At 41.9% G+C, this 139,451-nt stretch overlaps 14 protein-coding genes and 1 long non-coding RNA gene across 19 annotated transcripts in view; 3 read left to right on the top strand and 12 right to left on the bottom strand.

The window, feature by feature from the left end:
- The window catches only part of eefsec (eukaryotic elongation factor, selenocysteine-tRNA-specific), a 10,552-nt gene extending 4,097 nt beyond the window's left edge, over positions 1-6,455 (bottom strand). For both annotated transcript variants that reach the window (XM_076757205.1, XM_076757206.1), the window contains exons 1-5: positions 5,643-6,455; positions 3,681-3,888; positions 3,309-3,405; positions 2,310-2,474; positions 510-1,145 (exon numbers count right to left, since the gene is read on the bottom strand). In XM_076757205.1, coding sequence (XP_076613320.1) covers positions 510-1,145; positions 2,310-2,474; positions 3,309-3,405; positions 3,681-3,888; positions 5,643-5,946 — 1,410 coding nt within the window. In that variant the 5' untranslated portion in view covers positions 5,947-6,455. The remainder of the gene's footprint in view (positions 1-509; positions 1,146-2,309; positions 2,475-3,308; positions 3,406-3,680; positions 3,889-5,642) is intronic.
- Positions 6,456-6,589: 134 nt separating this feature from the next.
- On the top strand, positions 6,590-11,438 carry ruvbl1 (RuvB-like AAA ATPase 1). The gene is made up of 11 exons (XM_076757203.1): positions 6,590-6,902; positions 7,316-7,402; positions 7,494-7,626; positions 8,620-8,771; positions 8,931-9,020; positions 9,728-9,877; positions 9,986-10,049; positions 10,142-10,340; positions 10,453-10,555; positions 10,637-10,728; positions 11,040-11,438. The coding sequence occupies exons 1-11, from the start codon at positions 6,762-6,764 to the stop codon at positions 11,197-11,199; spliced, it is 1,371 nt and encodes a 456-aa protein (XP_076613318.1). The 5' UTR covers positions 6,590-6,761; the 3' UTR covers positions 11,200-11,438.
- A 2,319-nt stretch (positions 11,439-13,757) lies between these two features.
- rft1 (RFT1 homolog) lies at positions 13,758-16,973 on the bottom strand. The gene is made up of 10 exons (XM_076757202.1): positions 16,672-16,973; positions 16,491-16,576; positions 16,257-16,379; positions 15,880-16,171; positions 15,660-15,794; positions 15,277-15,537; positions 15,037-15,181; positions 14,841-14,946; positions 14,498-14,747; positions 13,758-14,371 (listed from the first exon to the last, which is right to left on the bottom strand). The coding sequence occupies exons 1-10, from the start codon at positions 16,732-16,734 to the stop codon at positions 14,207-14,209; spliced, it is 1,626 nt and encodes a 541-aa protein (XP_076613317.1). The 5' UTR covers positions 16,735-16,973; the 3' UTR covers positions 13,758-14,206.
- A 436-nt stretch (positions 16,974-17,409) lies between these two features.
- prkcda (protein kinase C, delta a) lies at positions 17,410-31,288 on the bottom strand. The gene is made up of 18 exons (XM_076757201.1): positions 30,793-31,288; positions 27,633-27,762; positions 27,340-27,539; positions 27,183-27,249; positions 25,987-26,143; positions 25,476-25,507; positions 25,214-25,299; positions 24,530-24,659; positions 24,344-24,444; positions 23,218-23,314; positions 22,912-23,042; positions 22,529-22,702; positions 22,337-22,428; positions 20,358-20,420; positions 19,237-19,375; positions 18,927-19,115; positions 18,709-18,837; positions 17,410-18,602 (listed from the first exon to the last, which is right to left on the bottom strand). The coding sequence occupies exons 2-18, from the start codon at positions 27,739-27,741 to the stop codon at positions 18,444-18,446; spliced, it is 2,055 nt and encodes a 684-aa protein (XP_076613316.1). The 5' UTR covers positions 27,742-27,762; positions 30,793-31,288; the 3' UTR covers positions 17,410-18,443.
- A 4,002-nt stretch (positions 31,289-35,290) lies between these two features.
- fgd5b (FYVE, RhoGEF and PH domain containing 5b) lies at positions 35,291-54,398 on the bottom strand. Of its 2 annotated transcripts, none has more exons than XM_076759635.1 (21): positions 54,215-54,398; positions 50,695-53,272; positions 46,648-46,801; positions 46,047-46,105; positions 45,903-45,933; positions 45,088-45,239; positions 44,734-44,890; positions 43,305-43,392; positions 43,153-43,203; positions 42,622-42,680; positions 41,649-41,720; positions 41,381-41,449; positions 39,503-39,586; positions 39,123-39,202; positions 38,837-38,933; positions 38,572-38,709; positions 38,315-38,417; positions 37,456-37,592; positions 37,211-37,336; positions 36,882-37,039; positions 35,291-36,352 (listed from the first exon to the last, which is right to left on the bottom strand). In XM_076759635.1, exons 1-21 carry the CDS (start codon positions 54,222-54,224, stop codon positions 36,316-36,318), a joined length of 4,440 nt encoding a protein of 1,479 aa, XP_076615750.1. In that variant the 5' UTR covers positions 54,225-54,398; the 3' UTR covers positions 35,291-36,315. The 2 variants fall into 2 exon arrangements, with proteins under 2 accessions (XP_076615750.1, XP_076615759.1); XM_076759644.1 differs by having other exon boundaries at positions 37,238-37,336.
- Positions 54,399-69,283: 14,885 nt separating this feature from the next.
- Positions 69,284-73,222, bottom strand: ccdc174 (coiled-coil domain containing 174). The gene is made up of 11 exons (XM_076760637.1): positions 73,070-73,222; positions 72,752-72,859; positions 72,552-72,652; positions 72,398-72,456; positions 72,160-72,307; positions 71,819-71,914; positions 71,568-71,704; positions 71,379-71,473; positions 70,952-71,099; positions 70,635-70,787; positions 69,284-70,261 (listed from the first exon to the last, which is right to left on the bottom strand). The coding sequence occupies exons 1-11, from the start codon at positions 73,109-73,111 to the stop codon at positions 69,717-69,719; spliced, it is 1,632 nt and encodes a 543-aa protein (XP_076616752.1). The 5' UTR covers positions 73,112-73,222; the 3' UTR covers positions 69,284-69,716.
- Positions 73,223-74,638: 1,416 nt separating this feature from the next.
- ghrl (ghrelin/obestatin prepropeptide) lies at positions 74,639-75,727 on the top strand. Its single transcript, XM_076741973.1, has 4 exons — positions 74,639-74,752; positions 75,322-75,399; positions 75,482-75,587; positions 75,708-75,727. The coding sequence occupies exons 1-4, from the start codon at positions 74,639-74,641 to the stop codon at positions 75,725-75,727; spliced, it is 318 nt and encodes a 105-aa protein (XP_076598088.1).
- Positions 75,728-77,730: 2,003 nt separating this feature from the next.
- tatdn2 (TatD DNase domain containing 2) lies at positions 77,731-81,469 on the bottom strand. Its single transcript, XM_076739682.1, has 6 exons — positions 81,170-81,469; positions 80,614-81,039; positions 79,360-80,334; positions 79,046-79,173; positions 78,465-78,648; positions 77,731-77,871 (listed from the first exon to the last, which is right to left on the bottom strand). The coding sequence occupies exons 1-6, from the start codon at positions 81,467-81,469 to the stop codon at positions 77,731-77,733; spliced, it is 2,154 nt and encodes a 717-aa protein (XP_076595797.1).
- A 1,641-nt stretch (positions 81,470-83,110) lies between these two features.
- Positions 83,111-84,800, bottom strand: LOC143328095 (uncharacterized). Its single transcript, XM_076743029.1, has 5 exons — positions 84,519-84,800; positions 84,340-84,388; positions 84,079-84,195; positions 83,875-83,994; positions 83,111-83,353 (listed from the first exon to the last, which is right to left on the bottom strand). Exons 1-5 carry the CDS (start codon positions 84,612-84,614, stop codon positions 83,298-83,300), a joined length of 438 nt encoding a protein of 145 aa, XP_076599144.1. The 5' UTR covers positions 84,615-84,800; the 3' UTR covers positions 83,111-83,297.
- Positions 84,801-85,194: 394 nt separating this feature from the next.
- vhl (von Hippel-Lindau tumor suppressor) lies at positions 85,195-88,357 on the bottom strand. The gene is made up of 3 exons (XM_076757200.1): positions 87,899-88,357; positions 87,204-87,326; positions 85,195-86,293 (listed from the first exon to the last, which is right to left on the bottom strand). The coding sequence occupies exons 1-3, from the start codon at positions 88,083-88,085 to the stop codon at positions 86,100-86,102; spliced, it is 504 nt and encodes a 167-aa protein (XP_076613315.1). The 5' UTR covers positions 88,086-88,357; the 3' UTR covers positions 85,195-86,099.
- A 209-nt stretch (positions 88,358-88,566) lies between these two features.
- On the top strand, positions 88,567-91,748 carry LOC143337295 (vasopressin V2 receptor-like). Its single transcript, XM_076757199.1, has 3 exons — positions 88,567-89,416; positions 89,633-90,509; positions 90,686-91,748. The coding sequence occupies exons 2-3, from the start codon at positions 89,666-89,668 to the stop codon at positions 90,892-90,894; spliced, it is 1,053 nt and encodes a 350-aa protein (XP_076613314.1). The 5' UTR covers positions 88,567-89,416; positions 89,633-89,665; the 3' UTR covers positions 90,895-91,748.
- Positions 91,749-95,052: 3,304 nt separating this feature from the next.
- On the bottom strand, positions 95,053-107,587 carry crbn (cereblon). Its single transcript, XM_076757198.1, has 11 exons — positions 107,471-107,587; positions 107,073-107,185; positions 106,696-106,898; positions 105,998-106,147; positions 104,264-104,426; positions 103,318-103,380; positions 103,126-103,210; positions 102,872-102,987; positions 100,683-100,747; positions 98,476-98,607; positions 95,053-97,729 (listed from the first exon to the last, which is right to left on the bottom strand). The coding sequence occupies exons 1-11, from the start codon at positions 107,541-107,543 to the stop codon at positions 97,546-97,548; spliced, it is 1,347 nt and encodes a 448-aa protein (XP_076613313.1). The 5' UTR covers positions 107,544-107,587; the 3' UTR covers positions 95,053-97,545.
- A 2,040-nt stretch (positions 107,588-109,627) lies between these two features.
- On the bottom strand, positions 109,628-111,439 carry LOC143337268 (uncharacterized). Its single transcript, XR_013078917.1, has 3 exons — positions 111,410-111,439; positions 110,873-110,895; positions 109,628-109,969 (listed from the first exon to the last, which is right to left on the bottom strand). It is a non-coding gene; the product is annotated as an uncharacterized LOC143337268 (long non-coding RNA).
- Positions 111,440-112,679: 1,240 nt separating this feature from the next.
- pa2g4a (proliferation-associated 2G4, a) lies at positions 112,680-119,655 on the bottom strand. The gene is made up of 13 exons (XM_076757195.1): positions 119,446-119,655; positions 118,072-118,200; positions 117,686-117,791; positions 116,730-116,799; positions 116,536-116,628; positions 116,202-116,265; positions 115,901-115,979; positions 115,058-115,136; positions 114,817-114,950; positions 114,574-114,668; positions 114,351-114,478; positions 114,183-114,236; positions 112,680-114,082 (listed from the first exon to the last, which is right to left on the bottom strand). Exons 1-13 carry the CDS (start codon positions 119,525-119,527, stop codon positions 114,020-114,022), a joined length of 1,176 nt encoding a protein of 391 aa, XP_076613310.1. The 5' UTR covers positions 119,528-119,655; the 3' UTR covers positions 112,680-114,019.
- Positions 119,656-120,701: 1,046 nt separating this feature from the next.
- erbb3a (erb-b2 receptor tyrosine kinase 3a) lies at positions 120,702-137,929 on the bottom strand. Of its 3 annotated transcripts, none has more exons than XM_076757194.1 (29): positions 137,586-137,929; positions 130,957-131,114; positions 130,408-130,594; positions 129,914-130,039; positions 129,732-129,797; positions 129,383-129,501; positions 128,917-129,058; positions 128,649-128,762; positions 128,118-128,235; positions 127,907-127,980; positions 127,723-127,813; positions 127,529-127,546; positions 126,704-126,921; positions 126,483-126,615; positions 126,244-126,337; positions 125,928-126,082; positions 125,790-125,843; positions 125,543-125,684; positions 125,343-125,462; positions 125,144-125,242; positions 124,408-124,593; positions 124,134-124,289; positions 123,745-123,820; positions 123,466-123,612; positions 123,067-123,164; positions 122,748-122,939; positions 122,585-122,653; positions 122,235-122,496; positions 120,702-121,830 (listed from the first exon to the last, which is right to left on the bottom strand). In XM_076757194.1, the coding sequence occupies exons 1-29, from the start codon at positions 137,674-137,676 to the stop codon at positions 121,049-121,051; spliced, it is 4,287 nt and encodes a 1,428-aa protein (XP_076613309.1). In that variant the 5' UTR covers positions 137,677-137,929; the 3' UTR covers positions 120,702-121,048. The 3 variants fall into 3 exon arrangements, with proteins under 3 accessions (XP_076613309.1, XP_076613308.1, XP_076613307.1); XM_076757193.1 differs by having other exon boundaries at positions 122,235-122,499; positions 122,748-122,936; XM_076757192.1 differs by having other exon boundaries at positions 120,703-121,830; positions 122,235-122,499.
- Between the last annotated feature and the right edge of the window lie 1,522 nt (positions 137,930-139,451).

Raw genomic sequence — 139,451 nt, 5'->3', positions numbered from 1 at the left:
ACAGCAATAATACAAATAACATTAATCAAAATGGCATGTGTGTGAGAGAGAGAGGAGCAGGGTGAGAGAGAGAAAGATGCTGAGCCACAGAGGTGAAGGTGAACTCACACAGACATGTGGGTATTCCTGTGCCACTCAGGTGTGTCCAAACAGTGTCAGCCTCTGACAACTAGACAGGGCTAGTGGCGTCAGGCGGCCACCCACGCACACCTCTGTGTCACAGCACATGCTAAGGCATGCGCACCCACCCATGCCTTTAACACGACTCACCCGGGCTGCATATGCATACTTGTTTGTGTGTACGTGTCTGTTTACAACTATACAATAGGGGCTCTGTCTGAGAGGCACGCTCCAGTGCCACCAGCAATGACAAACATCCAAAGAAGGACCAGAGCCAGAGGATGGAGTACAACGTGTCAGGGAGGGCAGAGGAGCAGGGACAACACTCAAGGTTAGGCAGGAGGATGACAGTCGGAAAAACACTGATAAACTGTGGAGCGTACACTCACCCTCTCCACCTGTCCCTCCTTGTGTTTCGTCTTGTAGATGCGCAGACGAGGCAGGGCAGTCTCAGCATAGCCTTTATCTTCAAACCCCTGCAGCAGACGGCCTTGGAAGGCCAACCGGCATGCATTGGCGTGGATGTCTGTGTCCAGCTTGGAGCCAATCACCAGGCAGAGTGAGGGGCATGTGACTGGCCGCTCAAACTCCAATAAGGCCCATTGCTCTGGGTCAGGTCCTGAACTCGCCTCTCCTTGACCAGTGGCATATTCATCCTGGTAGAAGTACTCCCTTTCGAAGGTGAAGGGTGTTTGGAGCGAGCAGGGCTGTGGTTTAAAGTCTGAAGGAGGCTCTGAGGCACCCAAAGGTGGCAGGCCAAAGAAGGTGACCTTCGCCATGACTGTCTCATGTCCCACAGTGATGTGGAACTTGGCACGAGTGGCAAGAGAGCCCTTGAAGTAGCCTATCTTCCTCACAGAGATGACAGCTGCGTAGAGGGTGCGTAGGGACCCTGGGGTGCACACAACACCCCGCTCTAACAGTTTAGGGTCAAACTGTGTCACACACACACCCACACGATCCCCCTGCATGGCCCCAGAGACTGGCTTCCGAAACATCTGCACCGACTTTATCTTCTTGGTCACCTGAAGTCAGAGAGCATAGAGATCCAATAAACAACAAAGATTTCTAACATTTAATCTATCTAATTTAACATGAGCAGAATGGATTCAGAACAGAATTCACAAGGAAAAGCTAAAAGTACACAAATTGTTGCTGCTAAACATTTTGTAGCTCACAATGCTTTAGCCATGCATGTTTAAATGTGTGTTGCTTTGTTTTCTTTTAACCATTTTCAAATACTTCTTCAGGTTCAACTTAAATTTACATTTAAACCATTGAAACTAAATACCGACTACAGAATGCGATTAAATACAGAAAAAAAACATGAGTTTTCATCTCCACAGTACAGCGATACTTCATAAGATATTTAAGGGGAAAGGCTCTACAGAGGATTAGGATTTTCTGTCAATAAACATGCAGATACAGAAGTAACAGCTCATTAAATATGCTCAACATGCAGTTTAAGCTACTTCTTTAAAAATAAATATATTTGCATATATATACACACACACACAAACACACACAATGCTTCAAAAAGTCTCGTGCCGCGTCTTTGTGAAGCAAAAAAAAAGACACTTTTGGCACAAGTTCATAGTTGAACACATATATTTAAATAATATCAAGCTTTGATAAAAACTTAATTACAGCCTGAATGATGTGCTTTGTTTTGTTTAAATTACAGACCTCTGAACAAATCACGAGCCTACAAATGAACAATTAAAAGATATCTATCTAACTACCTGTCCATCTCCCCATCTATGATTGTGGGATCTGGCATACCACAATGTCTCCGTGGTTGTTTTTGTTGTGTATTAACACACACTGACCAAATCAACAGCAGTGGCACAGATCAAGGCTCTGTCACTAATGATAATTCAACCATTTGCTGCCACCAAGAGGTGAACATGAAAACCGCAGACAAAACTGCTGAGCCTGGCTGAAAGTGTGCATCTGGTCTAAATTACCCAACTCCTGTGCTGCCAGTCCACCCCCAGTGCCTCATCCTTCCCTCACATTAAACTGACACATCCTCTGAACCAACTCGGCCATCCCTCCCTCTGTCTGCCCACTTTCAGTCAACTTCTGAACTTCCGAAAGCTCTGCGGTTTCTGCAAAAGAATTTCCAGCACTCTGGTATGCTACTTGCTTGTAAATACTGTGTCAGAGATTCAATTTTTGGAGCATACCTTTAGTGCTGGGATTTCCACAGTGTCATTGATGGTCAACGACCCCTGCAGGATGGTTCCAGTCATGACTGTTCCCTGACCACGGATGGAGAAGCAATGGTCCACAGCCATCAGAAGGTCACCTGCGGGGTCTCTCTGAGGGAGGTATGTCTGTTTCTTCAAAAGCTGAGAATGACAAACAAAAGGGCAAGAAGACAGACTCATTTACCGACACCCAAAAGATGACTGCTGTCATAATACTGCAAGGTCAAGCATACACAAATATACAACAGATAAAAAAGAGGGACAGGCACTAATTAGATCCATAACTAGCTAATGTGGTCTGACTTTGTGGTGGCTTTACAAACACTGCCTGGTACGCACTGTCTCTGTTGTTCTAAGTGCTGGTCTGACCCTGATGTGCGAGTCCACTGCTGTTTCTCACACCAAAGGAGTCGGTTCAGGTTCCACAACTACTTTTTTTTTTTTTTTACATTTTCATTCTTTTCTGAGCTTGTTGAATCTTACAGAGCTTGAGAACAGTGCAGCCTGATAAGCCTGATCAGTATTAGCTCATTGCAAATACATTGGTATCAGCGTATAGGTCGGCTGATAATTAAGAAACTGCAGGAATTTCAATGATGTGTTTGAGGAAATTTAAGAAACAGTGACTCATTACCATGAATACATAGTTTGTCCATCAGAGAGCGCTGACAACAAAAATTCAGTATCAATCAGGCTACAGACAAGCAACAAAACAGTACTGCCTTCAGTCTGTTTGAATTTCTTAAACTACAGATTCTCCTTGATTATTTGAATGATTATCTGCCGTGAGATTAATACTAGATTTTTCAGGAGTTTAGTTTAGCTCCAGTTGTGCATTAAGTAACACAGCCAAGGTCTCACTGTACTTTTTTACCATCGCTTAAACAATGTGAACTGACTTAAGTGAGAACTTCTGTGCTCTTTTGAGCTAAATTAGTAACATTGGAGGGGGACCACTGTGTTTCTGAAATGTACCTCTATTAACTCTGACACTCCATGTGGCTCCTCTGAGTCAGCAGCCTCCGGGCCCCCAGGCTTCGCTGCCACAGCAATCACGGGACATTCCTTAAATCTGACCAACAAAGAAACAGCCATATTGGAATTACTTCATGCTGTGATGCTGAGGTAACAATTAAAGTTAGTTCAAATAAAAAACAATTGGGCCTGACAGACAGACTGCTGGAATGCAGACAGAATGTGCAATGAATGAGGAAGTTCGTCAAGAGATTCAATCCTGGGCCAATGGGATCCACATTCAGTGCCCTAGCCCACTTAGCTGTCTGGGCCTACATTACATAGCCACTCTCTGTACACATATGTACTCTTTTACTTGTATTAAATACAGACCTGGTGCTCTCCAGTGTTTTGTGAATTCTCTTGGTCATTTTCTCTATGGCACTCTGTCTCTTGTTGGCCGGCAGCAGGTCAGTTTTGTTCAGGACGACCACCATGCGAGGGCAGGTCAGCTCTCCTATCAGCAGACATTCTGCAGTCTGAGTCTGCACCCCTTTCACCACATCCACCACCAGCATCATGAGGTCAATGATTTGGGCACCTAGAGAAGGTTAACACACAAACAATCATCAAGAAGATGTGAGATGTTACTGATGTTGAAGAAAAGCAGAGAGCTGAAGCAGAACAACAACAATAGTAATTTGCTGTGAAAGATATTCCAGATTTTCTGATGTGCATCTATTCAAGGATAGAAAAAATGTGAGTAGAGACTGCAAAGAGACTATGAAGCTGAGAGCAGCAATGCAAACAGGAATGGACACAGATGCCCAAAAATAAGAGTAGAATGAGAAGAGAAATTAGGGGAGGGGTGCGCAAAGAAAGAGCAAAAGGCTAGAGGGTTGAAACTAGAGCTGCTGCTCACTTGGTTGTCTTTCCTTTCCCTCTTTTCTTTTCCTGACTTTGGCAGTCTCTCTTTCCTGTGCTCTCCCCACATGGGACAGGAGGGAAGTTTAATACATACCCCGATCCCCATACTTTCCTTCCTCCCTAATCTACAGCATGTGCCACCCCACTGGCTCATAGGCTTCATTTAGTACGTTGGTTATGGCAGCATTCAGTGTCCAAATGCCTCTAGCCTGTTTTAATACCTGGACCACTTCAACCACAGTTTGGTCATGTCACACCCTTCAAGTTTAAAAATGTTGGATCTTGGTCGTTCATTTGTGTGACAAACAAAAAGGAACTAAAAGAAAAAGCAGGTAATAGAAACAGTGTCACTCCAATTATCCGCTCTGGACAGCTGTACCACCATGGTTATTTCTCCTCAAGTAAAGTCAACCATCAACACCCAAGTCATGAAACATTATCATTAAGTCATAATCAATCTAGCTATTTGCAGAGAAAAGGCGCCCTCTGCTGGAGAGGTCAACATTGTGCATAATAATAGTGAGGATGTGGTTTAAGCATCCCGCTGTCTGCAGCATTTAGACAGTCAGTCATCTTTATCAAGGACAGGGGATGGGACATGTAATAACGTATCATCTCAGGTTCTAGTGAAATGTGTTATTGACAAACTGCTACTAATATCTCTTTTGATGTTGTTGCTGATACAAACTGACACCAAGTAGTACCAGTGGGCATTACATTTCACAATTCTTAATTTGAATCTTTTCAGGTTAAAAGTCAGTTCTGTTTTGTTTTTTGTTTTTCTTTTTTTGTCAGTTAAGCCATTTCCAGATTAAGGCTGTTTTGCATTTGGCTGATGGTGTGGGTCTGTAGATAAGGTGAAGAGACTACATGCACTTTGGCCTCAGGGTCCTGGTGTTGTGCATGCTGGCTCACTGTCACTCTCTCATGGCTGACTGGGACATGTTAACAGTAACATCTGTGCTTTTCCTGCTGTGACAAGTGTCTCCTGTGAAAAAGGCCAATTTAAGAGGCATGCTTTTATCTTTGGGAATATTTTTTGGGGCACCTAGCTGAAACTAATGCAGTCTAATTCAACAGTCCTGCAATAAATCATAGCTGCATGAAGGTAACAATGGTCACTATAGTGAGAGGTATTTCTCATATTTAGTCTGATCTCACTGATATAAATGGGCTGGTCAAAAATGACCAGAAAATGACCACCAAGTTGAACCAACACCTTTGTAAAACAGTTCAAAACGAACCTCATAATCTTCGTAAAGGTAGAACATATATCAGGGCTGATGTGGTGAACTGCATGCTGGTGAGATGTGGCGGCTGCCAACAGCCAAACAGTGGTCAAAGTATCCTTACTGTAGTCTATGCGTTTACCACCTTTTCACGAGCTGTCATCAGTGTCACTTATCATCCAAACTTATGAGTGCTCACCTCCAATGATGGTCCGAATAAGAGAGGCGTGTCCCGGACAATCCACCAGGGTGAACTGCAGGCTGTCATACTGCTGCTGGCCTCCGCTGGCCTGCAGGTGATCAGGTAGATCCACCGTGAAGGAGGAGAAGCCGAGGTCCAGCGTGATGCCTCTCTCACGGGACTGTGGGTTCTTGTCGAAAGCAGCCGTGGATGCTGTGCTGCTCAGCGCCCTGGCAAGCGACGTCTTCCCACTGTCGACATGTCCAAGCACCCCGATGTTGAAATTCAACGTTTTGGTGCGACTGTCAGCGGATTCTGACATTTTGACACCAGTTTGATGTAATGTTAACCAGAGCGCGTATTTTCCTTTACTCTGAGCTGGACCTTGAACTCAGCTCCAACGGAAACATTACACGGTGGTATTAGCTGTGCACGGTCTTTTCGTTGGTTGACAACCGCGTATTAAAGCCCAAACACATTCAGTAACACGCTGTTTTAGTTAGTTTGAGGTTTACAAAACTAAGTTAGCCATAATTAAGACTTTCACTTTACTTCAGGGTGTTATCAGTTGAGAGAAACGTCTTCCCTGGTGTCTGCGCACTCCATCCTCACGACAACACGCTGAAACGGAACGTTTTCTTTAGCTAACAAAAGCAAAAGGAGGGAGACTGACCTTCCATATTGGTTCTGTGATTAAAACTTTACTGTAAAATATCGATGGTGCGAGCAAACCCTCCAATTTTTGTAGTTCTGTATTCTTTTGAGACTCTTATTACACTTTGACAAGTTTCTAGCAGTTTCTACAACGACAAAGCTATAGAAACACAAACGGAAGTGAAAACTATCATGGGCGGGGTTATAATTGAATGACATTAGTGACAGAATTTTAAGCCAATGAATGCATCGTATCTGTCGAGATGTCCAATAGTTTTTCTAGGTAGTCCAAATAGGCGGTCCTTCAAGGTATCACTTCCGCTGATTTTCCCTAGTAACCCACATGGAAACCGATTTTCCTGTGTTTTGAGTTTCGGCGCCGATTGCGGCGGTGAGAAATAATCTGAGAGAAAGGAGGCATTTTCTTTACCGTGAAGCCGCCTTTTAGTTTTTACATCACATATTTGTGGAGTAACAGTCACTATGAAGATCGAGGAGGTTAAGAGCACCACGAAAACACAGCGCATCGCTTCTCACAGTCATGTCAAAGGACTCGGGCTAGACGAGGCCGGGAATGCTAAACAGTCAGCATGTGGTCTGGTGGGCCAGGAGGCTGCAAGAGAGGTAATATTCACGTTGTACTGCACTTATCTTTTTCTTGCATTATTTGGAGAAATTTCTTTGAGTTCCGAGTTTTTTTTGCAAGCCACATTTCACTCATAGCAGGCGTTACGGTGCACCAACAAGCTAGCTGATTTCTGTTAGCACAGCGGTGTCGCTGTTTCCTACTCAGGTTTGGGTGAGAAAAAGGGAAAGTCCACCCTAAATTGTCAACAGATATAGATATTTAGTGTTGATGCTCTGATTACCGTACTGTCTAAAACATTTTTAAAAAAGAATAATTCTTTTTTTCTCCCACTACGGCAATATAATAACACACATGGTCAGATTAACAGATTGGTCAGGGGATCCCACTACCAGCTACTTGTATTGCAGTTGAGTCCCGTTGACATTTTCCCATTGTATGTCCACTCCAGGCTTGTGGCATCATTGTCGAGCTGATCCGTTCAAAGAAGATGGCAGGAAGGGCAGTGCTGCTGGCAGGGCCGCCGGGTACAGGAAAGGTAAGTGTGCAGTGTTCATTCACTGGCAGTAGAGTTTATTTGAATGCAGATTGTGACTCTTATATTCCTTTTCTGCTTCTGCTTCCTTCAGACTGCCCTCGCCTTGGCTGTAGCACAGGAGTTGGGAAACAAGGTGCCTTTCTGCCCCATGGTTGGCAGTGAGGTCTACTCATCTGAGATCAAAAAAACAGAAGTACTGATGGAGAATTTCAGGAGGGCCATTGGTGAGTGCCACTTAAACGTGATTTGGTTCCTTGGCCATAGCTGTAACCCCTAAAATACATCACTTGTGACTGGGGCTTTGAAAAGTTAATGATTTGTTACACACAAATATTTACACAAACCGTTAAAAGATTATAGTCCGTGCTATAGAAATTCAATTTTGAAAAATGGACAAAGTCGTATTATCACCAGACTTTCTACTGAAAAAAGGTCTCTGTGAAAACAAATGAGAGGTCTGAAAATTAAAAACTGGAAACCAATTACATCCATCTCCATTGCTTTATGTTGGGGCAGCATAATTGTCAGAGAAAGCCATTTCAAAAACTCAGTGCATAAAACCGACTTTGTTCATCTCTTGGTGGAGAGAGAGAGAGAGTGAGAGTGAGAGTGAGTGAGTTCAACTCATCCCCTCAGTGAGGAGTCCTTGGGCAGGAAGAACAAGGTGTCCTGCTCACATCATTCCCATGGGCTGAAATGCACACTTGACAGTGGCTTTATGAGAATGGTGTTGAGAAGGAAGGAAGCCTGGAGAGGGGGGTGGTTTTTGTCCCTGCTGATGGTACCTGTCGCAGGGAAGGAAATGGAGCTTAGGCAGAGGGAGAGGTGGTCCTCAGCACCTCTGCTCCTCCCCCAGGACAGGATCCACAAAGGGGAAGGGGGGGGGGGGGGGTGCATTTTGAAGTTGTCATCACTCTGTTGATAAGGTCCCTGCTTTAAGCGTTGCTCTCTGACCCTCACCACAGCGGATCAGCCACCTGTGTGCTGCTCATACTCAGTGCCACAAGCTGAAAGAGGAACAAGAGTGTGATCACGTTACACAAGATGATGCCCCGACATTTCATGGGCACATGCACACACGTTCCGCCTCTGTAATAAAATGCATTGTTCGGTAGACTGAAGGATGTGCCGGCTTAGTTGATACAGGAATATAAAGGCCCGATTGAGTCCTCACTCTGTACTCTGTGTGTGTATGTTGTAATGTCACCCACATTCAGGACTCCGTATCAAAGAAACAAAGGAGGTGTATGAAGGGGAGGTGACTGAGCTGACACCCTGTGAGACTGAGAATCCCATGGGTGGCTACGGAAAAACCATAAGCCACGTCATCATCGGTCTGAAGACGGGCAAAGGCACGAAGCAGCTCAAGGTCAGACTGGGAGCCACCATGACCACCCCCCCACCCCCACCCCTTTTTTTTTTTTTTGATGTGCTTTAAAATGTTAGCAGATTTAATGTTAATTGGGAACGTTAGTTTAAAGTTTAGAACCTGTTTTTTACTCAAAAATCTCTCCTCTTGTTTCCTTAGCTGGACCCCAGTATCTATGAGAGTCTTCAGAAAGAGCGCGTGGAAGTGGGAGATGTCATCTACATTGAAGCCAACAGTGGAGCTGTCAAGGTATCACTCTAGTGCTTTCATGTGTTGCACCTTTACACCTTGTATTTTCGCTGTGTGGTATTAGTACTTTTACTTAAAGACCTTAACACTTCACCAAAGAGTTAAATTTAGAAGCTCACAACTGAAATATTTCCAATCAAAACCTTCACAAATATTTGGTTAGACCAAAGGTCAGTTTTTTCTGTCCTGCACGTCCCCTTCAGTCCTTCATGGTGGCGTCCTTTCATCTCTTTCAGCTCTGCATGAAAGCTCTGCTGCATTTCTACTGTACTCTGGAATGAGCCTCTCTCATTCCTGCAGCTCTTCATGCTCCCTTTATCTCTCCATCTCCCACAATGGCTCTTTTACAGCAGAGGGGCTTGTGGCCTGCGTTGACAGGCCGCGATGAAGGCTCCTTTAATCGGCGCAGGTGGGCCGGGGGCGCAGGTCGGCTCTAGTCAGAGGCCAGAGGAGGAGGGCTGGACGACACATTTGTTACTGTTGACAGCCATATCATGACCTGCCCTCTGAGACTCTTTCATCCCTCAGCCACATGCCCTCCTCTCTGCCACGGGCTGGCACCGGCTTCAATCACACACCTGCTCCCCTGTGCTGTCTTCTGTTTCACTGTTGTCCAGAGCAATGTGACACATTCGTTTCTGTTTAACAGTGGCTGGATATTAAAGATATTATTACTAACACATTTTGCTGGTACTGTGTCTTTGCAGAGACAAGGTCGCTGTGACACTTTTGCTACAGAGTTCGACCTGGAGGCAGAGGAGTATGTGCCGCTGCCCAAAGGTGATGTCCACAAAAAGAAGGAGATTGTCCAAGATGTCACACTGCATGACCTGGACGTTGCAAATGCCAGACCACAGGTAAGTCACTGCAGATGTGAGTCAATATCAGAGCAGCTGTTCACATCTTACAAAACTGCCAGCTGCAGCGTAATCCCTGATAAATAATTGCTTATTATTTTATCTCAGGGAGGCCAGGACATTCTGTCTATGATGGGACAGCTGATGAAGCCCAAGAAGACAGAAATCACAGGTAGAGAAAACTTTCCAGCTCACCTCACCAGCTGGCTTCACGACTACTTGACGTTTATTGTTAATCCGTCACTGTTTTCTCTCTTGTTTAAGATAAGCTGCGTGCTGAGATCAACAAGGTGGTGAACCGCTACATCGACCAAGGCATAGCTGAGCTCGTACCCGGCGTGCTGTTTGTGGATGAGGTGCACATGCTGGACATCGAATGCTTCACGTACCTCCATCGAGCGCTGGAGAGCACCATCGCCCCCATTGTCGTGTTCGCCTCCAACAGGGGAAACTGTTTAATTAGGTTGGAGTTGTAAAATCAGTTTTATGGAGAGAAATACAACATTCAACAGAAGACATTTTTCTTGCTAAGATGTATGATTTTCAGTATTAACTATCAATTTGTTGCTCACCAGGGGGACAGAGGACATCAGCTCTCCACACGGCATTCCTCTGGACTTGCTGGACAGAGTCATGATAATCCGCACCATGTTGTACACACCACAGGAGATGAAGCAGGTGAGTCTGAGCATCAAAGTATCTTCATGTGTGACGACACCTGCAACTGTGCATGTCTTGCTAATGACGTTGCGGTTGTAGATCATCAAGATCCGCGCTCAGACTGAGGGGATCAATATCAGCGAGGAAGCTCTTACACACCTGGCAGAGATCGGCACCAAGACCACCCTCAGGTAAGGATGTGCACTGTGTATCAGACAAGACATGAGCAGCCCAACACTGAGTGGCCACAGTGGTCTAGTCTGTCTTCAGAAAGTGAAACAACAATTATCAACTAAGGAAAAAGCAGGATAGCAGCAGCGGACGAGGCTCATGGGTACCACAATATTTAGTGCAATTTGGTGCCAAACCAAAAAGAGGAAAATTATATTTGAAGGAGTAATATATCCACAAAGGGGAATGTATAGTGTAGAAAAATACTCTAAGGTATACTGCATGTGTAAATGTGTGAGTATGCTGAGTGGCTCTTCCTGTTTCCTCTCAGGTACGCTGTACAGCTGCTGACACCTGCCAGCCTGCTGGGCCGTGTTCAGGGAAAAGAGACGGTGGAACGAGAGCAGGTAGAGGAAATCAACGAGCTGTTCTACGACGCCAAGTCTTCTGCTAAAATCCTTCAAGACCAACATCACAAGTTTATGAAATAAAACTGGATTTCCACCTTTTTTTATGACTTGCAGGGCTGGTTTTCACTGCCAGTTCTCATATGGTTCACGCTGATTCTTCTTCCATCCTTTGTTTCTTTGCCTTTTTCCCATCTGTCCTCTCTGCACCATGGCTCATTCTAGTGCCCCCGCTTCATTTCATTGTCATAGTTTTGTTCTAATAAATTTAAAATTTTATTCTTTCTTTTTGTTGAAGATAATTTTTTGAATAAAAAGAAAAACACAGATTGACTCAGTTTTCTTTAATGTTTTTGGAATGATGTGTTACATTTACTACATTTACTGGCTCAAATGGCTGTGAAACACAGGATGGATGAGACCAAATTTGAGATTTTAAAGGTTATTTTAACTTTTGACAAGCCATCACAGTCCAGGAACAACTGTGCAACCACTTAAAGATTTTTAATTTATTAAGAAAATTAAGACTATTTGTTCAAATGTATAAATTACAGTATTGCACAAATGCAGCTTTTGTGTCCTTTCACTATGATAACTACAGTTTAAAACTGGGTGTTAGTGCTGGTTTGACAAGCAGTAATAACAAATAAATGAAGAGAATTATGAAAAGTGATTTACTGTTTAGTAGAAACTCTTTGATGTGTAAGAAAGTGAATTATCAACTTTATATAACTGCAATAACAAAACAGTGCAGTGCAAAAATGTGTGTGCAAAAACAAGTGTGACTTTTCCAAAGAGCAAAAAGCTTCTAAAAAAAAAAAAAAAGGCTAAAACAAGGTTTTTCATGGAACTGAAGAACAGCTGGACAACAACTGATACCAAACCCTTAACACGGAACAGGTGTTGTCCAATCATGGTCAGGCGGTCCCTGACCTGCTACTTCCTGACTGGTCGAGCTGAGCGTGTGTTCAAAACGGTCTCCGCTCCAGATCTCCCTCCACTGAACACAGACGGAGCAGTTTTACCCATTTTCTCTGTGAAGAAAGATGGACAGCAGCCACGATATTTCACTCTCAGTGAGGCAGGAAGACGGCTTATGTAAGACTTTATAAACACACACACTCCATTTTTCATCCCACTGGCTGAGGGAGAAGACTGACAGGAATCCCCCGTCATTACGAGCCTCCTCTCCTCTCTGTATATGGAGTGGAAACTTGAGCATCATGGGAAACGCCCCTCACACTAACTCACAGCCAGAATGTGATCATAGCTTAACCACATCCAGAAACAAAAGACTGTTTCCTTTCAGTTTTACCTGGAAAACAAGTGCCAAATCCTATGTCCCAGTGTGTGTGTGTGTGTGTGTGTGTGTGTCCTCACCACACTCCTCCATCACTTGAAATGTCTTGCTCTTCGCTGGCCCGCTCAAACCCAGTTTGTTCTTTGCTTCATTCAGCTCCTCTTCTCTCACCTCAGGGTGCTGCATGTGTTCATCTTCTTGCTGTCCTGGCTGAAGGGCAGTAAAAGAATGAGGAAATGTAACGACACACAGATCTGTGACCTCTGCCTCTCCCAGTCTGCACAAAGTCCTCGAAACAATACGAGAAAGTAACATCTTTTTAAAAACAGTGGTCTTACTTGAGACATGTTGGTTGAGCAGTTGAAGAGATGTTCTCCTTTCTCTCTTTTTCTCTTGAAAGTCAAGTCGAACACACACTCACTCATATATACACAACCCAGCAGTGATTCCCCCGGTGGACAATAAACCTGTTCTTGAGACTAATAAATGACGTAATGAGTGTGTGAGCTCCTCCTCCTTTCTGTCTCTCTGCCCCTGGTTTTTCTCATGGTCTGCTGTGCTCTGTGCTGCTTCATTAGAAAATGATGAGATCACTGCGACAACGTCTGGCATTACATATCCTCAAATAAATCCCAGAGGTGCAAGAATATGACAAATGCCTGTCTGTGTGTCCTCCTCCTCCCTCCTGCAGCCAACCCCCCGCTTTCCAACAGCAAGCCAACCAAAGAGGACTCAAAGTTCAAAAGATATGACTCCAAAAATAAGCAGCTGTCCATCCTAAGACATCAAACTTGTCAACAAACTTCATACCATGTCTGCTTCACATATAAATATGTTAAAAAAGGAGGAGCAGAGGGGAGAATAAGCATTGCCCTGCTTTAAAAGAATGCCGTCCCCACCCCTTCCTGCTCATTTCCCATAATTACATCATTATTCAGCCTAAAGGGACCTTAAACTCAGTGGCGACTAGTACAGAGGAAGGAGCAAACTAATGAAGTGAAGGTGTTTCCAAACAACATGTCATAAGACCACTGAACTCACCCACTGAAAGCAAGAGTAAAACAGGACAAAAAGCCTTTCACCGGGGCGAACCAGTGCTCGGCATCCTCACAAGATCTGTAGCAATGAAAATATCACCTTGTCAAAAACAAAGGTTATGTGAACGTTTTATGAGCCGACTCATTTCCTAAATGAAAGCGTCGATCATGAGATACAGAACATACACGAACCAGCTGTGAAATAAAACCAAACCTGTCTTCATAAACAAACCGCAACACAAGATTTTGATTGTCTCATCACTGCAAATTTGAATTTGTCACATTTAATCAAATGTACCTCAATCAAGCTTTTTAAACAGGTTTAATAGAGAGAATATTTAGAATTTCAAGTCATGTTATCGTGTGTTATCAAGTAAATCTGTACATTCAGTTTTTTGCAGTGAACAGTGATTCTGATGACAGATTCTTTGGACTGCTTGAGGTTTTCATGATATTAACTTTAACACCCCGCCTTGTTTATGTGTCAGACAATCAAACAAATTCAACCATTTTCTTAAAATACATTCATTTTCTTTAATCACCCACAATTACGCTCCAAAACGGCCGTGACATGTTTGTTTATATTTGACTGTCCCAACACAGGAATGATCCAGTGAAAACATACCATCATCATACACACACACACACACACACACACACAGGACCTATTTTAAAAAGCTGTTCCCTCGTTGCTTTCACACAGTCAGTAACAGTCAGTCAGTGGTTCCTGTTTGAAGCGTTCCTCCGGTCCAGTTTAAGTGCGTTTCTTTGTGTATCGGGGCAGAAGCTGAGTCCTCACAAACTGAACCAGCTGAGTCTCTGTGAGAAGAACAGCTACAAGCACACCGAGCAGACACGCTGCTCCTACGCCGATGTGGACCAGCCTGAGCAACCACCTGCTGTCACAGCAGAACACACCCTGAAGCCGGAGAATAAAGAAGCTCAAGCAGATTCGTGCAAGATTCAATACAAATCATACTGACTAAAAATGTGATGTATTGGTTAACATTTAGAGATAATATGAAGAGACATAATCTTCTTGTACCTCAGACAGCGCTGTGACAACAGCACTGACAGCAAGTGCCAGCAGTAGGAGCGGGGAGGGCAGCAGGCCTCGCAGAGGCTTCCACTGACTGGACTGGAAGTAGTGCTGTATGTAAAGCAGGCTGTGCAAGATGCGGAGGCCCATGTTAAGGCAGTTTGCCAGTATGAAGCCCACAGCGCCAGCCCACCATGTCAATATGTAGGACAGGAACAGGAAAGATACAGACAGAGCCAACATCACAAAGTTATACCTGAGGACAAAACACAAGCACAGCGTTAACTGACAGGTAACATGATGCGTCATGACTGAATATATTTCACTGTGTACATTTTTGGATTCTTACTTGTCGACATCTTCTTGGCTCATGGCAGCAAAAACAAAACACTCTGTAATACCGTTGACAGCCAGTAGGAGGACATAGCAGCTGTAGCATTTCAGCAAAGTGGGCCCTTTAACAAAAAAAATAATCAGAAAACCAGCTGTGACTAAGAACAACCAGCACAGCAGAATCTGTCACATATATCCAATACAACACTTACCGGCCCCACTGCTCAGCAGAGTGCCACCATAAATGTCCAGAGCCAGGTAAGCGTAGGCGTAGCCAAACACCGTGATGATCAGACCAATCACCAGCACCAGTTTCAGCAGACACTCCAGGACCTCTGCTGCAACGGCAACATCTTCCTGCAGAAAAAATCCTGGGCATGAAGACAAACCAGCCACCGTTCCTTCCTAGACATTCACAAACACATGTTTGTGTTCATGTCCAAGACTCACACCTGTTTCTGACTTCTGACATCACGTCCGCGCTCCAGCACTTTGGCAAAGAAGATGTAGAAGCTTTCCTCGATAGGCAAGAAGATGAAGCGGGCCACCATGGAGCCCAGATTGTTGACGATATCATAAACTCCCTGGTCTCCAAAGCTGAGGACATTGAAGAAGGTCATGACGTAGCGCTCACCTTCTGTCAGGATCTGCTTCAGGAAGGATTGCTTGAAGAAGCTCCATGTGAGCCGGGCCAGAGTCCAATCAATCAGCGGCTGTAAACAACAGGTGAGGATCATTAGGCCTGTATGGTGACAGTTCATCCTGTGACTCATCAGTGATTTTGTGAAGATGGCTCATAAACAACAAACAGCAGTGTATTGTCTTGTCCGTCTACCTCTCCATCAGCTCTGCCAGGCAGGAGATCTCCGGTGTGGCGCAGAGGGAAACTCTTCTCGGCTGCCTCTTTTGAGCCCAGGAAACGAATGAAGTAAACAGCGTAGCACAGCACCAGGAATCCTGTGTACACCAACTAAAGAAACATCCACAGCTTAAAATCATTACATAGAGGATGTAATTCTAGGAATAATGCAGAAAGACTGCAGCTCATCTCTTACATGAGCAGCAGAGAAGATGTAAAGGCCCCATTCACGGCAAAACACCACCAGCACCACAGTTACGCTGCACTTGGCGATCATTGCTAAACTCTCGCCGACCACCTTCAATCGGACAAACATGTGAGCCTGAGCCAGGACCCAGAGGGGCTCAGCCAGGAGCTCCTGCACTCCTGCCAAGGCGAACAACACCACAGCAGGGCCATAGAAAGGGACAGTCTGGGGGTCCGGGACCTCCAGGAGCCACAGCCAAACACACACCAGCAGGGCTGCCCATAACACACCCAGGGGCAACCTGAGAGGTAAGCAAGGCAAAGATAAGACGCAAGGACTGCTTACACAAAATCAAAAAGTTCATCCTTTTTGTCAAATCAACTCACGTCAGCCATAGCAGGTTGATAACTTGTCTCCAGCTGTGGTTCTTTCCAGACACCCCACTCAGACAGGCTCTCCGGAAAGCTTCTCTGGCTAAAAACACTAATGTGGAGTACAGCAGTGTGAGCCTGCGTGATAAAGACATACACATGCACGTTACAGGAGCTGGTGTGCTGGCATGTGTTTTCATCGTGCTCTGTATTATCTTGCCTGGTGGCTCTGATCTCAGTCGTCTTTACCTGACGTTGACGACGCCAATCAGCTCTTTGGACACAAAGCGCAGTGTGAAAGCGTTCAGCAAGAAGGTGAGGACACGGAACGTCACCTGAGATAAAAACCCGACAAAACATGTGAACCATTAAATAGTCTGGACAGAAGACTGACAGACTGAACCTTTAAGCACTGCACGTGTTCATGTACCTGTAGCAACACATTATACGATGCTAAAGTGGACGCACTCTTCAGTACATCCTGAGAGCTCATTTTGGACTTCCTCTGACTCGCTGGAAAACTTTATCAAGCGTGAATTTGACAAGCTGTCTGCTGCTTCCTACGAAGGGAAATCATTTTATAGTCACACTGTGAAAACCGTCACTATGCCGAAAAAACGATAACACTGCCGCCTAATTTCGAGTGAGCGAAGTGCGAGATTACATTTGCCGGAAAGCAGTAAAAGCTAGAAGTTCTAGTCGTCGTAGCGGTAACACTTCCGTATACATTGTACGGAAGCACGTTACGCGGTGACGTCAAAAGCCAATGTACGTAATGTCCGCCGCGGCGTCGCTAGAGGGCGTAAGCATCCCTCTGATAATCTGTGTGAGGCGACTGTGGTGTTTGGCCCACACACATCAGTATGTCCCTCCTCCATGTAATCACCAAATGTTGTCACCAACATATTGACTGTATTAAGGTAAAATCTACATTCATAAAATGAACTGTGGTGTTTCCAAGGATATTGTTTTTTCTTTAGCTTTATGTTTTATTTATGGATTCACAAAACACAGTAAATCCAATGATATGTTTAAGTGAGAAGCTATTTTCAACATGATACAAGATGTTAAAAACCAAGTCAGGCAAAAAACATTCAAACATACAATAAAAATACCAAAATACATGAAGACAAACTAGTCGCAAAAAGAACAAACTATATGGAAATACTAAAATACAACAAACCTTTATTGGTTACCCATCACTTCGCACCATCGATAACGCCTGATTTGGCTAAACTTTCTACACTTTCCTGTTTTTGAGAACTTAATTTTTCATATTTTGCGGACAGAGTAAACTGCAGAGGTTTCAAAAATAGAACATCAGAGTTGGGAGTTGATGCTTTTTTAATCAGATGTAAAAGATGGAGACAGTAAAAAAAAGTACAACCTTAGCGAACCAATATACATGTTACAACAATATACATATACATTGTTTATATACAGCATTTCAGTAACTTCCCTCTCACTGTTTAAAGTCCCGTACCTTTACTGAAGTTTTTGCACACCTGGGTGCATCCAGTCACAGACAGGTGCTTTCAACACAGCTGACATCAGCTGTTACTTTACATTTGTTCTTTACATGGCACTGTTGAATCCCACAACCAGAAGTTGTTCTTTGTCAGCAAGACATGATTTATCCAGTCAAAGGCAAGAATTCCAATGTTCCGAGACAGATAACATTCATTATTATTCTATATTTAAAGACGATTAGATTTCTGTTGGTCTGATCTCTAGACATGCAGTCACCTCATTCACACATCTACATTTGAAGTTTACAGTATAATTTATTCCTACAGGCTTCTTCTTCTCCCTTCTCCCGTTCACAACTTTTCACCCCGTGGGTTTGACTGAACTTTACGAAAAGGGACACAAAATGGCTGCAGATGGAAGCAGTGACGTCAAGTGGAATGTAAGGATTTTCAACCTCCCACCCTAATATTATTGTTCATACAGGTCTTCACAACCTAGACAAATAATAAGCATGCACACAAATACAATAACATCAGTATATACAGTACAAGGGCCCGTTTCTACTCGTATTTCTACACGTACCCAAGGACAATAGTTTGTGCTTAAAATAAGGTCACAAAAATACTGATCATAGAACAGCTCACTCATTTGCAAGTGTAACAATGTGACAGAAAAAGGGAACTGTCCGGACACAGTAGGGATGTGACCCAGGTCAGACTGTCATTACAACGGTCACTTTTCTAAAAGGTGCTCCATCTTAGGGTTGATGAACGAGAAGCCGGAGAACGCCGTCTGATCCATGGAATCTATGAAGTTCTTATCGCTGTGGGAGAGACGAGGCTTCTCGCTGAGGAACTCACGATCAAAGTTGCTGCAATCATTCGCTGCTTTCTGCAATAGAGAATGAACATATCTGAGCAAAATAATAAAACATCACAGATTATATACACGTAATATACACAATAATTTAATCCTGTGATTTGTGTGTGGGTCATACCACTTTGGGTTTGAAGGGGGGTTCAACCTCTCTCCTCTCCAAGGCCTGCCAGTTAATGGTCTTGAAGAAGGGGTGTAAACGGATATTACCCACGACTCCTAGCCTGCGAGTGGGATCTCTCTCAAACAACTGCAGGGAGTCAGTAAGGGTAAGTAAGGAAAGTGCACCATTACACCTCAAATGACAGATGTATTTGGTATGAAAGATATGGTACAGACCCGCTCAAGCAGCTCCTTGGCCTCCTTGTTGATCCAGCGAGGATAGTGCGGAGTATCCATGCGGATGGACTCAAACAACTCATCCTCATCGTCTCCATGGAAAGGCGACTGACCGATCAGCATTTCATACAGCAGCACCCCAAACGACCACCAGTCAACAGAGAAGGAGTATTTCTGTCCCAGCAGGATCTGAGTTGCAATGCAATATTAGAAATAAGACATATTGACACTGACACTTGTTTGCATGTAGAATGGGAAAAGCAAATCGGGTGCAGAATTGAATTTTTTAGGAAAGTATGGAACACTGTACCTCTGGAGCGATATAGTCAGGAGTACCACAGAAAGTCGTAGCACGATTTTCTCCAAACAAGTTCTCCTTGCACATGCCAAAGTCAGCGATCTTTATGTGTCCCTCGTGATCCAGCATCACATTGTCTAACTTCAGATCTCTGGAAAAAAATCAATCACAGCAGGATTGGAAATAAACATGAATGTCTTTGAAAAGGATCACTGAGTGTGAGTTTGTAGCTGTAAGGTTTTATCAGACAATTTTGTGTTCATCAGAATCAAGTCAGGCTGCCACTTAATGCTTGTTTTAAATGAACTTTTAGGATAAAATGTGATTTTAAAAAAAAGTGCACGCTCAACTGTGAAATCTTGAATGCTCACTACACTCGAGCCAGGAAGAACCTTACGACTCAAGATTTTCAAAATGTTTGGAAGAGCCACACCCGTGGTTGTGCATGTCTTATGCAATTCACTAAGCTGTCATATCGCTAAAAATTTAACTTTAATTCTTATTTCCAGGCAGCCATTGGTTTCACTTCCTTTCATGATTTAAATGACAGCAATCCAAAACTTGCCTGAGACAGGTAATCCATCAAAGTGAATATTTAGTTCACTGTTGTGTTTATTTACAAATGTAAAAAAAGACATTTTCTAAACGTTATATTATTCTTACATAATCATGCAATTGCAAGCAGTTTCACTATTCCCGAGATTTTTAAAACATCTCTGTTACCGTAAAAAATGAACAAATTCACATTTTCTTCTTCACAAACAAAACATTCCATTGTTTTTCTTCTGAACTGGATTTTTAGGGTCGACTGCACCCACAGGGACAGTTTTCTAAACAGTCCCAGCAAACAACTGCAATACCACACAATGATAATGAAACTTTCAGGGAAAAAGAAAGTGCCAAAATGCGTGGGATTACCTAACCAAGCAAGTTTCGACTCTCGTCAAGTTCATTTTCACCTCACACTTGCAACTGCACTGAAATCAACGGTCTTGTGGAACGTAGGAAATAATCCAAAACTGTCAGCTGTTATGTAAAGAATGTAGTACTCAAGCAGACATGAACAATTACCAGTGTGGTCATTTAAGTGTATGTACTGTACATCCAGATGTGATACATATTTTAGCTCTGACCTGTAGATGATCCCTTTGGAATGTAAGAACTGAAGACCACAAATGATCTCAGCTGAGTAGAACCTGGGAAGACAAACAGAGACAGACAGATATCAGCGGGTCATCTCTGAGGAAAAGCTACATGTCCACGCTGCAGCTACCTCGCAGCAGAGTTGGCAGCTGAACACGGGTGTCCCTGCAGGGTGCAGACTCATTTCAGTGTAGAGCTAAATTATTGAAGAGGACATCTGTATGGAGTAGGAGACAGGTGAATAACGCTCTAATAATGTGAAACCTGAGCGCTGCGTGAGCCGAAAGATTAGCCTATCTCTGACATGCTTCTCTTGTCATCTGTGTCAGGTGAAACGAATGAGGCCTGAGAGGAGATAGAGTAGCCTCCGCTCGAACCCAATAACTTGTCGTTCACTGTAAAGGACCAAATGACAAGGACTGAATAGGCTGTCAGGGTTCATCTATTGATCATCTCTCACTTATAAGTCTTGTGAGAACAAGTTAGAAAAGGCAGAACAGAACGCAAATTTAAGTCTAGAGATGTGGAACGAAGTGTGAGTATGTGAGGAATGCTGAGATGTTGGACTAGACTCTCTATGGACCGGGTCAACAGGTTAGCAGTGGCCACTGGGAGAACAGGGCCTTTGTGCTGATAAAGAGGTCACCGGAAACTCTGCAGTTCAGCTGCTGCCTAAGGAAAAATATTACATAACCAAAATTCAGGAGGCAATTTCCATTCCTCTGTGACAACTTGTGCAGCAACACACAAGCTGATTTACCACATTTGGAAAATATATATAAACAAGCATGCAGATGCCTGTTTTTTCTGATGAATGCATTGTGAGGTAATGAGAAGACCCACTTCTCTTTTTCCCTCATTCACTGAGGGTAAATTTTCCATCCAGGCTGAATACAGTCACTGAAGGAGGAGGACTGTAGTGGATGCCAACACAAGATCAGATGTCCGTGTTTGCAAAGTAGAGAATTACTCCTGTCATCTCGTGAGTCCAGGACACGGCCTCCAGTTTAACTACAGGAAATGTATTGGCAGATTGCTTTTTAACATCAGTGTTCGTGCTCTCATAATGTGAAACCTGTTTTTTAAACCGACACCTGTAGGTTAAAAAAATACTACTGTGTAATAGCTTATAAGAAATATAGTGGTAAATGCATTCATAGGCTTCAAAACATAAAACATAAGAAGTCTACTGTACATATCTCTGTCCTCTGATATCTAGAATCAAACCAAACTAGCTTTGCATCACTTAGACAGCAAAGCTCCAGAAAAGCAGGGGGCTAAAAGCTAATGGTTGTTTTCTCAAATGCAATTGGTCCTGTTCAAGAAGGTGAAATCCAGATCCAGGTGTCACCATTTACAGGAAAAACATTTCATAAAAGAAGGTACTTCAAGGTTTTGGAAATTAGCTCAAAGCTTTTTTGCTGGTATTATTAATCTTCTATCTGTTGCCATGAAGCTCGAGCGTGTGTGTGTAACAGCAACTGTGAAGAAATGTTTCACTTTCATCTCTGTGTTTGCAAATGTGAGACTTTTTAAAACTTGCGTTGGCTGTGGTACAGGTGCCACCAAGCTTTAGACTCCAGGATACTCTTCCATTGGTGAGCCATTGTTTTTTTCTGGAGGGATTCCCACAGAGTGTTGAGTAGAGAGGTGGGTGGTAGTAACTGATACGTCCCTTTACAAACAGTACAGAGGTACTAAAAGCTGCTTGCTCCTTACAAGGCCAGTCTGTGAGCAGCAGCTAATGGACACCAGCGCCCATCAGGGATCAGTATATTATGTCAAAGAAAAAGCCACCATGGGAGAGAGAAATAGGGAGAGTAAATACAGGCTCTTCTTTATCAGCTTTCCCTCATCTCATTGATTCTGTATGTGTGAGTCTATACACAGCTACAGCAGGACGAGAGCACAGAGTAGAGATGGCAGGTAGTGAGTGTGTGTTTTAGGCTGTGTAGCAGGTGTGACTCACGTGGCTCTGTAGAGTTCAAAGCGCCCTTTCTCCTGAATATGAAACATCAAGTCTCCTCCGTTCAGATACTCCATCACAAAGAATAGATGCTCCTGTTGACAAGTTTCATTTTGAGTATTGAGGGTCCAACCAATGACAACGACGAGTTAGAGAAAAAGTGGCACAGGCATTATCGAGGTGGAAAGAGACTACCTTGGTCTGGAAGGTGGAGTAAAGGTGTGTGAGGAAAGGGTTTTCCCAGGCTAAAGCCAAGACTCTCTTCTCTACCATAGTGCACTCCACATCGTCATCCATCAGTACTACATCTTTCTTCAGAGCCTTCACTGCAAAGTACTCTCCACGACCCTTCAGCTCTGCCAGGAGAACCTGAGAGGAGAGGAGACGAGAAGAGAAGGAGATGGATTAATATTGGCATGTTATTATTTCTATTGGAGGTCTGCAATCGCCAGTGTGTTTATGACAAGCACTGACTGAAGTGTTGTTGATTTACTCATGGTTATCCTCTCACTCTCGGGTTGGGGTTTTTAAAGCAGCAGTCTCACAGTTTAATTCACACTGACATGGTTTCTTTGTACCTTGCCAAAGCTGCCTTTTCCCAAGACCTTGTGGAAGATGAAGTTGTCCACATTGATGCGGGTCAGATGGGTAATACGAGACTGAGGCCTTGGGCTGGACCCTTCCCACAGTCTGCCATATGGAGATCCATCTGACGGACAAACAAATGCCACACATAGAAATTACTCAGTGGAGAGGTCGTTCATATAATCATCTTAAACACTGAAGACTTTTGCATATTATTCTGCAAGCATTATCATCAGTATAGAGCCTATACCGCTTAAGTGAATGCATCTACAAGCACACAGAGAATAACACTCACTGACCATTAACATCCAGTCCAGCAAGCTTGTTAACTTCATCATAGATTCCAATATCAGGCAGATTTGGCAGGTTTGGATCTGAACGGCGGGTGGACGATTTCTGATGGAATAGCAAACGCAGTAACAAAAATAAGCATGAAACAGGCAGAACAAAGGATTCCCAGCAATGTGAACACATTTAGTCTGAATTATTGTGTGCTCTGATGGCCCCCCCACCACCACCACCACCACCACAACAGGAAGCTCAGGTTCCTATTGAGGTCAGGTGTCGCTCTCAACAATTTGTCAATACAAACGGGGGATTGGGAGTTTCACATTCAAGTGGCACTGAGGCATTGATGGTTAAACTTCATTTTGATAGTCCATTAATTGTCTATTGTAATCAATTTATTATCAAGGGATTATAAAGACAGGAAACAATGAACTGAGTGTCAGGTGATACTCCACTGTGATGGGCACTGATAGATATGCTCTGTCTGAGTTAAGGCTGGGATTAATGTTAGAGAGGCTCAGGTAAGGACGCGATGTAGAGCTAAAGTTGGATCAAGGTTACATGTAAAATAGGGGTCAGTTTAAGACCATTGTTATGATCAACAATGACACTGTCAGAGGATGCACAGAGGACGATCCATCTACCATAACATTAATCCACGCACAACGCTGTCAATAACCACATGCAGACCACCTGTAATAGACAGCAAAGGGTTTCTGCTGGTGCCTCTGAGACCTGTCACACACTTTTACATCATCTTTCAGCAGATAATATAATGTCAATATATAGCTCTCAGGATGTTTTGACGGTAGTTAAAAATATTCTTATGGTTTTTTCCATTAATCATGACTTTATCATTAAGAAGGTAAAATTTGTGTGATTTTGACTTTTCCACAATTGGAAAAATCTTATAAAAATGACAATAACCAAGTGCTGGTCCACAATTGTGGCTCTAATGTGATCATCATCCAGTTCATTAGTATCTAACCCATTTCAGTACTTAAACAGATAAGTAAGATATAATGTAATCAGATAATGGCTGCTGTGTCTGAAAGAGCCATGTTATGATTCAATTAGGCAGCATGATGTTTGACTTGACTTGACTTGACCAAACATTGAAAGTCTCTGTGAACTCACCTGGCTGACTTGTGTAAGTGCTTCAGCTAGTAGTTTCTGGTTGATGCCACAAAGGTTGGCTACTTTATCTTGACACTTGTGATGGACATTCATGGTACAGTCTACACACAGAACAAAACAAACGCATGTTAAAGGACAAAAGCACACTTACACTCCAACAAGAAGTCGATCATATCTGCACTGTACCTTCACACTTGAGGCCTTGTTTGACCAGACCCCACAGCAGACTTCCACAGTGGTCACAGAAGGTGGGACTCATGTAGTTGTTGGTCTTGAAACGGTGTGGCATGTCAATTTTAAAGCGCTCCTTCTGGAACTGCAGGGACAAATGGGATTTATCACCTCCATGAATGTCCGGCAGCAAAGGAATCCTAATCAGTGGCCTGTGCCACTTCACAGGCCTGCGCACCTGCTTCATTTTTATTTCTTTGCTTTGTCCTCTGCTTCCCTCTCTGAGATTATACTGTCAGAAGTGAGCGCACTGCTGAATAAAAAGGTCAGCCTCTACTGTGATTTAAGGCGCCTCTCTGAGACCACACCCCATCTATTATTCACCTCACGGGAGGGTGTGTGTGCTTGATCATTTACATGTAACCATTATCTATGTCAGTTGGTCTTTGATCGTCTTTATCTACCAATATTGATCACTGAAAAGAGCATCTAATTGGATGTGGACCCTGACTGGTGTCTGCCTTTGTATCAAACTCTGACACAGCAACAGCTTCCAGTCCAATGATATTACCATCATTATTGATACTGATACTACACCAGCAGAAAACAGAGTGAGAGAAGCCCACACTGAACAGAATTTCGAGGCATATGGAGAGCACTCATAGTACGTGGTGTACTGCAGAAATATGTGATACGTACCACAGTATCCCGACTGTTGGCAGCAGTACCGGTACATCTGCCGATGATTTTGTCTATGCATTTCTTATGGATGGCTGCATTGCATTCTACAAAAAAATGTAAAGATAAAAGAGATTTGTATCCTTTGATCCCAAATCTGAGCATATCTTGTACACTGGCCACAAAATCCTTACAAAAGAAAAAGTATCTTTTTTCATGGCTGAGTACACATTTTTAAGATATAGCAGGCTCTATTTCAAGTGACAAATTATTGTAGACTTACGTCTGCATTTATAACCTTGCTTGTTGAGTCCCCTGTGAGAGATAAAGTGACACAAATGGGTCACTTGGCATCATTTTTTAATCATGTAAATAGTTGGCTGATTAATCACTTGTTAGTCATCATAGTCAGGGAGAATACACCCATTCTGATTTGCATATCAGGGTTTCCTTTTTCTACAAACCTCCTCCCCAATGAGACCAAAAAGGTCTTCAAAGCAAATAGATTTGTGGAGATCTGCAGTCATCAAAGATTGACACACATTATAATTTCTACAGGCATTACAACTAAACCTTCCTGTTTTCATCAATAAAATCACAAGTGAACAGGTTATCTTACTCAGAAATTAGCCAACTCAGACAGTCTTAATCCTGCCAAATATGAGGAAGTTGCTTACACTAAGTCTATCAGCATGACTTGAGTTTTAGTTTGTGTATCTGATCATTGGTTTATGAGTTCCCCTTTAACTGCTTTGAAGGTTTGTTTATAGGACTGAAGCACAGGGCACACTGACCAGACAAATTCTCTGCACACGGAGCAGAAAGTGGGCTGTCTGAAAAACGTGGCGATGAACTCATGGTTCTTTATGAAGTGGATCTTGGCCTGCTTAATGGCCCCTCGTCTACGGTTCAGGGTAGGAGCCTCTTCCTCCTTCGCAGTCTGCTTACTCTCTTCCAGACAAACAGAGAAACACAGATCAGTCACCCCATACCACTGTAATGGAAAAACAAAGGTCATTTTGTATAGGTCTCAAATTGATTGCCTTAATGATAAGGGAACCCACAGGAATTGCTCATGTGAGTGCTTGTGAATGATAAGATTAAATTAGCAAGGACAAGTATTGACTAGTGGTTGTGCAGTCTGTCTATATATATACGTAGGTGCTAAAGATTAAGTTGTATCAACATGGTATTTGTGTATTTGCTGAATGCTTAAAAGACAGATTATTACTATTAAATTATTATAGATTTTATAATATTCACCCACTTTCCTATTCTACTCTGATTCTCAGTCATCTTCTGTCTATGAGTGATGGGGTCCTACATTAACATGACATTTTCTGCTAATTAGGACATTCATTGTCGTTTCATGTGAGTGATTCCTGTCTTTGTGTTTTTGTGATGTGCTCTGGTTTGAAGTGTGTGGATCGAAGTGATAAAAAGGGTGCTGTCACATATGTCTGTGTACCAATCAGAATTGAGCGACAGAATCTGATTCAGAGTGAAGGGTTGTCTGCTAATGTTGAATGTCTGATGAAACCATACCAACACAGGCCTGACTAAGCATTTATTAAACTCTTAGTAAATAATAATAAAGGATGTTTTTTTGGAGAGTTGCTTTTATAATCAGATTTAATGTTTACAGAGAAATACTTTAGATTTGAAACCAAGTTTCCATGGGCTTTAGTGGCAACATGGCACATACTAAACCAGGGAAAACAAAGCACCCACACAGCTACAGAACATATGGATTACAGAAAAAAGTCCTTAGGAAAGGGCTGAGAATAGGGTTGAACAGTAGAAATGTGTCCAATGGTAGAGATTTGACAATATAGTTTCCACCATGGGAGCTATACCTATAGAGTCTCTACTATATTTTGAGAGGAGGCTATGCAGCAAATCAGGACTCTAACATGATGTGAGAGCAACAGTTGGTGGCAATAATGCATCTCTAAACTGGTATGCCAATTTTCTATTTTATTTCCTGTACCTGTATCCCCTCCCTCCAGAAAATACTGCACTGCCATCATCACTTTCCCAGAAGGATGGAGATCCACCTGAACACACAGTGCGACACAAAGGCAGTTACACACAGACAGTCAGAAATATAGCTCCACAGGGACAGAGGACAGTCTGTAATGTCCTACCCAGAACTCAGCACGCCCGTTCGCTTTCTTGCAGCGCTCAGCAAGGACAGACACTCCAACAGTGACCTCAGCCAGCGGCTCTTCGGCTGTCTTCATCAGCAGTACCTCGATCACACGACCTTCATAGATGTGCGCATCAAAACTGGCCTTCCAAGCCGGGTACATGGTGGGTTTCCGCTGAACCAGGGTCTTACCTCGTTCTAGGAAAAGGAAGATGGACAAAGAGGAGGAGATAAGAAGTAACATCTTTTTCTGTAAAGCACAGGGGGGTGTAGGCTTTTAAAGTTTCCCACCAGTTGTCAAGGCCTCCTTCATCTTGATTGCACAGAAGGGCGGGTCGGCCAGAGGAGGCAGGACGCCCAAGTCGTACGAATTAAAGGCGATCCTCAAGAAAGGAGCCATGGTGACGAGTACCAAGGTCACCTGCTCCCAGAGATGGACAAACACAGTGTTACCCAGGTGACATTTATCTACTGTATAATGACATGTTAGTTACACACACAGTTCAAAATCATATCCAGTTAATATAGTGCGTACGTACACAGTTGCATACATGTCTTTGTTAAACTGTGAAATCTCTACGTACGTTGTGAGGTCCACCAATATCAGAAAAAAAAGAAAAGAAGATTTAACTCATGTTTGAGAAATATATTTAAAACATAATCATGACACCCTGTCAGACTCCTGCACTCACACACACTTGTGGTGAACCACATTGATATTCCCAGAAACGGGGAACAAATTGCCTCATTCTCACTTTGGAGGAGATATGCAAAACATCTTTACACCTCCGTCAACGACGAGGGCCATCTATTGCAGGTTTTTTGTATCCGATTTCAAAGCTGGTTGTGTGGGGTAAAAGAAAAAAACATCATGAATGCAAGACGCGTATTGTGTGTCTCATATCTATTTTGCATTTCATACTTTTCCAATGTGACATGTTTTATATCTGACTTTTTTGGGGAGAAGGCTTGTGCTGGTAAATTGAATATGCTAAGATTTATCCCCTTGCCAGTAAGGAAAAATAAACTGTAGTTTTTTAATAGAGATTTTATAGACCTAATTAACTGATTACGAAAAAAGATTCAATATATTAAAAGACGATGAAAACTAATTGCATCCCTCATATTACAGAGGTGAAATATGTGCCGATAGTGTCAAATTGGGGAGAGATCAATATCACCCTTCATGCTGGACACCAGCTGCTGCATGCAAGATTTACTACTTACATAAGTTTACATGTGCTTCATATGGAGCTACAACTTTTTCTACAGCAACCTATGCACCACCAGTGCCTGTATGTGCAATGCAAAAGGTGACGCCCACCAATTTCATATGTTGGCCAGGCACTTCACTCACACCCATGCTGTCTTACATGCCTAATCTATTAATTCCACACCTCATTGTGTAAAATACACCGCAATGTCAAATTTTCCAGCATCATTTGCACCTCTGCCCCTAGTCTGGCTCCTTGTGTCACTGGGGTGTGTGTGTCACTGTGTAGTTCCTGAAAGCCTGTAGCTGCAGCAGTAGAAGTGTTTGCCTGTACTACAAAGGCAGAGCAAGCCTCAACATGTCGCTAATCCAAATTCAAGCATGCAGCGCACCACAGTAGGCCTAGCTGGCATTCACAATCCTAAAACCGTAACCGCCCACACTGAGACCAGAAAAGTAAGACACAGGAAAAAAAAAGTGTGCACTAAGAGGGGAGGGCAATAAACGCCCATGTTCACTTACTCACTCGCTCGCTGCTGTGAGTTGTGATGTCAGGGTTTTGGGAGTTAATCAATACCAAGCACACTGTGTGATTGAGGGCGGTAGTGATTGATTACCAAGCACACTGTTCATGCGCTGTTTCGATTTGTCCCATCTGTTAAATTCAGTAGTAATGTCCCTTGCACCAGTATACTGTAAATTGTAAACTTCCACCCAACTTCCTAATATTCATGTCATTAAATAGGCAACTTCCTGATACTGTCATTAACCAAAGAAAAAGTATGTTTTTTAGCATGAGTAGCAATATACTATTGCTAATGCTAAATGATGTTATTATATTACTATCTAGAATCTGAGCTTCACAGCTTCTCTATTTCAAGCCTGACTGCTGGAGATTGAACCAAGCGCTCACTCATTAAGTCATTTGAAATACTAATAAGTGAAGCAGAGAGAAAGAGTAACCGTGCTCCACCGCGACAGGAGGAAAGAGTGAAGGAAAATATAGAAAAAGTTAGTTAGGCAGCCGGGCCCTGTACTGCAATCTGCTGCACGGACGTGACTACAACTCCAAACTACTTTAGAGCACCTCACATTGCAAGCATCAAATTAGCAGCCTGCCTGCATCAAACTACACTGACTGCTGGGGATGGAAACATGTCCTGCACATACCTCTCTGAGACAGACACACACACACACACACACACACACACACGTAGTGGAAGTGTAACGGCTAAAAACATACTGTAAAGAGTTTTGCATCCTGTACATGACATCCAAAGACTAAAACGCTATGCAAATCACTAAGACAGTCACAAAGTACAGAGCAGATGTTAAGGTGAGTTACAATGCAACAGTGAGCACGCAGTCATCTGAAGACATTCAGCATGGACCGAGAATCAGTCAGTGCACCTGATTTGCTTTATGCAACCCCGCTGTTTCTGAAGGATGTGGTCGATCAGTTCCCTGAAGGCAGATGTCACCTCAGTCTGACTCAGTTTGCAACCACGCTCTACTTTTGACAAATAAATGCAGCGGTTCATTTAAAAACACTTGTCTGTCTTTGCTGTCCGGACCTGCCCGCATTCCGCCTCACGCCCGGTGTTAGAGCAGGCTCTGTGACCCGTGAGATCCTGTGACCTGACCTGGAATTCCATATCGCCCAACACAAATGTTGCTTGGCTGACAGTGTTTTAATAGCTGGGCAAATTGAATTCAAGCCAGATCGGGAAACACATTTTGAGAGCATAAAGCGATGGTGGCCGGCTGCGTTTGCCTTTGAGCCATCGCCTGTCAATGTTTGATCAACCCATCAGGCTTTTTTTCCATACTTGACCCCGTAGCGCATTAAGATCTGACAGCTCAGATTCCGTCGCACAATTTCAGTTAAAATGCTTTTAAAACGAGACAACACTATTCTAAAAAGTTGGCGGGGATTATAATTTCAATCAGAACAGCTCGCTAGTCAGTGAAAATAATGATTTCAGTGGCCACGTATAAGCGTAGAGTTAACGAATCTATAAGTCATCGCTAGTAAGTTATCTTAGCTAACGTTAGCACCAACGGTCCCGGCTGGACGAGTCTCTCGTTACAGTTCGTCTCCCAGAAGATGAAAGACGAAAAATAAAAAGATGGGGCACGGCTTCTTGGTCTTTGAGCAACTTTCTGCAAACACCAAACGTTTGAGACGCCAGCTCTGTGGAAAAAGTCGATGAAGAATTGTTAAAACGGCCGTCTCACCTCGTCCCGCAAACTCGCTGCTGTTGATTTTCACCGCAGCTCGACGAAAGTTGCTCTTTTCTCTTCCTCTCGTTTTTTCGCTCTGTGATTCCGTTGATTGAGGAAGTGTGGCGCGCGCTCGCAGAGGCTCAGCAAGCTGTGACGTTTACCTGCTACACACACACACACACACACACACACACACAAAGCGGTCTGTGCCCCAGTCGTCGCAAAGTACCCAATTGCCCTATTTTGAATACAGGACCTGTCAGTAAGGCTATTTTAATGTATTTTTCCACTTGAGTTGTATTATTCCTCATCATACACATTTAAATATATATCTGTATTTTTCCATCGAAGCCCCCTCGGGTGATAAACATGATGTTGTGGGTTCATCACTGCAGACCTGTTGATATTCTGAACTTAAAAAAAACTTGTCCAGGCAACTGTATCTGTAGATAAAGATCTGCATCGCTGGCGAGTGTGCCCTAGATTACTGCAGCATAGCCCTGAATGTGGGGGAAGAGATGTTTTTTTTTCTCCCTTTACACTTTAAGTGTTTGTGTGGCAGGGGATGGGGTCACGTGGTCCTGTAGGCTGCGGGGGTAGTTTTGAGGTTTGAGCAAGGCTTTGCTGCTGAAGAGGTGGCACATTTGGCTCCATGCAATGAGCTTTTCTTGTCCTAAACTAACACAAGCGCTCAAAATTATCCATATCCTGTATTTATGTCATGCCTGCATTCACCCCCTCACACACGCACACACCCCTAAGTATGCAGTATGTGTGCGCAAATGAGCAAGGGCGGCTATTCTCATCAGATGACACTAATGAAATATTGGCTGAAGTGAAGACCTAAATTCTTGCAGCCTGACTCATAATTAAATATTTAGGTGCAGTTTAAAAAGTATGAGACTGTATGTGGTGCTGCAGCGCAGAGTGAATGTGGAGTGAAACCTGCCAGGGACAGGCTGACAGGGCACAGGTGTGTCGGTGTTCCTGTCTCTCCTCTGAGGAGTTACATAACAGCCAGATTGTGACTCATGGTTGACACAGGAAGTCTACAGTGGAGACTAGGTGTGTGCATTAAAGAGTTCACCGCTCAGCTGGTCTCCTCTGACGCTGACAGATGTACATTCAAAGCTTGAGGAACCCTCTCCTTCTGTTCTTCCTCTAGCAAACACATTCACATCCGCACACACCTTCTGTGATGAGCCAACCGTGGGATGTATAGGCTGCAGAACAAGCGGATGTTAAATTTATCATACAGAGCTTGAAGTGAACCGGACGAAAATCCACACAGAAACTCCCTGCATGGAGCTGACACACATAGCTCTGCTGGGCTCCTGTCAAGAGAACGTTGCAACATTTGTAGCTGAGTTAGTTATTAAGGTGTTTTGATATATGAATATGTATATGACTGACACAGCCAGTAGCCAGTAGATCCTGGCTTGTTTGATTTTAATTTTACTTAAATTGCTTACCAATTATGTAAAAGCTAAAGTGATTAAGTGTCACAAAAGTATAAATTGGTTCATATTAAGTCTCACAAAAAGGCTGGGAACCACATTTGATTTCAGACATTATTTTAATTCAGAGAAAGTTAAATACATTTGAAGCAACTGCACATGTTAAAAAGAATCTCCCATTTTTTCCTAACTCTTTAATCCCAACCAGAACATTTTCATAGAAAACACAAAAATGATATTTATACTTTATCCTGGTAACCACTGATTTAAACATTAGAGCATCATCTCTACAATAGGTAGGTGAAGCAACACAGTTGGATCTTAAAGGACACAGGAGAATGTGTGTGAAGTGGAAAGGTCAGAGCATGTTGAGTAAGGCTGAGTGATCAGTGATCAATGCGAGAGTCACGTCAGAGAAGAATGATGCATCAAGTCTGACAAGGTGACCAAAAATGTTTTAAGGGCAGTAAACCAAAAGTCATTCTGCTAATAAAATAATAAAGAAAGCTACTCCATTTGAGAGTCAGCAGCCATGTTGGTGGGTTAATGTTTCTGGCAATCATGCTGCCACCACTAGCAAATACTGACTCATAACCTACAGTTTCTTTAAATAAAGTCATTCTTAATGACACCTAAAACAAACAATTCAACATTTTGAGAAATGCAGTAGGATGGACAAGAAGATGAGAAGTCTGTCTGTTAAATGTGAAGCTGTAGCGGAGCTCACATACAGGCTGGAGAAACAGCTAGCCTAGCTCTGGCCCATGGTAACAAAATGCACCGACCAGCACGTATAATGCTCATTAATCTCATTAATAGATCTACTGGAGGCTTGCTGCCCACTGCTCCTGACAAAAAAGCGGTCCAACATATAATCCCCCATGACACACACTTTGTCAGTTTAAACAAACAAGATATAACGTGTTACTTAGTCAGAACTCCTGTTCCTATGTTAACTCTGAACGGAGCCAGGCTAGCTTTCTCTGACTGTTTCCAGTCTTTATGCTAAGCTAAGCTAACCAGCTGCTGGCACTAGTTTCATATTGAACAGAAAAACATGCAAGTGGTATCAGTCATCTCTTCTAATTGTCCTCATGAGAGCTATAAAGCAGATTACCCAAAATGTCAAATTAGTCAACACCTTGACCATTTTTGCCTTGGCTCAAAGGCTCCAGACAGATCTTACATCTGTCAGTGACAACTACCTGCCCCGCTGACACGTGTTTATACTTCTCTCTCTGACAGGTTGAGACAGTTGTCGATGACAGAATGGTCACTGGAGAATGGAAAGCATGATGCTGACTCCATGTTTAGGCAACGGGGCTGATAGATGTTCAGTCAGAGGTGCAGAGTGTGCTGAAGGCTCTCTGTTTTTCTCTGTTTGTCCTGCTGAGGGAGAGTGGGCTATTTAAAGCTTTAGGGGAGGTGGAATAGGTGTAACATTGACTTGGCAGTGTAGGCTGCAAAGAGTTAGCAAAGTGGGACATAAGAGTGCCTCTATTCTTGCAGCCTCTCCACATCTTTTTCTCTCCCTCGCCCCATCTGTGAAGAGTGCCGAGAGACACAGGACAAGGTGCAAACCCAGAAATGTCAAACCAATGTCAAGCGGACACAGATTCCCCCCCCATGTCCTATTTCTTAGTCTTTTTATTTAAATCTCGAGCTATTACGCAATAAAATCTTTCCATTTCCCCTGAGGACCTGCTGCCCACACAACACTATGAAAGATGAGAAGGCATTCTTTTGCATCTCACGACATCAACACAAACACTGCATTGCCTGCTCAGACTAACGCTGAAAATGACCAGAAGGTTTGCTGGCGTGAGTTTGTCATTTACAAACTACAGAGTTCGCGCAAATCAGGCGTAAAAAAAGAATGTCATAGATCAGCTCCGACATAATATTTCAGCTCTTATCAGTTGATAATGATTCCTGCAGCTGAGCACATATAACAGAGCTGAATGCATCCGACCTTATTGAGTAGGCTGTGTGTGTATGATTGATTATTTGCTTCTCTCTGCATTGCTCCTGCCTGCAGCGATATGGAAGTAAGCGTGGGTTATGACACTGTTGCTGCACTGTAAAGAAAAAGCCTATCTTTTCCGTCATCAACCCCACAGCAAGCTTTCATTAATTTTTTTTTATTTTTTATTATTCAATCATGACATTGGGAATCCTTAAAAGTGTGACTGGACTTTCCAGTTTGCGTCTTGTCTACTTTTCCATCAGCTCAAATTAAGATTTCCTTTTTCTTGCTGCTGTGCTGAGACCAGAAGAACCATAAGCAGAAGTATGGTAAAAAGACAAACATGAAAGCTTTATTTTACAAATAGAGCCTATCAGACAACACTTCTGTCTTCAGGTAAACTGAGTATCACTGCCACAGTCAGTTGAAAGAAGTTCTTCTAGCAGAAGGATTCAGTGTGAAGGACAAGGTGTAAGATGTGTGGGATGATGAACACCTCGAGAAACTGTCACTTGTAAGGAATTTGTGTATCGTGTCATAACCAACAGCAACATAGGAAAACAGCAAAGATTTGAAAAAGAAGAGAGAAGCAACAGAGGAGGGAGAAAACAGAATTGGGGCTAGAGAGGGAGAGCAGAGTGATGAATGATCTGTCCTCTATATAGGACGAGGTGTCTGCAACTTTTCAGGAGCCCCAGAAAGCAAACTTTCTGCCTGATATTATTCTGGGTCAGGAAGCCTCAGGGGGGGAGAACGAGAAGCAGAGCAGGCCTGGCCTTTCTTTGGCCGCGCAGCACGCTGGTCTGTGTGTCACCCCGTCCCCGGTGTCTTCCCAAACAGCTCAAAGTGTGATCTGAAACGCTCGCCAGCTTCATCAGAGGCATCATCTGCATGTCAGCACAGACAAGATACGCTCATACAGGGAGTGCTACATGTGTAATGCTTCCATTTTTCTATTTACTGAGCTTTATCAGCAAGGACACAGTGACAGAAAGTCAATGACAGCCTGTTGTACTTTAATGTTTAGCCCACTTGCCATCTAGAGGACAGGAAGTGAATAAAGAGAAAACACAGACACAGACTGTTTCCATCATAGCCTCTTTACTTGATTTTAAAATAACACTGTTAGAAATTTAAACGTAATAATCATCAAGTACAGTACAAAGTCCAAGATCAGTGAGATGAGCGATTCATGGTTCAGTCCAGGGCAAAACAACCTGTGCACGACTGGATGTGACGTCGTTATACAAGGAGGAATTTACATTATGCTTGTTTTAGGTATTTAAGACGAAATTGGCAACAGTTTTCTCCATTAAAAACAAGTGTGTTAAGTAAGTTAAGTACAGTCGGTGAAGCTTATGGCCTCTATGATGAAAGTACACTCATATTTCTTCATTCCTTTTATATCAGTGCAAAATGCATAGAAACTATTTTTCCACTGGCAGGACCATCTCCAACAATACAGTACATGGCAAAGCGACAGTCACTTCTAGACATATAAAATTCCTCATTCTTTGATACAGCCTGTGCTTCAAAGTATTAGTCATAGAGAGGCATTTAATCCAGTGGAAGAACATATGTTGGAATGAAGGCATAACTAATTCATTTTTGAACTGAAGATCAAGCTATTCCACATTTGGGCATGTTTGAGGGAGGATTAAATTTGTTACAGTTTTTCAGCCTCCGTGGAAATGACAGTAAAATAGCTGTAGTTAAACTGTGTGTTTGCTCAGTTATTGAAATGTTTCATCTTTCTGTGCAGTTTTCCCAATGATTTGGAAGAGAGTTGCTGATCGGCTGCTGGGGGAAATACAGGTCACATCAATGTAATGTTCCACACTGGCAGGTATTTGGGCCAACACCTCTTGTGGTTCTCAGCGTCACACCTGCTGTCGCAGCAGGCAGGGGACGCTGGAGGTTGACAAAGTAGGTAATCGTGTCCCCTCTCAAAAGAACACCATGTCTTCTTTTATCCAGTCCAGCCAGGTAAGTTACAACTTGCAGACATAGTCAAATGTTATGTTTCATTCCCTGTGTGTCCGTCTTGGTTTCACAGTCTGTTTGAAGAAAAGGAAAGACAGCACACTATTTTTGGAAACCCACCTTTTCATCCTATAAAACGGTGGCTTCTTCCATGGCATTAACCCACCTGCATGAGGAGAGGGCAAAACAACATGAACTGCAGATGTGCTAAAGAGTAATTTTAGTCTGCTTCACCCCAAAACTACCAATTATGTGCCTGTCAGCATAACATACAGCTGCATTATTAACTGAGCTAAATTTTTACAGCTTGCTCCTCAATATGAAACATTATAGTATTTTGCCTAGAGGAATGATTTTTATTAACTTTTCTGTTTCATGAAACTCAGTCCACACATTACTGCGCAGAGAAAACACTGAAAGTCCAAATTTGGTGATGTCATATCCCACCCCCCTCTGAAGGTTTTTCTTTCTTTCTTGAAAGTAAAAAACTGTTTTTCTCAGTTTTCTCCCAGATAGCAGCAACTTATCAGTAGCAGCTCGGTGAGTCATTCATACTGGCAGAAATATCAGCTTAGGGTGAGCCTTGTTTCACTTCCATCAGCAAGACAGATAACCACACTACAGTAAGTAAGTGTCTTTGAATGGTCAATGTCTAAACATCTTGAACTTAGCTATCAGGTGGGTGTGCTTCTCACCTCTGGGCTGTGTGGTTGTCCACAGCTTTAAATGTATAGTACAAAGTGTTTTTGTGGTAAAGCTGGAAGATGTTGGCCTCCACCTCCTCTCCCTCCTGCTTGTCGGGTAGTTTCACTGTGAAGCCCAGCAGAGGTAAAGTCTCTGATGCTACTTTTTCCTGCAGACAGAAAAGTAATCAGCGGAACAGAAGTGGATTATAAGATACTGTGATGCAACTGGATATTTCAGCACTTTTAGTTATTTTTAGAGAACTGGTGGCTACAGACCTCACTGTCTAAGTGTGAATATGTGCTGTTCAGGTTAAAGGGGAGTGCATGTTTCCCCTCACCTCTTGGGCTCGGTAGGTGTAAAGCACCTTGTCTTTTAGGAGGAACCATAGTCTCTTCCAGCTCCTCTTGCTCTTCTTGCTGCGCTGTAGACTGCCGCTAATGGAGCCTTCCTCTGACACGGTCACCTGCACAAATAGGAGCAGGAAAGGACCAAAAAGTGGAAATGTTGTCTAGAAAACATTGCATAGCTTACATTCACATCATCAGTAAGTCGCAATGTGAAAGGCACGTGCTGCAGGTGTACCTGAGTGAAGGAGGCAGTGCCTTTCCGATGCCTCCAGATGTTAGGAGGATGAATGTTTTGGAACACAGCGGAGAGAGGACGACTGGAGCGGTTTGGACGGGGGCTGTTCTTACCTGACGGCGCAGATGCATCTCCCCCTGCAGAAATACACAAATGCTTTTTAACTACAGCAGAAAACAGGGACCAGACTGTAACACCCACACTAAGTGACAGCAGGTTGCTGTCTGAACTATACTGCAGCAGAGGCAACATCCTTATTTGTTGAATCATGGCGAGGATATGGATGGTTAGCAAAGGGAGCTACACAACAAATCAGCATTCAAGAAGTGTTTGTTTTCCACAAATGTGAAATGTTATTGGAAAGAATTACAGTTTTTAAAATAAGGACAATAAATTAAAAGTTTTCCTTAACTCATGAAAGTGACATGAAACTGTACATTACATGTATATTACACATACAGGAGTGTAATCTCTTCACACAAAGGTGCAACACACCGATCATCATACATTTCAGATGATCCTCCTTGTATACCAAATGTCCCTTGAACCTATAACATAACTGTGTAACTATTAAAGGTCCATCACTTCCTGCTTTTATTTCCACATATTTTACTTACTTTCCAAATGTGCTACTTAATCTATCTTCTGAGTATATTTCCTGTGAATAAACGTATTTTTCCACACTCAGCCCGCTCTGTCTGATTTCGGTCCATTGTAAGTGGGGCACTCCTCCTGTATTTAACCTAGCCTGATACTGGGTTCCCCACTGATATCAATTAGTGATGTAGTTAACTAGTTCGGGGTCTGAGTCAAACTGATTGATGCATCCTAAGAATGTACTCAAGCAGGGTTTTCCCACCTCTCTTCTTTAGCTCGTTGTAACAGTGATCGCACACTTTGGCCATGCGGTCTTTCATGTATTTCAGTGGATATCTGTTCCTGGAGCAGCTCCGACAAACAATCTGTGTCAAACAACATAAATTCACCACAGATTACATTACATACACATTAAAAAGCTCAGGAAACAGTAAGCACATTCAGGACCCTAAACACCACATTAAAGGCACAATTTGTTGTGTATCAAAGAAGACTGTGTTTTATCTCTGTGTGACTGACTCTTCCGCAGCCATGGCAGTGGTGTCTACGCAGTGTGAGGCTGAAATCTGAGGTGCAGTTCATGCACATCATCACTTGTGAGACTGGAACAAGTGTGGGAGCCTTCTCTCCCAGAGACAGGTGCAAACGATCTCTGGCCTGGAACAAACACAGAAAAGAACATGCTGCATCGCACTGCGGGGACTGATGATGGTAACTGATTAAATGAAAAATGATGTTCAGTAATAACTCGATCGATGAATACAGAGAAGCAGAGTTTGCTCACCTCTCCTGAGCAGCTGCTGAATGCTACAGATCCCCTGGTGTGATCAGTCACGGTGCGGCTTAGAGTGTAAAACCAGTCCTCTCTTTCAATGAAGGAACTGCAAAAAACACACACAACATCACGGCAACATTATTACTAAGATGTCAATCAGTAATTGAAGCCATTCTAAAGTCATAACACCAAATGTGTAAAACATCAGCTGCAGCAGTAAACATTTTACACATTTATGGTTTTAGAGGTTTGAAAATGAGCTATTATCCAAACAGGATTCAGTGCATCGACGCACCTTGCTGACAAAGTGATGGAGATGTCTGTTCCTTCAATCCTGAGTGCATTTTGGACATTTTCTATGATCGGTTTACTGACCTGCAAAATCAGTAAAATCACAAATTAAAAATCGGAAATACAAAAAGAGAAATAAAGGGCAAAGACATCCACTATGGGAAAACCATATTTTCCAATATCACATTTCTCTGTACACCGCAAACACATAAATCATTTAATTAGAAATGTTGTTTAATATTTTCATGGCTGTGGTTTTAATATGTGTTGCAAGAAGTAGTTCCAGCTTTTACTGCCAGTCAGCTAGTGGGGGATTATGAAAAGAACACAGTGCTAGAAACTAAAGGGACTGCGGCATTAGGCGACTTAATGAAAGACTCTGACCTTCAACCCAGTGAGTGGCAGAGTATTCTTCAGCCTGTATTTCCCATCCTGCTGAGGGTAAGTGTACAGCAGCACATCATTCATCTAACAACAGAAAGAGAAACCCCTCATTATTCACAGTCACTCCGCAGAACAGACAAATAGTTGCAGATCAGAGGACACGTTGAAAAGACGCATAAGATAAAATAAAATAAGATGAAATAGTCTGAATAGTCAGCTGCCCAGACTTCATTATTCATGTACATGCAGTGATTCTCCAGTAGGTGGCACTCAAAGCTAATACAAACACTCAGAAATCAAATGTTAAACACAAAACTTAAAGTCCCCCTCAATATAAAAATGTGCTTGAGCTTTGCAGTCCAGATTTAAATCTGTGTAAAGTTTGACACAAGAAGGTTGCTTTTGCATCATCTGCTGAGGGGACAAAGTTTCTCTGTGCTCAGCTTAAATCTGAAGACGTGTACCTACAAGCATGAGTATTGTGACATCACAACTAGTATGGGGGACGCTGCTATAGCATCAGTCACAGAAGAGGAGCAAAGAACGGCGCTGGGGGCTTTTCTCCATGGTAAACATGTTTTTGCTCATCTCCTGACTGGTCTCGACAAGATTGATCGACTGATTGATTGCAGTTAGTCCGTGATAGATGGTGATTCATCCAATCATCTGCCAAGTATTTTTGAAAGTGATTGCCCTTTTACACATAGTTTCAGCGCGAACTCGAGGAGTGGATGTCATTTTAAGAATTTTAAAATGATCATTCCCAGCACATCTAAAAACTCTTAGGAGGGGGGATTTACAAATTTTGAACACCATACCTTGAATCTTTATGATCATGCACAAGTGGGATACTTCAGTGTTGAGCTATCAAAGATGGTATCAAACTTGGATCATTAACCTCCGTATCTTTTTCCAGTGAATCAATTTACTCCCTGTCCACGTGTGTTTAACAGTTTTGCTGTGAGACTGGCAGCTCCTGCAGACTTGTTTTATCATGCTGTCTCCAACATTAATAATAGCTGATAACACGTGATCACCGCCTGGATGGCTAAACTGGCAGGGTAGAACATACGCAGCAATGATTACCAACATTCCTCCAGAAGAGACATTTACGAGCTGTTTTAGTGTCGATCCCGGACCACAAATTTCAAAAACACCACAGGGGGGGAAAGCAGCGCACTTTGACGATGCTCTATGGATAATCTGCGAAGGCGTTTAATTCTCTAATCTCTCTTGATTATAACATTTCTGGGCTCTCTCTACGTTAAGATTTCACAAACTGAATGTTTAGTGCAGTGTGTGCTCCGTCTCTGACTCTTTTCACACTTTCTCTTTCATGAAATAAATGACATTGTGTTAACCCGGCTGGGACAGGCAGTGAAAAATGACATTGTTACATACCTCATACATAACTTTACCAATTAGATCCTGCTCCCCTCCCTCTACATCCTGCTCCCTGTTTACTTTAGCATTAGCTTAGCTGAACGCACTGTATATTACAGGTGCTGAAGACGCATCAGACTAACATTTAGCTTACAGAACTGAAGCCATTAAAGTTCACAGGTGTACATGGATCCTTCAGTTTCTAAGGAGCTGTTATTGACCTTCCCTGTGCTGTCAGTAAAGAACTGGCTCAGGAAGTCAGCATTCAGAAACATCCTGCCAGGAAGCCCTGCTCTTAATAGCTCAGTCTGGACAGAGAAACAGACCAGACAGAAAATGCCTGACTCTACAGTTCACACAAAGATGTCTTAAAAACTCCCTGTAGTTACATGATGAAACAAATATAATGATTATAAAAAAAATAACACAGTACTCTATGACCACTGGGACATGTGTCTTTTGACTTAAATACAAGAAACAGGAAGCAGCGTTTACCAAAAACAGATGGCGGGGCTGTCGACTCTTCCTGCTGACCTTCATCAGGGTGCCCTCCTTTACAAAGACCTGATTAAAAAATACACAGTAACTTCACAAATCATGACACACAGAGGGCATCTGCAATAATTAATGTTGTTTTTAAAAGCGGCCTGGCTGGGGATTCCCGGCTGAATGATTGTGTAAAGGGCAATGCAGGCGTGGTGCAGGGCAGACAGGGTGGGCTGCCAATCGACAGACAGAAACAATGCTCTTATCAGAGTCCTACCCTGCCAGGCTGCAGCAGGTCCCGCTGGCCACGAACACTATACTCTATGTTAACCAGACGCAACAAGTTCTCCTGAGACACAAAGAGAGAAAAGAACAGAGAGACAGGGGGAAAATGAGACGCCAAAATAAGAGAAACAATGACAGAGCATTACCAGAAACTATTTTCATGACTCCATGTGTTTTTAGACAGAGTATCACCTGGATCGGGCAGGCATATCAAATATTGTTCTCTTTAAAGTAAGTCAGACTATTCAGAAATGTCATCGGTTAGCATGTGACTCTAACTACTGTACTAGCAGCCACCAAAAACAAGAGTCTCCAGCCATGCTAAGAGCTCTTTGAGGCTGTGCTTAGACACCACAGTGCTTTGAGCCAAATGCTACATCAGCATGCTAACAGACTCACAATGACAATGCTGACATGCTGGTGTTCAGATGGTAGAGTCCCCATCTCAGGACACAGTAGAGCTCAGTCTGAAAACTGTAAATGTGTAAGATGTAGAATGTGAGTTTAAATTGGAAAAAAAAGGAAAATTTGAGTTTGGTTTCCTGAATGTAGACTCAACCTTAAGTAAAGAGTATGATTTATAATCACATTGATATCATTTTGATTATTTGTTTGGGTGAACCTGCTCTCATATTTCTTCTTCAGTGTACATTTAGTTGAATCTGTGCTGTGAAAAGTATCGCTACATTTACCCAGGAAGCAGTTCACTTTCCATCCTAAACAATCTGTTTAGGCCCTAAATGTGGATGACTAGGCAGGGAATGTCTTAAAGTTTTCATGAATTTACAGAATTAGACCAAACCAGACATTTCTGACAGACACAACCACTATTGATGGAATTCCTAATCTGAGGGATCCTATAGATATGTGTTTTAATGCCTGTGTGTTCAGTACTGACCGAGGTTTAGGCTGAAAATAAGATATCCAATTCTGGATGCAAAAGTTTGTCTACACATGACACTTACCCCATGTTTTAAGCTGTCATTTGCTTGATCTGCAATGTCAGACACTACCACCACAGCAGCTGTATGGGACAAACACAGAGAGAGGAATCAGGAAAGACACTTCATGCTCAGAAGTGAACACATCCATTATGAATATTTATAACTGATGAGATGAGTCTTTGTTCTCTGTAGATGTAGAAAGTCACCAAACATAAAACTCAAAATGAGTCACGGGCCCGGACATGTCTCCAAGCCAGGACTGGGGGGGCTCCCTTATCGGAGATAAGAGATAGTGTTGGTGCAACTGGCCTTCTCATGAATTACACATTACAGTTTTCAAACAGAGGAGAGTTGAAATGACTGCCTGGTGGGTTTCCAGCATGAACAAAAAGAATCTAAATTGGCTCTCTCATGGCCATCTCTCCATGGCAGATGAGAGGGAATAAATTCCCTGTAAACACAGAGCAGCAAACACAGGCTGGTAAGGCTCTCCTGTGACTAACAGAGAGAGCAGCCTCTGCCCACACTGGGTCTGCTCTTTGTTTATAGTACCTTGGGTGTCTTCATATTCCTTGGAATCAGGGGAGAGGTTGTTCAGATAATCTGTAAGAGGAGTGAGAGCAAATGAATGCAACCACTATGAGTGAAATAATAGATTTTTACTCAGTAAAGATCCCAAATCATGTCCTTTACAGGAGACTCACCGGTGAGGAGCATTCGGTACTGAGCCACACGCACAATGACCTGCAGGAGCCGATGCTTCAGAGACACGTTCTCCCCTGCTGGACTCTGCTGCTGAGACAAACAAACCAAATTCAGCATTTTCCCTGTATTATTGCTGCTCGTTAGGGCCAGATGTACTGTATAAATCCAGGTGAACTTTGGCCAAACAACATGACAGATTAATCACGACAGTCAAGGGATCCTGCTGAATGTTTAAAAAAAAGACTTTGTCAAAGAAAATTAAAGCTGTGCTGAGAAACAAATTATATACAACAACATTGGACCTTTGAGTGGAACCACCAGCAACATTTTAAGTGTGAACAAGAGCCAGTGACACAGACTGCTTCAGCACAATGCCTTGTAAGATAATGTATGTTTGTTTCTGTGTGTGCAATAATCACATTCTTAATAATCAACAATCTGTCTTTCACACACACGTTCAAAGCAAAAATAAAAGTAATATTTAACCCAGTGCTTTTGGTTTTTGGTCCTTCAACAGATTTAATTTAAAAGCATGAAAAACTATTCTGTCAGTGGTTTCCTATTCAAAAAGTCAAAGTTACAAAGTCATAATGATGAAAGGCAAACAGAAAAAAAGAGCTTACGGCACTGACATAAACACATAACGTGCTTAGGAGAATCTAAGGACTTTGAAACATGGGTGCTCTTAAATCAGACAGAGAAAACTGCCCAGCTCTGCAAAGACTTCTCCTCCGTGGTCTATAAACTGGAGGGAAAATATTGAAAACTCCTTCGTCCATGGCTGGATAATATCTGATTGTAAATTAAAAAGTGGAAAGTGAACAGATGCTGCATCTCCCCCTGGAACTGTCAAGCATACCATCACACCCTGCTCTTTTATACTGTACGTTTCATATTCCAGATTTAATAGAGTCTCTGGCTGACTGGTTTGAAAAACGCTGTCTTGTGTCTGGTCATTTAACTGAGGCTAATTATAACTCCTCACTAATGTGCATTGTTTGGATATGTTGTGCAGCTCAGAAAAGCTGCTGGGAAATACTACCAACGTAAATTTTAAGATTCCCCTGTTTTTAAAGAGAAGTTCAATGGTTGTTCTGAGTGGCTATGGCAGTCTATGTCTATGCAGTTGTTGCTTTAAACTGAATTATTACTGCCTTTTGCTTGAGCCATTTAAAAGTTTGCATCTTTTACTTTTACTTACAAGGCTCTCTCACACTGACTGACACACATAGGCAAATACCAGACAGATCTTTGCTACCATAAAACATCCACTTCTACTTTGTCATTGCACATAAGAAACACACACAAACACAAACTGAACTCTAATGATCAGATGTGTGAGGTTTGATTTTAAATGTCTTTTAAATATTGATTTTCATAGATTGCTTTATGTGTGTGTTTACATTTAGAGATCACTGTAGGTCTCACCTCAAACTGACTAACAATGGCTGCAAAGGCAGGTGAAGTTCGGCAGCTTTCCTCCAGCAGGCTCATATTTCGGTCGTAGTGGCCGATATAAGTGGTAAAAACCAGGAACTCTGCTTTTCTGGACAGGAAGATGTCTGCAATCTTCTGGCTCTCCTCCCTGAATGAAGAAACAGAGGTGAGTGAATGGCGGAGAAGCAGCATGCACCAGCCCTCAGATTAAATGAAATGCTTTCCGAGCTGCTTCAATGAGTGCACTCGGTGGAGGAAGAGGGATAAGTATGGAAGATAATTCCATTCTAGTCATAGCATATGCACATGCAGCGTGAACAGCATCCAGCGGCGCACACATCTCACCAGTGTCGGATTTGATTCTCCAGCTCGCTGAGGATTCTGCGGTGCAGAGTGTAAACATCAGGCAGCTCATTGAGAATCTCTCGAAGCCTCTCTTCGTTCAACACGGGTTCCCCCTCGTCCCCAACTGCTGCCCCCACCGCTTCCCGAAAGTCCTGGCACACGGAGGTGGAGGAATGGTTATCTTTCATACTTCATGTGCAAAATCTTACTAAACTTACATTTTCACTATAAATTCTCCATTTCTCCCCTGTTTTTCCTTCCACCCTTCTGCAATAATATAAAAAGATAATATCTGACAGCAGGGCGTACATGAGCTATTACATCAAGAAAGCTCATCACTGATAAGCATGCTGCAGCAGTGGCGGTTTAATCCACACCAGAGGGATTAAGTATAGGAAGGGGAGTGAGAGGGCAACACTTGTTCCTCCCTCATTATCACTGCTGAGGTGCCCTTGAGCAAGGCACAAATGCCCTAACTGCCCTGATGGAGCTGCTCAGTGTCCAGACTGCGTTTGTAGTGTGCAGCTTTTAGCGGTGAATGTGAATGTGAGTGGAACAAATGTTCCAGGAAATGAGCATTCACGGTTAAATAAAGAACAGACCCACAGTGAAAACAGAATTTAATAAAAGTTAATTTGCTTAAGATAGCACATAAGCATACAAAGATGTTTATATTGGAGAGGATTGAAAAAATAAAATGTAAACCAGAGGTATGGAACATGACCCGCCTTTCTTAAATTTGTAACTCTGCAGCTCTGCTCTGAGAATTATAGTGCAATAGTCATTTGAAGGAGAATAGAGATCACATCACTTACTTCCTGGAGGAGCTTGAGGGCTTTCACATGTCTGAGGACAGAGAAATAAATACACAATTAAACAGGAAAGTGAAGGGAACCTGATTAGTTTTAACAGATAAGCAGAGATGTTTGATGGGAGCAATTAGTTCACATGTAACTTACAATCTCTCCGTATCCACCAGCTCTTTCACGATGTAAAAGGCTCTGGATCGGCCGTCAGGCTGCAGACAATCATATTAATTACTTGTAAAAAGCCCAGGGTTAGGAAGAGCTAAAGCATTTTGGCAGCAGTTCAACAAATATAGCTGGCAAATTCCCTCTCCACATCGTCTCCAAGCGGCAATCAAATTCTAAATAATGAGGACAGCCTTGTAGTAGCCCATTAACCTCCATTAACCCACATTAAAATCTTGGCTTGTGAGGGCAATTGTGCAATTGCCCAAGGTGAAAAAAGGTTCACTTTGTTATATTTTGTTTTCATCCGTTCTTCAAATAAGTCATTATTTCTGCCCATTTGTTCAAATGTGACACCTTTGCTTACACAGTGACAGCAAAAAACATAACAAATTGCATCACTTTTTCATTGATTGATGGGTACAGTCCTAGAAGATAGGGGAAAAAGACTGAACAACAATATCAAATAACAGTTGATGAAGTTTGATTTACTGAAAACCCATAAAGGATATGTACTATTTCACAATAGGAATTAAAAATTCCTAAAACATATTGCAGAATTGCTTTGTGCAGAATATTCAGAACTAACCTGTCTGTCATAATTACTGTCTGCACCTCCCTCTTCCTCCTCTGAGGTACGTCCGTGGTCTTCCTCACCCACCGTCTCTCCCCTGACATCACCCTCTGAAACGGTCTGTGGAGCGACAGCCACCGAACACACGTTGTAGGCTTCTGTATAGGCACTGGTGAGAAACAGGGGGTACTGTGGTGAATTATAGCCTACACACAGTGCATGCATACAATAAATTATGTGAACACAGGCACATAACTGAGTGAGTGACTCCTGACAAACAAAGTCAAACTGGCATGTCAAACATCAAATACATCCATTATGATAGCTGGTCTCGTGGCGGTTCCCAGGCTTTTCAGCTAGTGGCCCTCTAATCACTAGTTAAGGCCTTAGTGTGGACATGTTTGGGGAGCGTTTTCTCATTTTAAAAGAATAGTTTGATATTTTTTGTAAATACTTTTTGAGCTCTCTTATCAAGAGTTACAGCAAAAAGGAAATTATAATTTTTCACGTTTGGCTTTTGTGTGGATTAGACAGAGGAGATACATCATATGTGGTTTAGTGAGCTTCATGGTGCTAGTTCGCAGATTTTGCTTGGACAGAGCCAGTCTAGCTGTGTCCCGGTTTCCAGACTTCATGCTAAGCTAAGATAAACGTCTATAGGCTGTAGCTTCATATTTACTGTATGTAATATAGATCTTCTCGTCTCTGCCAGAAAGCGAATACCTGTATTTCCCAAATGCCCAACTACACCTTTAATGTTTTCTAAGGGCCCCGAAGATGTTTAAGTATTCAGTATTTCTAAGGAAAAAATGTATAATGAGAGAAGCATTATAAAAAAACTAACTTTATGCAAGAGAAATATACTGCATGTTCTTACTGCTTAATCATCTTTTGACCCCTCGGTGGGGTGTCAAAGCCCAGGCTGGGAACCACTGGTCTAGTATGTAAAGTAGCATTTCAGTTTTTGCTATAAACTGCATGGTTTTTAACCACAACTTTGACTCAGTGGTCTTATAATATGAACAGTGTTCAGTCCCCAAACCTTCATTCATGTGAGAGTAAATCAGATGAATTTCATTTAACCGTCCAAACCATCTTTACGGTCCTTTATGGTCGTCTACGTTGAAATATATCGCTATAATAAACATATTCAGCGTTAGAAGCAAATGTGAATAGATAAAACATTGCAGGTCTAGAGAAACCAATAAACTGATCCTGAAGGCCCTGCAGTGACAACTGTACCCAACCAGGGACGCATGTCGGTGTTTTATACTACAAGATTCTCTTCTGCAGGGAGCCCAAATGAATATGCTAATGGCTGCAGCTCAGTGGGGAGTGTAAGCTATGCAAATAAAAACACGTCCTTAAGTTACAGTAGTGATGCAGTAGTCCTCTATGTGACCAATTGCCTTGCCAGTGTTCCTGCCATGTTTCACTCCAAGCACCAGTGGAGTTAACCCCACTGAGATGCAAATTGCCTACATATGACCAACATATGTGAGCAGTTCAGATCTCTGCATCACACACATTAGAGCTGCATGGCCCATTACTGCTCAAGGGATCAAACTTTGGATGAGATACCGGGGGGTGTTTGAACCACAAATTACATGCACAGTTTCTATATTAGGCTTTTATATCACTCCCACAGAAACTACCTCTGTCACCTCTCACGGTCCTGCTACGTTGTGTGACGGCTCAAGGCAAAATCTATGGAGATAAATTACAGAGGGAGATAAGAAATAGCCATTTTCTTCTCGCCTCGGGTTCATTGGTGAGCCTTTTAGCTCCACTGATAGAAATGATGGGGCAAAGACGCCAATGATCTCCAAACTATAATGTGTTAATATTGCCCCTTCAGGCTACTGCAAAACTAACCGCCTAAACCAGTGACTCTGCTGTCCATCCGGATATCTCTTTGCTGTGATTACTGGTGCTGCATTCACTGAGAGCTCAAAGTGTGGAAAATGACAATCATACTGCTGTCTTTATTTAATACTAGCATAGTGAGCTCAGGCTCTCACATGGAGCCATGCTAACTTTTGAGACTGTGTATTTTGTGGTGGAAAAGCAATTATATAAAAAAGACTTTGATAATGAAACCTAGTGCTAAATGAAATATTTAACTTTGTAGTGTTACCTGCCCTAATTAGCAGTAGTACAGTATTAGTAGCAGTAGAGAGAACATTCAGTGTTGTTGACTCTAGGCCATGGTTACATGCTATGGAATACAAATGAAAGAGGTAATAGAATGATGACAAAACATGGCACCAGTTTGCATATAGTATATAACTTTTGCCTTATCTGACTGTAATAAGACTATTTTTAGCAGACATTAATAGTTTAGCAGAGCGGACCTGGTGACTAATCTCCCCATTGATTAATCCCCTTGATTAATTGATTTATCCTTTGGTCTACAGACTGGCTAAAAAATGTGAAAAATGTCCATCACAGTTTTCTTAAGCCCAGAATGACATTAAAGTTGTTTGCTTTGATATACGATTAGAATCCTTTATTCATCCCACAGCGGGAAAATCTGCACATAAACAAAGAAAATCTGAAAACTATAGTACAATTGTGCTCACTGTGTAGCCTACTCAGGCTGATATTTACCCATCGATATTCAGCAGAACAAGTGTACTATTAAGCTGTGTGATAGGATCAATTAAATACCCATTTACACTTCATAAATGAAAAAAAAAATTCACACATTTTCTGATAGTGGAAGATGACAGGATCTAATTTGATGTTAACCCCCCCCCCCCATGTTAAACTCACTCACTTGAGAAAAGACTAATAGGGGACTTAATTGTCTTGCTGTTGTGACTGAAACTACAGCAGAGCGAAGTAGAGGAAAAAATGAAGATTGAGTATTTACTTATTTATTTATTGAATTGTATTCTAACCTTTTTGAGTACTTCAGGAATTACAAAACATCAAGTTTTAAAATCAAGCCAAACGTTTCTCCTCCACCTAACAAAAATGTGTATTTTAATGCCTTTGCCATACAGTTTTTTTGCACACATGACCACAATGTTGAGAGGGGACCGTTGCAGTGCACAACTGCTGACTGCAGAACACACTGAGATTTTATCTCAGCCTGTTGTTCCTGACTAGGTAGAGAAGAGCAACGACTCCACAATGCTCTGACTATTAATCATTCTAAGCGGCCTGTATGATATGGCACAGCCAACAGGAATGCAGGGGGGATGGGCTAATGTCAGCACAGCAGGGTTGATCATACCAACAAACACCACCACAGCAGGGAGACGAGGGGCTCTACCTACAGCATCAACACAAGAACCTCTTCTTATCCCTAAAAAGATGATTTATGAATGAAACCAGCCTGTTTTCACTTACAGCAGATCTGAGGAGACCACCCTCATTCCCACCACCTCTATCTCCAGCGTTTCCTTCCCTACCATCCAACATGCCCCAACAACACACAGACCCATCACAGCTTAGTACATCTCATTGCATAGCAAGAGGGAAGCTAGTGCACAGTCCTCCCTACTGTGCCACTGATCACCACATCCATGTCTGCTGTGACCGCAGCATCAGGGGACTCAACATAATAAATTCTCCTCCCCTGGGGCATTGTTAAACCCTCATAGTGGTCGAGCAGTAATAAAAAAGACTTGTGCTCAGTGTAAACGATGTCAAAGATCACTGATATTATGTCTAGCACGATCAATCTGCATTCAGTTGGCTGGTCCATCATGTTGGTCCAAATCATCTCAACAACTATTGAATGGATTCTGTACAGAAGATGTGGCTTTGGTGATACCAAGACTTTTTCTCTAGCACCATCATCAGGACAAAATTAAAACTTTTCCAGTACTTCATGACAAATTACCTGCAAAAGTAATGACATTCCCATCAGCCTCAGAGGCACTATGTGTTTATGGCTGAACAGCAATTATAATAACACACTATTCTAAGATGGTAACCATTATTTCTGCTAAACATCAGCATGTTAGCATTATCACTTTGAGCATTTAGCTCAAGTACAACCTCACATAGCTGCGAGCATGGCTGTAGACTCTTGGGGTTTTGTTTACATACCTCTCTGTTTCCTGCTCAGGTGACTGAGTTTTACTCTTGAACCCAGGGAGGCTGCTCATGTCTACATAACCGTCAGTCTCGTTGGCAGAGGACAGCACCCGACTGGGACGATCAAAGAAGTCTGTGAATGGCGCCTGTCGGACAGGCCTCCGCTGTGGAACCTGAAGGTTCTCGTAATCCGAGCTGATGGCAGGGACATTCTCGTAGTCTGAGGTATCTGTGTTGGGGAAGGATATGGAACGAGGCTTGGTCAGGGGAAGAGGAATGAAAGGTACCCGGGAACGGTCCTCAAAGGACTCCACCCGGACAACACTGCGATTGAGGAAGGCCATGGAGCTCCCTGGTCTTTTATTGTCCCTGTAGAACAAGAATTTTGAGGCAGGTTCAGGTGAAACATGAAATTTGCTAACAGAGCGGGAGTTTAGCTGTGGAGAACTACTTATGCTGTGTCTATCTACATCCAGCAGTCTGCTGGGCGTGTGGTGGCTGGATTCTGCTGATGGTTTGAAGGAGGACAGGTTGACATCCACCACAGGCTTGCTGTCTGTTTTCCGTCTAAATTTAAGCATCAGGAAACGCTTAATGGAGGATTTCTTTTTCCTGTTTTTCTCTGACGAGTCTCCTTCAATGAAAAGTGAAGGGGAACTCTTTGTGATGGGTCTCTTGGTGATGTAGGCCAGCTCAAACGGAGGAGGGATATCCACGACAGACGTTGGAGTGGACAGGCCACTGGATGACAGAGGTGAGCACCGGGAGAAGCTTCCAGATGAACAAATGGCACCTCCCTGTCTTGGGGATCCTTCCCTGTAGCTGTAGACACCCAGAGACGTATCCTGTCCCTCCATGGAGAGGGAGCGCGGATACAGGGACAAATAGTGGGGTTTGGCATAGCTCTTGCGCAGCATTGAGTTTAACATGGGGCTGCTGCTCAGCGCAGGTTGTCCAAATCCCCTCATGTAGGGGCTCTGAACAAACTGCATTCCCTTCTCAGTCACAGTGTTATTAATGCGGTGTGACAGTGAGCGGGAGCGCACCTCTGCTGACCTCTTATGAAAAGGAAAAACATTTTCATTCTCCGAGCTGTGCCCTGGCTCCTCGTAGACATGCTCATCACTGATGTCCTGCTCCGTGTCAGTGGAGTCCTCCAGAAACGGCACTATGTGACCCTCCAGGTCTTCATCATCACTGAAGACATCTGAGTCGTTTGGGGAGAGCAGCTGGCTTTCCGAGAGAGAAGATGTCAGCGAGGTGTCGGGGTCCGTTGGCACGGAGATGGACACCAGCCTGAGCCTCGGCTGGCAGTCCAGATGATTCAGCAAGGCCTCCGCTGTCTGAGCTTTGGGTTCTTCCATTTTCGTCGTCCATTTCTGAAATGTTCTTCCATCACTGCCGTGGCAGCTGTACCCATTGTTACCAATCTCTACGTAATCCTCAGAGGAATGTCCATTTTCTGCTGTTTCCTTATGTTTCCCTGCTGATACTCCACTGCTGTTCGTGGACAAAAGTTTCTGTGGTGTGAGCGGACTCTCTGGTAGTCCATGAGCTGTGTTATTCCTTGGCATCATCTCTCTATTAATAATGTCCTCTGAAGAGACATAATGAGGCTCATGAGCTGGATCATCCTCCACAGTAATATGTCTCTTAGTTGTATCATAGACCTGTTTGTGGTTTTCAGGAACAAAGTCATAAAAACTAATGTTCTGCAGGTTTTCACCCTTTTCCTTCGTTTTATGGGCACATCTAAACTTCAGGATGCTACACGTGATGCCACAATCAGGAGCAGATTCCTCTTCTTTCTCCTCTCCATCTGTTAGGAAAACTTGCGTGTCTTTGTCATTGATGAGGAGACGCGGATCGTCTGTGAGAGACTCAGTTAAATCATCTGCTGTACACTCGCCTGTGTCATCGTCCCCGACGCGGAGCTTCTTCTTCATGTGTCGATTTTCAGCAGAATAGCAACCTGCCTCCTCATCAATGCTATTAACAGAAATGTCTCCCACTGACAGGCCATCTGTGTCAGCCAGCGCCTCGCCGGCATCACAACCTTCAGCATCCATGTCCTCCGTCATGTCTGTGTCAACCATCTCCACCAACTCCTCAGAGTCAACTGTGAGTCCGGCATCACTGACCCACAGTGTTTCCAGGGAGTCCACCTCCTCCGTTAGAGCGCTGTCAGTTAACCTCCAGTCCTCGTCCATCTTCTGAATCACGTCTTCTTCCTCTTCCTTTTCCTCCTCTGTCACCTCTCCATCCTCCACCCCCCGTGACACATTCTCAACATCTTTTTGTGGTGATTTGAGGATGTAGGCGTTCAATTGTTTCTCTGCTGGCAACCTGTCTGCAATCACTTTGTTTAGGCCGAACTCTGCCTCGTGCTCTTCATCAACCTCGCCATCGGAAGTTAGTAGGCTGCCATTGACGCAGCCTCCCTGGTTGCCATTAAGTTCTGGTGTGACTTTAGGTTTTGGGGCTATAGAAGGTTTGGGACCCCTGGCTGCAGACATGAGAGGGGAGTGCAGCTTCAGGCTGGCGTGACAAACAAACCTTGGCTTTGGAGCAACAGAGGGCTTGGTGCAGTCTGAAAGAACAACAGGAAAAGGAAACTGTAAGATTATGCGCTTTAAAATAGCTTACAGGTCATTTGTATTGTGTCCCTGACCTAAAACTGCACAGATATTCTAGATATTGTCATGTGGTCACAGATTGACCATTTTCTCCACAAAATGTATACAGTATTCATTAGAAAACTAATCTGGCAACATATGTAATGTCAGTTAGTTTTCTTCCAGAAAGAGCAACCCAAACTAAAAATCTGGTAATAAAAGGACACAATAATGGACTTTAAATGAGCAGTGTTCGCTGTTACATCCTTTGAGAAAGAACACAAAATAATCTAAGGGATTTCCCTGACTCATTTCCCGTGATTCAAGAGAAACACCTCTCAGGCTGCCTTCACTGCTTTGAGAATAATACTTTAGAGGCAGCAGAGGACAGTGACAAAAAAGCAACACGTGTAATTAATGTGGCCCATATTCAATACATTTAACTCATTCAAAACATAAATCACTTTCAACAAGATAAATTAGGCTCTTTTTTGGTATGAGGTGTGAATATCTACCTCCAAACTTTATTTTATAAAAAAAAAAAAAAAAACTTTATTCTGTTTAAAAAATAATGGGCAGCAGACCTGGATGACTGCAAGGCTGGCTGAGAACTCCAAATGATTTACACTCAAACGAGCTCCAGTTGTATTAAATCACTTTGAAATCTCTTGACTCTCAGAAAGGTATAAAGTGAATAATTTGCCAACATTACACTGCCCTCAGCTCTGCCATAAGAAACTCTACGTTAAACACACTTGACATCCTGTGCCACCGCTGGAGTCTCCGTGCATTCACAGGGTTGTACAAAAAAGTCAAAAATAACTTATATACGCTCTGTATATATATATACGACACAGTGAAATATAAGCTTTGAAGAGCAGCGATTCTCCCTTGCCCCTTACAATGAATCATCTCACCTGTGTTCATTTTGGCGAATTGGCCGTCTCCAACATCTCGTCCACGGAAGCACCTTCGATACGCACAGTTTTCAAAAGCATGAGAAAAGAAAAGAAAAAATAAGAAAACAAGAAAACAGAGCCAAACTCAAGTTGAACTGTCCGAACAGAGGGTGAGTGAGCCGGACTGAACACAGCTCTATCTGATCTTCCTCTGAGAGGGAAACGCTGCTCAGCTGATCGCTTGTGCGTCCAACAGCGCGCAGGACGCGACTGGAATCCAAATGGAGAGAAAGCTGGATCCGCGCTCACCATCACACCGCCCTCCAGGATCCGTCCAACGCCCGCAGCAGCTTCAGGTCCACTGAAGTGCTGGAAACGTTAACATCAGGTTGAAATATAAGTCATTACAGCAACAAAATGTTAGGACTGCAAAGGATGCGATGTGGATTTGACGGTGGTAAAGTGAGTTAAAGACCTGTCATATTTCAGCCAAATGTCTAACAAAACCTGCCAATAAGAAGGTTTCTTGATTATAAACCAAACTACATGCAAACCGAACTTTGGTGACAGAATATAATAGAAATAATGTTGCCTTTTACGAAGGATTTATTAGTTGTAATCGATTTATTGCTGGTAGATTAATGTGTACGGATGCTTTATAGATTAGTCATAAGCCTACAATTACAAGTACAAGTACAATTTTGGGGTTGCCAGTTTGTGAAAGGCGACTGACCAGCAACATTTAAAAACTGTAGACTTGCTTGATAAGTGATCAGACCCATCACTTGGTGTTAAGTTGAAGCACCTTTGGCAGCAATGACAGTCTCAAGACAAATGATGTTTTGGGTCATTATTATGAAATGTAAACCTTTGCTGCAGCCTGAGGTCATGATGATGATGAGTACGATGCTGCCACCACTGGGTTGGACTGTAGGGATGGTATTAATGAGGTGATGCTCAGCACCTGGTTTCCTCCACACATGCTGCTGATAATAGTGGCCTAAGAATTCAATCTTCAGTTCATCCAACCATTGTTCAACATGGTGTGAAAGTCGTTCACGTGCCTTTTGACAAACTCCAGCAGGCTATCATGTGCCTTTTTAGTGAGGAATGGCTTCAGTCTGGCCACTCAACCACAAAGGCCTGACTGGTGGAGTGCTGCACTGAAGGTTGTCCTTCTGTAAGGTTCACCCATCTCCATAAAGGACCTCTGGATCTCATTCATAGTGACCATTGGCTTCTTGGTTACGTGTCTGACCAAAACTCTCCATCCATGATTGCTCAGTTTGGCTGGGTGAGCAGATCTGGGAACACTGATGGAGGCTACCGTGCTCTTGGGCATTTTCAGTGCCGCAGAAGTGTTCTTCCCCAGATCTGTGAAATCATAGCTTCTCCTCATGCTTTTCACAGTTAACTTTTTGAAGTTTGGATCAAGTGATGATCAGGTGAAGAAAATACAGATCCCAGTTGTTTCTGCATGATATTATCATAAAGCACCATTTCTCTATATTACTGATCACGTCTCTTTAAAATATAGCTGTGATCTTAAACCAGCTCTCTTTTATTGATAAACCAGCCTTGTTTTCCCTGCACTATCTGACGGTCTGATTGGTGTACAACAGGCTCGTTTCTGCATAACAGGAAACTGCTCTCCCTGTTTCCTGCACAACCCAACTTCACATCCTTATGCTCACATTTAACCCCTCTGTGAATTCACTGTGACTCACTGGCGGTGAAGTCAGGGAAGCTATTTTTACTCTTGAATTGTGGTCAGCTGGTGAAGATTTATTGTACTCTAAAAAATGTCTGTGCTGTGTATCACAGATTGAGTGGCAACAATCAGGAACATGACAACGGGGAGTGGCTCTGATGGGGGTCAGTAGGAAGGAAAAAAAGGGAGCCAGGTCCTGGTTGTTTTGACTGCAAACCCAACACACAGCAACATGTAAATGGACTAACCTCACACCTTTTTCAGGCCATGAAACATGAGCGTGATTAGATGTGATCCCGGTATTACGTATATATGACAAACTGCTTGAAGACAGGGTAATCCCGGCCTAACAGTCCAGGGAAGTGTGAGTCTTCCTGGGAAAGTGACGCTCTCTCAGGCACCATGCTGAGGCTTTCTGTGTTGATGTGTCTATGCAGGACAATGGTGAACAGGCTCTCCTTATATTCTTGTGTATCACACTGTAAAGTCAAAAATCAACCCACAGCTACAAAGGAAAATCTAGGTACATTGGTCCAAAGCTACTGGCACATGATTGTGAATATTCTGTCTATGATGGGCTTCCTAAAACTTAACTGTATCAGTTAATGGGTCACACTGTCGCTGTCTGTCTTACATGACCAACTGTCTAGAAATTGTGTTTATTAAACAATAATTTGCATTCATATTTAAGTTGTGCTGACAAATGTAATTGCTGCCTGGATTATGTTTAGAGTTAAGGTTTGTTTGACTGAATGAAACATTACATTTTACGAACCACGCTGGAGTCGCAGTGAGGCGGTCAGGGTGGATGGCGGACAAACAAAATACAGGACTGAGACTCCAGGGTCCAGGTTTCATGTGCAGTCTGTGTTTAGGCAACAAAAGCACTTTGGTTGAGGTAAGGGAATGATCGCGATGGCTGCTGACTTTTTCCGTATTAAAATAGACCGTTATCTTTCCCTAACATTAAAAAAGTGCCGTCAGTGCCCAAACAAAATGTTTGCAATTTGCCAGGTTGTTAATCAACAGCATTTCCTCTTTATGTTTACACAAAACATAATTATAATGAACACACAGCTCTAACTAATCAGTTTAAACAATAATAAACCACAGTATTTCTTTCAGCATGCTGCTCTTGAGACTGTGCACACTATGTCACTAACAGACTGTTTGGCTCATTGAAAAGCTCATGTAATGCACCTTTGACCACATAATTGTGCAATAATTGTGTTTTCATAATGAGTCAATAAAGGGGAGGAAGGTGGGCCCTGTAGTCTGCAGCGTGAGAGAATAATGACAGATCTCCCCTCTCCAAACACAAACACAATAAAAATGGTTAACGCATACTGGCGTTACGCTGACATTATAAAGAAATCCAATGTAAAGAACAGAACAAACATTGTGATCTCCTTCACTGCGACTTCCTCTGCAGCCTATCTGTGGCTCTCCTTTTCGAAAAAAGACACACCTGTAGTTTTTACCTTACTCAAGCAGGAGATAATTGCACATTTGTTGGGGACTACTGTCAGCTGTGGATGAATACACAGTTGTGCTAGAGTGAGTATTAACAGTACGGGACAGTTAGGGTTGTTTTATTGCTGGTTTTGGTCTCATTAATGGGACTTGTCAATAAGAAAAATATAAAATATCTCCAGACTTTTAAAGTTTTGAGTATTTCTTCTTAATATAACTACTGGAACAGAGCAGAAGTATTTCGAAAGCTAATTATTATAATCTGCTGCACTGGGATGCAATGGATTGTGCCCTCAAATTAAAATCAATCTGTGTATTTATTGATTAGGAGCTCAACACTAAATCAATAAACTGTCATTTATCTATGTGGAGATTCAGGTCAGACATGTATACAGCCATGACATATTGGATGTGGACAGTAACAGCATTGAACAATGTCAATATTTTTTCTGCAATAGATTTGAAAAACAATGTGAACCCTGAGGTGCATCTCCGTCTTTGTGTCTCCTGTTTGCGTCAGGCGAGGAAAGAGTGCGTCTCCTCCTCTCTCCTGCTCTGAGGTGAAACAATAAGGCTGGGGCTTAAAAAAGGAACTCCATCTTGATATACTCCTTCCTGCCACTGTTTTCAGGTCTTTCAGCAAAGCTTGAGCACGGAGGGCGTAGTCACCAAGCTTTATGGATAATTCCAGTTATTTTCAACCTGGGCCTCATTGTCCTAATTTTTGACAATATCCCGGGTTTGTAAGGTTTTAAAAAAAAAATCAGTGCTTGCTTCACTTTGTGTGTCCAGTTGACAGGAAGCGCCAAATTTAATCTGACTAAGTTTTGGTCTCTTTTATCTTGTAATATATCAAAAGCAAAAAAAAAAAGTCCAAAAACACAAGAAGGCTAATTTAATATTTTTTTCTTCCTCAAAACATATCTGTGTAAATAGTCTAAATTCTATATTTTTATCAATACAAAAGGAAGTGGCTGTAAGTGTAAGGCCATGTTCTCTCACAAAACACATGAGCCATAACATAAAGCAGAAAAAACACAGGAGCACATTTGTGTATCCTTGGAAAGTATTGTTGACTTGTCTTCGGCAACACTGAATCCTGCAAACTGAACCAATAGGACGCAGGAACAAACTCTTGTGTCACGGCTGTCTAATTTTAGGTTCCCTTCACATCATGACAAGGAAGAAAACACAGCTGGAGGATTGTTTTTGTTCTTCTGTGAGAACTTTCTGACAAGTGCACAATGGGATATGTTCTGACAAAGGAGAGCTGTAAAAATAAGATATATGACGTACAGAAAAATGTGAAAACTATTATCATATCTTTGTAGACTTTTGTTTCTTGCTGTGTTTCATTTCACATACAAACTTCTGTATGACCACTGTTTACCCTGAATAATAAACTGGACTCACTTGTGGAGCACAGGGAGAAAAGCTGCTGCAGAACTGTAGCTAATGGGGATCCTGATAACTCAAATAAACTAAAACAATAAACTGAATATGAGGAAACAGTGTTTGTATCATAATTTAATCCTGATTAGCTTTACATTTTCTTCAATACATTGTCGGCACACATACATGTACATTCAGTATTTGTACACTGGTTTTGACATTAAATATGCTAAAGAAATTCAATAGTATTATGCACATCGAAGCACTTGCTGAGATTTATTCATTGGCTTTGACGGTCAGTAAATTAATCACTGTTGATTTAAGTGGCAGCCATTACCTGAGACTGAACGATGCATCCATCAGGTTGTCGTCATGGGAAGCAATAATGACCATATTTATGTGAGCACAGATCACACATCACCGTAAAACCGCACTGGATTAACTTGAACTGGTCCTCTGTCGTGGGTGTTATGTGTGTCCTCAATAACTTGTCAGTGTGTGTATTTGTATGGAAAAGACAGGTTTAACTTTTCAGGCAATGGAGCTGAATTTAACACAAGAATGTCAGACAGTCCCTTCACTGACTACAAATAAAGTTCCCTGAAGCTTTCGTTGTATCCATAAATATGCATTCTACTCTCACTTGTCTGTGCTTGCTGTGTGTATAAAATCAGATGTTTACTTTGCTTTGGTAAAGTGCCATTTCAGTTGCATTAATAATGAAGAGAAATGCAGGGGGGATAGAGTCTGTGTTTTTTAGAGGCAACATTAATCTTCTACTGAAGGACACATTGAGATGCAAGTAGCCCCTTAACAGCCCCTGCATCTAACAATCAATACTGGCCATGTGACACTGGAGCGAGCAAGAGTGACACTGGTGCTGCCAAGAAACACTGCCTCCTCCCTTTAGAGCATCTAATCTAGGCAAAGTCACTGACAGACACATTTCACCATCAAATTTACCTCAGTGGCCTGATCTGACAACACTGAGCACATTTTAAACTGTCACTTACCATTCAGCTGCTGCCTCTTCCTCACGCGTTGCTCACAAATCTACCTCAAATGAAGTCTGACAGATTGATGAAGATGTTGTAAACACATGCTCACTGATTTGATAGAGCAAACTGGAGCATGAAATAGAAATTCAACCAGGAAATCCACTGATATTTAATAGATATTAGCAGGTTGCTTTAAGAGCATTGCTCCAGTCTCAAGCTTTGAATTTTATTTAAAAAAAAAAAAAAAAAAAAACATCATCAGGGGATGATCTAATAAATATCAGGTGTGCCAGCTAATTACATCAATTAGGCAGATAGTGTCACAGGGTTACACAGTTTGGAAGAACAATCAAAACAACATATATCAACACTATTACACAAAACAACTTCAGCTCCTCATAAGCAACATAGTGAACTCAAACATCTGATTCATGTTAAGAAACTTGACACCTGGAAGAAACTCACGATAAAGACAGAACACAGAAATAACTCAAATGAAAGTAAATTCTAATATCTACAAACAGATATCTGCTATGAATGTAGAATGTGTAGGCAGAGATGGGATTTTGGTACCTGAAGCGTCTGAGTAGTATTGATCAATCATGGTTGCGCGGGCTTTGGGTGCATGCAGGTAAACAGTCCGCGTGGGAGCAAAGGAGGCCAAAATGCCGTCGTCTGATGACGATTTAACTTTTACATTCAGTCATTTGTAGATATCAAGTTGTTAATCGGACTGTAAAAAATGACCAGCACACAGAGGAGGAAATCTTGTGGTGGATATTAGTTATTATTTAACAAATGTCGGAATTTAACCCTGAAAAACTCAGCTTTGATTGACAGTGGCACGGCGACATAGAGCGCTGAAGTGAAACTGAATTTCTGAGTTGTAAAATTGTAATGCTGTTAACTAAAAATCGAGTTTTCCCGCCTTACTCTCACCACAGAGAGACCTCAACTCATTCAAAGCTCTGCAGCTCAGCTTTTAACCAGAACCTCAAGAAGAGAGCACATTAGTCCAGTTTTAGTTTTAGCTGCTCTGCACTGGCTTCCTGTAACATTCAGAATTGATTTTAAGGTTTTCCTCCTTGTACACAAAGCCCTTAATGGGCTAGGACCAAGCTATATTGCCAAGTCCCTTGTTCACTATTTGCCTTGAAGAACACTGTGATCGTCTACTGCTAGTTTATTGGAGGTTCCCAACAACAGGGAAAGAAAATCGGGATGCAGCCTTTGTCTGCAATAAGAGCAGGATAGAGAGACCTGAACAGTGCTGAAGTTTTTAGACAGCAGAGATTAGTAGCTATTAAGCTAATGGAACAGAGGCTTGCAATGTGACATCAGGACTTCGGCTCTCTAGAAGCAAACAACCCTGGCTCCACTTACAAAGGTAGATGCTTTCAGAAAGTATGCACAAATTTGCCATTTTCTACATAATATCCTGTCCAGAGACAGTGCTTTACAAAGGCGTTACTTTACCAAATATACTGTATAACCACAGTATGAAGCAGCCCAGGGTGAACTGCAGGTAGGGAGCATGCTGGGTGGTTTGGAGCAGGCAGAGAGTGAGAGTGGACTGCCAATGAGTCCACAGTCCCTTCCTGCCTTTTTCACTCCCTTTCTCCCTTTCACACAAGCGGAATTTATGAGGCCATTACGAGTGTGCATGCAGTGTCAACAGTGTCCAGCTAATATCTTTATCCAACACCATGAGGAGCTGGTGGGGGGTGGGGTGGGGGGGGCTGTCGGACAACACATACACTGCCCAGGAGACAAACTGCCCTCCCAGCTCACGGTTCAGCTGAACACAAACGTAAACACTTAAGACATTTAACATGCCTCAGCGTTTCAAACACATTTGCTTGCTTCTTTAAGGTAGACAGCAACTTAAATCATGAATTCAGCCCAGGCCCTCACTTATTATGAACAAATCTGTTCATGTAAGGAGGAAGCTGAAACCTGGTCAGATGCCCACAGGACTAAAGTCAATGCACTGCAGAAATACAGTCAGGTGTGTGTTAAGTATTGCTGGGTGTCTTTTAGTGCTACACAAAATGTGTCCATTTGGAGTATTGAACTGTGACGTACTGAAAGCTGGCATCAAATGTCTGGACAGATTTGTAATGTTGTTTGCTTTTTTTTTTTTTTATCAAATAGTTCCACATTTTAAGAAATAAATTACAAGTGATTCTATAAAATCTCTTATTTTCAACAACTTTCATGAGAACATCAGAAAAAGTGATGCATAACTCATTTAGACTTTCTGACTTCCCTGCCATGTCTGTGGCTCGACTGGTTCCTCTGAAGACATAAATCTTTAATAGCAGGTCACAAATACAATAGTTTTTTGTTTGTTTGTTTTTTTAATAGAAAAAGCAAATTCATTCCTAAAACACCTGGGAAATGTAGTTTTTAAAAAGCATCACCCAAACAGGAGCAGTCACTGCATTTGTTGTCGACTATTTCCAGCTGCAGATTTATACACATTTGGTAATCTAGTGAATATTTACAGCAGCTGGGACGAAAAGTAATTCTTGGGGCGCCAAGTTCCACCAAAGAGACAGCTCTCCTCTAAACTTCTCGGATGGTTTCATTTAAATAATTGTTTGAGGCACAAAAATTGTAAGTATATCAGTCACGGGGGCCATTTTTCTATGTAATCAGTACTTTCACTTTTGATACTGTAAGTATATTTTAATGATAACACTTCTGTATTTTTGATTAAGTAAAACAGGACTTTTACCTCTAATGGGGTATTTTCACATTAATGTATTGGTGCTTTCTCTTAAGTACAGAATCTTAATACGTCTTTCACTCCTGTCAGTCAGTGCACCAGTGTGGTTCATCAATGTTTTTAATTGTTTTTGGACAACAGAGGAGGTCTATGGCACAAAGATCCCCCTAAATCCTCCACACTGGACCTTTAAATGAGGCGCGTTTATGTTTCTCAAAGTAACGTATCAGCATAAGGACCAAAATTCAGGTACTGTGTCGACACCAGAGCTGAAGATCTTCAAGTGATACCCAGCCCCACTATATGGTCAACAGAGAGCAAAGGTGTTATTTACAACATAAATCCAGCCACCTCACGTTGTGAGTTGAACTGCAGCCAAATGCTGTCATTTGAGACTCCACGGGGCCTTTGTCCCTCTTCCTGTGATCCATCTGCTGCTGGAGAGAACTGCAGCAGGCCTGCCATCAAGCTCACTGGCACCAGTCTGTTTTGCATGTGGCTGTTTGACACAACACAGCAGGAGTGGCATTATGGCCTGGTGGCAAGAGCAGCTCAATAGCTGTGGCAGTATTAGCTCTCATTATGCACACGCCAACTCATTAGAGCTCACCGTGGGGTGATGCTGACAGAGGGGACCCAGGCCTCCATCTGATGCACATCGCCTCACAGTGTGGAGGTGGCAATCCACGGCAGCACAAGACGCTACTCACTGATGGACCATTAAAGAAGCCTACAGCAGCAAAACAGTGCTCGCACTGAGCAGTGTGGGATGTTGAGGCAATAATGGGTTTTAATTGTCTGCCCTATGGACACCAGCATGTGATTAAATAAGTTTGTCTGATTTTTTTGCCTTATTTCTTAGGAATCGTTCTCTCTCTTTTATGTGCAGATTTTGTCATCCAAATTATGAAAAATGTGTTTCAAAGGGCCAATTTTTAATTGTGTTTGGTGACATTATTCATTTTTATGAAATTGTAGCGACGGCATCATGAATTTTATGAGCAATGTTTTTGGGGATGACTGTAATAATTGTAGCAGAAACGGTAACAGCAAAAACGGATAAAACTTGCTCAGAAACCGACACTGGTTGTCATTCTTCTCTTCGGATCTTTATATTTCAGCTCCCCCCTGCTTTTCATGTGGTTTATATCATGTGGCATTTCTATGAGGACTCTGACAACAGACAGCAAGTTAAACTCCTGCAGCGCTCCACAGCTGAGATAAGCACACAGAAGAACAACTTGCATCCCAAAGCGAGAATCATGTCACGCTGAAAGGAAATGAAACCATGCAGCTGTCCATCTCAGGTGGTACAGTACAGAAGGTGAAATTAATTTAGATGGATAAACCTGCTTACGTATCAGAAATGAAATGTAATAAGCTCTAATGAATGTTAAGATTTTGCACTTGTCTCTTTCAGTCTTGCCGGACCTCACAAAAAGCCCCCTATTGTTTTATAACCACTAAAAAACTCATCTCAAAGTTACTTTACTACTTGTCTGGCAGTTTTGTTTTTTTTTAATCAATGTTCTCTTGTACTAGTATGTGCCTTTCTTTCCTCTGGATTCTGCATGTTTTTAAAAGTTTTGTATGATTTATAAGTGTACAACTGCTGTAAAAACCCAACAAAAATTCAAGTGCAATAGACCATTTTCACACTGTGGTGAAGCTCGAATGCTGTTAATGAAATGCTGTACTGCTGTGTTCCGGGTTGCGAGTCATATAAACATTGGGAACCTGTCAAATCGGTACCATTTCACCACATCCTAATTGATTAGTAACTGAAAAGCCAAAAATTGGATGTACATTGGGCCATATTTCAAGGTGAAACAACATAAGTGATTACTGCTTAGCTACCATTAGACAACAACTAACTTTAGCAAAAGCTAACATTACCAATTGATAGCGTTAAACAACACAATGTAAAAGGCATAAATTAAATCTGAAATATAAGCTCACATCTTGGACACATTTATTTAAGCCTGTAAAAACAACACATTGGATTATCAAGCTTACAGTCTGTCTAACAAGCTTTATTGTAGAACACTACTGAATGGTAATGTTAGCTAGGAAGAGGTTGAATGCTAACATTAGCTCTTGTCTAATGGGTTATCAAATACGTTCTTTAATCTTTAAATATGGCCTGATTTCCAGATTGTGACTATCCTGTGTCTTTTACTTTGCTGATTAATCAGGTGAAATGATAAAATGATGAAGGTGAAATCAGATTCTCTGTTTATAAGACTTGCTGCGTGGAACACAGCAGTACAACATTATCCTTTTGATAGAGCATTTGAGCCTCCCACCCTGAGTGTGGCATCAGAGGAGAATGGCCGCTGTGTGAATGTGGCCCATCATTTAGGATAATTTTCATTGTCTCTACATCTTAAATCCTGAACAAATCCTTATAAAGCTGCATTGTTTTTTTATGTGCATTAGTATCCCCCTTCTGTGCTGTGGATGTAAACATCACATCCTGTTTTTGAGAAACCTGCCTGCTGGAGTTCTGGAGTAAATACAAAAATAACATTTGTGTTCAAGGCTCATAAATGTTTTGGGATAAATTAGTGTGTGAGAAAACCTGACCTGAAAACTGCAGTGGCCCTTTCAGACTGTATTATTTGTTCATTCTTTTATAAACTTCTCATTATCCTGTTGTAGTTGTCTAAATTTGTTTGTTGGCCCAATATGCCGATCGAGTCTTTATGGCCTATTATCCTTAATGGAGCCAATAGTATCCCCTTCACTTGTTTTTATGTTAATGTTGGTAATTTAAAGAAGAATCCTAAACTGATCCTAAAAGCTCAAAATGCTGTCTCTTGGGCTATTTTTGTGTCTTTTGTTGCAGTCTAAAATGGCATTCCTCTTTTGTTGAGTAACCCTTCCAATATCAAAGACTCTTCCAGCTCAGTGAACTTACAGCTGTAGCATCTGCACTGGGATCGACAATTTATGAGTTTGATTCCCTCTCCCAGTTTGTGAGTTCAGTCCCCAGATGGGTCATTGAAACTCTGTATCATAAAACTGCCCCAAGAATTAAAAACCTCTTCTAGACAAGTGTCTTATCTGAGCCTGTAGCACATCTGGGTCTCACAGGGGTTACGCCAGCGGTAAACTGTGCGCAGCTGCAGTGGAGGACGTGATGCTGGAGCACAAGTGAAGCAAAGAGACTCCAGGAAGTTACTGCTCCCATCATAAAATGGAGAATAGTTGTTTTTACACTTTGGTTTCTGTAAAGTTAAAACAAATGAGATATACTGTGTTAATTAGTGAGCTTTATGGTGCTCGTTTTTGCATTTGTTTTACCTTTGGAGAGGACTGGGGCGAGCTGCTTCATTCTGTTTGCAGTCTTTACGCTAAGCTAAGCTAAGCTAAGCTAAGCTAACTGCATATTGCCTATATTTAACAGGTAGATATGAGAGTAGCATCAATCTTCTTATGTCTCCAATAGAAGGCAAGTGTATTTTGCCATAGTATAACTCTAATTATTCTTTTTTATAAAAAGATACACTAGAGTACTCTACAGTACTCTGGTGTGTGTGAATATGAATATTTTTAATACCAATAAGGTCTGTGAAGGGATATATTTGATCTTACTGTGTCTGAAGTTTCATTTTGCTAATAGCAGGGGGTAAACATCACAGCTTATTGTCTGGGCCATTCCTTAGTCACCTTTTATCCCAGCAAAAATGCATTAACAAGGGGCCAGCTCTGCCCCTCCCTCTGTCCGTCTCTGGATCAATGTCCTGCAGTGCCATAAAGGCAACAATGATTGCCTGTCCAGGTCTAAAGGACATAACACAGGATTACGGAGGAACAAGAGTCAGACACCATATTCGCTTCATATCCTTCCTCATAAAGGCTCCATTAGCTCCTGCGCTACAGTAGCTTTATAGCTGCACTGTAAGGATTATCAACAGTAAACTGACACCAGCACTGTGTGTGTGTGTGTGTGTGTGTGTGTGTGTGTGTGTGTGACAGTATATCTGAACAGTGCATAATTGACTGCTGGCTATACAGATAATACTTTATAAAAAAGATCAATAAAACTTAACTACTTTACTACAACACATCTGCAGCCGTTTCCACACGCTGAAGATAATTTATTTTCTATTATGAAAACAGCAGGTCGCCATTTTCCTCAGCCACAGCAGGATTAAACTGCCACAACTAAATGCAGAGATCATTTCTCAGTGGAGCTGGTGCCCGAGAGGAGGGTGGAGACACACCTTCTTGTCACTAATAAGTCATTAGACTCATCAAAGTGGTGAGTCAGCAAGTTGCATTGAGCTGAGAAGAGGCACATTTTTCTTATTTTTCTTTTAGTTATTTGTGCCGTGGTAATTTTACACAGAAGAGAACATCAGGATGCTTCTTGCTGTTCTCCGTGCAGGGTGGACGGTCAGCATGAAGCTAAAAGAAGCTGCTCTGAGCGCTACAGCCCCTGCTTGTTCTGTCTACAAGAAAACATACTACATTCCACATACAGAGCCTGCAGTCATGCTAACAACTCTGCTGTGTTTTGAGCTAAACTCTGACATTGTGATGCTAACATTCTGATGTTGAGCATGTGTAATGTTTACCACTTGTTCACTGTCTTACTTTAGCATTAGCATTTAGCATAGCAGATTTGGATTCTTGCTGTTTGCTCATCTGCAGCTGGCTGTATGCATACATACATGCAATTGCATATCAATCCAGTCTGTCATAATATTGGTATGGTTAAAGGGAAAATGGAGTGATGAGAGTACAGATTTGGCTTAGCATGACAGGCGCGCTAGCTGCTCTGTGAGGCTGCACTTTGAGCTAACAACAGCATGCTAATGTCTAGCAGGTATGATGTTAACCATCTTAATTTACTATTTTAGCATGCTATTTGCTAATTAGCAGAAACACAATTACATGAATTTGGATGATCATCAAAGTCATCCGCAGAGGGAAATGAATGTCTATAAATCCCATGGCTGTCAATCCAATAGTTGTTGGGACATTTCACTCAAAACCACAAACTCATGGTGGTGCTAGAGGAAAAGTCAGAGAATCATTGAAGTCATTTGGATTTATCCTGTGGAAACCATGAATGCCTGTATAACAATTCAGGCTAATTTATCCAATACATTTCAGTAATATTTCAGTCTGGACCAAAGTGGACTGACCAACCAACATTGCTGTGGGTAAAAAGAAAAGCCTGACCACAAACTAAATTAGGCTGCCTCTGTGTGCTCTCATTTTTGTGGGATTATTCTGTTGTAAACCTCATTAAACAGAGCTTTTCTTCATTGTTACGCATACTGCAGTCTGTACTGCATTATGTAGGCGATGTGCGTAAGAGCATATTTAAATCCCTGTATGACTATCACTCTGTGAGGTCTTGCCACTGTATCAGCATCCCACCTCCTAGGAAGCAAATTTAGTCAGACGTCAAATTGGCTTCAACAATTCAAACAAACAGACACACTTGCTGTATATGAACACACACACATACTGTGTATATACACACACACCTACCGGGGGGCAGTATCTGAGCGTGTGTTTCTCACTCTGCTTGGACCGGTCTAACTTGAGGCTGCAGGAACAAATAGGGGAAAAAACACAGTGTTTGAGGTCACAGTGGGGTCAACAATCCTCCACATCAGGAAGAGAACCACCTCTTCATACAGGAGATCCACAAAACACACTGACTGCCAAACTACCTATTCTCCTGCCTGAGAGGAAACAAGAGAGCCAGACATCAAGCCAGATGTCTAATTAAGAGGATAATGGGCTGATCTGATCTTTGATCTGTGGTCAAGTTATAGTTCTAGCTCTTATAAATCAAACTGCTGGCAGCTATCAACTCCTCTGAATAGTTCCCCTCGCTTCCTGACGTGCTTCAGGTCTCACGCGGTTCCTGTGGACCAGGACAAGGGCAGAGGTCGGACTCGGACAATTGACTGCGTCTGTGTCACGTTTCAACACATGTAAAACAATGTAATCCACTGTCCTTTGTCACTGAAGACTACATGTCTGAATTTTCTGCATTGATGCTATCAGACCCAAGACTCAGACAGCCAATTTTTTTGTTTTGTTAGCATTAAATAAAACCTCCAACATTCAGCCCTCTGAATCACATAAAGCCAGTTGTACAGCTTCACTGCTGTGATATACAGTGAGTTTACACTGGTAACAGTATGAGACTGAGAAGTTATGAATCCATCTAGCACTGTTAAGTGACACATAATGATCTGCACTAACAGCATGTTAATATTTCACCACGGAAAACACACACGTTTGAGTTTGGTGGCCGTAGCTGAGGGGAAATGGGTTCATCTTGAACATTATTTATCCCACTTACATTATTTGGATGTTTCTCTGATTAAACTGTGAGGAGCATGTGAAACTTGCTGCCTTTTCCCAGCTGTCACGACTTAATGCAGTTTGAGAAATGACGCAATATAGACCATTTATACATTTGCTAATAAAAAGGCAAGTCTTTGAAATATTTGCGTTATAATTCAAAAGCTCGTAGATAAATAGATTTACAGTGAGCTATAATGCTCAGCTGATCGGCAGCACAATCATCACCGTTTTGATAATCAATAAGGGATTTGTGTCAGATTTTAAGTAAAAAAGGATTTGCTGGTTCCACTTTTTCAGTTGTGATGAATTGCTGCTTTTCTTTGTCTTCTGTGATAATAAACTGAATATCTTTGGGTTTATGAACAGCTGGAAAGACATCAAGACCTCTGAAGACGTCATCTTGGACTCCGGTAAACAGTCATTGACATTTATCACTTTTACAGACAAAACAATCATTTAATGTGGAAAATAATGAGCAGATCAATCACTAATGATAATAACTGCAGCTCTAAAAGGATTTCCTTTACCAGTTCATATAAATAACCACAGAACACAAGCAGTCTGCTTACTTGCACTCTCTCAACACGATGTACAGCACCACCTGGTGGATATTTTCATAGCATTTCAGATTGTATGATCTGTCACTGAATTAGTTTGATGAGTTTATGATTTGATTACACAAACACGTCAAACGGTGGAGGATTTATATGTATGAGAGCTTAACTAAAATTAACAGTGTTTTTCACAAAGCAAAAAAAAAAAACTAATTAAATACTAAACTCCACAGAGCTCAGGCTCTCTCGTTTCTGCAATTTCCTCAAAAAAGGGAATATTTACACTCACAATAGGAACCAACTACACACAACAGTTCAGAGATCAGGAAGAGTTCCTGTAAAAGGAAAGCATGTCATCTAGACTCTGAGCAGGCTGCTGGGCATCTGCAGGCTGGGGGGGCTGCTGACATGGAAACTGGGGAGGGTACTGGGGTGGGTACTGGTTTGGGTACTGTGGGGGAAATGGAGGAAACAGGTGAGGTGGTCCAGCAAAGTGAGGAGGAGGAAATGAAGGATAAAATGGAGGAGGGGGATACTGAGGATTAAAAGGGGGAGCAGACACAGGAGCTGAGTGTGCTGGGTGATCTGAAGGTGATGACTGTGATGAGGTCTGTGGTTGTGAAGCAGTTGGAGAATTTGGTTGAGGTGGAGGAGGTGAGGGAGCGGCTTCAGACTGTGGTTCCTCCTTGCACTCAGAGTTTCCTCCTGGGCCTTTGGACCACTTGAAGGACATCTTGGCTTCATTCTCCTGAGTTTTAATCTTTCCTGGTTTTTGTCCCTTTCCCTCGTTAAAGTACGCAGAGGGAGGTGCAAATTCTGAATCTCGCTCGTCGCGACGGCGAGTTTTCCACTCGCTAAACATGAACTCTGTAAGAAACAGTAAAAAGATAGTGTTAAAGAAGTCCATTATTTGACAAGGTACAGAAACAGTAATTTAAACCTTGAAACCAAAATTCATACTTTAGTTTGAATTACGGTCTCATCCACAACGCATTATAGCTATCTAAACACAACTCCATAACAAAAGACCACAAAAAGTGCAGTGAGAGATGACAACCTATACTAAAAACTACATAGCCCGCAACTTTTTATCACATGGTCACTTGTCAAGGAGAATGAGGAGGAAGGACCTACATTTACAGCAAAAATGATGCATGACAACAAGCAGTCTCAAGTCTTAACTGAAGTCCTGATGTAAGAGATGAATTCTTAATGTGAACATTTAAATAATAAGGCTTACCTTTGCCTCTGTCCCATTCTCTGACATGAGGAACTCCTGGTTTGGTGTCTCTCCTTTCCTGGATCTCCACTTCCACCTTCTTGACTGTGCTGACCTCTGGGAACTCCTCTGGTGGAGGCGAGGGTCCTATTAATTCACCTTCGCCCTCCTCTCCTAGGACAAACATTTCACGACAATCCCTCATTAACATTCATGTGATCACTGAACTGCAGCATGCAAACAGACTTTATACACAAACAGCTCCAATTGTATAATATCAAGATAAGCAGCAGCTGGGACTGATTTGATGTGAGGTGGGGGTGGGGGTGGATACTAACCTTCATTCTCCTCCTCCCTCTGCTCGTCCTCTGTGCCGTCCAGCTTGGCCTTCTTCATCTTCCTCTGCCTCACCTTGGCCAGTCGGGCCTGCAGGATGGCCTGCCTCTTCTCCTTCAGGTGTTCCCTCTTAGTGCGCTGCTCTGTTGTCTGAAAGACAGGACAGATGTAAAAGAGAGGCAAAGAAAGAGGGGAAAAAGAAGGGGACATTCATCATTCATTTACGCTCAAAACAGCTTTATTCATTAAAGTATAGAAGGACTCATAACAGTGATGACATATGGACAACATATGTGTGTCGGTCCAGTGCAGTGTGGATATACAGTATGTGTTTAAAGTCCATAAATGTAAGAGTATCCTTGTAGTGTGGGGTGGTTTAAATGCACAACTATGTCTGTGCTTATATCTGTCCAGTGATCAGCAGCTCACCTGGTCTCTGAGCATGTCCAGAGTCTCTCTCTGCTTTCTGCGCTGCTCTCCATCCTTAGAGAACGCAAAGTAACCCACACCAAGGTCCCGAGCCTCTGAGATGAACAAACAGACAAAACACATCTTTCAAACCAAAACATTTGATTTCGTATGTCTGCAGAAATGTTTCAGAAGTGTTTAAACAGTCACCTTGTCCCCTGATATCCTCATAGTGGATCGGTCCAACAGGCTTCTTCATCGCCTCCTCTTCCTCCCTCTCCCACTCCTGCCTCTGAAGCTCTCGACGCATGTCTTCTGAGAGTAAAGTCTTGTCAGCTGAGGATTTCCTTTATGGAATAATCACATCCAAAAGAGTTGAAGTTCACAGCACAACACCAACGTTCAATTTTAAGAAAGCATCACGTGCATCTTTAAAAAGTCGTTACATATACAATATTTACCCTTTTCCTTGAAATTCTTGGTCCATTTTCTTAAAACTTGGCAGGTCTTTCTTCATGCATCTTCGAGATCGGCCCAAAGCATCCACATAATCCACCCTTCACAAAAACATCTCATTAGGAGAACACTTTAATAACAGGGTTTCAAGTTGTGGCAATACAACATTTATTTGTACTGTTTTCATGTTAACTAGCACTCCAGGTTAGTAGTAGTGGTGGCAGTGGGAGTACTACTTCTTAAATCACTGGGATTTGTCGGTGCTTTTATGTTTTCCTTATATAGTTTAAGTGTATACTTTTAAACAACTTGTTTCCAGACCATTGAAAATGAATGACTCAGTTACCATTCCTCATCTGGGTGTTGAGGAGGGGGGACAGGAGATGGGTTGTCTCTTTCCTCGTGATCGCTTTCCTTCTGTGAAAGTGTTTCTCTCTTTTTGTCAATAATCTTCTGGGTGAAGTCAACCAGGAACAGACCCTCTGTCTCTTCATCTGACATATCACAGCACACGTTTATTACACAGTAGCTACATTTTCTCATGCAGTCAAATATTAGGAAGATGTCAATTACATTTCACCAACCGGGAAAATCTCCTTTTGTCATTTGCTCGTAGAGTTTAGCCTTCTCCTCCAACTTTCGTCTGTTTTAAGAAGATAAATGAGGAGTCAGCGGTTTGGTCGCTGTTATATTATGACAGTAAAAGTCCTGCACATCTGCACAATATGTTCAACTGACTTTGATGTATCGAGGCTCCTCTGCTCCTCAGACAGCTGCTCCGCGTCTTTCTCAGCTCTTGCTGAAACACCAGCATTTTGTTTGCTCCAGATATTAGGTTTCTACACAGAAGCATAAAGACAGGACACGGTCAGTAATCTCAATCACAAGCACAAGCAAGTAAAAAAAATATCCCCCCCAAAAAAACACAGATCCTGTACCTTGACTTTGGATTTTGATGTGAATCCAGCGCCATCGTTTTCTTGCCCGAGTTTGTCCTGTTTGAATTGTTCTTGCTTTCTGTACAGCTCAGCTTTAAGATCTACTAGCTGTAAGAAAAAAAATATAATCAAAATACAGATTAAGAACACGATTTAAGTGTTTATTCTTTGCTACTAACACAACTTTAACGCCTTGCTTATGATTAGCCTGACAGCAAGTTAGCTAACGTTAGCTGTTACTATCATTTGATAAAAAGTCCCGCAGCCACACAGGACATCGACAAAATGTTTATAAAGCTGCTTCTCAATGTAACTCACCGATGAAGCAGTCACATTGAAAGGTTTCTTCTTTTTATCCATATTTACGAACTCTTTTCTACGCCATCATCTCCATGGTACTGCTATCTTGACTGCGCCCGACTTCTTCGTTGGTGGTTCTCTCTCTAGCAAAATGTCGCTTTACCGCCAACTAGTGGCCTTTATTCTGTAAACACAATAGCTGTGTGTGTCTGTAAAGTCTGTCTGTCTGTCTGTCTGTCTGTCTGTATGTATGTATGTATGTATGTGTACACCTCAACTACAAACTGGACTGGACAAACAACACAGATGTGTGGCCAAAGTCGTCTCCATCTGCTAAGAAGACTGAGGTCCTTTGGAGTATGTAGAACACTGTTAAAAACATTTTCTGACACTGTAGTGGCATCTGCAATCTTCTACACAGCGGTCTGCTGGGGCTGTCAAGATAGACCGACTAACACTCATATAGGGCTTACTATACTTACATTTTTTGTACTAAAAGATAGTAAGAGGCTTTAAATATTACATCCTTCAGCACTGATTAGAAAATTAAAAATTAGTGATAAAGTTTGATGAAGTTGTGAAATATCACAATTTCGCTGACAACAAATTCAGAACAATGATTTACTAAGAACTTTGTTTGCTGTATAATGATCTGTTGTTACAGTATCTTTCAAAAAACATAACATCCAGACTACATGTGGATGTGTTTACAGAAAGAGACTGAAGCGTCATGTAGTAAACAGTGTGTGAATAGCAGCTTTGAACACTGAATGTGTGACTTATGTAAAGGTTGCATGGATATGGATCTATTTTAACCCCACAATTAAAAAAAACCATCACTTGCTGCACACACGCTCATGTTGGAAAACAGCCAGTTAATGATAATTGTATGAGACAGACTGAGTGGAGCACAGCTGGGCTCTGGGTCAGTCAGCAGACTCAGTTTTAGGTTGGTTTAGTTTTGTTTAAATAGGTTTTTCTTCAATTAAAACTAAAAAAATAAGCAAACATTTTATAATTGGTAGCATTACCTGTTTCTAAAATATACATTCAGTTCGATGCACATAAGACTTCTTAAAAGAGAATTCTTTACAGTTCAACCAGTGTGATTGTTTAATATTGATCTTCATATTTAACTGTGTTGATACAAAGTGAGTTTTCTCTCTGTGCAAACACTATTTGTATTGCACTGTTCCTGGGAATAATAGCTCAATATTGGTATGCTGCTGTAAGCATGCATAATAGGCCCAATATCTGTATCTCTATGACAGCAATACTATTACCTCCATCACCACATTGAATAGGTGAGATGATCAGCAGGGCTGCTATCAGGACACAACAGAGAAATGTCTACTTTGTTATCAATTCAAACATTTGAACAGTCCAGTGCTACCACAAAAAAGACAGCACAAGCGTCTGTCACTGTTATATTGAAAAGAAAGAGGATGAAAGGTATATAAAGGTATGAAGCCAGAAGCTGAACTCACAGTCATTGACCAGCAGATCAATATTTCTGACCATTTACATGGTAAACTGCTTCATTATATTACCTTCAGTAAAGCGAGCAGCTGAGATTTTTATCCCACCATGTTTTTGAAAAGAAACAGCTGTTTACTGGTGTTTCTGCTGTGTTCTCTGGCCTTGTGGTGCAAGTCGACCAGCGCAGGCTCCAGCTTCCTCAGCCCTTCACTAAAACCTCAGGTAAAGGAGCTTTTTGGATGAACTCTTTTAGAAGAAACTGAATGATATGTGCATCTGTTGTCTTTACATTCTGCTGTTTTGAATATGAAGCCATCATCACTTTAAACATGAGGACGATTGAGTCAATAAGTCAACAGTTACTTGGCTGTGGGGTTTTTTTTCCTTTGTCTTCATACTTAGAATATAACAAGCTTATTCAACCTCCTGCTATCCTACTGAGCCCAATAGACAACTTCTGACAAATTTCTGAATTTAAGAAATGTTACAGAGTTGTGCAGATGACAGTCCTATGACTGAAACACTCACCTTTTTATTGTCTGCAGGCATTTTTCTTACCATATAGTGGAAGTTTGTAAATTTGGAAGAGTAAAAAGAGGAAAATTTGACACATCACCAGATGAATTAAGGGCTATATTGTGCAATTATAGTTAGAACTTCAAATAAAGTGACTACACTGTTTACTATACTGTATTCAAGCAGAGAAGCATGTAAATCTCACTGACTGCATTTTAACTTCTGACATTAAGCTAAATGGGTTACAATCATGAGATTTCTCTGTTCAACCACAGAACAGGGGGAAGTCTTCCAGGGTCGGCCGCCAAGTCATGGAGGAGCCGAGTCCACCCACTGAGGACCACCACATCACAGTTAGTGGACAGCACACTTGTGACTATAGACCACCACCAAAAAGTTCCCTCTGACTTCATGGTCTTCCTCTCCTCTAAGCAGATAACCGCTCCATTTGAAATTGGCGTCACCATGAAAGAAGAGGACTTTGAGGAGTACGCTGAGGCACTGCAGGCGATCATTCAGCGTCTGCTGGGGAGCACAGCAGGTTTGCCTAATTCCTCTGTTTTACACATAAGAAAGGTGTGTTCCCTTCAGCCAATATACAGTAAAATAATTAAAGTTACAATTACAGTTGTTATTTTGAACATGTTTCTTCGCCTTACAGAGAGACCACCACAACTCTAAAGACCATGGACAAGAACTTCAAACTTGCTCCCTCAACTCCTTCCAATTTCAACTTTCAACTAGATAGTGATCCTTAAAACACTGAAAGCAGAGGCATGCTGGTCTCATTTCTTTAAACACTTAATTTACCCTTTAGCTCAGGACTCTTAAAACATTGCTACTTGGACTGGGGCTAATTAAGTTATGGTCTGTACCAATAAAATCTTAGAGAAATGCCAGATGTCCAGATCATTACCAACTTAAACATTAACCTCTTTAGCAGGCGACACCATGTGAAAATAACCTGAACTCATAATCATTTTTGGAGCCACATCACAGTCTTCATCAATGATGAGAGTTGGTTCAACTGTCATCATCATCGCTATGACCTTACTGTGGAGCTTAACTGATGAAAACATGGTTGAATTTAATACTGAACAGAAGTTGATGTAAGTTGAAAATGGTTATATAAAGAACTTGAAATGATTTTGTCAAACTACTGGTCTCAAGGTTAAGGATGTGTAAAACTGTAGAGAAATGAACAGACATTTCATAGACATTGATCATTAAGTCACACTCTGTAGTCTCACATTAGAATCTATCTTTATTAGTCAAACTTTCCTGTGTCGGCAGATGAGTCATTCAGATTGTTACCTGTGTAATTTAACATCACAGCACAGTATGTACTGAACAACCAGTCCTTATATGTCATCAGAGACCCACGTGTGCCCATAAAAATAAAGCATCAGTTAAATTTTTGTCTCTTTGTCTCATCTTTGGCCAATTTAAAATATATAATATAAAAATAATTATAATTAAGGTCAAATGGAAGGAATGGACAGGAGTCCATTATCATCCCTTTCATCAGGTTATACATGGAGAAGGCTTTAGGCTTTCATGTTGTGATACAACTCTATAAAAAAAAATGTACCTAAAAATAAGAATAAATCTGTTCACGATAGTCACGGCCCTGAAGTCTGCTGCTTTGGCAGCTTCCACAGACCTTTAGGGCCTCCAGCTTTACAAGCACAATTCCAGGAATAAGTGTTGTTTTATTCAAGGAGTGAACACCAAATGGACCGAACAAGGTTGCACAACTTCATGTTCAAAATAGAAGAACTAAGTCAAACACAGCACACCACATAGTGCTCTGTGTACCATCTTGTAGCTTTTAATGAACAGTGTGCCCGGGAACTACTGGAAACTAGGCTTTCATCAAAAACCTGCAAGAGCTGAAATGTACACATTTTAATGCACTTCTCCTGTCAAAGCTGATATACAAGAGACACATCTACCCATCTGCCACTAATTGAATCCTCAGATGGCTCACTCTAACCACCTGTAAAAGTAGGCCAGGCTCATCACTCTCAAAATAAAAAGCACTTGAGCTGAATGTGTTTGTCGGCGGTGGTATCAAAGCAAGCTAATGGACTAGTCTCACAGCCACTTCCTTTCTTCAACGCGGAAATAAGATTTGCTCCCACACACCACACATATTTGTATCACTGTATTACAGACAATACTCTCTTCCCCTTCACACCTTCATGTGCTCTTCACACAGCACTTCTGTGCATTAATTCAACAAAACATAGTTGCTGAATAAAAAAAACCTTCCACTGTATCAAACAAACTAGATCACATGAAAGAGCCAAACAGATAAACATCCGGACAAGTTAGAACGAGGAAAGGCATGTCAAATTATGGCAACACAGCAAAAACTACAACGTAAAACCAACAACGCTGAGGAATTAATTCCTTTGAAGAACAATGACATGCAGCATCTCCATCAGACAAGAGACATTTTCTTATTCTTTTTTTCCTTTTTTCAGCCTTTTATTCAGTTCAAGTTCAGGATCTCGTCTTTTAGGTCGTTTAAAATGAGACAACCCTCTCCATATTCTGACATCTCTACATGGAGGATTAATAAATCTAAAACAAAAAGCCACATAAAATGTTTGTGTCACAAACCAGCTCCAAAACCTTTGTGTTCTTTCGTGCTAGTTTTTATCCATCAACTCTGAGGATCATATGCCGTAGAGCTGAGTGGTGTTGCTTCGAATGGTAGCGACAACCGTGTCCATGTCTTCCCCCTTGAGCAGACTCAGCTCCTGCAGCGTGTGGATGCCCATTCCAGGATGTGAAAACCGGCAGACATCTTTATTCACCTGTCACAATGAGACACACTTATCATATGTATGGAGTCAAAATCCACTCTGTTTAAGTGTACCAGTGCTGTCGACAGTACAACACAGACCCTTAATAGCTGATATTTTGTACCAATTATTGTTTTCAGTCAGGGTTGGAAATTAGCATCCATTTGCACATCCATTTGCTGTCAAATGGCACATTCAGGTAAGAAAAGATAGTACAGGGTAAGTCAGGTCCACCGCAGCTTGAATATTTTAGATGTTGTTTTATGATTTGTATTTTCACTCAAGCTGATGATTTTTTTCTCAATTGATCGTTTGGTCTTTAAAATGCCAGAAAAAAGAGAAAAACATCCATTACAATAAGCCCAAGGTAAACTTCAAATATCAATTCTTCATTAAATGGGGAACAGTTGTGTGGTAAGAGTTCTTATATGAGCTGACTTCACCAGCTGTGATTATGATACACATTTAGCTTGTTCAATGTGTAATTTGTAATAATTAGCAGTTATTCATTATACTAAAAACTGAAAAAAAACAAAGACTGCCAATCATTAATGACATGAGAGCAGAGTCTGTGTTTTCCTGGTTCTAGCTGGATTTAAACCTACCTGTCTGGGCAGGAAATATGGTGCGTCAGTCTCCAACACAATGCGGTTCAGAGGGATCTGGCGGACAGCATTTCGGGCCTCTGTGGCCCTCAAATAAGTGATCAGGGCTGTGAAGCCCACGTACAAGTTGGGGAACTCTGTCAGGAAGGGCTCAATCACTGGATAACTGTTTGTGAAACAGTGCCTGGAAACCACAAATGCAAGCAAGAAAGAAAATGCACAGACTAAATGCACAAAGGTTACACTTTGATGGGCCTGAAAGTTTTATTTCTCAAGTTTTGGTCTCATTTGATTTGGCAAAAATAAGCAAAAATAAAAATAATCTAAAACAAAATGACATTTCTGATGAACAGTCAGTGCTAACCAGGGTGAAAATGAAAACTATGAGAGATACTTACTGAATGGAAATTTATGAAATGGATTTTGCAGACAAATGGCAGCCATAAGCAGCATCAAAAATGTGGTTTGATTTCATTTTTTTCATTTAAACTGAACAGAGCAGTTGCTACTTTGTAACATTTTTCACATTGATATAGACAAAAAAATGTGGCATTAAAAGAGAATAAGTCCTCCACACTCACCTGTGAATTTTGTGTTCTCTAGGAACACACTTCCTCATGATTGCCAGCAAGTCATCATCTGCATCCCTGCAGTGGATCACCAGAGGCTTCTGCATGGCCACAGCCAAACGCAGCTGACGCTCAAACACCTTCACAGGGAAACAGAGACACAAAACATGGACCTTAATCCTTATTTTACAATTTCACCATTCTATTCCACACTATGTATTCCTGACCACAGTTATGAAGGCCTGTCCAGTTTAAGATAAATAAGATAAATACTTAATGGACTGGAAATTTTTATTCAAATGAGACAATATCAAACTAGACCTTACCTCTTTTTGCCTGGAGGCGTCGGTGGAGTTTTTGTGGGAGTAGTCCAAACCCATCTCGCCAAATGCCACAGCTTTTGGATGCCGCATGGCCATCAGTATACTGCGCTCATGGACACTTGAGTAGTATTTGGCAAAGTGGGGGTGGCACCCAAATGCCCCCCATACTGAGTCTTCAGCCAGCAAACCTTCCCACAGGGCCTCCTTCACCATGATCCCTGGGTTGCAGAAGTTGGTAATACAGCCTCTGAACTGTGGAGGAAAGCTGTTTTGGTACAGCTTTTGAAAGCTGCTGAATGTCCCGCAGAACCCAAGTTTTCCATAGAGCATGTCTAGATGGCAATGTGTGTCTATGAAACCGACCTGTTTGGCCAGGTGGGGGTAACTGGTCCATATAGGTTGCGATCCCATGGATAATCGCTTCGGAGTGCTACGACGAGCAAGGGAGCGGGGGGGGTGACGCATGGAAGAGCCACCATCTGAGTGTCTGCGTGTGTTTGAGGAGGTCAAGCACGGGTTCAGTACTCCTCTGTTTGACTGTAGTGGCAGAGCAAACGGATCCAATAAATGGGCCATCATGTCGGAGGAATGACATCTCTCAGTCTTGATGGTGAATGCCTTTGAAGGGCTTGTGTTCGGTGGATGGGGCTGCTTCAGTGAGACAAAAACTTCCCTCGGCATCTCCATGTCCCCAGGAGCTGCCTGGATGGTCGTTTCATCAGTGGATAAAAAGGTGAGAGAGGAAGTTGTAGCTCCCTGGGTATTCACTGACGGGCTTTTCCATTGTTGGCTGCCATTCTGATGAGACGTGAAACAAAAGGAAGAATCTGGGATATACTCCAGAGCGGGGAGGGACGAGTCACAATCCTCAGCCTCTGGTATATTTCCAAATAACTTGTCTTGAGAGGTTGTCTCGACAAACAAAGACTCCTCAGCAACAAAAGTCTTGGGTGAATCTTCTCCTTTCATCACAACACTCTAAAAAACATAAATAAAGAATAAATGACAAAAAGCATCTCCTGTGAGCTTGGTGACAACTCTATGGTCACAAGAGTTCAAGAAGTCAATTTTCTGGCTTCTGTACAAATATTACGGTTTCTTTTGATTAAAAAAAAAAAAAAAAAAAAAAATTAGCTAACTGAACAAAAATGAAATCACGGGTAACAAAATGAACACATTATATGCAAATGAAACATTTTAAATTATACATAAGCGAACAAAAAAAAAAGACTGATTCCTTGGTGTTATCTGACTTACCCTTCTGTCTGTTTTTGGCTCTGAGCGGTCATCTTGGGCTTCTGTTTCCTCAAGCACATGAAAGGAGGACCGCTGATCTTCCAGGGCAGAGCTGTTGTTCTTGGATTTATTCTTACGTTTGGTCAAGGAACGGTTAATATTCATGACCATTCTGTCGAGTGACGTCGGGCTGGGCACTTCAGTCTTCACTGGTGAGGATTCAAATGGCAAAGGGCTGTTTGTGCGAGTGTTGGGGGTATCAGTAGTGCTGCATCTTGCTTTTGTGTTGCCAATGGCTGCAATCAGTGCCATCCTGTAGATAGCCTTTGATCCCTCCTCGGGTGTCCTCTCTTTCTTTTTCAAGATAAATGAGTGAGATGGAGGTGACAATACTTGCTGGCTCTCTGTGGATTCCAGCTGCTTGGATGACTTGTCTATAGGTTTTTCCTGATAGTTATGGTGCAAAAAGGACAGATAAATCAGTAATTTCTTGACAAGAACTGGATATAATGAATGAGATAGCACGTCTGAGACTCTAGTTTTGATATAAGAAAGAAGATTTAGAATAAATAGTTACCTTTGAGTGCAAGAAATATTCAGTATTTTTCTTGCAAAGCTTTCTAAGCTTAAGTTTGCCAAAAGAGAGCACACTTCCACCAAGCACATCTGCTTTTCTCTTGGGAGTGTCCAGACTCAGTGCTCCAAGGCCATCGGGTCCTGGAGAGTCAGTGAGGGACAAAGTGCTTGAATCTTCATTCGGCGACATGTTCAAGCGAGGAGGTGTGCCTGAGCCAGCATCTCTTCCCTGAAGATGTGCGGGTGAGGTGACTGCAGTTTGTCGCCACTTGAATATTATCTTCTTTTTCCTGCTGTCCATGTTGAAGATCCTAAATCAATACATGGTTGGAAAAGTAATCAACAGATCTGTATGACCATCAAGTACATCATGCAAGCAACACGATGAAAACATGAACGCATCACTGTTAAAATAATGAAGTCAAACAAGGTGGTGTTCGATCATTTCCTGACAATAAGAGGACATGCATCTGTCAGATGGTCAATTTAGCGAGCAGATGAAGACATAAACAATGGCAACTCTCATTAAATATACGGTGCACAAGCACTGCCACTACTTCTGTATTTTCTTTAAAACATTACCTAAGAACACATCTTTCTAAACTGCCTTTAACCAATTCTATTCATTTAGATCCTATTTCAAGGATCGAGGGCCCCAGGAAGAGTTGCTGTTGCCAAAATAACAACTAACAAATAACACCTGTAACAACTAACAACTGTTCATTAAAATAAAAGCCTGCCTCCATTACAAAGTACTTCATGAAACCTGATTAATGTGATAACTTTAATTAACTGATCAAACTTATTCTTTAATGATCGGAGTTCAAAACTGTAAATTTCGCTAGCTCTGTCAACCGATTTCAGCTCCTCAGATGTTTGCCGAAATTGAAAGTTAAACCCAGGTTAACTTCAACGACTTGAACTCTGACTGCGAAAGAGTTTATGGGTTTTGCGCAGCTGTGAAGGAGTCTGGCCGGCCTCGCTGGAAGAGACGCCGAAACTGCAGACATGGGTGACATTTTAGCACTTGGCTAACGCTAGCGCCTTCACTCGAGCCAATTAACGCTAGTGCTAGCTAACCTGTTTCACTTGTTGATTCAAACTGCAACACATAATTAGCCAAATGTTCTGGCTTCAAAATAACGCCAGGCTTTATAGCCACTATACTTTTTATTATGGCTTGACACTTATTTATGACACATGTAGTTGGTTGGTAGCTTTGCTAAATGTATGTAGCTAACTTGTTAATGTTGAAGAGTTAAATTACCTTGTCAGACTCGGCACAGTAGACACGGCAGGAACTGCGTATGAAGTCAAGTTGTCACTTTATCCGCGTTATTTTAGTCAGTACCTACTCATTAGCTTAAATTGCTTCTCGCAAACAGCCTGTCTTAACAAAAGTAATATATGAAACGTTTCTTGTCGTGTTTTAATTTGGATTAAAAAATTTAAAATTTGCATTTGAATGAACCGCTGGATGGTAATAAAGGTTTGTTTGGGAGCGTTTCGTCGTAAACACGAGCACAGATTAGGTAACATCTCGCGATATCAATTCTACCAACGAGAGTTGACGAGTAAACGACGAACTGCTATGAAAAGAGCTGGAGGGTAAAAACTGAGATTATTCAGTTTGCAAGACAAATTAATATGTATAACACAACACTGCGTACATTTAAACTTTGAACCCGGTTGAAAACAAGCTGTTAAAGAGTGAATTAAAGAAACTATTTACTGTTTAGAATTTAAGAGTAAATCCTGATATTTAAAAAATGAAAATGAAGACGTTGAAAAAAAAATAATAACACAACATTTAGAAGAAGAGATGAGAATACACACGTTGTGTATTTAATTATTATTGTATTTTTTTTATTATTATTATTCAGCACACTGCAGGCAGATACAGTACTGTACACATTATCCTAAGCACAGTGTTGCACTCACTACCAAGTTTAATAATGTTAAAACAGCATTTCCACTGAAAGACAAATCACTCTTCAGGTTGTTAAAATTGTCTTTACATCTTTCGTGTGTGGACACACTCTGGTAAGGTCATTATCATATGGTTTTAAGTAATTCAAATAAATTTGGGCTGAGTGTGAAAAACCAATCTCAAACAGTGGCTCTTTTTGTTAGACTTTTGGTAATCCCAGAGAGGTCTTGTAGGCACCAAAGCTGTATCCTTTACCTGTAAGGAAGGAGTGAAAATACATCAGTCGTCTGACCGTTGTTTAAACCAATCATATTGTGAAGTGACATGAGTTGTTCTAAAATAGAAGACATGTAGTTGTCCTTCCTAAAAATGCTGCTGGTGACAGACATTTAGAAGTGTTGATATTCATTATATGGAACACAGAGGATGCTGATTATCGGTTCAGATGTACACTTGCAGCAGATTTTGATCCTGAGCCCCAATTGCTCCACTTTATAATAGACCAACACAATATGACAGACGTGCAGACAAGGAGGTCTGTGGTGCGCAAATGAGGGTCGGGATACAATCTAAAGGTCTGACCCACCGCTCACAACAATGCAGTAAGGTCAGTCAGTAGTACAGAGCTGGGAGGGATTTCTGTCATCTTTGAATACTTTAAAGCTTAAGCAGCAGGATCCTCCTCCAAACCACATGTGCCTGTGAATGTCACACCAAGCTGATATTTATTGTATAGGCCACATTTTGCTGTAGTCAAAGCGTGAATCAGTACTCACACGATGAGCCCTTCTTTTCAACGAGCCAGTAGCAGAAGTCCCTCCTGGCGCGGTCATTGAACACATTCCTGTACCGGAGCATGTTCTGAGGTGAGGTTTTTGGTGTCTTTTGATGTACACCTAAAGAAAAGCATATAATAATGAAATAGAAGGGAAGCAAATAAATAAAAATACTGAAACAAGTCCTGTTAATGTGGGACCTACTGTATCCTTGCACCATGGAGGGAGCAGGATCATGAACTGTGGTTTCACCTTGAGTCAGAGGAGGCAACAGGCGGCTGGTGGTTGTACAGTTTACAGCATCTTCATGTGATTCACACACTAGAGCATGTAATAAAGCTGAGTCAGAGACACATTTGCCTTTACAGTACAAAATGCTCACCCCATCACTTCCCACTTTTATATTATCTGGTAAATAGAGTTATTAAATAGGGCTATTTGTCATATAGGTTTAATTTCACAGACCTCTGTCCTTCAACAAGGCAGCTGGAAAAGATGCAAGATAAACTGGAACCTATAGGTAGGAATAACTGTGCATATTATCACAAGAATACAAAGTAGCTTGTGTGTTTGTTGTTAATCAATCAAGAATATCTTAAGTTTCTGTATCATTCTGTTCGTAGAAGAAGGTTTTGTTTCATTACCATTGCTTTCATTTTACTCCAGTGGTCTGTCTGGACATGTGGAAACATGACTGGATGACTCCTTGACCAAGAGGTCATGCTGGTGAAGAAAACCATGAATATTAGTTACCGTCTATTCCTTCAGCCCAGCTAAGCCACATCGTGCACAACACTGGATCCCAACTGCGAAACAAACCCTGTGTGTGGGACACAGAGAAAGCTCCTGACAGCACTTACTGCCCTCGCCTGAAACGACTCGAGTCCCAGGTTTTTTTCTTTTCCCCTGCCTGCATGTTCCAGATATTACTGCACCGGGCTCTCACCTCCACTCACACACACAAAGACGGGTTGTGTTACTCTGTGGCTTAGCAACGCTTTTGGCAACAGAACTCCTCCTGTGGTAAACTGGAGCTGGTTATAATTCACAATGTGACATGTTACTTGGGCTGGACATCCTGTCTGTGAGCTTATACAGTCGGCAGATTTGTGTTAATTATGTAAAGTAATTCTGCTTTTTCCAAGCATGATCTATTACAGACGAACATTGCTCCACACTGGCATAATAAGGCATTGTTAAAAGATTAATCAATTTACATTATTTCAGATGTTTTAGTCTATATGTTCATAATTTAATAGTTCATAATCAATTGCTGTTTTTTTAGACTGAGCAAATAACAATTCTTTTCACAGTATCTTTCAGTAAGAAATATATATGTGTTTATTACACAAATAGACAAAGTCTTTCAGATACAGTAGCAATGTAAGAATTTAAAACAGAAAAGAAGAAAAGAGGCAAAGAATTAACAAAGTAGGCAAAAATAAAAAGCATACAGTCCTCAGTCACAGTGGTTCACAGCCTAAGGTTAATCATGAAGTTTTCACTACAGGAAATGACCCGCAAGACAAAAATATAGAAGAGATTCTGCCCAGTTATGGTGGTAGGTACAGCATATTTGGAAAAAAGTCTATATTTACAAGAATAGGCCACCTTGATGATGACTGCTGAACAATTCAGTCTTGGTTAAACTGCTCAGTATAACAGCAAAGTATTTTCAGGGGAGATGTGCAACAAACTGCATAGTATAATTTTATCTCAGGCATTCTCAATATTAACTACATGTAGCTCTCTGACAGTCCTATCTAATGTAGCTATATATTTATTTAATGTCCTTTGTAAATGATATTATTTAGGGCAGAAGATCAGTTATAACACTGTATCCAGGACAAAAACATTCCTCTAAGTTTTCTTTCTTGTGCAAATGATCGAAAAGGATTTTTTAGAGGGAGTTTAGCTTTAACAACCTGAACATATGGCAAAACCAAAGTGAAAAATAACATAATCAGACCTGCATCAAAGGCTCTTGTGGCCTTCCAGGAATACACACTGAAATCCTTAAATGACATTTTAGAGGACAAACAATACTATTTGATTGAAGATGACGTAGTATTGTGTGTCCTTTAAAATTAGGACATTTTCTGGACAAAAAGCTGCTCCCTCACTGACAATTCCCAATGTTTTATCTTATATTATCTTTGCTTTCTGATAGTGTGGAGTACAATATTGCTGTCCATAAGTGACCGTTATCAAACCAGTTTCATGCTTCACTCCTCTTGGCCTTGGATCCTCTCCAGCAAATGCTGCTCTACTCGCTGGTTCATGCGGTGGAGATCTTTCAACACACTGGGCTGATCTTCCAGCTCCTCGTGGAGACACCGCGCTATTTCCAACCTCCTGTAGTCTTCTGGTTGTACCAGACGCCGAATAACCTGAAGAGCACGATCCTTGAGGCTGTAAACTGTATACACCAAACAAGTGTTTGTCAAATGTTAAGAAGAGACCTCTTTCCTCATATAGTCTCTTATTTAAACAATTTACAACAACAAACAAATTTTATCAGTGTAAAGGGAAAGAAACAGCAGGTTGCACTGCACTCCGGATGAAATAAAATTTCACATGTCTTCATGCAGATGGAAGATTTGCAACTAAAACAAAGAGCTGTGTTTGGTTTCAATCACCTCGATGTGCACTGACTCGACAGCGCAAGTTGTTTAAATAAGCACACACACTCTCATTTACCACCCACGCTGCTCTGTCTGTTGCCAGCAAAGGCTGACCTGCCACGTGACTTGCTGTGATTTTTATGTTGTACTTAAAGGCCCAATCCAATGACAGCATCATTTTGAGGTATGAATCAAACATTATTACTAATGCAGTCCCTGAATTAAAACACCTGCCAATCAATGATATCTGGATTGTGACACACAAAACTCTCAGGGAAAACAGCACGATCTGTTGATTATCCTGTGTAACCCCTGTATGTCTGTAAAATATTTCAGGAATCTTTCAGGAGTCACTTTGTGATGCTTTGACCACCACAAGCCAAATTCCTTTCACAAAGAAAAAAAAAGGAGATCTTAAAACACTGCCAAATACAGCTGAAACTACCTTCATGGCCAGGAAACACTGTAGGCAAATGGAAAGCTAATAGTACTATTTTTGTAATGAGTCTACAGCTTTTGAAAATACACAAATAGAATTAATTCTTGAACTAACAACCAGCCTAAGCGTGCTCAGACGCAGTCTATAGTGAAACAGGATTATTACATGGCTCATTATTAATATACTGTTGGTTGTATGTGTGTGAGTAGTAATTAATCACATATGATGGAAATGGCTAATATTTTGAGTCACTTGACTAATCTTACCTGGCAAGGTGATATTAGCAAACGTAGCATTTCCACCCTCTGCTGGTTTAGGAAGAAACAGTTCTTTGCAGTTCACCCTCAGGGGCTCATCAGTCTCTGCGTCTCTGAACATCCAGGGGTGACCTAAGAAAACCATACAAAACGTTTTTTTTTTTTTTTTTTTTTTTAGAGTGTGTGTATTGCACAGTGAACAAGTGATACCACTGCCACTGTCTCCCTAAACTGTAAATCAAAGCATCAAGACTTGGAACTAAATGCCATCAGGTCACACTTTTTGGTGCTTGGTCCTCTGACACGAACTGGCGACTGACTTTGTGGTTCATACTGTTTTTGTTCCATATGTTACATTCGTGCGAGTTTCAGTTGAACATGAGGTCTACGGCTGTGTCAGAATCAGAAAATGCGTGTCGGTGAAATGATCACAGTAGCTCCCGTCACCGCGTCTGAACAACAGCTCCTCTGCTGTTCATCTCAGTGAGAGACCTCTTCATGCCCACAAATTGAACTTTACAGAAAGTCGTAAAATACTATAGAAATAACATAACGCGACCTCTGTTGTTTTTAGCAATTACCAACAGCATGTCCCTAGATGACCTCTCATTACAGGAAACGTAACCCAAGTCTGAGCAAAGTATCTCCGCTTGTTCTAACCCTTTACGCAGAAGCAGCTTGTAGTGTCGCAAAAGCTGCCTTACCGATGAAGGTATTCATTTCTCGTCCCGTCCCTGGCTGGATGTCGCAGTAAGCCTGAGGTTCCCCAAAGAAATCTATCCATAGCGGCCGCACGACACGAGGACTGCGGTTACAGAACACCGTCTTAATGGGTATTCGACTGTTCAGGGAGCGAACCAGGGGAAGAATCTGCTCTCCCTCTTGAGGCATTGGTGCTGGTTGCTAATTTCGCTAAATTGTTAGCGTGGCGAGATTAGCTGTTTAGCTAACGCTAGCTAGCAGCTAGCTGGCAAGATATCCATGTATGTTTGCTGTTGTCCACACACGGAGACCGTCGAATCAATAAGTGTATCACTTAATATATCCAATTAGATCACATCGTTTTGAAAAGGACGACGAGCAACTGTTTCAGCGAGAGCCGCCTATTGTCACTTCTTCTCAATCTCAACTGTTTTGTTTACATTCACTCTTCCGGTTGGAAGTTCTGGGACGTCAAACTATTCTGTAACTTGATTGGTCGAGAGGCATGATGACATCACGGTTTCACAGGAGTCGCGTTTCAGACGTGCTAAACGTGCTGCTGTATAGACAGTACAGTGCATACTACTATCTATGCACGGCACAGACGATGTTGCAGCAAAGAGTTCAGTGTCACTGGCTGAATGACAGCTGTGTAATTATAAGTGCAGTTGCATACGTTAACTAAAGTACTGTATAAAGTTTAAACTTTATTTGTTCTTCTACTTTATACTTTTACTCCACTAGGCCTCATTTCAGAGGCAGATGCTGTACTTTTAGACCTCTGCATTTCTCTGACAGTATTACTGCTTTACAGACAAAGATTTTATATACAAAACATGTGATCAGCTTATAGAATATGATAAAATGTTAAGATTAAACTGCCCAACTGTATACTGTATAACGTATAAGACCAGCCAGCAACAGCATTAAGATATTGTTTACATGTTTATGAATCAGTAATATTAATCCAATATGCAAATAAAATATGTAATAATGAAACACTGACAGGGGTCTTTTCGCATAATGGGTTATTTTGGTGACAATGTCTCTATGCGTTTTATTGGAGTAAAATGCTGAATACAGTCCTTGTAATAGTATTTCTACACTGTGTGTGTTGTTATTTTTACTGTAGTGAAGTATCTGAATACTGTCACCACTGCTAATCATTATTACATAAGCATGAAATGTTATTATAGCCTATCCTATTATTTTATGAAGCAACCCAGGTTTAATTAAGGGTTTGATGAAAGTCTTACTGAACGTGACTGAAAAACAATCACCTCAACGTCTATTTCTAACTATTCAGGAGCTTTCATTCATATCACCTGTACAGGTTTAGAATAATAAGACTTATTTACCAGTTAATCACAGTACTGAAAGAATCTAAGCTCCACCCAGTTTCATCCTCACATAAAACACAGGGACACAGCTGTGAGACCTTCTCGAGCAAGAAGACCCTCCTCTCTGGAGATTATTTCAACCTGAACTGGGCCAAGAGTCGAGCTTCAATTCACCTGCAGGTAGGTAGGACTATTTGCTATAAGATGCCTTTCTGTCATCACTGTTTTAATGTGTAACCTTATAGGTCCTTTATAGCAAACGCAACTTTTCTTCAATTCTTAGGTTATCAGTAATTATGTAACAGACATGGTCCTTAGTTTTCTGAATAATATTTGTTTTGGAAAAACATCAAGTTTCAATATAACTGGCGCATCTGTTCTTTCATTCCCCCGCAGCCTGTTTTCGGGCAGTTGGTAAGTCTAACTACAATGCGTCCTCTGAACGACAGTGACTTTATGGATGCAGGGGACGTGGCGAGAGATGAGATTCTCGCCAAGGTGGAGATCGCGCTGCTCAGTATCATCTTCGTCAGCGCCGCCACCCTCAACACCGTCCTGCTGCTCGTCCTCTGGAGACAGCGCAAACAGATGTCCAGGATGCGCGTCTTCGTCTTCCACCTGTGCCTGGCGGATCTGGTGGTCGCCTTCTTCCAGGTGTGCCCGCAGCTCATGTGGGACATCACGGACAGATTCGTCGGCCCAGACTTGGTGTGCCGCCTGGTGAAGTACCTGCAAGTTTTCGGCATGTTTTCCTCCACTTACATGATCGTGGTGATGACAGTTGACAGATACCAAGCTGTCTGCAACCCGATGGTGAAATTCCAGCGGGCGCGCACGAGACTGAACATCCCCGTGTGCATCGCGTGGGGGATTTCTCTGCTGGGCAGCTTGCCACAGGCTTTTATTTTCTCACAGGTCGAGGTCGCACCCGGTGTGTTTGACTGCTGGGCTAAATTTATGCAACCGTGGGGCCTGCAGACTTACATCACCTGGACCACGCTGGTCATTTTTGTTTTACCTGTTGTTGCAGTTGTTGTTTGTCAGGTGCGCATCTGCCGGGCCATCCGGATCAACCTGTACCAAAAGATTCAGCAGCAGGGCAGCGTGGGTCTCCATCTTCCATCCAGAGGCAGCGGCGTAGCCGGCATGTCCAAGGCCAGGGTCAAGACGTTGAAGATGACCGTGGTCATCGTGCTGGCTTACATTATCTGCTGGGCTCCCTTCTTCACTGTCCAGCTCTGGTCCGCCTGGGACACGCATGCGCCAAAAGAAAGTAAGTCATTAAGTGGTGCTCAGTTTTGTTTTGTTTTTTTTAATTTATAATTTTACTAGTTTATTTTGATTGTCCGGGAAGTGCAGTTTTACGCACACACCTACAAGATATTAATAGGTGGTAAAAGACACTTCTTTGCAAACACATGACGCTTTGCTTTTCTCATGTCTTTCCAGCTGCGACTTTCACCATCCTGATGTTGCTGGCTAGTCTGAACAGCTGCGCCAATCCTTGTATTTACCTTCTGTTCAGCGGTCAGTTTCCCAAGAAACTGCTGAGGCTCCTCTGCCGGCGCCAGCCCGACGGCAAGGATTCAATGCATGACGAGGCGACACTTGTCAGTGCGTTGTACACGAGCTTCAAACATGTCTCGGAGTCCAAATGAGGGCAATGCGTTATAATCTGGAAACGGAAAAAGCCTGCAAGGGAAAGCGTGCCAGCCGGTGCGCCTCGCGAAGCTGCCTCTGAGCTCTCTCTGCATTTGAACGACTCTTTCATCTGAACAGGAGATATGGAGACAAGATAATCTGTATCCATTTGGGTCTCTGACATATGAAAATATGGCATAGAAACATTCACCAAAGCAAACCTGAACTGGGTGGCCATGAGTGAGACCAGCGCTCCAGATGTTGTTGAATGTTGATGTGTTATGCTGGACTGTGGAGTCACAGCTCTTTGGGAGCAAAGATTCAGTACAGACTCCATAAACAATGCTGTGTCATCACATTGTTTTCACTGTGCCAGGTTAGATGTGATTCTTGAAGTATTCCTCACGTTTAAAAGCTGGATTTGGACTTCAGGAAGACTTTTGAATTTTTAGACAGACTCGATGATTGAAATTCAGATAATGTTGTTCAAGAGAAACCTAAGAATTCAATTGTATTGTTACGTTGTGTATCGAAGTATAACACAGTATAATAAAATGATACCACAGTCCTTTCAGTTGAGCTCAGAAATCTTGAGGTGATACTGCATCTATAGCTTCATTTTTCAGAGTGAAAGCAAGAACAACAATGAAATACAAACCTGTTGTTTGACTCATGAAATGCAATATGCGCTCCCCTCCATCAAAGCTGTTCTAACCTAACTGCATTTAAAGAGTGTGAAACATTCTCACTTCTATAAATGTTCTCTGTGGTGAATAACTGTTTTAAAGTCACACACTTATTTGTGAAGTTTTGTTTAGGTTGTAAACAACTATAGAAAGCAAGTGTGTAATAAAGTCATACTCTCACTCTCTAACTGTTTTGTCTTTTTACTTGTGTGTAAGTGCACATTTTGCACAATGCGTTTACCATCCACCACTGACAAAGCAGAAGCACAATTATGACCATGATATTCAAAGATAATTTAGTAAACTTGTACTTTGCAATGAACCATGAGGTTAATTTGCAGAAGGCATTTTAAGCCTCACCTAAATAAGGACCAGCTCGTGCACGGTCTGCATGCATTTTTTGCACATTCATATTAAAGTAATGTAAAGATATTAGCCGGATGTAAACCTGGTGCATGTGTTTGCATGATCTGCTGGTCAATCGATCAGGGGCCAGATGCATAAAACTGCTTAGATCTATGAATAAAACTGCGTGCGCACAAAGAGGAATCTGCCAATGCATTCTTCTTGTCAGATTCATAAAGCTATGCGCTTTCGCCTCATTCTTTCATAAATCTGGAAACCGATGCCACAAATATCCATAAAAGGAATGTCGAAACACTCTAAAACATGTTTTCGTTTCGATACCGGTGCCCGCCCCACGATTCATTACACCTGGCGATGAGACGAACGGCAAACAAGACAAAGTGTCATTGAATCATTTAAATCACCTATGTCACCAGCGAGGTTTTCCTACAGAACAGCCGTCATTACGCGCCACCGTTACGCACGGCTGAGTGTATTTATAGCGCCCGTACCACTAATTAATCACATACACATCATATTTCATGTTCACCTGCAGCGATCTCTTGAAAACTGGCGGCAGGTCATTGGTGTCTGTTGCCGGTCTGTCTGTCCATCTGACATTGTGAAGATGTAGAACAGTGGAAACGAGCAGTCACAGTGGAAATATTATTATCACTGTTACTATGGCAGCTTCATCAGCCAGTCTCTCTGAGAATGTTAATATGACACAATCCTTCGACCCTCGTGACAATACCTGAAGTCTGTAAACAGCTTTGAGTCCGCAGAGTCCAGCAGTTATGTAACCTCATTGTATCTGATGGCATTGTCTGTTGACTGCTGTCATGTCTCACCTGTTTTAGGTTAGGTGCTAGAATTTGTATCATAACAGAACTTTGCAACAGCTGTCTGATTATGTTTAATCAAACGCTAAAGTAATCCACAGCATACTGTAGCAATATTGTGCAAGTGTGGTTGAGGGTTTCTTGTGTGGAACAGGTCAGAGCTCTCTGATGCTTTTACCCCTGGAGGCCTAAAGAGTTGCTCAATGACACTTCAGCAGGGCAAGTGTTGGTCAGCACAAGGGCTTGAAGCAACATCCTGCTGCTGGAGAACAGTCCACCAACAGGTTACATTACCCTGCACGTTTCTCTGCCAGCTTCATCTCTCCTGGAGCAGGAACATGATGATAATGATGAGTTTTCAGATTTTCATCATCATGATGAGTATGTGAAAACCTTTTCACTTGTTTTTCTTAACTGTCTTAAAAAGTGCATTTAAAGTAACTGTAAAGTAAGGGTGTGTTAGTTGAACTGCTTGTTAAGCTAACTGCCTGTTTGAAGGTCTGTGTTGTCCACTGCCAGGCCAGCTGCTCATGTAAAGAATAACTTTTCACGCATTTCATGTTTTTCTGTGTCTTTTTAAGGAAAACACATTTTGCACGTTTTTGATTCCTGGAGGAAAACCTGATGAAACAGAAGCACGATCTAAATCTTAGGTGTATTTCACAGGGCTGCACCGTATTATCTGCACACATGTTTAGCTGTGATTACATAAGCCCATACAGCTGTATCAATCAAGCCTCAGACATCATTTACAACATGCACACTGGTTGTAATTGAACATAATGAGGCCTAGTACAGTACGTGCTTGCATCACTTCAACACGCATAAATGAATACAGTATCACTGCACATCACACATACATGAGTGTGTTACTGCCCACAAAAACCGCAGCATGTGGTGGTGACAGAACAACTTGTACTTAAGGTCCACTCAGTCGTTCTGGAGCTTTTGATTGTCACACTGTCTTCATCGGTAGATGGAGTTTGCTCAGTTGTCTCTTGATGATCAAGCTTCAAGATTTAATTCTTGACCTTGGAAACAGTATCTGACAAAAGCAGTCGCAAATCAAGGTAAAGTTTGTCAATAGTTCTGGAGCTTTCAACCATATCACATGTCGACCTCAACCTCCAAGTTTACATCTGCTCAGAAAAGATGTCGTAAAGTGCTCAGAATGATGGAAATGTTGAACGTCTTGGCTTCTGTGACTACAGGGCAAACTTCATTTGCTGATGCAGACTGTGTGAAAGCTTCAGAACTAGTAAGTAAGTCGGCATTGAGTAGAGATCGTTATTGACTGCTGTTTCACTCACACTCACCAAAACAAACAATAAAAATAAGCAAGCAGTTGTAGTGTCATTGGCTGGCACATCAGTTTCTGCTGGAGTCTGTGGGAATGGTGCATTAAAGCAGATCAATAGTAGCGCTTGAACAATTAGTCCACTGATTAAAATAAAAACCTAATTTAAAGGAGGCTATATGAAGAGGAGGGTACCTGGCAAAACTTGTAGTAACTTTACTCTTTGAATATGCTATAACTGGAAAAGATAATGTACACGATAAATCAAGCAAAGCTCCAAAACACTCCCTGGTTCCAGTTTATCATGTGTGAGCACTTGCTGCTGATGTGTGATTTTTATGGTTTACAGATCAAACAGAACAAGGAATTCCATTTTTTTGTGATGGCCATCATTGTCTGACATTTTAACACTTAACACAAATTAAATAATCGCTGAACGACGACTCTGTAATGACATCTATATTGACTCAAGCCTTGATCGAAACAAAAGACCGGTCAACATGTAATAATTCAAGTCAACGTGTAATAAATCAATAAAGTACCAGTTTGACAGTCTCTGACACAAGCAACAGCAAAAATTAATTACATAACAGATTCATTTTACAAGAAACTACTTGAGAGAAGCAGAGAGGCTCAACAAACGCTACAACCACAAAACAAGTCAGCAGTATTTCAGGTTTTCACACGTTGCATGTCCCAAACTCTGTCCACATGCTTACTATGAGCGCTCTCCTCTGAGGGACCCCACATGGTCGAACGCCGCCTCCATTCACAAAGACTCATTAGACTCAAATTACAAATGATCCTCTGTTCACGATCTGCACGAAAGATTAATAAAGTGCAAACTGGTTGCATGCAGACACACGACAGCATGGTCGATTCACCATCTCACGTTTCTGGCTTTACATACAGACACGTGTTGTTTGAACCATCAAAGTGACGCCTCTTGATGCGCCCCCTCACATCATCACGTCCTGCTGAAATATGTAAATCAGAAGAGAGTCATGGGATATCTGCATGTTTATTTTACTCTGTGGTACACTGAATCTCATGGAAAAACAAGCAAAGACCTTCTCTGGTAATCAAGCCATTGCTTTCTTCAGTCAAGCATCCATTTTAATTGTTGGGGATAAATGAAAGTCTGACAGCCTTGCAAACACTGACAGACTCACTGATATGACAGAGAAGAGACCCGACAGAGGTGTGACATGGGATTTTACATTTTACTGTTCTCATGGTGAAAACCTCCCCTGAATGAATCAAAGTCACATGATGATATGAAACTGCTGATTGGTCCAACAGAGATTCATCAGTAAAAGATTTCAAATGGAAAAAAAATCCAAGATATCTGATTCTATTTTTATACTTTCACTTTTCTAACTGTCCATCAGTCGTCTTATACTGACACAGGAGCGTGATGCTAAATCGGTGGAGTACTGTTTTAAGGGAAGACCACGAGTACATGAGGATAAATGAAAATATTCAACAACAAGCTCTGCAGAACGGTTTACCCATGTGACACCTCGCTTAGGCCATAAAAATAACATGTCAGAATTTCTAAATTGAAAGGCCTCACCCTTTAAAGAACAGTCATGACATTTTGAGAATCACGCTTTATTATTTTAGAGCCAAAGATTATGTGAGAAGAGCGAGATGCCACTCCCATGTCTATACAGTAAATATGAAGCTAGGTCTCAAAACATCTCAGCAAAAGGCCTGCAGCTGGAAATGAGCCCGCTGGCACATTTACAGAAATGTTGATGAAAGTGTTTTGTCCTCACAAATAAATAAAAGAAAAATAAAGAAAGCCACAACCAGCAGCCAGTTAGCTTAACTTAGCATGACGACTGAAAACAGGGGAAACAGCTAGCCTGGCTTTGTCTGGAGGTAATAAAGAAATCTGCCTCAAAAGCTACTTGTACAATAATAATCACAGCTGGACGAAGCCAGCCGAGCTGTTTCCGTCTTTATGCTAAATGAGGCTAACAAGCTGCTGGTGGTAGCTCATATTTATCCTGCATACATGAGGGTGGTATCTACCTCCTCGACCGAACAAGCGCATTTCCCAAAGTGTCAAACTATTCCTTTGAGAAAATGGCCAAACACATTTAGACATACCAACATCTTCACTATTTCTTATTGCAACCAAATACTCTGCGTACTGATGAAAAAAATATTCTCTCTGCATGAAGAGATCTGAGAAATAAGAGTCAGATCCACCAGTTATATTACACAACAAATGCTATAACTGCCTCTTATTTACAGTTACATTTATACAAACATGAGCCAGCACCTTGCAACAAAATCGCAAGAAGACAGACCCTGAAAACTGTGAGACTACAAACCAAAGAGAGCCCTAAAAAACTTAAACAATTAAAAATAAACCTCTTCATCACGTTCCCATTTACAATCTTTCATCCAGGTCTGTGGTCCAGTGACTGGACAAACTTTTTAAAGACACTGAGCTGGGGCGTAGGCACAGCATTTTAACAAGCCACACAGCATGAGCAAACTCAATGAAGACAGGGAAATGCTCCTCTCACTGTCTGCATTAATCAGCTTTGACCTTTAGGAAAAAAAGAAACAGACATTTCTAATTTTCACTTGTCCAACCAGAGATAACGTCTGTTTCCTGAAGCACATCATGTGACAATGAGCCTTCGTTGAATACAAAACAGACAGCGATTACATTGAATATACTACATGTTGGCGTTATTGTCACCTCAGCCTTTTCTTTATTACATAAAAAAAAAACTGGTGTGATCATAAACAGCACGATGTCTGCACACGTGGATGAGTATGGATAATTACTTTCTGAACTTCCAATACGTCCGATTTCATTCCAGGATTCAAAATATCCCCTCGAGTGGCAGATCTACACGTACAAGTTTCCTCCACTGACCTATGGCAGCTGAAATGACATCTGAAAACACGTGAGAAACCCACACAGGATCTGAATGCTAAGTGAATGCGTATCAATTGGTTGGTTTTACAACAGATTAAAGATTAACTGCTTGCTGACGATGTATCAACTGCATGCCGTCACACTCTCCATCATACAGAGGAAAAGAGCAGTAGTATAATTATGCATTAAGCTTTTGTGTCTGTGTGTTTGCAGCTACCACGAAACCAGCGGGGCGGGGGTGCAGATCGGGGAGCTGCATGCGAGGATGTTACCATCTGTTATGGAATCAATCCGTTACTCTCCATATATTTCTCACTTTATCACGATGTAATGAGTCTCTCTGTGGCCTCCACATTTGAAGAGCCTTTAAGAACAATCCTTCCTGCTCCAATTTGCTCTTAGTGCCATTTAAAGGTCGAATGACCTTTCCACTAATATGATGGATTTGCTGTCAGGTGGTGTGTGTGTGATGCACTGATTACTGAAAGTAATTGCAGCCAGAGTGCCTATAGATCCACGCTTGGGAGGTTTGCGTTTTTTTTTGTTTTGTTTTGTTTTGTTTTGTTTTAATATGGGAAAATGATGATCTGACATCACAGGCAGAAGAGACGAGAGCCCTCTCTCCCCTCCTCCCCCTCGCCCTGGGGGATACGGGGGAGCATAGCTGAACGGGTCAGACCCCAGAAACGAGGTGGAGACAAGTCCTTCTTAGTGGCTGTGAACTTCCAACCCATGTGAGATCCACAGGTTCGGCACTGAGCAATTGTCCAGGCGTACCTGAGAGCAGAGGAAGGGGAAGAGGACATTTTCTTAAAGATCACCGTCACACGTGTGTATAAAAATAATCTGCTTGGAATTTGTGAATGATTTGGTTTTTTCCACTTCGCTGTCAAACTCACGGTCAGTGTTTGTGCACTGCAGGCTTCAAGTTTCCTTGTCACATTTTTGTTCAGTTGCATACTGGAGCAGGATTGGCTTCTTGTGATGTCACAGAACCCTGCTCGTACATAATGTCTTTCACTACTAACTACTTCCTATTTTAAAAACCCACAATAAGCCACCTGTGGTACCATGATGTCCCAATCTCTTATAGCTTCCCAGGAAACCATCTAAAAATCTGCAGCAGACACTCTTGTGGCACTTGAGCTACATGTCGCTCCACAGAGGTCGATTTTGTTCAGATATCTCATAGTCCATATCAGTGATACACATTTACAGTATCTACTCAGATCTCTTAAAAAATATGAATAGCAACAGTAAATGAATCATTGTTGCATGTTATTAGAAGAGCAGATTTGACACAGAGAGTCTCTGGGACATTTTACTCTCCCCTGTTGCTTTCTGCAGAAGCTCCATTGATAAGAAAGATACTACTACTACTACTACTACTACTATGAGAGCCCTGAAAGGCACAGTGAGGGGTCCAAGCCAGTCTATGTATGTTGTGTGTTGTATGCTATGTGTTGTATTGTTCAACAGTCTGAGGGAGGAGTGTGAGCTTAATGCCACGAGCGCTGCCTTACCCTGGAAACCAGCTGTGCAGCGTGGATGGCCTGCCGACCAGGTTGAGGTTGTTGGCTTTGTAGACAGTCAGAGTTTCGTGGACGTACCCGTGAGGGTTGACGTATGCAGCCATGGGGCCGTACAGAGACAGGCTGCAGGGGGAGAAGAGGCAGGTGGGACATATCGTCAGCAGTGATTGTGACTTCAGCTCACAGTTCAGCCAAAAACAAACCATCACAATGATCCTTTGAAAGAAAGAATGAAGCTGACTGACGAGAGACTCCATAAAAGGTATAAAAGGAGGCAGAATGTGTTAAAAAAAAAAACAAAATTTTAAATTCAAATTTTAATTCTGCAGCCTCTTTGAACCCAGCATCAAAACAAATTCACATCACACAACCAAGCATTACTCAAACCCATCAACCTTGAATTCTTCAAAAAATACACCATGCTATGTGTCGAGGGTAAAACTTAATCGCAGCACCAAACAGCAGACAGACAGACAGAGTTAGCGACTCAGTGCTGAACACAGTGGATCAATTAACAGCTGAAGAGCCACAAACAGGAGCTGATGGAGACCAAAGCAGAGCTACAAGGAGGTGGAATATTGGACTTTCATTCATCAGGTGATCAGAGACATGACTGAATGACAATGCTACTTCAAATCTGATGACCATTTATAATCCAAAACGATGCTGAAGAACAGATTCATTCCTTTATTTCAAGCCAGCTCGATTACAAAAACTCGATAACAAAAAGCACTGAGAAACTTCAGATCTTTGTCCTGTTCCTCTGTTAATTTTATCTCATTTTGATGTGAAGCACTTCGTGCATGTGATTACTTTGTTGTAAAGGACTTTGAGCGGCATTTCTTGTATGACAGCTGCTATACAAAAACAGTTTATAATTAATATTATTATTAAATAAGCAACTGTTTCTTAACACCTACACCACATCAACTTAATGAGGTGATAATGTGTCATTGTTGTGTTTACAGCTTCTGGAGATGCCCCTAAGTAGTCAAAAAATAAATAAATAAATATCAGACACTGAATTCAGGTTTAAACAACTTGAGGTAAAACTGAAGTTAAAATTCTGTGTTCAAGTCATTAAAACATACTTTTCATCGTTGGCTGGAAACTGACTCAGTGCTGTCTGAGTGTGGTGATTCTTCAAATACAAAACAGAAACTAAAAAGCTCAGACTTAAGGATGTAAAATTTTGTTTTCAGCCAAGATAAGTACTTAACCCTGCAGGCCCTTGCTCACAAATAAACACAAATTAAAACTCCATCCGGACCAAAACTTCATTTTCAGTCAGTTTCCTCAGTTCTACTTCGCTGTACTCCAGTTCTGGTTTGGGTCCCTGATTGAAAATGCATTAGCCATGTTCGTAGCTTTGTTCGTCAGAGGAAGGGTGTTTTAAAAGTCACTCACATTATCTGGATGTTCTGTGAAAAATCAGTAAATGCACTTTTCTTATGAGTGTATGATGAGGCTCTGGACTGTTTCATAGGATACGTGTGTCACTCTGGGACAGACACATTAGCCGTCACACAACATTGACAGTTAGACAATTACATTACGTAACAGTGAGTGTGTGTGTGTGCGTGTGTGAGTGTGTGTTAGTGAGTGTGGAGGTGCCACTTATTGCCATGATGTAACTTCAGACTGCATGCAACTTCCAGGCAGACAGTCAAATCAGTATCGACTTTGACGATTACACTGATTACTGCCATTAAGGTAAATACAAAAAAAAAGTGATTAGAGATAAGAACACTTTTATTATAAAGAGTAAACTGCAGCGTGAAACAGAATGTTTCTGCCTTTCAGTGAAATAAAAACATGTGCGGCCAAAATAATAGCATTCACATTAAAAGTAAGAGCAACAAGCGCTTCAACGGCAGAAATGAGAACCTGTGCATTTAGCTTTAAATCAAATGATGTACAAAGGGTTAAATAAGGGTTGCTGGTACTGCTGATCAGACTGTACGCAGCTTTCAGAGATTTTCCCCTCCGTGTTTTGGTTACCTGCCAGACTGGTGAAGTAAGTGTGATATTCACAAGGATGAATTATCTCTTTCAAACAAATGTCAAGTCTGCTGAAGTTTGCGTAACACTGTGCTGAAAAGGTACAACAGCAACAGTTCTGATGTGGATGGCTTTTATGCAAAAAAAAAACCCCAAAAAACCCGGGCTGTCTTTAAAGGAACAAAACAAGTCCTCACCTGAAGATCTCGTTCTTCGTGGTGATTTCTGTGTCCTGGCACTGCTTACAGCACAGCGAGGTGCACTGAGGAGGAGAGGCAATAAAGTGAAATGAAGGGTGTATACAAGTCAGATGTTCTCAGTGAAACGTATTCCCATTGTGGAGGCTCATTGAGGATGCTGTAATAATCTGCCCGATCCTTTATGCTTCCACAAGAGCCACTCGCTGGATGACAAGAGGTCAGGCCTTCAGTAACCAGTGAGACACATTAAAGAGGATTATTATCCTCAATCACACAGGAGGAAAAAAGCAGATAATAAGCAGCCACATTTAAGAAGCCCGTCACACATCCAGCGACGGCTTTACTTCCTGGTGATGTAACAGCAGTTCTACACGCTAAGAGTGTCTGTATTGACGTGTGTTTTCAGTTTAATCAATCAATGCCTCAATCAGCTTTGAGATGGTTGGCATTTCTCAACTGGAATAACTGCCATTTCTGTCGTTATGACATTAAATTGTAAATGTTACTGAGTGAAGGTCCATGTTACCTAATTTGGTTGATCAAAGAAAAACCATTAAGAACATTTTCACTCCCATTCAGATCATACAAGACCAAACTAACCACAAAGTGTGTGTTGTCGTGGTGCATGAAGCATTTTACCATCTTCAGCACAGCAGTGAGGCGATCTACACTCACAATTCTACAAGTTCCCAAAAATTTGATGCTCCAATATTTCTTTCATCGGATATCATGTCGCTGTCTTGTTCTCAAGCTGCATCTGCAGTGTTTTTTGTGATGATGACAATGATGATGATCGGGAGCAAAGTATGCAAAAATAAAGACTAGACTACTAGTCAAATATTGGGACACGCATTCTCATTCATTGTTATTCCTTCATTATTTTCTACATTGTATATTAGCAATGAAAATACCAAAACTATTTGCACAATGCTGGTATTCTCTCAGCTATTCATGAGGTCGTCACCTGGGATGACTTTCAGTGACAAGGTGTGTTTTGTCAAAAGCTAATTATTTCTTGCCTTCTTAATGGGTGTGTGAGAGGTTGCGTTGGTATACAGTAAATAGCCATATTTAACTACTGTAGTAATCCACATTATGGCAAGAGCCACTCAACTAAGCAATGACAGTCCGTCAGCACTTTAAGACATGAAGGTCAGCCAATCTGGAAAAGTTCAAGATGTATCTTCAAGTGCTGTCACAAAAATCATCAAACATTATGATGAAACTGGCTCTCATGAGGACCGCCCCAGGACAGGAAAGTTCATTACGGTTACCGGCCTCAGAAACCACCAATTAACAGCACCTCAGATTAGAGCCCAAATCAGTGCTCCACAGAGTTCAAGCAGCATGCCATTCAGTCTGGTTTGTGCTTTGTGGGGGCATCATTTGTTTTTCAACAGGACAAGAAACACACCTCCAGAGGAAGAAGGAGAGTGATGGAGTGCTGCAGCCAACAAGTTCTCATCTTACATGAGAACTCCTTCAAGACTGTTGAAAAGCTTTCCAGATGATGACCTCATGAAGCCGGTTGAGAGAATGCCGACAGTGTGCAAAGCTGTCATCAAAAAGAATCAAAGGTGCAAAACGCATTTTCCTTTGTTTTATTAGTATAATTCCATATGTGTTGTTTCATAGATTTAATGTCGTCAGCATTTATCTACAATGTAGAAAATAATTAAAATGAAGAAAAACCATTGAATGACATGCGTCCAAACTTTTGACTGGTGCTGTGTATGTATGTGTGTGTGTGTGTGTGTGTGTGTGAGAGTGTGTGTGTGCATGTGTGTGTGTGTGTATTTATATACACACCAAATATGATGTGGTTCTCACAGATTAAATGAGACATCAGATATGTACACAGCCTGTTCACTACAGATCTTTTGAAGTTCATTGTTAAAATTGCTAAAATCAAACCATCTTTGCTGACACTAAATGACGTCTAAACACGTTTCATTCTGAAGGCCAACTTTGGGCTGAAATATCGCAGTAACAACATGTGTGTCGACCCCTGACAAACATGGTTAAATATAACAAAGGAGATTAGAGGGAAAAGCAGAGAAACTATGCACTTAAGTAGGAACACCAGATCTTATCACACCATAAAGGAAACCATGGTGGTGACTGCAGGGACAAAGGAGGCTGATGTGTTCCAGCAGAGGAGAGGGTTACTGATGATCTTTCCTTACCCTGTCCATAATGTCCAGCTCACAGCGGAGTCTCTGGATGGCACTCCCGATCTTCAGCAGCTGGAGCCGCAGAGCGTCATCTATTGGCAGGCAGGCCGCCACTCGGTAGGAGAAGTCTGACAGAAACCAGACAGAAGGGAAAGAGAGGGATGAAAGGAAGGAAGGAAAGTACAAAGAACACAAACAGAAGGACGTACATGTGCATGCGTGTACGCGTCTGCAGTCCATCTGTAATACACTGAACAGAGACAGACCTATGGCGTTCGTGGGGAGGGAGTCATCCTTCAGATTCTCGTCCCATTCATGGAGCTGTTTCTTCACTCTGTTCATGAGTGACTCCTGCAAGGTGAAACATGGGAAGCAGATTTTTTGGTTTACATTCACCGCTCTGTGATGTTTATATATGGAGGAATGTCCAAGTCGGGCACAGAGGCTGCAGTACTCACAGAGTCGTAGAGTGCGTAGACCCAGGGTGGCCACGGCGTCAGACTGGCACAGTGAAACTTCCTCTGTGATGATCAACAGAGGCACCGTGAGCGAATGAAATCTACATATGATGATTAGTGAAGAATCCAACAGCCACACAGCTTGTCTTCCCTTCTCATAATACTGTTACTGACTGACAATATGGCCAAAAGTATACGGACACCCAAACATTATACTCATATATGACAACGAACAAAGACGTGGAAAAAGGGTCTTTGCCATGTTGATATAAAGTTGGAAGCACAATATTGTTTAATATTGATGTCAACACAAGTAATTTCTTTGTCATTTGGCAAATAAGTCCTGTATTTTTGTTTTAACAAGTCTGTTAAAGCAACATTATGTAACGATTTTACCTTAAAATAGCAACTTCAAAATCATTTTGATGGTACGCTGACTTGAAATAGAGAGAGTGGCGCCTCGTTCATTTCCATTCTGCGGCCCAAACAGCTGTTCTCACACTGTGGAACTTGGTTGAGCAGATACGATCTGCCATGAGCACAGCGTTAACGCTTTATGGCACACACCACCAACAATGTCGCTGAAACTGCCGGACAAGAGGAAATCTCAGCCTGGCTTTCAGTCGTTGTTGAGAGCTTTGCCAAATAAAGCTGGTTTTCTTGCCATTGGGCTAAAAAGTAACATCAGCCGGCTTGCTAAGTTCTGTCTCGTGTTGTTTCACTTTCTTGATGTTGGCTGACTCTCTGGTTATTGATCATTAGTAATGTAATCATGACAAATGCAAGTGGAAAAAATGGTTAGATTGCAGTCTTCATTTACACTCTGATCGGACGTATGTGTCGCCTCAAATTTCTGTTTCCTTGTGATTGACTACAGTTTTAAATGACACAAGATGTTGCATGAAACTGCTGCGCATGTGCGTTGCGAGGTGTTTGTGTGTCTGACCTGTTGGTAGTTATTCCACCAGCACTGGGCCTGTTTGCAGCTCTGAGTCGGGGGTTTGGAGGAGGGGTGCATGTGGAGCCTGGAGAGGGGTGTTAGCTGGACAGCAGAGAGGGGATCTGGAAGGATTCGTTCTGGAAGGATCTGTACTTTGGCTTGTCTGATCCTGAGGAGAAAAACAAAGGGAGACAATGACATGGGTCGTGGAAAAAAACACAGGCGAGGTGGGAAATGTGAAAGAGAGCAGCACAAGATGAGTAAAACCCAGCAGATGAACAACAGATTAAACAAACGGTGCGCTGGCTGAGTGTCATCTGATGTATGACAGGATGTTTGTAAATCTGAGATGATCATAAAAGCGTGCTGTCTGTACATTTTGTCTGCCTGCAGTAAGAATGATTCCCTCACTCGAGACGAACTCAGTGAACTTCCTGGAGCTCAGACAAACAAATGTTCACAAAGCAACAGCACATAGAAAGAAAAATAAAAATTTCAGGCGTAACCAAACTAAAAAGGCGTTCAGTTCAATCCCACCAGAAGACAATATTCAATGTTTAATTTCTATCTTTTTAAAACACAAACAGCAGATGGCATGTTTATTCATCCAAACTCTCAGGCTGAGCGTTCAGAAAACGGTTTAGAAATGTTACAGAGAGGAGGAGAGTGTGTTGAAGTATACAGTAAATGTTATGACTATATTTAGTGCATATTACCTGATGTCACCTCAGAGGAGATGACATCAGATCCCAATGAAGTCAGTAACAACTTCAATTCTTTGCTTTCTGGAGTCTCTTGCAGTACAAAAAGAGGTCAACAGACTGATTGATGGCAACTAATTAAAGTGCATTACACAACAGCAATTAGAAAAAGAAATGTGTCTTTATGAAGGCTCAGCTTTATGGACAGTAAACGTCAGCGATTTCCTGAACGGTGGAGGATGTAAGTAGATGTGATCTATAGCATGACAGCAACAGTTAAAGAGGCGGCTTTTCTCCATAGATGCTTCTATGGTTTACTGCACCCTGGAACAAGAGGAGGCATAAAGACTGGACTCTGCGTGGTCTTGTGATGATTAAGAACAAACTAAAACCTCTCAAGAGTGCTGGAGCATATAAGCAGAAACACTGTAAAACAGCCTCCTGTTCAGATCCTGTGCAACAACTTGAATGTGTATGTTTACAGTACTAACAGCAGCACACCACATACATGATAATGACATTTTCTATTTCTGTCATGATGATGACAGTCGATAGAGTTAGTCTGCCCTCTACCTGTGAACTATGAAAGCACCACATCATTCATTTCGAAGAAAACGTCTTATTGCATAATCGACCGCTACAAACGGCTGCTCGAAAACGATGTCGATGTGATGTCATCTTTGAGTCAATACATATCACATACGCTTCATGTAAAAAACTCACTTTGATTGGTTATATCAGAGCATACTTGCACTAAAGATTCATATGAATACAAATGTTAAGGGTACACACAAACACACACTCACTGACATAATGCAGTCCTTGGCCCCTTACCCGAACCTGAACCACCACAACTATGTGGCCAACTCGAATCCTAACAGAAAATTCTAACCTAACCTCTGCTGGTCCTCATTAGGCAGCAAGTCCACACACACACACACACACACACACACACACACACACACACACAGTGTGTAGATTAGGCATGTGCACATGGGTTTTGTCCTAACCTTTGGTTTATGGGTTTACTTTGACTTACCCGTCTGCTTGAGTTCTTATCTCATGGACCTTGAATCTTTGCCTTCCCACAGCTTTCACTTTGACCGTTTCAATGCCATATTCCTGCTCCTCTCGGTATGCATAGATTTCAGCTGTTGTCCCAAACTCTGCCTCCGGCTCAACTGCATCACTGCAGAGACAGATGTCAAATAAAAAGATTAAAGTAAAACGACAAAAACAGTTTAAAGGAGTGATCCAGTGATTTACTGCTGCACTTCTATAAGGTGGGGGACTCACAAGAGACCTATACAAACAGCGGTAAAAATTAAAGCACCAGAGGAGGAAATATCCTGATTTGAAGTCCCTCGTTTGGGCCAAACTCCAAAAACACTGGATCCCTCGTTACCCATAATGCAACTTCATAGCATCTTTTTTTAAATTAAAACCTCCAACCAAGCCTTGTGAAATGTCCAGATCATCCGCTGTCCATGGCCCCATTGTAACAAAGGCTTTCTGTTATAAATTTGAAGTATCAAGGCTCAAGCAAAGCTCATGATATCATCTGGATTACTTTCTCAGACTTTAAGACGCTCCTCGGTGTCACAGCACTCATTATGCAACAGTTTTCATGGGTTTAAAAGAAATCCTTGTGACTAGTGAATCAACATGTGTGAATCATCAGTGGACTGCCCTTTTCAGCTCTGTGAAGTTCACCATTGAATGCAGAGTCGTCTCTACCTGTGTGCCAGCACAGCAAAGGTGCGGTCTCTCTGGATGACACTCCGCATCATGCTGACCTCCTGCGGCCTGAAGAGCTGCAGAGGCAGCGTCTGACCCGGCACCAGCATCACAGCCGTGTGAGGCAGCACAGGGATGGTCTGACAGCTGTCGTCATCATGGACTGTACGGCCGTGAAACTCCTCCATGTCTGAGCCCAGGTACTGCCACCAGAGGGGTCAGTGTCAATACAACACAACACAACACACCAAGACCACAACTGCTGCAGACAACGAACTACTGTTTTCTGACCACTCAAACAAGTACTGGGGAGGTAAAAGTACACGTGATTGGTAGAAAAGGTGCGCAGAGCCAAAGGGAGCTGTGGCATCACTCACAGCATGTGATGTGGGAAGACTGGGGTCAAAGGTGATGATGTTGGGCTTCTCTGCCTCCTCACTGTCTCGGTCTTCAGTCTCCATGTCGTCTTCCTCCTCCTCTTCCTCATTATCTGTCATGGCACAGCATTGAGCATTAAGGCTCACAGTGGGGCTAATTAGCTCTTTTAGTGTCTCCTAGCCAAAATGCAGCTGCAACTTTATCGTCTTGGTCACTTACTCTGATGTTAGAAAAGAAAACAAAGTGAAAGCAGAGGCTCAGAAGATGTGCTGTCTGACACTGGCCTGATGTGAGGAAATGTTAGCTAACGTTAGCTGTTAGCACGGAGAGGCGACAGACGCTGTCCTGGTGAAAGGCCGAGCAGACCGACCGGTCATTCGGCGGGTTTGACTGTTACCTGGTAAAAGCTGTAACTGGTTCCCCATGTTGTCGTTAATGTTGTCTTCGCCTCCACCCCTCTCGTCAGCCATATCCTTGTGTTTACAATACTAACTCTTCTTCTACGGCGTCTTCTGCGCGCAGCTTCAAGACTGAGCCCGAGCGCCCCCTGGCGACCTCTCACGACCACAAACGGGTTGGATTATATAGACTCCACTCTGAAAGCTGCATTTATTACTTATAGTGCAGTGAATCTTTAAGCACACTTTTGAGATACTTAAACTTCACTTGAGTATCTTCAATTATATTACTTCTCCCTCTATTTCGTTTCAGTCAAAGTTACATTGCAGACTAGAGACCATTCAACCTGCATGATGACTGCTTTTCCTTTTCATACTCAATGTAAATCTTGCTGATGAAAGCTAAATTTTAAATGCGGGACTTCTTAACTTAAGTCACTAACTCAAGTAAAGGGTCTGAATACTTTTAAATAGTGTTGATATTAATTGCAAACAAAAGCAGGACACACACTCTTAAAACACATTAAACTCATACTCATAGGCCCACACACATAGATGCATGATCTGTGATGGAAAGTAAATAAATACATTTACTCAAGTACTATACAGAGCAATTTTGAGGTACCTGTACTTTTCTTAATTACTTTTATTTCATGCTACTTTAAACTTCTGCTTCAATGCATTTCAGAGAAAAATATTGTACATTTTATTTCCTTGTATTTATCTGACAGCTATAGTTACTAGTTATTTTACAAAATAAGATTTTGCTTGGGAATTGTTTGAGAATTGCTAGAAGAAATGACCTCACTGTGGACATCTGGAGCAGCTACAGAAACACTACTTACACACTCCATCAGTATTAACAGTCCAATAATATATTAGTCACAGGGGCCATTTTACTGCAGAACCAGTGCTTTAACTTCAACTAACTACACTTGAAGTATATTTTTCTGATAATATTTATGTACTTTTACTAATGTAGGATTTTGAATGCAGGACTTCAACTTGTCATTGAGTATTTTACATTCATGTAAAAATGTAGCAATGCTCAGAGGGATTTAATAACAGAACAGATGGCAGCAATTTGACCAAGAGAGACGCAGAGAAAGGATTATTGTGAAGCATCTTTCTACACCAAAACGAGCAATGATGTTGCAGGTTTACCATGAGAAACAAGCAGCAGAAACAACTGGAGAAATGAAGTACTAGATCAAGCTAAATTCAGAAATTTAGAAATCTAAACTGAAGTTGACAAAAGATGTCAAAATGACGGCAGATGAGCTGTAGCTGCAAGCAAAACTGATTCAGAAAATCCCACCAGGACCCAGGTGGGCAGTGATGAGGTTCCTATTAAAATTCTGTAGCTCTAAACATGTCAGTTCAGAGTCTCTCTTGACCTTTTCTCCACAGACAAGGTTCAGCTGCTATTCAAGATAAATGTTCAAATGCCAACTTTGTGCACAAGATAAATCTGTTTTTACCATGTGAGGAAGGGTTGGGGTTATTCTGCATCCTGCACAACCTGTTGAATTTGACATTACCCTGGGCAATGACTCAGCAGGATGTCTGTATGACCTACATGAACACTTTAAGAGGGTCACTTCTTTTGTCTCAAATGCTGTACTGATATAAAACTGAGCTCTCTGGTTGTATTGTAACCTGCTTGAGAGCAGAAACTGGTGCCACACCTGAGCAAGAAACTCTCTCCTACATGATCCCTTGGAGAAATCACATAAGGTAGTTAATCTTACAATTTATTGCAATTAAAAAAACAAAACAAAACAAAACTGTACAGTATTGTGCCAACTGTATGCTGACTCCTTCAATTTTAAAATTTGGAGACTTTCTACCTCAAAGACTTTCATACTGGGTCAAAACATTACATTTACATCTGGCCTAATTTTAGGAGTAATTGGAGAACTCTTAATTACTGGTTCCAAATAATCACTAAAACACTTGGTACAGAGTAATTTACATATCTGTACTTCAGAGTTCACATCTTCATACACCTGAAGTGATTGAAACTAAAGTTATACTGACTAGTTACAAAACCTGAGCTATGGTGTAAACGATTGACACTGGTCCCTGCATTTTGTGCAATACATATGACACCCAGACTAACCCTGTAATAACTTAAATAATTCAAGAGGCTGAGATTTGTGGTCAACTTTTAACAGTTTGTTTATTGTTCAATACACCACATGACAGTTGTTGGGTAAACTTAAGTATTATGGTCCATGAACAAAGCAGCTGTCGCTCTGATATTGAGGCATCTGTCCAGCGTCTTCGCCACCTTCCAGAGAGACATCCACAGTTGGTTCCATGAAACGCGCAGTCATCTGAAGTCAGGTCTGATGTCTTTATCCCACCGATGGAGGCTCACGATCCACTTCAGCCACATGCATCAGTCATCTGGAGAGGCGCTGACGGGATCACAGCTGGCAGGGATGAGGGCTTACTTTGACCTCTGCCTCATCTTTCTCCTTTTACGCTTCAGCCTGTGTGGGGAAGAGAAGAGAAACCATGAGGGGAAACATACAGGAATTTGCTGCTCAATGCCCATTTAACAGTGTTAATATGACTGATGAGGAAACCCACAAATCTACACTTTTAATAGCTTGTTTCACATGTTGGTAACATTTGTACAGTTCTCTCAACAGAGCCCTAAATCAGCTTTATGTCTCAGTTCAAAACATTAGTCACTGCATCAACACAAAGCAAATCTTGCTGCGTAAACACAGATTTTACAGCTTTTGTCACATTCAACCATCTCAGTTTTTAACCTCTAAATGTAAATTCAGTATTTGGCGTGACAGCAAGAACACTTCTGAGGCAACTTATAACATGTTCAGAAAGATTCATGAGAGATTAATGGTTGTGCTTCAAAGTCATGTTGGGGAAACAAATGGCTAATGTTGAGAATAGGGTACGTTTCAAATTAGGGTTGTTGCACTGACAGCTATGATTCAATGTTTGAAGCTGTAACTGATGATGTTAACATGGACACTTGGAATAGGCTCATGTCCTGCCTGTTGAACTGGACTCAGTGGTAAACTGGGTGAGAACTTCACGGAAAACTCCTCACAGGAAGTATTCAAATTTCACAGTGGTATCAAAAGCATCATTGCAGACACATGTTTAAATGCATGCAATACTGCTGATACTGGCTGTATCAATATGAAAGCCATGTGTCAATAAGAAATGGCCCTTACAGCACACGAGGTAGAGACTGATTAAAAGCTAGTGCTGAATTCAACTGCACTACACTGACAATTTTTAGTTACAATTGTCCTGTTCTGTGTGCATGCTGGACTATTTTTCAAGTGTATGTATCAACATCCTCGAGACAATTTCTGGCAGCTAGTAATTTGTACAGAGGAAACTGGATCATTACTGCTTACCTGCGCATACGCTTCTTCCTCCACTAGAAGACAAGAGAGATATATTAGTGAGTGCAGTAAGTATGCCATGTGTGCCCTCCCACTGACTGTGATAGATAGCACGTGTGCTGTGTTGCAGGAAAAACAACCAGCACTGCAAACTAAATTAGTACTGAAAACTTTGAACAAATGTTGAAGCTCAAGGGAACAGGCTCTTTTTTTTTTTTTTTTTTTAAAAAAAAAAAAAAAATCATGAACACACAGCCACCTCGGCTCCTTGGTCTTGCACAGTTAGCATTTTTAGCATGCGCCAAAGCGGGTTTTCCTACTATTTACACTACTCCTCACATTTCATGAGGCGTTGAAAGCTTCACGCTTATGTTAACATTGTCAGAATGACTGAAAAAGAAATACAGTAGAATAACTGAAGAGACACAGAGGACAGAATAACATTTTCAGCCAATAACGAAAAGCAGCACAAGCGGTGTTGTTCAGATGCTAGCTAGTAGCATTGGAACAGGAAGATGTGAAAATACTGATATTGGTAGACTAACTTACCTTGGCTCTCATCGTGTGGAGAAGTTTCTGTGAAAAGGAAACAAGTACAATTATTAGTGATGACCGATGATTTGTAAAACTTTATGATTAGTTTGGATTCAGTCAGCAGCGACGCAATATCTCATACCTCAGACCGAGAAGAGCAACGGAAAGAGGATGTGACGAAGAAAGAAGGCGCTTTTTATACAGCCATCAACGTCATCTTTAAGCGCCAACTGCGTTTCCTTAGCTCATAGGGAAATGTAGTCCAGACGGTCAAGTCTGTATCTCGTCGCCTCACAGGTATTTTTATTTGTATATCGGTCCTCACCTTAATTTAATATCTACTTTTTTAAGAAGATACACTAAAACTGAGCTCAGTTTTGCGACCTTAGACGAAAATTGTCTAATAACCTGGAAATAAATAGACCTTTTGTTTTCACATTACAGTTACTTTTCTGCAACATGGCAGCTTTGACCCTGGGCACCAGAGACTGACTCAAGCACTGTGCTGGTTGTGTTAGTAAAATTTCCAAATCATAACACTAGATTAGATCTTAGATAACATAACAATCATAACACACAAATCAATGTAATGTTAATTTATAGCAAAGTTAATTCTTTCTTCTCTCCTTGAAACTAGCAGCTTGTATTACAGTCCCACCTCAAGGCCCACTGAGATGTTCCTTACTACAGAGTCAGCAGATGAAGTCCTGGATGTGCTCAGAATCATGGAAAGAGAAGCTGAGGAACCCTAACCTGATGAAGATCATGTGATATGGTCAAAAGCTCCAGTACAATTACTAAATTTACCTTATGATGAGATTTTTTAAATCAAAATCTGTTTTAATATCAAAATCTTGTTTTCTTTCTAACTGATCATAATATAACTAATTTAATGTAAAAATGATTTATGCACAAAACCATCCTGATGCTTAAGGATGATATTGATTAAATCCTCTGTTGAGGTGTATGTGCTTTGAATGTCTATCATGATGTGGTCAAGTCATTGGAAAAACAGATAAAAACAAGTGTTTGGAAAAACCATCAAATTACATACCCACTTTTTCACTGATGCAAAGGTCAAACACCTAAATATCCTATAAATATTCTTCTTCTTCTTCTTATCCAGCGTTGCCATAAAGAAGTCTGATCTTCCACCTTATTGGCTGATGCTGCATCTCTTTTCTTCTCCTTCAACTACACTGTCACCAACACAATGTCTGAACTTATGATTTCATTGCAGGCATTTCAAATACTGAACGAAAAAACATCACAGAAAACAGACAAATGTATGAAAATGCTTTTATTCCTTTAGGTGTAAAGTTCAATTGCCCGCTGACGGAGCTGCAAAGCAGAGTTTTTCTTTTCTCAACACTGTCTCAGACCTCAAGATGAAACTCAGGCCTGAATTGATCTCTTACTGGTCCAACTCCACTAAAAACGCTCATAAAACCTTTATCAGCTTCAGCTTTCATGCTTCACAACACTAATGACGTAGTAAAGCAAGTAACAGGTGTCACTAATAGAAAAGTTTTTCAAAACTGGAACGCAAAGATTTCTCTCTTTTTCATAAAATTCAAGGGGAATGGCAGTAAATGTGGCAGTTTTGTTCCCTAAAGTGAAACTGATTACAACTGTGTTTTTTTTGCTTGTATACTTAAAAATATTCCAGTCTTCTGCTCAGGTTATTGCTTTTAAAAAACATCTAGTGTGGTTATAACATTATATCCATAAACATGGTCACACAGCATAACCAGAAACCTTCACTACATGAACTCTGATACCACCTAGTATGTTACAGTCCCTGTAATTGACCGTCAATTATGTTACACTTTTTAGGTTGTCATTTTGTGAGTGAGACAAATGTAGAATTTAACCCTTTACTGCATGCTGTAGTTCAGAAAAAAGTTTTTAAATGTTAAAGGTCTCGGTTGTTTCATAACCTGGATGACAAAATTCAGCGTCATTTATTCTAACTCTCACTCTCCAGAGGTCACAAAGTGCTTTTTAACCTTTCAATAAAGTATCTGGATATTGTTTTTTTTATACATTTTGTTTACATATAAACAAGTTTAGGTAATTTAGTCGAACCATCTCAAGCAACTGGAGAATCCATGATAGCCTCAGATACATGATGCCTTCAAGGAAACAGACTGAGTTCATGAATATTCACAAGTTTGTGTCATTCAATAATCCTTCACATGCAGCTGGATGTCAAACAGAGACTGATCCATTTGCATTAATGCCCACTGAAAGCTTGAGTTTTACTTGAAATGTTCAGCTGCAGATAGAAAGGACAGAAGATTCTTCAGGTTTAAACGTCAGGCACCAGTCACACCATTTGGCAACGAGTCTTTTCAAAGATGTAAAAGTATTTGCAAATGTTCTTCATTTCCTCCTCAAGTCAGGAACGAAAAAGCAAGACTCTTTCTATGGTACTTTCAACTAATGCAGTAAAGGGTTAAACATCCGTGCTGGATCTTTAATTTAATTCCAAAGATCTTATGAAATCATCATTTGTGAAATCAACTCTATTATGTGTACAACGGGCAGACAGTTTGGGGCAATTTGTCACATTTTCTCTTGCTTCTCTTTGCGGCCTTGCGTGTGTGGAGAGGCAGTATTCATTTATTCGACGGCTTCTGTGTCCTCGGTGGGCTGTCCAGTGGCATTTTCTGCCGTCTTTGAGGCCTGTGGGATGTGAAAAGGGACATCAAGATCAGTGAACGGGGGAACATTAAAGTGAATATGTGCTAGTTTTGTTGATGGTATACAGAGATTATTAACTCACCTTCTTTTTCTTTTTCTTCTGTGTCTTACGGCTCGCAGAGCTCTGTAGTAAAGTCTAAGGAAGAGGAGAGATGTTTCAGCGTAAAGGGAATAAAATGTTTAATGCAGCCAGTTTGTGTGTGTGAGACGAAGGAGCTCCATGAAAGTCAAGTGACTTCACAAAGTCTACCTTTAGCTCTGCATCCTGGACTTCATGCTCTGACTTGTATAGCTCTGGATCGAAGGGCCCGTTGGTGATTCTGTGTGGCCCGTTGGCCATCAGCAGCACTGTGAACTTAAACTGAGCGACACACTCTCCTGAAGACGCAGAGGGAGGGGCGGCGGTAAATAAAAACAGTGAAAGCTGTTAAAAGTAAAAAAAAAACATGATAAGCAGAGAAGTAAACACTCACCCTCCTTCTCGTGTAACACACTGAAGGGCTGTAGCAGTTCATGTTTGGCACACTCCACCACACCCAGACGGGCTTTGGCCTCATCCTCAAACGCCCTGATGGAAAATGGATGGTGGTATTAAACAAGTGCTTATGCAAAAGTACGTGAATATTCAACTTGCTGTCAATGTATTTACAATCTCAGCATGTGGTGGACTGTGTATTTTAATGGCTACATGTAAAGTGTGTAAAGTGTGGTCAGACCTAAGAGTAAAAGGCATGGCATCAAAGCGTCGCTCCACTTCGCTGAAGAACGTACGGGAAGTTTTCATCTTCAAGCCGTACTGCTTACTGGGGTCCCTCTTGTAAATGGTGGTCCTCAGACCTCCATCTCTGGCCTAATTATAAACAACAGGGGGTGAACGTCCCTTCTTTACATTAACACGGTTACTACCTACAGCAGAAGCCTGCGCATTCTGCAGCTATGGACAGTGAAGACACTGACCTTCCCTTCTCCGGTGCTAATCAACACGTCCACGGCGTAGACTTCATGGACCTCAAACTCTGCCTTCTCATGGTCCTTCCTGAAAATGAATCAGTGGAAAAGATGAGGAACATGTTTTGTTCATACTCAAGTTTGGAGAAGCCACTCAAGATAGTTACAGTAAATCAGGTCTTCAGGATAATCCACAGACGGTACCGCAAATAGTTTTAAGAACTGCAGTGACCGGAGACAATTTACTGTGGAGTTTTCCTGAATGTAATTGTCGTTGGTTGGTTTCAGCACCACAAACCAAATTCCACTCATTTCCATGATATTGGTGCTGTGGCACAAGTCTGAGGCAGAGATCTCCAAACCTCACCACATCAAACAGAAAATTACTGTCTGGCCAGACAGGGATAAGTAGGAAATATGTATTTTTGTGAACTGGGTGACCAACCCTTAACGTTGTCAAGTTTGCAGTCATTAAGGTTACGTACAAAATTTAAAAAATGCATCGACGCTTTCCATACACAGCTTGGCTGTTTATGTCTGTCTGAGAGTTGACAGCTCCTGTTTTATGCCCAGTAACCGACTGTGTCACATTCCAACACTATTTCTGTTCAAAACGACACCAGACCTTAAATATCACAGGTCGAACTGGTTAGATGTTAGCAGAAAATTCTCAAGTTTACCAGCAGACGGTAAATTGAAAGAAAATCATCATCATTAAACCTTGTGTTTGTGTACACAGATACAAAATGTGACAGACTCCAGTTTAGCTCCAGTCGAACAGTGTCTTTGTGGTTTAAAATCAAACCACCCACCGAGTGCATCACATTTCCCTCCCTTCCTTCCCAAAAGTACCTTTGCTGGTCTGTCGGGTTCTGAATGATGGTCTTCTCTCCATCTATGACATGTTGCTTTAGCTGATGAGACAGCATACCTTTAAAACACAGAGGCAGGCGTATTAAAAACACTAAACGTAAACCATTTCAGTGAAAACGTCCACTTGCATGTTCTGAATCTGCAATAGTGACCAGATTCATATTACGTAAACAGATCTAAAGAGATTCAAGAAGGAACTTTAAGGATGAAAGTCATCCAAGTATGATCCTCTCGCGAGGTGAACACACTGACAGGCGCAAACTTTTAATGAGACACTCACCCTCAATTGGTGAGCATTTGAATGACTGAGCAATCTTGTTCCAGGCTTCTGTCACTTGAGTGTTCTGAGAGACGGACAAAAATGAATTACTTTCATGTGCAAAATACAGTTTTCCACCAAATGACCTATTTATAATAAAAAAGAACCAACATGCAAAACACCAACAGGTGAAATACAGTCTGAAGATGACTTTTCATTTTGGTTTGTATTCAAACCATAGCCAATAATGTCATATATTCTCCATCTAGTGGATCCAGAGAGGAGGGACCAGCAGCAGAGAAGGACTATTTCACACATTTGACTCAGTGACACACACAGAAGTGGTGACATGTACCTGGTTTCCAGGTTTAACAAGGCGGAGAGCTGCTTCTGCACACAGATGAGCCGCTTTGATTACGTCAGCTTTCCGGCCTGTGACGGGGTTCTCCTGCAGAAATAAGACACAGCCAGAAGAGGACTTAAAGCTGGGCTCTCATGAGAGGACGTGAAACCTGGACTAAAGCAGCGTTTTTTAAAAAAGGCTCTCACCTTACTGGCTCCCACCACAAAGCTGTGAGCAACATTGGCAATGAAGCCGTCAACATGAACCCCGAGATCGCTACACAAAATAAGAGGAAAAGAAGAGAGTGTGAAATAACAATGAAACTAATTTAACTGATCACGTCATATTCTTTGCTAGTGTAACTGCCACCCAGCTGTCAAGATTACTTATGTTGACACAGGACAGAATCAATCAAATCGACTTGACAAGGACAAAATGTCAACTATCCCACACTTTGGAAAATGAAACTAATAAAGACTAAACAATAGCAAGAGACCAAACTAAAACAATTTAATCTGGTACGGCCATTAAACGGAAGATATACTCCAAGGTGAATTGCTTTTTGGCCGTACATCAGCTGGAATACAGTGAAGGACTTATTGTGAATTCAAGGGAGCAGCACGACAGACTGTAATGAACTGAACAGACATGCCCAGCCAGAGGGTTTGGCTAGGAGTGTGTGAAAAGTGACAAACATACAAACCTTGTGTGTGCAACCACATCAGCATGAGCAAAAACAAACATCTTTGAAGCAGTACAGATCGACACGAAGCACAAAAGACGTTACAGGACGCAGACATACGTGGCAACACAACAACTAAGATGAGCTGACTTCCTCTTTCAAAGCCCAGCATTGCGTTAGAAAAATGTGATTAATTGGATTTAGCAGATGGGTGGCCATCAAAGCTAAAATCCAACATATCACCTTGGCAAAAAGCAAAAACGTCTGTTCCAAAAATGTCCAACCTTACTTGTCGTTTGCCACAGAGGACAGACAGGAAGACGAGACCTCACTGATGAAGCAGACAGCCAACAGCGAAGAGAAAACCCTCACATACAAGCCAAGATATCACATGTAAAGAAGGGAAGACAACACAGTGGGAGACTCAAGACACACGGGGGAGAAGAGGGAGGTGACATTATTGCAGAGCGTGGTGCCTACATTTTGACCAGATCCCCATCTTTAAGTGTGTAGTCAGGATCACTCTTCAGGGGAGAGAAGTGGCAAACACAGTTATTGACTGAGACGCTGGTGGGAAAGGCAATGCCTAGAAGAGGGAGAAGAGAACCACCAAGTCTTCATTTGGAAATCATCCACAAGTTTAGCAAGAACACTGTACAAGGATGGATGACTGACACTTGGATCACCTAATGATCTTAGGCTGTCACAGTCTGCCACCATATTAGTTGTTTTAATATCCCTGCTGTTATTAAGGCTAATTGAGGTCATGTGGACTTGCACACAAACACACTACCAACATGACTGCATATTCACTCTTCTTGATGGGTCCACCTGAATAACAACAGACTCTCAGGTCTTTGCCTCACCTTTCTTCATTTCCTTTTCCTTCTTGAAGACCTTCCCAGTCTCAGCCATGATGTAGGCATCCCCCTTCTGACAGAGGCTCAGCACCGACACCCCGGGCTTGGCTGCTTCCACCACCAGACGAAGAGCCTCTGGAGGAGACAAACAGCAAACGATTCACGGGAGAAAAAGAGGGAGCACAGCAGAGAAGGCAGATAAATCAATGCAGTATTGATATTGTGAAATGAGACTAGATATCATCTAAGATATTAAGCTAACTATGTTATTTGTTTAACACCATCAGCTGTCAGCTGACTCAAAACTACTGTGATTATCTGATTCTGTCAATATTGTCCAACTCGGTAATAGTGCGCAGAGGACAGTCAGACTGTAAAAAATGGTTGGCTGATATGATGATGATGATGTATAGTATAGATTTGTCTACCATCAGAGCATTTGAACTGTAGTAAAGCCTCCTTTAATCAGCCAGCAATGAACTGCTTGAAAATGCAAATTTGATGTTTATACGATTTTGGCGTCAATGTGATGACTTAATGTGATTTGTCAAATATTTAATGTGGTGATATGCAAAAAAAAAAAAAAAAATGTATTACTGGCTGGATATTTTTATCTGTAAAATCCTCAGATTCCTTTTTCCCTGAAAACATACTTTATTTAACAGTATATACTGATATAGTGGCACAAAATGGTAACATATGATTTTAGTCATATCCTAATTTAAAGCAAGTCATTATTTATTCTCAGTGAATGACTCATGTTAAGTAGTGTCATATTACAAATCACCCAGAATGCAAGAAGATAACTGGATTACGTTTGAATAACATGCGGACTGTAGTCCTCATATTATTCCTGTCGCAGGTATATCAGCATGTCATGTTTTATGTCAATTACGCAGAGCTTCACCTTCAAAAGTTGAGAAACTAACACAAAGAGTTCCGCCTGGTGATGGTGGTAAGATAGCGAGCCGTGACCATGTAACTAACGTTGAAGTGGCTTCATATCTGAGGCTGCCTGCTTATCTTTCAGCTCCAAACGTTGAACATTTAGCTAGCTGACTGTGCTGGGCAACAGGCTGAGCTATGTTAGCTGGTTAGTTAGCATCCAAAGATAGTTAAATAGACACACAGTCCTTCCAGTCAAGCCTAACGTCAACGTTGAGCAGCGGGACAGAGGCGCTAGCATTAGCTAGAACTGAACCAGCTGCACCTGCTAGCTAACTAGCTAGCTAGCCAGTGAAGACAGCATATGTGTGGCTCGCATGTAAACCACATGGCTGCTACTGTGTGGGGAAACTAACGTTAGCTGCTGTACGACAGGCCGAAAGGAGCCGATCATCTCATCCAGACCCCAACAGCTACTCGTTTAAATTTACTTACGGTTTGCGATGTCACCACCCATCTTGTACTTGGTGACCACCAGATCCTCGGCTATGGTCTGCTCTTGCTCGTCGTCCGACATCTTGGCAGTGAAGTTTCAGTCGCTAGCCGGCCCGACGCAGCGACGCTTTCCCGCAGTTCAGTTCGGCTCTGACCGCTGCTGCTAACACTGGCGCCCCGCTGCCCTCTAAGCCCCGCCCACTACACTGTGACACTCATGACGTCACGGCGAGCCCAGCCCGCCAAAATGAAGCGTGACATATTTTATGTGGAATTGAAGTGTCGGCCTGGATGCTTACAAATAAACATATCGATGAAGTCGCTCTTTAACGATTTCCATCTTGTATCTGAGGACATGTTCGGGTTTTTTTATGTTTTGGTGCAGTGTGTTTGTGAGAGTGTTGTTTTTCATTGTAGGTAGCTGCTATTTATTGTTTTATCATGCCACTTACTTTTTGATCTTTATATTGGCTTATATTGCATTTTCTTGTTTTATTGGTGCTGTGATTTTAAATTGTTGTCTCTTTTATTATGTGTGTGTGTGTGTGTGTGTGTGTGTGTGTGTGTGTGTGTGTGTGTGTACGTGCATGTGTGTGTGTGTGTGTGTGTGGACCCCAGAAAGACCAGTGAAGCTGTTGTGGGATCCAGATAAAGAATAAAAGAAGCATTCTTCTTATCTATACTAGCCATTAAGACATCTCATCTTACTGTGCTTCCAGCGTAAGTGATGGTCCCAAAATCCACAGCGCTTGTAAAAAAAAGAAAAAAGAATTGATTAATTTAAAAAAAAATCAAAATGTATCTAAAGTACAGTCTCTTTGTATAAAAGTCCCTCTTTGTGTTTCCCTGTTGAGCTGCAGTCAAAGGACAGGATCAGGATTTCCATGTTCAGAGCACCTGGCTGTTGTTTTGATACTGTGAATTGTGACTCTATCAGCTGTATGAGAAGGTTGCATGAACTATAGAAGCTGCACTGTTCACCAAAAACCTTAAAATCATGGCACGAGTGGCAGGAGCAGTGGTTCAGTAGGGCTCATTTTTGCCCGTGGTGCCTCGGCAGTTAATCAGGCCCTGTTATACACACAATGTACAGAAGAATATGTGTTAAAGGTTGTTAAGCCCCATAATGGCAAAGACAGCATAAGAGGACAAAATAAAACTAGTCTTTTTTTTCAGAGGTCAGAAAAAAATGCAAATCGATATTGAAAATATTTTTATTGAGTAGAAAATGTATTCCATCTTTATTTCATCATTAAAAGAGGTCTCAAAACATTAAGGTCCAACCTCCAAATGAATGAATTTGTTCTCAAAAACAAGTTTTGTTCATTTCAAAATGTAAACAGAAAAGTATATAGCTTGTAATCTGTTAATTTCTGTTAGTGTTTTCAACACTCAGTGCTATTATTTCTGGAAATGCCCCAAATCACAGGCCTACATACACAACATAATGCCAGTCCATAACAAAGCTGTGAAAAAGTGTCAGTTTTGGTTTTTGAAATTGTGTCATAGGCTACATTATCAACATGGCTTTTGATTGCATTTCCTGTTTCCAGTCCTTCATGAATACATCTCAGAGGGAAGTTCAAACGATTTAATATATTCTTCATGTAGGCACTGCTTTGGGCTTCAGGAACATCCTGCTGTGCCAGTAGTCTGGATTGTCAAAAGATCTGTCCGCTGCAGGTTCCCCTATCCCGACTCCTGCTCGCACTTTTACGTAGGGTTCAAACCCAGATTGATGTGCCTCTGTGCCCCCTACTGCTCCTTCCAGTTCCTGTTGCACATTCTGGTACACCACTGCATCGCCAGGCGGCAGGGTAGCAAAGCAGTCCATGTCCTCATACTCATACGCTTCGTCCTTGTCCCTTCCCTGTTTCTCCAGCTCCTTCCTGTCTTGAAGAGCTTGTCGCAGCCTCGGCTGTCTGTTTGTGTAATGGTAGTTACTGTCCTCCACATATTCATCCTCCTCCTCCTCCTCCTCCTCCTCCTGCTCATCCTCCAAGTCTCTGCTCATCCTTGCTGGCGTGGGAGGAGGAGGAAGGTCATGTGCTGGAGGGCTTTCATCCTTTTCATTTCCCCTGATGTCCATGTATTCATATTCGACTTCATTAGATCCCTGCTGCTCTGAATCTGAGTTGTGACTTCCCCAGACCTCCACAGATGGTGTGGTGTCACCTGAGCATGCTGTCATATATGATGATATGGAGGAGGTGCGCTTCTTGTTTGGCTTCAGCCATTGGCTGTTGTTCCTGGGCGAGACAGGTGTCACACACGTCTGCTTGTTCATGTACTCATATTCTTCATCATCCGGGTCATCCAACAGACCCCCCGAATGAGACTTGCCCATCCTGCCGGAAGTAGTTCGAGATATGGAAAGTAGGGTTTCTGAAAAAAAAGAAAAATGGATGAAGTGAGGTTTGCAGTACTTGATGAAGGTGTCATCAAAAACCTTATAGCTGTATGTTGCTTTTGTCTTTCTGCCAACACATTTGTTATTATATTGAGATGTGCACGGCTTCTTTTGTTTGTTTTTGTTTTTACCCCTTCGTCTTTTCTTTTACAGCAAAAATATAATATTATAAGAGTTGGAAATTTAACTATGCACCATTAAAAGAAATAATGAAGTGAATACTTTGTCACTTACACTTATTTGGTTTCTTGTAAAGAGTTAGATGAGAGGAATGATACCATTTTCATGTCTCAGGTAAGTATGATGCTACCTCCAGCAGCCGGATAAATTAATTTAGCGCCATTTTTCAAAAGGTAAGAAATAAGAACGATGCTCTTACCTCTCTCTGGGCTGTCTCCGGGAAGCACATATCCATTCTGATCTTCTTCCTCCATGTCTGGTGATGGTGACTCTGGTGGCCCGCCGGACATGCTGTCCCTCTGCGACACGTAAGCACTGTCCTCACGATGACGATGTCTCTTCAAGCTGCCTGCCGGAGAAAAGTCCTCAATCATCTCCAGCTCCACTGCTGTGCCGCAGCCCTCTGAGCTCTCAGACACGGTGCGGGCTGAGTTTAGGCGAGAGCGTGACTGCCACGTCGCCTGCTGAAGACAACACAAACAGACCGCTATCAGTAAAGAGTAAGAAAGTACAGCTGGATGACGGTGTTTGATGATGGTGTTTAGCTACCTGTGCTGGGTTGTCAACACCTGGGGTCATAGGCAGGTATCCAGCCACATTTGATGGACTAAGAACCACCTTTCGAAGAAAAAACAGAAGTGAGATTTAGAACCAGGAGGTGACAGAAGAGGCCTTTCCAGGCATAAAAGTGACAGTAAGCAATATCACTTACTCTGTGAGTGTCCATCCTTGAGAGGCGACTGAGGGTCCTGGACTGAGACAGATAACGGGGAGCTGGAGTTATGCCATCTACCACCGCATCCTCCTTGTCTACCATCTCGATGTCTAAATCATCCAGGTCATCCAGGTCTGCACTGCGCTGGGCGAGTTCGTCTGGGGCTGCCTCCTGCTGGCTGCAGTCCTCCTGGCGGACAGAGGTGAGACATAGATTAATGTATCGCCTGTGTGCTTTTATCGACGCTCCACAATAAACAGAACATTTCAGTCCACATTAAAAAACATGTACTGCATAAACACACAGGCTTTCTTACTTTGATCACCAGGTAGCGAGGCGGGTCTCTGGCCATTCTGGTGAATTCATTAGCCAGCTCTTTGAATGTTGGACGGACATTCTCATCAATCATCCAACCTGGAAATTAAAAATAAGAGCCATAGCTTATAGCCACGTAGTTCTATAGAGTTGTTGAGACTCATGCACAATAAAAAGCATCTGAAACTAACTAAAATGCAATATGAACTAAACTAAGAGTCCGCAGCCATGTCTGCAGCTCTGCGAGGCTGAAGCTTTGACCTAAATGCTAACATTATCAGCTAACATGCTCATAAGGACAATGTTATTGCTAATTAAGTATAATGTTAACCATGCTCACCATGCTGCTATAGCATGGCTAAAAAGCATCTTAAAACAGGGGTAGAAGACAGGCACTCACACTTGACCATGACCATGTAGACATCAATGGTGCAAATTTGAGGCTGGGACAGACGCTCGCCCTTTTCCAGCAAATCAGGAACTTCCATTGGACGCATTGTAGTGTATGGTTCTGCTCCATAGGACATCATCTCCCATACTGTCACACCTGAATGAAGGTGACAGATTTCGTGAGGCATGTAACAGCATGACTGGTTCATCTGAAACATCCACACCTCCACTACAGTTCTCATAAATAATCTTAACCAAACTAGGACTTGTGAGGTGGTTTAAAACTCACCATAACTCCAGACGTCGCTCTGATGTGTGTATCTGCCAAACAGGATACTCTCCAGAGCCATCCATTTGATTGGTGCCTAAAAATGTAAACAAGCAATGCATAGTAGTCACACATATCCAAATACCCTAAAGGTGCTGGACCAATAGAAGTCAGCAGTGAAAACATGAGAACATCACTGGCTGATGTGCCATTAAATTGCACTTTTTTTCATGGAAACACTTTAATTAAAAGAAATGTCTGTATTTGTCACTTCAGTATTCAGTGAATGTGAGAAAACAGGAGCAATGTTTCTCAGTGTGCAAAATAAATCCATGTCATTGGCTCTCTTAATGAACTTTGGTCATTTTACTGAGTGTACATTTGTTTATCTGTTCTGGCAGGCCACGGACCTTAACCTCGTTGTAAAAGTACTTCTTGTCATCTAGATAAAGCAGGTTTGCAATGCCGTAGTCGGAGATCTGGGCGGTGTAACCGTTCTTCAGGAGCACATTTCTGGCGGCCAGGTTCCTGTGGACGACCCTGTTCTCCTCCAGGTAATACATACCCTGATGAGAAAGGGCAACAATGCTTTTCATTGCCTGGGCTGTCACCAAACCACGTGCAAATGTGCAAAAAAATAGCTTACACATGTGCAGACACACAAAAAAAAGGTTGGTCCTTTACCTTCGCCATTTGAACACACCAGTTGAGCAGCCTCTGCGGGCTGAGTTTGTTCCTGCAGTTCCTGACGTGCTCCAGCAGAGAGCCGTGGCTGCTGAGCTGCATGACGAGCTGCAGGCTGTCTCCAGGACAGATACCCTGGATCCTGACAACGTTAGCGTGGTCCAAGCTTCCCATCGTCATCATATGCTGCAGCGAGCATTTAGGTTCAATCATGGAGGATTATTAAAAAGAAATGCCAACCTTTAATTCAGGTTTTAAAGGAATACTCCAATGAAAATCTAATGTTTAAGTATAAAATATTCTCTTCGTGTAGACAGATGGCTCTGAAAAGTTTGAGGATTGCTCGTCATGAGGAATGCAGGTGTCCATACACACCTTTTAAACTTCTCAAGGTTCTGCAACATAATAGATGTGTCTGTACGTTCACCATATTACAAATGAATAATCATCACATGGCCAATATTCAGTGTATTCAGTTATGTTGTGGAGAAAATGAGTACATGCACATACACAGATCACCAGCAGAGAAGTGCTGCAGAAGTGATTTTAAAAGTTTCCTGAAGTCATGTTTGTCACGTTATTATGGGTTTGCCAAAAGAATCCATTGCAACTTCTGTGAATTCAAGGTGACTCTGCAAAGAAGCAAGCTGCAAACCTTTCAGAGCCACCTCTCAAGCCTACCATCAGTGAGCCATTGATACACGAAATAAATTTCCTTTATGTCACATTTTCTTACATCTGTAATCTTATTGAAGGTGTGCCGTCCAGTGCGATCATGAATCACTTTTATGGCCACAGGAAGCTTCACTGTATCGCCCTCAGGAATCCAAATGCCCTGTGAGGGAAGAAACAGATTTGTTCAAGAGACAGACTCATAGTTTGCCAAACAAATACCTGATGTGCACGAGGATGATCATGTAGAGAATCATCATTACCTTATGCACCGATCCAAACACTCCATTACCCAGCAGCTTGATCTTACGCAGCTCAGTGGGCTTCAAGATCCGAACATGGACTTTAGCCCCTTTTTCTCCAGGATCCAGAGGCTCAAAGCTCTGTAGGCACGTAGAGAACTTGTCAACACAAACTTAACCGAAGCATGACAGCATCATGAGGACTTCACACTCAGACTGACCTCTCCGCTCTCCATGTATCTCCTCATAGCTCGCTTGCGACGAATGGCGAGACCTCGGCGGTAGAGGACAGTTAGCACGAAAGCAGAGAACAAAATGAAGAGAAGGGCAATCGCTCCAAGTACGATGAATGTGGTCGCTTGTCTAATGACAGATGAAGAGGAAGAAGAGATGCCACATTGTCAGCACTTTATACTGAATCATAATGTCTCCACTATTTAAAAGAAGGCGGATTGAGAGGCAACTTACCCAGAAATGTAGCGGGATGACCCAACACAGTCTCCAATACCTGGTCCATAGCATCTAAACTCAAAACACAAAAAAGAGATTAATTTGAAATGAGCATACGTAGGAATACAGACAGAGAAAGCAGAAGTCAGTCCTTACCCCTGGGTACAGTTGACGTGGCACGGTTCACAGCGACTTTGCTTGTTGGGGTATTTGAAGATGACTTCCTCCCCTCCCATCACGCCCTCAGGACACGAGGAGACGCAGTGTGGACCATCCTGCAGTCTGGCACATGCTACACACTGATCTGCCCCCTTAAAACAAGGAGAGACGGTTTAAGATCACAGACAATTTGAAAAGAGAACACAATTGTTCACAGTCAGTGGCAATATGGGGCTTAATTGCTCTATACGGTATCTACGGTAAAGCCACTAGGTGGCAGCTATACAGTGAAAGAAAATAGAGAAGACCATACCAGGCCTGTGCAGGTCTCCTTTCCCTCCTGGACCTTACACTCAGGGTGGCATGGCATGCACTCCCCTGACTGAGTGGCAAACTCCCGCCTCTCCCTGCATTCAGAGCAAAAGGTTACTCACTTTCAAATTCTTTGAACAGACTGCAGATAAGATTGAAGCACTTTAGGACTGCTACACCACAGCAAACATTACTCACATTAAGGCAAACACTGTCAAAATTATAATTCATATTACTGACCCGGTTAAGAACATGCAGTCTGACACACAAGTTCCTCCCCTGCTGTATTTCTGACAGGACACGCACTGGTTTGGCCCCGGACCCCAGCAGCCATCAGAGGAGCACAGGGGGTCGCACACACGGCCCTCACTGACTGCAGAACATGAACAGAACAAGAACTACTGCATCATCATCATCAACACTGAACGGGAGCTGCTTCCAAATGATCCACCCTCACTTACCACACTGAGCTGTTGGTCTGTTGTCCTTCACGTCTTTGTCCTTCTGGCGCCGCTGTGGTCGGGAGCCGCCGGTCAAGATACGAGTCCAGTTGACAGTGTTATGGTAGCAGAGCTTCTTGTTTCCTGTGATGTAGACGCCGCCATCGTTTATTTTCCGCAGCGAGCGTAACCCCAAGGAGGTCAAAGAGGGGATCTTCACCACCATAAGAGAGTAGCCCCTGAAACAACAGGCGGTGAACAGATGTGTTAGAAATGGATATTCTCCAATAGTGTGATATAACTATATTAGCAAAGAAAGGACTTAATAATAGGAATTTTGTGGGCAGCTGAATATTTCACTTTGGAGGCCATCTTTTTGAATTTATGAGGTTTGAAATGAGACGAGAATATTTGCAATTGCACAATACTACTGGAAATTTCAAAGAGAAATACAATCTGCATAAATTCATATTTATTTTCATTGTAAACTATTTCAAACTACAGCATAAACTCTGTGGTATGTAAATTTTAGTCCGTGATGGTTAAATTTCACAGTTATTGAAATCTTTATGTCCTTTCTTTGCTTCCATGAACACAACCAGACTCCCAGATTCCCAAATTTTGCAGCCAAAGACCACCTTAAATCAGAAAGAGCACGCAAGTAAACCAGATGAACCGATTAAAGAGTTGAACCCATCACCAACTCAATCACACAACCCCAGTAATGAATATGCCCTCTAAGATTAATATGGAATAATAATATCTAAACCAAGTCAAACCATTTCAAACTGATACGGCGTACATGAAGAGGCAGATACAGGCGGCCATGTGAAATATTTACTGTACCTTTTAGAGCTCACTCCTCTACATGGGGTAAAAATGAGGTAAGAGATAGATACAAAAGACAATCAGATTCAGTCCATCAGATCAGGGACGGTTTAGTCTGCGATGCAGTGAACGATACAATAACATGATAGTGTCATGACCTGAGTCAACAAGAAAAACAAAAACAATGTCAGGGGCAAAAAACAACCACTCACTTGTACAGTGTCCTGCCCTGAATTGTCTGGAGGTTGGAGAAGACTGACAGGTCAGACATGTTTTCAGGCCACGACTGGATACTGAGGATGTCTGAAATTAGGAAGATTGTGTGTCAGAGGCTCTAACCGGACTGCAAACACTGTGACGTGGCATTAAAACCAAACACAACACACAAACACACACCTGTAATCTCCCTCACAGTGTTGAAGATTTTCAGTTTCTCCGGATTGAGGGCAGGAATACCATTGTAATCATCACTTTGAAGAGAGAAAAACGAGGGAAAGATAAAGGCATATTGCAAAAAGCATCCATAAAGCACAGATGAAAATACTTAATAACCTACTTAATACACTAAAAGCTCTGTCGTATCTCACAAAACCTGTTATAGGTTTACCCTTTGATTCCAGTCACCAGGAAGTGCAGACTGCCCTGGATCTTGGTGCAGTTTATGAAACTGTCAATGTTCAGAGCATCAACAGTCTGTCTGGTTGGACTTCCTGTGCCATGGCAAGCTGGGAGGAAGATGACAAAGAGGAGGAAGAAAAGGATAAGGTCATGTGTCAACTTGGACCAAGCAGTGGAAAATTTGGTGGCGGAAAGTACCTGAAGCCACTCTTATTACTAGAATGCATTTATTTCACAGCTACAGCGCAGTTACTTAAGATTTTACATACAAAACACATGATTAACAAATAAAATCTGATCGTTTTCTAGGTTAAACTGCCCAGACAGCATAACATTCAGCATACGAAGCAGTTAAAATCAGCTCATTCTCAATCAGCTCCAGCTTTTTTTCATTGTATCTCTGCACTTTAATTAAGTGATATCTTGCAGAACTTTTACTGGCACTACTACTACACTGCTAGCTCCATGAAATGACTGACTTGAATGATTTGCCAAGCACCAGTTGAATTTTCTTAAATACCTTTCGGACAGAGGCCTCCACAGGGTTCACACCTTTTTACTCCATTTTTCTCCACCTCCATTTTATCAGACGGGCAACTGCGCACACACGAGCTGCCGTCCACCACAAAGTTTGCTGGAAAAAAGAACAAAAAATGTGTCAAATGACCACATGAGCAGGTTAAGATACAAGTATTTTACATTAGTGTGCAATGCAACTTGTGCAACTGTGTGAAAACTATGAGTCCGTATGAACATGTGGCTGTAAAGCAGCGAGGGTGGGGACTCACTGGGGCACTGGGCCACACAGATGGAGCCAAACTGGTACTTGGCATTGGGGTTGGGCTCCAGTTTGAATGTGTGCTTGTTGTAGATGAGGGTCTGGGGACACAGAGGCACGCAAGAGCCGGAGTTGTTGAAGTTCCTGCAAGCCTGTAAAACATCATATAACTCAGTCAGCAGCATGCTAATAGATTTGTGTTTATGACAGACCTTTTTCACAACACTTTGACTTGTCATAGCAGGAAAAGTGCAGGTGTTACTAATAACATTAACAATGACTGTGTTGTATTTAAGTCTCCTAGTCAGCCATGGCAGTGTGACAGCGTGGCACAGTACCAGCAAGCCCCTGAAGCTGAAGCAGCTAAATGGAATTCAGTCATCATCAGTTTTATCATTTACACCTGTGCTTTTCCTACTGCAACATGCCAAAACATCTCCTGTGAATAAAAGATGTATTTGAAGCTGCAGACTCACAAAGCAGTCTGTATCCAGGGGACCAGTGCAGCCTCCAGCACACTCAATGTGGCAACACTCGCTCGGGTTTCGACCAAAACATCGGCCGTTACACTGAGGGGCGCACACAGTCTTTGTCACTGCAAGAAAGTTGAGAAAGTGTTAATTTCTTCATTTGCAGTGGTTCCAAACTTTTTTTTAAACCAAAGCACCCCTTCATAGTGTGTTTTCTGTCGTTCATTGTACCCTCCATGCCCACTCATACATCATCCCTACATGTGCAACATGGTTATCTTGGTTAAAATACATATGCAGCTGATCTTTAAGGTGCTCCAGAACTGATGCATGGGAAGATGCTGATGTCACTCACAGATCTGGCACGTGTCATTTCCTGGACCCCAACATGGGACGTTTCTACATGCTTCATTGCAAGGCTCTGAAATATAATTTCATTATCAGTACATGCATTTTTGCATTTTAATCAGATTTTAATGTCTGACATCAAAATAGAAGGTGATTATGCTCATATTCATTAGCATCCTTTCCACTCACTTTCAGGCCCGTTGCTTTCAATCATAATATCAGCTGTTCCATCCTTCACTATGTCCAGCCAGTTCACCTGCGGGGCGTAGCTCAGGTACTTGTTCTGAATGATCTTGACTCCTCCCTCCAGTATCTCTGTGGGTAGCACACAAACACTTAAAAGACAGGGAAAGGGAAAGACAATCGGCAAAGCAAGCCCCAGCAGGCCCATGACTCATCCCATCGAGCTCTGCCATTCGCTCTTTACTACAACACGTACAAACTCAGGATAATGAGCTGAAGCTCATGTTACACTGGCAGTTGAGCAGTTGAGCACATGAGACATTCCAGGGACTTCACATCAGAGCGACTGCTGCTGTCCGACGACAGGTGAGGGTGTGGCTGCACTGTGTGGGTGTGAGAGCTCCAACAGTAACCAAGTGTCACATCCAGGCTGAGCGCTTATCTGCTACACTCCTGCCTCCCACACTTAAACACACTAACGTGCGTGACTTCCTGCGTACCTGTAAGGTGTGTCAAGCCCAGTTCTTGCAGGCCATACTGCCCTTCCTTCTGGTAGTTGACCATCACAGCCAAAGCGTAGCGGCCCTCATAGAGTGTGGTGCCTCTGATGACACGCAGGTGGTCCAAAGGAATGTGGCTGAATTCGTTGACGGCGAACAGGATGTAGCCCGTCACCTCCCTAATAGACTGCAGGGTTAAAGAAAGGGAAATTAAATAAAATACTGGTAGCTTGGTTTTTTTTGGTTAGTCATAGATAATCAGGGTCACAACCCAGCAGCAGAGGCGTGTTTTGCTTGTGTGGTTAGTCACCATGACTGTAGTGCAGTGACGGATTTGGAAGGGGACATTCAGTAAATGAGCTCATTGTGCAATTGACATAGACACATCATTCACTATAGACAGTAATAAACAGCTTGTTTTTGTTTCTGACTTCAGGTTGATTCACATCCCCGTCTGGACTGGTTACTATACAGTTCTTCTCAGTGACACACATACTGTGCCGGTAATGTGCACTCTATAGACTTGTTTTTGTGTGTTCAAAGCCTTACCTGCAGGAAGGAGAAGTCTCTGGTGTGCTCCATCATTGTAATCTCGAGGTTGCCCATCACAATCTCGCAGCCGGTGTACAGTTCCTTCATCCGGTTGTACTGGTTCCCTGAATTTCCCGTCATGCTCAGAACATTCTGGGTGCCTGAACAAACCACCACTGGAATAGCAAAGGATGAACTCTTGTTAATGAGTGTCTTTAATGTCAGAGCTGATTAGAAACTCGACAGTAAGTCACACCATTACACTGCATGACACGTTCCTTCATCACCATGAACATGGACACTGTCCTGCTCTTGTAAATACTCACTAGCACCCCAATGTGTATTAACCTGCAGCTGAAACTAGTCCCCAACAGATACACTATTTACTCCTGTTTGAGTCACGTTTGATAAAAGCTACAACGCCCAGCTCTTTTAGGAAATGATGTAGAGTTCAGAAAGTTTAAAAAATTACTTTTTTATGTTTTATGGATATGGACAAAACCAAGTGACAGTGCTAAGTGATATAAGTACCAGTACATGCCTGCGTGCAGACCTTTGAAGGGAGCTGTAGTTTTTCTGTGCTCACAAAGCAATTATTGTCTAACTCTGTTAGAGATTACAAAGGTTTCAGTTTCTTATAGCAACTGCTGTGGTGGATGGTGATTTGTCTAAGAACATGGAAAGTACACCTCAGGTACATGTTTCATTTTCATACAGACCAGTGAAAGAAATGCTGAATTACAGCTTGTATGGAGTTACAGAAGCTAATGGAACAGAGGCTAGCCCTGATGTGACGTCATGACTTCAGCTCTCTGCATTTCCCGAGTACAAATCACATTCTCTCAGTCACTGCGTTTTACAGACAATTTTTACAGCTGTCGCATTTCATGTTCATGCAGCAGTATCTAAATGAAAATAAAACTATGCACGTTCTATTAAAGCATTAATGAGGAAACAGCGTAAGCCCTCATAAAGAGTGTTTTATGCCATTTACTACAAGCTATTTTGCTTTGCTCAATATCAATGAATGTTCTGTAACAGTGCTTAACAAGCTGAGGATTGTATACAGGGCATGTCCTCCTCTGAGACAAACATACGAGGCCTTGTTTATGGTCTGTGGGAGTTCAGCCATTCAGCGTCGCTTGAAAGCTGCTTTGCTATTCAAATGTCAGACAGGAGGAAAAGCAGCAGAGAAAATGGAAGAAAGAGACAGCCGGAGGGACGGACAATTGAACCATGACCGGTGATCTCAATCACATGTTGCATCGACTTTCCAAAAAATACAAACACTATACACATAAATACACGATATGTACACATAGTTTTGGTGAGGGGTCGCCGCTCACAATAATTTCAATAACAGTGAGCTTCCATCTGTGAGGCAGTAGATTTGGAGAAAGTCTGTTTCAACATAACAATGACGCTGTGCACGAAGTGAAATCCATAAAGAAATGGTTTTCCCACTTTGGTGAGGAAGCGCTTCACTGGTCTGCCCTGACTTCAAACATATTCAACATTTTTGGGATGAATTGGAAATCCTGCCATCCATCATCGGTTTGTGACCTCACTATTGTTCTTGTGGCTGAATGGGAGCAAATCTCTACAACCAGGCTCCAAAATCCTGTGGAAGGCCTTCCCACAAAAGTGGTTGCTGTTACAGCAGCACATTAATCCCCAGTGTTTCATTTGAACATCCACATACTTTTGGCCATGAAGTATAAATCTGCATCAACAAAAGGCTTTGCTCATCTCCTGCCAACTAACTGAACTTTAGCCTTAAAAACACATTTCTTCACTTTGGGTTTTATTTGATCAATATTCTGTGATTATCTACCCTTGAGTTCTTTTGCTTTTACGCTGAAGGTGAATACCAATTAATTTCACGACAAAACAAATATCAACAGCAACATGTGTGTCCAGAAGTAGTCACATTTATTCTGGATAAACCACAGAAAACAATTTGCAGGCATTATTTCCTCTTCCTGTTAGACATGTTACTTAAGATTTCTAATTTCTAATACTCTAAACATTGCTAGATGCCACTAAAGGTAATGATGAAAATGTCTGAGAAATATTTGTTTGTGAAATGTTTCGTAATTTGGCCGCACTGACGCTTTAACCTCAGTCTAAGCATAATCATCAACCCAGTCAGCTCTTATTTACTATTAAGTGAGGAATTAAAGTCCACATCATACTTGTTGATCTTGGCGTACCTGGATCTGAGGAGTGCGTGTTAAATCACACCACACCAGCAGGTCACACACACAAGGTATGTTCAGCACACAAACACATTCCATCTGCTGACATCAGAGTCAAGATAGAGCGCAGCAGAACAACAGGATCAACGAGGGCATAAAAAGGCTAATGATTATTAACATCACAGCACAAGCAGGGGACTCAAATCACAGTGTGTGTGTGTGTGTGTGTGTGTGTGTGTGTGTGAGAGAGAGAGAGAGAGAGAGAGAGAGAGGGAGAGAGTGACAACGTCAAACATCTATAAAGTCCTGATAAGAGACTTTGTAGATTAAGATTTAACAGCGAGTTCACAAGAACTGTCTCTGCATGAACCAATACTAAAGTCCAGTTCACTCCAATCAAAGAAACACTCATTTCCCCGCTGCACAGTGTCTAAGCATGCAGATAGCTTTGGTTTCATCTGAAGATATTTTTAAATATCTTGTCAGGAAAGTCCTGTGCACCAGCACAATACGACAGAGGTGAAAGGAATTTTGTTTACGTCTCAAGGCGTCCTTTTCAGAAATAATGTCTCACTCATAACAGCAGCGTCTGTGGACCATCGAGTCTGACCAGGACATTGTTTCTGGGAAGACACACCGTGTTTAATTTCTTTAAATGTCATTTTAGATTTGGCAAGCCACACAAACACGATTCGCGTTGGATTCGGCTGGAGGCTCAGGTGATTTAATATCTTCAAACCTGGACGCATGATGATGTCATCAGGCCTTGAGGAGACAAAGACATTTTAACAGAAACCCTGTGTTTCAAACGGGCCATCTATTTTGATCTGTTATATGTGAAGCTACAGCTGACACCTGAAGCCAAAATCCACCTTCCAGCACCTCTAAAGCTCACTACTTAACACATTAGAAATGGCAGGGTAACCGTTGTATAAAACAACAATTAGCCGTTTCACTGTGGGTCATGTGCCACACTGTGTTGGCTTTGAGGAGTTGCCAAACGACCAAACTCCAGGACTGCTCCCTGCCAAAATGTCAAACTTTAATATATTATTCAATCCAACTGCCAGCATTGGCAGCTTTGCAGCCATTTCCCACTAGCTTCTTGTCTATTCTCTGTTGTTTTCATCAATGGAAGATATCACAGCTGTCAGAAATTACAGACTTAAAATTAAGAGGCTGATGTGAACATTATTTTTTTTCACTTGGCTCCTCATAATTATGTAAACACAGCATAACAAAGTCCATCAACTTTACACAAGTGAAATCAGTGGAGGACCCCCTCAGTGACACAGGACGTGCTATCTGTAACATTTACAGCCATGCATGCTCTCACACAAGCATTTCTGTGTGTTGCTCCATCTCAGGGTTATCACATTGAGCCGCCATGACTAAGTCTTGATGAATTTGTTTTCAGAGACTTTTCCTCATTAAAAGCCGTTCAATCGAGACATTGTCAGGTTTTGAGCTGCTCAAGGGTGGCACTCTTTATCTACGCAGTGTTATCAGTGGATGACTTGAGCTGTTGAAATCTTGTGAAATATCAAGAACCTTCAACACACAACAGTATGTGCAGTATGCATACAGCGGAGGCACAACCCACTCCAAAGGTGGCAAACCGGTGTGGACACATGCAACACAGTATGTGACAAAATGGTATGTCAGCCAAACAGTCTGTGCACAAGCTGCAGCTGTGGAAGTTGAAAATCTCAACAGGCCGAGTGGGTTTTCTCTGTCAAAGGAGGACTTTCAGTGTTGGCAGATGGATGATGGAGAAAAAGGAATGGGGTGGAGGGTTGAGAGTCGACACACACACGTACACACACGAGCACAAGCAAACAATGGCCCTATTTTGAAAGAGTCCAAAACAAGTGTTGTAGTGTATCAAGATGTGTCTGCACTGACACATCACTGTCTGTGTCACGCTTCACAGACACTGCACTATGTCTACTTATTCTATTACTATCATATACTGCACATGAACTCAAAGCAAAATGGTGTCATTGTCCTCGGCAGCGAAGCGTAACCCAACACATGACGAAAACACAACACGGATCAGGTTCAGCTGTTATTTTCGTTCGTCTGTTACCAGGGTTTCAATTCTCAAAAAGAAAAGAGGGAGAGGAAGAAAAGAAAAGAGGGAGGAGGAGATAAACAAGCTCAATAAAGCGGTTGAGACTGAGGTAAACAGAAACTTGGCACAGGATGGCCAGAGATTACTGCATACCTGGCAGGTGAGCACGCACACAAAAACACACACACACACACACACACACACACACACACACACACACACACACACACACACACATGCAAACACAAAGACAAGCACCTGAGCACATGAACTATTCATTTCATGGTGCTTTCACTGGTTCACAGCCAGAGGTTGTGTACAAATGAACTGGCGGTGTAAGGGACTGCTCCTTCAAGCTTTAGTGAGCAGGCCATGGCCAATGAGGGGAGTTGTATAACGTCACGCTTTGGCGACGGGAGCAACTGCATATTTGCTTTTTGACACATCAGTTATACTTGGATGTCACACCTGTAGAAGTACAGAAGCACACTGAAGAGGCACCACCTGTTATTGTTTTCTCCAAAGATGTGAAATCAATTTGAGCTCTTACAAGCTGAGACCCCACTGATGCATCCTGTGGTGTGTCATGAGGATTATTTTTGTGGAAATGAAATTCACTTGTCCTTGCTGTGTTTGAAAATGAAAGTTCTACAAGTTGGTAATCACTGTGATGTTTAAATACAGCTTGAACATGTTTGTGTAATGCGTGTCCCTCTTACACTGTTTTCTCTTCATAGTCAAACTCGTGCAGAAAAATGCAGCAAGGATCTAAAATGACAACTGGCTTTGAAGTAAAAAGACCCTGAATGCCTCACTTCATGTCAAAACTATACTACCCTTAGTTACTCCATTATGGCTGGCCAATTAACCTCATATGTTACGGCTGATATGTTGATACAAAGGTTGGCGTACAGGTGCACCTTTCTACCTCAAAAAAACAACAGCACATCTTTTATACCTGCCTGGTTACTGCACAAGGCTCTGTCACCTGAGGATCAGCTGCCTTAAGATCTATGAGCTCATGTCCACATTGTTTTTCTCAAACTCGGAGCGCCTCTCCATTCACCTGCCACCAGGTGACAGCAGCAAGAGCACAAGGTCAAAGTTCACAGAGTCTCACTGCGATTCAAATCACAACACCTCTCTCTGCCTCAAACACATCACTGCCCTCAGTGCTGCAAAGTCACAAAGTGCATTTCACTTGAGTGCTGCACTCAAGTACAGTTTTGACATACTTTCCAAGTTATTCTTCTTTCTACTTGTACTGCACTATATTTCAGGGGGAAGTACTGTATTAGTTTTTACTTCAGTGCTTTTATTTGAGTCACACCTAGCGACTAACTGAAGGAATCAATCGATTAATCGATCAGTCCATCGACAGAATATTAATGTGTAACTGTTTTGATAATCTCTTTATCATTTTTTTTCAGACAAAAATACAAAACATTACTAAACTCCAGTCCTCTGTTGTGTGCTTTTCTTCGTCTTATGTGATAATGAACTGAATATCTTTCAGTTTTGGACTCAAACACAAGCAATTTTAAGATATCAGCCTCGCTCTGGGAAAATATGACGGGTATTTTTCACTTTTTTCTAATTTCCTATAGATCAAATGATTAATCCATTAATCTGGAAAACAACTGGTAGACTGCTGCATAATGAAAATAATCATTAGTCACTGCCCTAGTTACTTCAAGATAATATTTTCATACAAAACCTGTGATCAGTTTCTAAAAATTGAATACATTTTTGTAGATTACCCAACAGTATACAAAACAGCTGAAGTCATCTTCACTTCAACCAGCTTCAACATTCAAAATACTGTTCATCAATACATTTTGTTATCACTTGTTTACTTTCATTAGGTCTCTTAAAGAAAGACTTTGGAGTATTTTTACATCATGGTGGTATCACTTTTACTTTCATAAATGGAAATACTCCTCCCCCCACTGACTGTACAGTGAAAAAGGCGATCAAACAGAGTTAAAGTTTTCCACTGCAAAGGAAAGATCTTTTGGGCTGACCGTCAGTCAGCAGGCGGTGAAAGGTTGGGCACTGTCGAAAAACCTTGAAACAATTGAGACATACATGATAAAGCACACGGAGAGTCGTGGGAGAGGTACAGGTGACTCAGTGCAAACAAGTTTTACGTGTGCGGAACAGGTTCTGGTGTCTGGGGTTTATGAGGTAGGACAGGTGTTTGCCTACATCAGAGCACCAGGTGTAGTAAGCAGCCGTAATCCAGGTGTTAGGGGGGATTTGTCAAAGTGCAGCGCAAAGGTCGACGGATGTTCGGGGGTTATTTGAGTATAAAAAGTGGACAGAAAAGTTGATCTTGTGCGTGTGTGTGTGTATGTGTGTGTGGTTGAGCCCACCTTCTTGTGTCTGCGCGCTGCAGAGCTGGAGAGCACACAGCAGCAGGACGCACAGCACCTGCTCCACCTTCCTCATGAGGCCGGTCGTCATCCTCACTCAAATTCCGGAGCTGGTGGCGTTTTAAGCAAACATAACAGTCATATTAACAAAAAGAAGCGCGTCCTTTCCTCATCAAAAATCGTCCTCGGTCGTTTCAATCCGAGGGAGTCCATTTAGACGCCGTGGCTGATATAATCCCGATTGTCCGGCGCTTCCTTGTTCCTTTCCTTTGCCTTCTTCCACTCAAATGAAGAAATAAATCCGCTCCGATAGTGAAAACCTGTTTGTGTTTTCTCTGTGTGGATTTAACTGAACCACAACTTTACAAGCCGCCCGCTCCGGTTTGTGTGAGAGGAATCACTACAGCTCAGTGATTGGAGCGCAGCGCGGAGCCAATCAGCGGCAGGAGCGTCTGTTTCTCTGGCACTGATTTATGAGGGAGGGCCCTGCCTGCGGCCACACGACTACACAGAGCACGTAGCTGCTTACAAAGCCTGCAAAGCCCATGGAAACCTTGAAAACACTTTGGAAGATGCATGAGCACATAGTCAAGCTTGTTTTTCCTATGTCCCCATGGGAAAATATGAAAATGCTACCGGTCATGAAAAATATGGATGGATGTCACAACAGCGTCCTCTATTATCATCATCACCATTTTCAAAAAAAGCTTTTTCTCTGTTCAATAATTATTGGTATATAATTATTTATATAGTACAAATATGAATCTTCCTTTAATCATATCATGTAAATGTATGAGGCTTTGGATGTTGTAGTGGAAAGTGGGGCTGCAGAATATGCAGTAGAGGAAGTTATTCATATATCACTGTTCAAAATAAAGGTTAGCCTACAAAGTGCTTCACAATAAAAGCACTGAATATTAAGCAGACAGAACAAAACACAAGAGCAACACAATCAGAAATAGCAAAAACACTGAATAAAAGAAACAGTATTAACATTTGAAAAGCCATCGGTTAAGAAAATGTGAAGGACTGTAATTGAATGTCATAATCAGTTGAGTGACAACTCTCACTTTCGTTTTAAGCTTAGCTCTGGAAAGAGAGACAAATTACGTATGTCAAAGCAAAACAACCTCACTGTGTCCATTTACACAACAGAGCTTTCACAACAGACAGTCAACAAGGCAACAAGTCCAAAAACCTTTCACCACAAGAAAGATGGAGCATTTTACCTTTATTCAAAAGTTTGACAGCCAGGACAATCATTGAATGGCACCTTATGCTCCAAGGCCACAGGGACGATCTGAAAGAGATGTTTCTTGTCACATGTGCCTGATCTTTGGTGACAACATGTAGATTAAGTGAGTGGCCTGCCAGACACACAAGTACGACATGTCAAGCACTGCTCTCAAAAACTGCTCTGATTGTCATACATTTGATGATGGAGGACGTGTCACTCTAACCGACGTGCTCTCCCCTTCATGGTTCCCCCCCCATAACCTGAAAACGTGTCTCTTAAATGAAGAAAGGACCATCTTTATTCCCCTGGGAGAAAAAAAATCACATCTATTCTATCACTGTCTACTAAAAACAACAACAACAAATACCCAAAAAGAAATCTGCTCTCTTTTTCTTGACTGTATGTGTCACTCTGTCACATGTGATCCTCAGGAGCACTTCTGTTGTCTTAACAGTCGGGCTTTGACCCCTCCACTCCTTTATACTGGTGGCCTGGAAATGCAAGACTGTTTATTGCTGCGTCATTCTGTTGCTGCGTGTTTTTACTGCTGTACGTTGGGCTAATTTGTGTTTGAGTCGGGCACAACAGCGCCAGATAATTGCTTGACACATATAAGTGTTATTGAACAT

Source organism: Chaetodon auriga, chromosome 2, assembly GCF_051107435.1.
Source record: "Chaetodon auriga isolate fChaAug3 chromosome 2, fChaAug3.hap1, whole genome shotgun sequence".
Taxonomy (NCBI): Eukaryota; Metazoa; Chordata; class Actinopteri; order Chaetodontiformes; family Chaetodontidae; genus Chaetodon; species Chaetodon auriga.
The sequence above is the reverse complement of the archived record's forward strand: the minus strand, read 5'-3'. Positions and strand labels throughout refer to the sequence as shown.

Coding starts and splice junctions, on each gene's coding strand:
- ruvbl1 (XM_076757203.1), top strand. CDS start 6,762: ATGAAGATCGAGGAGGTTAAGAGCACCACGAAAACACAGCGCATCGCT. Junction 8,772..8,930: donor AAGGCACGAAGCAGCTCAAG/GTCAGACTGGGA, acceptor TTGTTTCCTTAG/CTGGACCCCAGTATCTATGA. Junction 9,878..9,985: donor TTGCAAATGCCAGACCACAG/GTAAGTCACTGC, acceptor ATTTTATCTCAG/GGAGGCCAGGACATTCTGTC.
- LOC143337295 (XM_076757199.1), top strand. CDS start 89,666: ATGCGTCCTCTGAACGACAGTGACTTTATGGATGCAGGGGACGTGGCG. Junction 90,510..90,685: donor CACGCATGCGCCAAAAGAAA/GTAAGTCATTAA, acceptor ATGTCTTTCCAG/CTGCGACTTTCACCATCCTG.
- prkcda (XM_076757201.1), bottom strand. CDS start 27,741: ATGGCTCCTTTCTTGAGGATCGCCTTTAATTCGTACGACTTGGGCGTC. Junction 25,300..25,475: donor GCAAGGTTATAAATGCAGAC/GTAAGTCTACAA, acceptor ATTTTTTTGTAG/AATGCAATGCAGCCATCCAT. Junction 22,703..22,911: donor GAAAAGGCAGCTTTGGCAAG/GTACAAAGAAAC, acceptor CTCTCCTCTCAG/GTTCTCCTGGCAGAGCTGAA.
- pa2g4a (XM_076757195.1), bottom strand. CDS start 119,527: ATGTCGGACGACGAGCAAGAGCAGACCATAGCCGAGGATCTGGTGGTC. Junction 115,137..115,900: donor AACCCGACAGACCAGCAAAG/GTACTTTTGGGA, acceptor ATTCATTTTCAG/GAAGGACCATGAGAAGGCAG. Junction 114,951..115,057: donor TTAGCACCGGAGAAGGGAAG/GTCAGTGTCTTC, acceptor GTTTATAATTAG/GCCAGAGATGGAGGTCTGAG.
- ccdc174 (XM_076760637.1), bottom strand. CDS start 73,111: ATGGATAAAAAGAAGAAACCTTTCAATGTGACTGCTTCATCG. Junction 72,860..73,069: donor TCAATGTGACTGCTTCATCG/GTGAGTTACATT, acceptor TTTTTCTTACAG/CTAGTAGATCTTAAAGCTGA. Junction 71,705..71,818: donor CAAGAATTTCAAGGAAAAGG/GTAAATATTGTA, acceptor TATTCCATAAAG/GAAATCCTCAGCTGACAAGA.
- crbn (XM_076757198.1), bottom strand. CDS start 107,543: ATGGCTGACGAGAGGGGTGGAGGCGAAGACAACATTAACGACAACATG. Junction 107,186..107,470: donor CCAGTTACAGCTTTTACCAG/GTAACAGTCAAA, acceptor GTGCCATGACAG/ATAATGAGGAAGAGGAGGAG. Junction 97,730..98,475: donor CTGCACAGCTGGTTTCCAGG/GTAAGGCAGCGC, acceptor CTCTGCTCTCAG/GTACGCCTGGACAATTGCTC.
- LOC143328095 (XM_076743029.1), bottom strand. CDS start 84,614: ATGGTTTTCTTCACCAGCATGACCTCTTGGTCAAGGAGTCATCCAGTC. Junction 84,196..84,339: donor TGCCTTGTTGAAGGACAGAG/GTCTGTGAAATT, acceptor TACATGCTCTAG/TGTGTGAATCACATGAAGAT. Junction 83,354..83,874: donor TGAAAAGAAGGGCTCATCGT/GTGAGTACTGAT, acceptor CCTTCCTTACAG/GTAAAGGATACAGCTTTGGT.
- tatdn2 (XM_076739682.1), bottom strand. CDS start 81,469: ATGGACAGCAGGAAAAAGAAGATAATATTCAAGTGGCGACAAACTGCA. Junction 78,649..79,045: donor AGAGAACACAAAATTCACAG/GTGAGTGTGGAG, acceptor TGTGGTTTCCAG/GCACTGTTTCACAAACAGTT. Junction 77,872..78,464: donor CATATTTCCTGCCCAGACAG/GTAGGTTTAAAT, acceptor TCATTGTGACAG/GTGAATAAAGATGTCTGCCG.
- ghrl (XM_076741973.1), top strand. CDS start 74,639: ATGTTTTTGAAAAGAAACAGCTGTTTACTGGTGTTTCTGCTGTGTTCT. Junction 74,753..75,321: donor GCCCTTCACTAAAACCTCAG/GTAAAGGAGCTT, acceptor GTTCAACCACAG/AACAGGGGGAAGTCTTCCAG. Junction 75,588..75,707: donor TCTGCTGGGGAGCACAGCAG/GTTTGCCTAATT, acceptor TTCGCCTTACAG/AGAGACCACCACAACTCTAA.
- erbb3a (XM_076757192.1), bottom strand. CDS start 137,676: ATGACGACCGGCCTCATGAGGAAGGTGGAGCAGGTGCTGTGCGTCCTG. Junction 125,463..125,542: donor GATACATGGAGAGCGGAGAG/GTCAGTCTGAGT, acceptor ACGTGCCTACAG/AGCTTTGAGCCTCTGGATCC. Junction 124,290..124,407: donor GGTGTGTTCAAATGGCGAAG/GTAAAGGACCAA, acceptor CTTTCTCATCAG/GGTATGTATTACCTGGAGGA.
- fgd5b (XM_076759635.1), bottom strand. Junction 39,203..39,502: donor TGCCACTCACTGGGTTGAAG/GTCAGAGTCTTT, acceptor CTGATTTTGCAG/GTCAGTAAACCGATCATAGA. Junction 38,934..39,122: donor TCCATCACTTTGTCAGCAAG/GTGCGTCGATGC, acceptor TGTTTTTTGCAG/TTCCTTCATTGAAAGAGAGG.
- vhl (XM_076757200.1), bottom strand. CDS start 88,085: ATGCCTCAAGAGGGAGAGCAGATTCTTCCCCTGGTTCGCTCCCTGAAC. Junction 87,327..87,898: donor AGAAATGAATACCTTCATCG/GTAAGGCAGCTT, acceptor TGGTTTTCTTAG/GTCACCCCTGGATGTTCAGA. Junction 86,294..87,203: donor TGCTAATATCACCTTGCCAG/GTAAGATTAGTC, acceptor TGGTGTATACAG/TTTACAGCCTCAAGGATCGT.
- rft1 (XM_076757202.1), bottom strand. CDS start 16,734: ATGAGCTCTCAGGATGTACTGAAGAGTGCGTCCACTTTAGCATCGTAT. Junction 15,795..15,879: donor ACATCTTCTCTGCTGCTCAT/GTAAGAGATGAG, acceptor ATGTTTCTTTAG/TTGGTGTACACAGGATTCCT. Junction 15,182..15,276: donor ATGTCAGAAGTCAGAAACAG/GTGTGAGTCTTG, acceptor TTTTTTCTGCAG/GAAGATGTTGCCGTTGCAGC.